This window comes from Thrips palmi, unplaced genomic scaffold (assembly GCF_012932325.1).
Source record: "Thrips palmi isolate BJ-2018 unplaced genomic scaffold, TpBJ-2018v1 HiC_scaffold_10, whole genome shotgun sequence".
Taxonomy (NCBI): Eukaryota; Metazoa; Arthropoda; class Insecta; order Thysanoptera; family Thripidae; genus Thrips; species Thrips palmi.
In genome coordinates this window covers 1563946-1703951 of record NW_023144621.1, presented here as the reverse complement: position 1 = coordinate 1703951, position 140006 = coordinate 1563946, and the positions used below count along the sequence as shown (strand labels likewise).

Sequence of the window (140006 nt, the reverse complement as noted above, 5' to 3'; positions counted from 1 at the left end):
AGCGGGCACGCTGCACGCCCAGGTAGTGGTGGGAAACGAGCCCTGCGGCGCGACAGTTAGAGTTCCTGGCCCGAAGCTTCTAAAGTACCACGCCCCACGTTAGGACTTTTCGCCCGATCAATTGTGATGTTAAAATTAAGCTCGGAATTTGACTTTAAATTTGCGTTATTAATTTTTGCATCACCCGATATGTAAACTTGTAACGATATGTTACGGTTTTCTGTATCAGTTACAGTTATTTGCATAAAGATCGCATTTTTACATGGAACTATATCACTGATTGTGAATATTGAAACGAAAAGTACAGAATTTTGTATCAGTTTTAGAATTTTGAAGCACTGATTCGTAAATTCGTAACATTCTTGACGTGATACAGAATTTGGGATCAAGGATACAAATTTTTGTATCCGACTGACGTGTTACAGAATTTTGTATCAAGATCGTTACAAAATCCTATATTATTTTTTAGAGTGTATAAGAACTCTAGCGGCCTTGACGAAATTTCCAATTCAATGGTTAAGTCACCAAAAAATGTTATTACAAAGCCTCTAAGTCATGCAATCATGCAATGAATGTATCTATGTCTACGGGCGTCTTTCCAAGCTCTTTTAAAATATCAGTAGTCAAGCCTCTACAGAAGGATAAGAAAACCCTGCCCTCTAATCACCGCTCTGCTTTCTGGAAGGTCTATGAAAGAGAGTATCTAGAAAGAGTGATGGGATTCCTGCATAAAAACTGGATCCTGTCACCAAAGCAGTTTGGGTATTGAAAGGGCCTATCTTGTATTGATGCAGCCATAAGTCTGAATGATCATGATTCTCAATGTACGACCAGGGAGGAAATCTGCCAGGCAATCGTTCAAGATTTATCCAAGGCATTCGATTGTGTAAATCATGAAACTCTCCTCACCATAATTGAAAGGCATGGAATCAGAGGAATTGCAGGAGAGCTACTGAACTCCTATTTGTCTCACAGAACTCAGGCAGTATCGATAACAGACAAGCAGACAAAAAAAAAAGCTCTATACTCTGAGTTCAAAGTTGTTACGGAGGGTGTGCTCCAGGGATCTCTCTACGGACCCTTTTTGTTTCTTATCTATATAAATTGTATCCAACTTATTCTGGAGGAGCTAAATTGTGAATGTGTTCTCTATGATGATGATGCAACCATAAATCTTAATGGTAAATGTATTCAACTCCTGCGTGAAAGGGCAACCTTGATCATCAATACTATCTATGATCTTTTGCCGTCTCTAAACCTTGCTCTCAATCTGAAAAAAAAAACTACATAATTTTTAATCATAGGGTTGTTGATTTATATATTTATGTTAAGAATGTTAAGATTCAGCCAGTCTCCACTACTTAGTTTTTGGGCCTAACCCTCGCCTCAGAAATAGGTCTTGGAAACCTCACATACAGAGTGTTACAAAGAAACTAAATGAGAGCATATTTATACTTAGACAAACTAGGTTGGCTCTAGGAAAAAAGTCCAATCTACTGGTCTTCAATGCATTTATTCAGTCACATCTGTTCGATGGAATTGTTGACTGGGGATCCGAGGAAAGAAACGCTACCATGACTTACAATCTTCTTACTACGCAGAAAAGAGCCGTTAGAATGCTAAATGGAATCTGGGACAAAAGGACTTCCTGCAGGGGTCTTTTCAAAACAGATAAAATGCTGACCCTTGCACTTTTAATACCCTCAAGCCATATTGGCAAAAAAGAACTTTGCCCATGAAACTTGTGAATCCCAGCATGACTATGATACTAGGAATAAATGTAATCTGCAAACAAAGGAAAGGACACTGCAAACTGAATGGAAAGACATTACGCCAAAATGTGGCGGGACAAAAAGTCTCGCCACATTTTGGCGATACTTTCATGTCTCGCCACAATATGGTCAGATTCAAATGTCTCGCCAATTTATGGCGAGACTTTTTTGTCTCGCCAAAATATGGCCCAAAATTATTTAAATAGGGTAGGCAATGCATGGATTCATAGCAAAATACATAAACTACTGCATTATTCACAAAATTCACGAGAAATCATTTCTGATCACCACTCATAGTTGTTTGACCCACTGGGGACTCTCAAGAGTAACGCTGTTTGTTTCGCTCATAAACCAAGAGGTGCGTCTTCACATAACAGGGCCGCTCACATTCAGTTTCATTGAAATCAGATTGTACTCACAATAATCACAGTAGCACTGTGGCTATGAAGAAATTTGCAGGCAGGTTGAGAGTTGATTCATCCAATAAAGATTGTCTACAAACATGTAGCTTTGAGTACTGTACAACTTAGCCCAGAGAACAGATGGTGCAGACTGTTGATGAACTTAACATTTTGACAGTTCTCCTTTTTCACACGCAGTTTGACAATAGCTCGAACGATTAAAAGACATCTTCGCAAACAGATAACCCATCAATAAAATTAAGTTTTTTCTAGTTTGGAGCGATGACGACTGTTGCCAACTGGGTTATCTGTTCGCGAAGATGTCTTTTTATCGTTCGAGCTATTGTCAAACTGCGTGTGGAAAAGGATAATTGTCAAAATGTTTAGTTCATCAACAGTCTACACCATCTGTGCTCTGGACCAAGTTGTACAGTACTCACAGCTACATGTTTGTACACAATCTTTATTGGATGAATCAACTCTCAACCTGCCTGCAAATTTCTTCATAGCCACAGTGCTACTGTGATTATTGTGAGTACAATCTGATTTCAATGAAACTGAATGTGAGCGGCCCTGTTATGTGAAGACGCACCTCTTGGTTTATGAGCGAAACAAACAGCGTTACTCTTGAGAGTCCCCAGTGGGTCAAACAACTATCAGTGGTGATCAGAAATGTTTTCTTATGAATTTTGTGAATAATGCAGTAGTTTATCTATTTTGCCATGAATCCATGCATTGCCTACCCTATTCAATAATTTTGGGTCATATTTTGGCGAGACAAAAAAGTCTCGCCATAAATTGGCGAGACATTTGAATCTGACCATATTGTGGCGAGACATGAAAGTATCGCCAAAATGTGGCGAGACCTTTTGTCTCGCCTCTCCAGAGGCGTAAAGTCTGACCTTTGGATTTGTAGTGGAGATACTAGGGGAAGCTCTGTATCAACCTTTAATAAACTTCCTAAGGAAATCAGGGAAATTGAAAATTTGAAAAGCTTTAAAAAAAGTCTCAAAAAATATCTTATTGACAGAAAGTGTTACAGTCTGAAGGAATTCGTGGAGTGATTTTACTCTATTATGTATTTGAATCTGTTGCAGTAACTGCTCATTTCTTTGTACCTGCGATGTGAACTCGTTTACTATGTGAACGAATAAAGTATCTTATCATTTCAAAACATTGAACTGTGGAATGAAGGGGGGCCCTTGCCGATTTAGGTGTTTAATAGATTGACGACTTTGAGTAACCGAAGTTTGACAAAAGTTGAAAAGGCTTGGCGCGCGGGTAGCTTTAAAATATTGCTGACCCACAATTGATTCCAAAAATCAATTGTGGGCTAAAACAGACTGTTTATAAGACGTCCGTAGCTCGGTAAACGAGGACGACAGACGGGGCTACTATGCTGCAAAACGTCGGCAAGGAACAATATTTAAACGCCTCAAATCTACTTTGGCTACTTGGTCAATTTTATCATTTAAAATATTGTTCAAAAGTGACCCACAATTAAATCAAAACCTTAGGAAAACGACCCTATGAAATTGAACGTGTGAATTTTGCCCGAGGGGGTTATGGGATATGCACTGCCAGAACCACTGACCGACCCGACTATTACGTCCATTACGCCTCAAAACTACCGGTACTTTTCAGCTCAAAATGACCCAATCCAACCCAACTATTGATAAAAATGTATGGAATTTCGCCTGTTCTACTACTTTTCCGCTCGTTAGCAATAAGTTATTCCCGCGACTCCTGAAACGGAAAGAAGAAGAACTCAAGTAAGTGCACAACTTCCGTCCCCCCGCCTGAGGGGGAGGTGGGGGGGAGACGGCTGCCCCTTGAAACTCCTCCTCGCGCGTGGGGACGGAAGTTGTGCACTTACTTGCGTTCTTCTTCCTTCCGTTTCGAGAGTTGCGGAAATACCATGTTACGCAGAGAGCGACCCGACAATTTCTCGAGGGGAAAGCCTCCTCGATGACGCCCTGTAGAGTACTTCGGAGAAAACCTTGACAGGAAGTCAGCGACACAACGGGAGAAACAAAAGAGCGTGGCGCTGCCGTGCTGAGCGGTGGTGGGAGCCGGAATCGGCAGAGTGGGGGTAGCATGCGCGCGCCGCCTACACCCCCACTCTGCCGATTTCGACCCCCACCACCGCTCAGCACGGCAGCGCGACGTTCTTTTGTTTCTCTCGTTCTGTCGCTGACTTCCGGTCTAGGCTTTCTCCGAAGTACCCTATTTGAGTGCCCCTGCAGGAGTTCGAGTATTTCCCGGTGGACTCACCTTCTTGTCGAGCGGGCACTCCCAATGGTCCAGCTGCCGCAGACACTTCAAGCAGAAAGAGTGGCCGCAGGGAAGGACCTTGGGCCGCCGGTCCGTGGGATCGAACCGCTGCCTGCAAACGTTGCACTCCATCTGCGCGGACGAGAGAGCAGTTGTTGTTGCAAGCAGTCAGCTAACTCATACTCGCATTTGGGATTCGTGGAAGTCTTAGTCAATGGTGCAAAAACTGGATGACATAGGAGAAACCTTGGGGGGTGAGCCTTTTACACTTGATTCCAAGCGTTACGCTAGCCAATGAGGTACTTCAATGAGTCTTGAACCGGAAGGAAAATAACGTAAGAACTAAAACCAGCTTCTGCAGAAGCTGTTTAGAGGACTTTCTTTTGTTCTTCTCCTTCTTCTTCCGTTTCAAGATTCATTGGAGTATCCCCATGCCCAATAAGCGTAACGTGAAAGTTCACATCATTAACACTCATGTTAAATAAGTTAACGAAACGCGTTTCGCGTAACGCGTTACGCTAGCTCGCATCCCCCGCACCCCAATGCTCCTCAGCGTTACGCAGACCCCACTCCACCCCTCAGGACGCGTTACGAAATGTGTTGAAGTTTGGAGGTAATCCAGACCGGTAGTCAGCGACAGAACGGGAGCAAGCGTCGCGCGGCCGTGCTGAGGAGTGGAGGGGCTGAAACTAGCTGACTAGGAGTAACGTGAGCATGTTGCTCTTTTGTTTCCGGCGTTCTGCTCCTGACTTCCGGTCTAAACTTCCTCTTAAGTACCCCATAGGGTACTCCAATGAATCTTGAAACGGAAGTCAAAGAACAAAGTAAGCCCTAATAACACCATCTGCGCATGCGTAGGAGCTGTTATTAGGATTGGCTTTTGATCTTCTTCATCCGTTCAAAGATTCATTGGACTTCCCCATTAAAGGACGTGCCGTCAAGTAAGCATTCGTACAGTTGATGAAGGATCGTCTTATTGATGCAGTGGGAGACGGCTTGAGTGGATCGTGTCACTTTCGTTCGGTGCCTTACGATCCGTTACGGTGAATCTACAGTAGGGCCGCTATCCGATGTCGCGTTGATTCCACTGTTAAAAAATTTTGCTGAAAATTCAGACTTTTTTGACTGAAGTAAATATGCAGAACATCCTACTGAAAATTCAGACTAAATCCTGGTCTGAAATTTTCAGACTTACACAAGTCTTAACCTTTCAGACAGGTCGTAGTCTGAAAAATTCAGACAAAATTGTCTCAATTACTAGATTGTTTTGTCTGAAAGTGGCAGCAGGAAAATTTCCCGTAACTCGGTGAAATGATAATGTTCGCATCCGAACCTCAAAGGAGAGACGTTCTCCAAGGAACCGTCTAGGTAAAAAATTGAGTGTAGGTCAATGTCCCCGATGTGGGACTCTTCCCTGCACTCATCTGGAGCTGGCATGACGCACCCTAGGGAACGACGGCACGGAGCCAACCGCGAGAGGTAACTTCAAATGTCAATTGTTAAACTCGCGCGTTTGCTACAGATATAAATTTGGTATGGGAGCGTGTGTTTCGTCATAGCCAATAGAGTGATGGCCATTTCGGGTTAAAAATATTAAAAATTTAACAGAATAAAACGTTTTTAACAACAGCAGGCTCTTTACCGCCACTGGCGCCACCTAGCGGAGAGAAAAATGCTTTCGTTTTGTCTGAAGTCCCCGAAACGGAGTCGGATTAAATTGAATGTAAGACTGATTGTGAGTTAACCCAATGTTAGGTTGGAAGAAAGTTGTCCGATTTTCTCTTATGTTTGAACATATTTCAGAAAGTAGTCTGAATCCGAAATTCAGACTCTTGAGGTCTGGGAAGTCTGACGCAAGTTCATATGAATTTTGAGAATGAGTACAAATATTAAGACACTTCGAGTCTGAACCAAGCTTTCAGACAAAGCGTTTAAGAACTAAGACAAAAACTCTGATTTTTCAGAATTTAGTCTGATTTACAGATTCAGACCGCTAAGTCTGACAAAATTGGTCTGAATTTTCAGAATTTTTTTAACAGTGTCCCGTTCAAACGAATGCTGCGTAACATTCGTGGGTTCGCGGTGAACCTCACCTTATTCAGCCGATACGTAACAGCAACTCAGTGAAGAAGCACCATCGGAGGGTTCGAGGAACAAGGTGAATAAGCTTCGCGAGATCTGTTTCGTCAAGCCAAGCCGTTGCCCGTTGTACACGTACCTTGCTCAAGTCCGACTGCGGTCCCGATGTTCTCTCCGGTGACGCCGAAACGGTTCTCGGCTATACTGCAGCTTAATACGCCGCTCTCTCGGTGGTCGATTGGAAATCAGAGCTCACGGCACAGCCCTCTTCGGGCAAGATCTGGATCAGAGCGCATGGATGAAAATTAAGCTGTACGACATGGTGTCGTCATCAATCTGCAACTGCATTTGTCAAGAAGAAGAAACGAGAGTTTCTGTGCGGCAGCACATGCGGGCTTGAACACACTCCAGCATTCTTTCTTCTTCCCAGTCCTGGATTCTGGGGAAACTCAATAGGGTACTTCGGAGAAGAGCTGGACCGGAAGTAGAGCAGAAATCAAGAAGAACAATCCACGGACTTGAATGAGAATGTAACTCTGCGGAAGCGGCGGAACGGCGACGCAGACGCTCATTCCCCCAAATTCGCATACTTTGTTCTTCTCGATTTGTTCCCCACTTCCGGTCCAGCTCTTCTCCGAAGTACCCCGCTCCGCACGACACTTCGCCAGTCACCTACAGGGGTGAGACATAAATCGGTTGTCAGGAACGCTATCCGACATAGCCGATAACTCGATCAAGGTGTTCGATATAAAGCGTTTGACGACGTCGTTCAATTGAAGTACGCTCTGAGGGAGGAAAGGCAGAGGGGAGGGAGTGGACGCTCACGGTGGACGCACACATCAAAGTGAATTACACTCTAAATGTCTTACGAAGAAATTTCCCATAATACGAAGGAAATGGCGCAAGCATAATACGAAGGTGGTTTTTCTTCGTATTACGAAAGTTTTTCTTTGTATCTTACAATGAAACAGCTAAAAAGATTCGTATTACGAAGGAATATTGCTTCGTATTATGCTTGCGCCGAATTCACTGTAACATACGAATAACATAGGTCAATTTTCACTGTAAGACATTTAGAGTGTAGCTAATCCTTGGAATGCTCAAAATAAACTATTCAGCGCACAGAAGAAACGGGACCTGGTTTTCTTAGGAACTCCCTGAAAAATCTCCTGTCTATACCATAACCTCCCTGGGGAAACTAGGTACCGTTTTTTACCGTGCGTGCATCAAGCTGGTTGAAGTTGCGTGAACCGCAGACCCACCTTTAGTGTGTAATCCAGCCGACCTCTTGGAGGGCTGAGTTCGTCGCGCCCTGGCTGCGGTGGTTGCGTCACGCAGGAGTGCCGTCCGTCGAACGCGTAACGACAAACACACTAGCGCAAAGAGGCACACAACTCGCAGCGCCTTGAAAACTGCACCCGGAGTTCGGTGTCTCTACTCTACAAATCAAAGAGTGTACATGGTACGCTCTAACTGGAGCATGCCTGCAAGCACGCTCTAACTAGCGCATGCCTGCCAGGCATGCACTAACTAGTGCATACATGCCATGTACACGCTAACTGAAGCATACATTTACTGCATAAGGGATAGGGAGTTTTCTGCATCAGGAAGCGTGTACATGGCATGTATGCTCTAGTTAGTGCATGCTTGGCAGGCATGCGCTAGCTAGGGCGTGCTTGCAGGCATGCTCCAGTTACAGCATACTATGTACACTCTTTGATTTGTAGAGTAGGAGCACCAATCACGCGAGTGAAAAGCGCGCCAAAAGTCGCTCGTCTCAGCGGGACTCTGATCTCGGCTGGCTTACGCACCGACACGCACTGCACTGCCGTGTGTCGTCGCACCGTCCGTCGCGCCGCGGCAGATGAGGCTCGCCGGCCGGCGACACTGCTGGCGATACCCCGCTCCCCTCTTGCCTCACGAGAAACACTACCTCCATGCTGACGATGTGGAAGCTTTCAGGCCGGCCGCGAGGAGAAGGGGCAGGGGGGGGGGGGGGGGGGGGCACCGCTGAGTCAGCAACGTCGCGACGACGTCCGCTGGCGAGTCCCGACCCAGGGGCAAACAACTTCGTCTAAACTTGTACACCGGTATTTTAAAGTCACGTTTTTTCATTGTTATTCCAACGTTATTTCGCGCTATTTCACGAAAAATGAAGTTGTTCGCTCCTTGGTCCCGACGGGTGCACTGTCGCGAACCCTGCTTCAGTACTAGCCAGGGTATGGCAAGTCTTCAGAGAAGGCCTATACCCTTAAATCGGCTGTGACGTAGAGGGTCGCCCCAGTACTGGCAACCTAAAATAACTAACACAATGTTTTTGTTTCTTTTAAAGTCTCTTTGAGAAGCATTGAAGCCATAATATTTATTTTAGACGGCTACTGCATTAAAAGCAAAGATACTCTGAAAATTCCAAGCTGCAAAAACATGATGTTATTTTTGTTGGAAATGTAAAAATTTGGGCCCTCAGCAGACGAAATCCAGTAGCTAGCAGACGGATTTCACATTCAGTTCTTGTTTTCTTTCTGGACTTGGTGCAGATTGTCAGTGTATTCATTTTTCTGTTTAATCGATAACAAAATTGTAATCAACTAAACAGAAAAATGAATACATTTACAATCTGCACCAAGTCCTGAAAGGGTGTTCTGATCCCGGGGAGGTGGTCAAGAGGCGGTTGCCACGAATAATAACAATAATAATGAAAGATGATATCAGATCAAATAATACACAATTGTTCATGTAAATTAAATATATTTCACAAAATTGCACATAACACCAGCGTCCTTCAGGGCTGACCAGTTCGAAACTCTTGGCTGTGAAATCTTCTGTACTTTTTTGGGCAAAGTCTTGCTCCGTGCTGACTCTGTCTTCTTGGCCAGCATAATTTGCAATCAAATTTTCTGCTCGAACTGAACCTGTCTCAACAGGCTCTTCTGCAGCAACACCAGGTACACTGGAATATGGCACTTCAATGCAGGCAGACCCTGAAGCAGCTTGTGAAGGACCCCTGTGAAAAAAGATATGAAGTCATGACAACGACAACTCAGACATTGGACCCATCACATTATCATTGACAATGTCAACAATTTTAGTGACATCATATCCTAATAACTCTTCCTTTTGCCACAGTTAATTAAATTTAGAAAAATGTAAAATGCCCAACCAACAGATAACGTTGCAACACTTAGAGTAGGAGGCTTTTAAAAAAAAAACCCTTTCAATTGGTTTGCCTTTCAAGGTATTGCCTTTCGAACTTCATGTTCAGCTCTTAACTATGTTAAACTTTCTATTTAAAATGAATTTTAATAGTGGGATTCAATACAAAGAAAGTAACATTCTCAGTTTAAATGCATACAGCAAAGCAGACGCCAATGTTGATTCAAGTCCTGTCTAAACAACTCCACCCCCCCATTTCATAGAAAGCAACAGCTGAAACACAGCCCTTGGAATTGTAACATTTATTATGAAGGGAAATTGATTTGTTTGTTTGTTTATTTCATCAACCATTCTTTAGAGTACAGTATTGCGCACTTAAATATAAATTAAGTGATTTAAGAGAACGTACCCAATTTGTCGGCCACCATCAGCTCGAGGGGGTGTCACGTTCCCAAGATATCAGACACTGCTTTAAATTATAAGACGTGGCATGGTGTTCTTCCAAAACATAGCAAGGGTGAAATGGTCTCAACGCACTTCCATCTTGAGTAATTCAATCTGCAGAATATTCTGAAGTTTGGGATTCCCACTGAGTCGCAGCATGTCGAAGCCATATGTAATACCTAAGACAGAGAGAAACGTCAGTAAAGCATTCACAAAGGAAAAAGAGATATCTGGTAAAATCGTGAGATGATCAGTTCACTGCATGAATGTCCACAGGTTTAGATTCAGTTGGAATTTTTGACGAGAGCCGGCACACCTTTGGGGTTTAACCCCGAACACCTACCTTCTCGGGTGGTTTTCCGGAGAGTTCTTGAGCTTGTGCGTTTGATTGGTGCTCGCAAATCCACGAACAGAATATTTTACGACAATAGCCATGCTCTCAGATACAAATTATGAGGAAAATACAGGAAAAATCAAATTTATGCACAGAACCAGCCGGGCCAGAGAGAGCAGAAAGGGACAACCAGGTCTATTTTCACCAACTTTCGAGGATAACATTTGGAATATTTCAAACTGCTATCTAGGTAAAACTCGGTCGCTAAGAGACTCAGTTTCAAACAGAATCATCGAAATAACATCATATTGGTACGTGTTAATACAGTTTCCTTGGTTTTTTTTGTCGGAAAACTGGCTCGTGTTTTTCTTCCGTTGTAGTGTAAGAATGGGGAACCCTTTTTCGCGCCCTTTTTAGTGCCTACCCCCACCACGGCCTCTTTCCATACCCTGAGTACTAGCTGCACTGCAAAGCCGGTGGCAAGTTCGCTTCGCCAGAAAATTGGCTAGTCGTGTCGAGTGTCAAAAGTTGACAAGCCGTTGGGAAAGCCAAAATTTGGCTGGCCTTGACCTGAAATCTTGAATAGGCTTGACAATATTTGGCGCTCCGGCTGCCGCCAGTGCCAAATAATGATTCGGGGTCCGGAAATAATTCCGGAAACATTTTCAGCGAGTCCAATAATGCCTTGACAGGTGCTTCACACCCAGTTTTCTGTTGTGAGGTCTAGTGCAGCTTGAGTGTGTCCTGCTTCATCTCAAACTCGGTGCTTCTCTACTGCACCTGTTGCTCCGGCCCACCTTGCCTAGCTGCCTGCCAAGTTACCACGCTCCAATTAGAAGTGAACGTCACAAATACTCAATTACATCTGAGAAGAAACCAAAAGATCATACGAAAACAGTAAGAATGAACAATCTTCAGAAACAGAATGCAAGATAAGGGGAAAAAATGGACCACATGATTGAAACTATAGGGACTGAAGTGAGTGCACTATTGATGAGCTGAGAATATCATTCGGAACTGTGCCCAAAGCAACCCCAAAACTACTCCAACACAGAAATTGTTGATGGAATAACAGTTGGAGGCGGGCTTCTTGCAAGATGGAAGGAGTATGAAATGGCACCCATGCATTTATTATTCGACTTGCACTAAGAATCCGAATGATTTCTTCCTCTGCCTACACCCAGGGAATGATTTACTTGTTACAAAAAAAATTGCATCAGCACAAGACAAAATTTGTCTCACGGCTGGGCAATGCAGGTGTTGTGATTGTTAAAAGTATGTTCTCTGTCTCCCTGCTATGCAAAATTTATCTCTGGTCGAGACAAAATTACGTTTCTCAAGAAGTTTTTAATCAATTTGATTCAGACTCAGCATCAGCGATGTGACGTCAGACAGCAATGTTTTCTTGCTATTTTTGTCTCTGAATTTTGCTCGGCACAATGCTGCTTTTTGCATCAAGTAGTGAGAAAAGAACATTTTCTCAGTCTGAGTCTAACATTCTTGTTTCTGCTGCGCCTGCGCACTTCTGATCTCTTCGACCAATGACAAGCAGAGCGGGAACTGCTTCGAACGGTAACCCGGTCCCTGATTGGCTGTGGCCTGCCATACTGAAGAAGAGCGGCGCGTTCCATGGCTCTCTCTCAAACGCGTCGGAGCAGCAACTGCTCTCGTAGCACAGTGGTAAAGTGCCAGCCCTCCTGGATAGTAACCGGGTTCGGTTCCCCCCGAAGCGCCACCAGTTTTCTCTGGCCAATTTATCACGTAGCCACCCAGAGAATGGACGGGAGTGTCAAGATTTCCGAAAAGGAGGGGGAGTAGTTTTTTCGAGTTTTTTTGGTGGGGTAGAAGGGGCACTGGCAAAAGATAAGACTGTCGGAACCGAACCCGGGACCTATGACTTTCCGACGTAGGCCTTAACCCCCAAGACTGCCGGACATGCCGAAACGTGCTGCCTCACGCACTGCACATAACACAAGCACTTGCTTCGAATCCTAGCAGAGGCAACTTGTTCCCGGCGTGAATGGCTGTCGACGAGGCGGGCGCGTGTTGCATTGAGGTACACGATTAATGTAGTCAAAACAACGAGTTATGCGCAAGGTGGGCCGGAGCAACAGGTGCAGTAGAGAAGCACCGAGTTTGAGATGTAATTGAGTATTTGTGACGTTCACTTCTAATTGGAGCGTGGTAACTTGGCAGGCAGCTAGGGTTTGCAAACTCCCTCGGACACTTTTAATGCGCAAACCCATCGTCATTACATCTGAGAAGAAACCAAAAGATCATACGAAAACAGTAAGAATGAACAATCTTCAGAAACAGAATGCAAGATAAGGACACACTCAAGCTGCACTAGACCTCACAACAGAAAACTGGGTGTGAAGCACCTGTCAAGGCATTATTGGACTCGCTGAAAATGTTTCCGGAATTATTTCCGAGAGCGCCAAATAATGATTCGGGGTCCGGAAATAAGAAGCCCGCCTCCAACTGTTATTCCATCAACAATCAACAATTTCTGTGTTGGAGTAGTTTTGGGGTTGTTTCTGAAGGTTGCTTTGGGCACAGTTCCGAATGATATTCTCAGCTCATCAATAGTGCACTCACTTCAGTCCCTATAGTTTCAATCATGTGGTCCATTTTTTCCCCTTATCTTGCTTCATCTCAATCGTCAATGACGTAGCTGAGCACTGTAAAAACGGTTATGACTTTTTATAACGAATTTTTTATGAAATTTTATAACATTGATGTGAAAAGTCATAACATCGACCGATTCATAAATTTTTCATAACGCTATCATAACAAGTCGCTTGTAATGAGTTTTCATAACATAGTTATGATTTTGTTATGAATTTCCATAACACACTCGTCCGCCGCGGCGGGGTGTCATATACCTGCACCATCCTTCTCCCTCCAACGCACTTGGTGCAGCTCAGTACGGGCGGCGGCGAGGTTCCTGTGGCGCGGCCAGCTCTTCACCACCAGCATGGCCATCGCGTGCACCCCGCGCGCGCAGGGCGGCTTGGGCATCCCCGTCGTGCACAAGAAGTGCCTGGCGCTGTTCACGGGCCGTTGGCAGGGCGTGCTAGTCGACACGCCGGACAGCTTCGCGGGCGAGTGGCTCCAAGTGCTGCTGGGCGCGTTTCCGCTCGGAGTGCTGCAGCGGCGAGTCTGGCCGGCGGCGGCCCACTTCACGGCCTTCCACGCCTGCAGGACGACGGCGGCCGCGGCGGAGCCAGAGGTGGACGCGCGCACCGCCATCCGGGCCATCTACACCGAGCTGGTCAACGCGGCGCCCGCCCCGGTGCCCAGGGTGGTCGCTAAGGCCCCGGACGTGCAGTGGCAGTGCGTCTGGGCCAACGTCCGTCATGAGGCCATCCCCGAGGACGTCCAGGACTCCTGGTGGAAGGCCGTCCACGACCTGCCTGCGACACGGCACCGCCTCGAGCGCATCGGCCGCTCCGACACCAGGACATGCCCGAGGTGCGCCGCGCCGGACACGCTCGCGCACCGCCTGGCCAGGTGCAGCGCGATCCGGGACGCGTGGCGCTGGACCAGGGCCACCCTGACCAGGCCGTTGGGCAGCACGGCCACGCCCAGGACGCTGCTGCAGCCCGCCTTCGCGCCGGACGACCCCGACCGGCACGCGACGGCGGCGTGGGTCGCGGGCCACCATGTCCACCAGGTGGTCACCGCGGCGAGGACGGACGCCGCCAGCTTCGCGCGCTCCGTCATCAAGGCCAAGGCCCTGGCGCGCCCCGCCTGCCCGGCGGCGCTGCAGCGCGGGCTGGCCGCCTTCGTCCGCTGAGCTGATGTCAAGCGCCGGCCGGCGCGACCGCTCCGTCGTCTGCTGCAGCGAGCCGAGCTGAGCGTCGCGCTACGTGCTACGAGCTACGTGTCCCGCCTTTTTAGTATTGTACATTTTATCTATCTTTTAATTACAATGTTTTTAGTTGTGCTCATTTTTTTTAAAGTTCCAGTTTTTAACTTTTGCTCTTTTAACCGATATTATTTTAAAATGTTTTTAAATTCTGGACGCTCACATGATGTTTTCTCTGTTTCAGGTCGGCGCAGGGCACGGGGGGCCGAACCCACTTCGGTGGTAATAAGCCCCTCGCCGCCGCCGCTGTCCTGGAGCAGAGAAGCATCATGTGGCGGTCATTTTAAACGAGCACTTCAAGCCTTTTAACCGTTTTATTAATGTTCATCAAGTTCAAACATCAAGAAAATTTCTTATGTAAAATGAAATTCCTGAGTTTTCCTTATTTTTATTTATTTATGCTATTATTTTTATATCACTGTTAAATCGAATTATATTGATGTTTTCCAAAAAAAAAAAAGTGGTTCACCCTCCGACTCCGAATCAGAAGAGTGGAGGTTCGAATCCCGGTAGTAGAGTATCGACAAAAGCCAGTTTCGGAATGATTCCATCCAACCAATGGCATCAAATGGCTACCAGTATGACAAAATCATTTTAGTTTTTCATTTCACGTTTTTTCATAACAGCGTTATAAGTTTTCACTCGCGCTGCTCGCTGGGGGCTCCGCCCCCAGACCCCCGCATGTGTGGGGCGCGTGCCGAAGTATTTTCAGTAAGTCCGTGGTGACCAAAGGCTTTTCTAAGGAAGTAAATGTACTGCTTCTTTGAAAGGTCTATTTAACAGCTTTTAACCACATAATTAAGCTACTTTTACTGCCCAAATAGATAGCTTGTATTGCATTGCCTACTGTGGCAGTCAATGGGTGCATACAAGGTCCGGAAAATATTGAAGACTGCTTTGACAAGGATAGAGGTGAATGGAAAAAACCGCAAGTCTCCACGACCACTCCTTGACCCCTATAACATTTCTATGAGTAAGTGAGTGAGTCAGTCAGTCAGTCGGATTGGGGCTATATACAGGGTGAGTTTTCTCAATGTGTCAATAATTTGTGGGGAGCTAGGGCACCCCGAGGGGATCATTTTTCGCCAATGAACTAGTGGGCGCAAACGTCTCGGTACGGAGATAATTGGCGTTTTGTAATTGGCTTTCCCGCCGCCGAGCTAGGCAGACCATAGCGCCTGCCCGCGTCGCGGGCTGCCTACCTTACCGGCGCGCCGCAGCCAGAGCGCACCGAAGCCGAAGCGCTCGGCCGAGCGCCGCCGTGCCGGGAGAGCGCGCTGGCTGGTGCCAGGCGCGCTTCCACGCCTCGCCGCTAGAGCGCGCCGTGTTGACTGATGCTGACGCTGTCTTCGCTGACAGCAGAAAACACCCCTGAGGCGCTGACCGAACCAGGCAGTGCAGCACGAGTTGGTTCAGCACAAAACGTAATGACAACATGGATGGGTTTGCGAACGAGGAGCTTGTAGACATGCACCTGGCGTACGGCACGGCGGGTGGCGCGGATGCGCGCCCTGACACCAGCGCGCTCTCCCGGCGCGGCGGCGCTCGGCCGAGCGCTTCGGCTTCGGTGCGCTCTGGCTGCGGCGCGCCGGTAAGGTAGGCAGCCCGCGACGCGGGCAGGCGCTATGGTCTGCCTAGCTCGGCGGCGGGAAAGCCAATTACAAAACGCCAATTATCTCCGTACCGAGACGTTTGCGCCCACTAGTTCATTGGCGAAAAATGATCCCCTCGGGGTGCCCTAGCTCCCCACAAATTATTGACACATTGAGAAAACTCACCCTGTAGATTCTTGACTTGATGATGATTTTCCCAATTGCCGGTGGCGGGGACCCGACTGCGGCACAGTTTCGGAAATTCTCGACCAGACCTACCGACCGATGGGGCGAATAAAATTTTTTAGTCATTCGGTCCCCTTTTTCAATGATTGAGTAGGTTTGCTCGGAAACGGTGAGAAATTTTCAACTTTTGGGATTTTTCCCTATTTTCCCATGAAATTTGGAATCGAATGGAGAAAACCGCAAGTCTCTGCGACTACTCCTTGACCCCAAACATTTCTATGGGTGCGTGAGTCAGTGGATGAGTCAGTCAGTCAGTCGGATTAGGGCTATATAGGTTGTTGATGAGTGAGGGAGTCAGTCAGTCGGATTTTGGGGCTTTATAGGTTCTCGATGACAATTGATGATTGATTTTGAGTATGTTGCCGGTGACTGGGACCCGATTGCGGCACAGTTTCGGAAATGTCTCGACCAGACCTACCGATGGGGTGAATGAAAATTATTAGTCAGTCGGTCCCCTTTTTTGAAGATTGAGTGGATTTTGTTGAATTTAGGCCTATTAAATCGTTTTTGAGAATGTTACCGGTGACGGGAACCCGATTGCGGCACAGTTTCGGAAATGTCTCGACCAGACCTACCGATGGGGCGAATAAAAATTTTTAGTCGGTCGGTCCCCTTTTTTGAGGATTGAGTGGATTTTGTTGAATTTAGGCCTATTAAGTCGTTTTTGAGGATGTTGCCGGTGACGGGGACCCGATTGCGGCACAGTTTCGGAAATTTCTCGACCAGACCTACCGATGGGGCGAATAAAAATTTTTAGTCGGTCGGTCCCCTTTTTTGAAGATTGAGTGGATTTTGTTGAATTTAGGCCTATTAAGTCGTTTTTGAGGATGTTGCCGGTGACGGGGACCCGATTGCGGCACAGTTTCGGAAATTTCTCGACCAGACCTACCGATGGGGCGAATAAAAAATTTTAGTTGGTCGGTCCCCTTTTTTGAAGATTGAGTAGGTTTGCTCGGAAACGGTGAGGAATTTGGTCCCCTTTTTTGAAGATAAAGTGGGTTTGCTCGGAAACGGTGAGGAATTTTCAACTTTTGGGATTTTTCCCAATTTTCCCATAAAATTTGGAATCGAATGGAAAAAACCGCAAGTCTCTACGACCACTCCTTGACCCCAAACATTTCTATGAGTGAGTGAGTGAGTGAGTCAGTCGGATTGGGGCTATATAGGTTCTTGATAACATATGTGTTATGACTTTTTCATAACAATTTCGCAACAATGTTATGAAAATAGTTTCATAACATGTTATGAAAATGTTATGACTTTTTTCTTACAGTGTTGTCAATTCTTTTGAACATGACTATCAGCGATATCGTGTGCTCATGTTTGATGTGTACATCACAGAAAAAGTTGGTCAGAACAAGGCCACTGTCCATCAGGCAGGTGCAGCAAGAGTTTGATGAGTTTGAGAAATTGATAAAAGCCACTGCAGAGGGGGTTCAAGTTCAAGACGCCAAAGGTCCACCAGTGGTAAAGCGAATTCCTTCCTATCGCCTGAGCGGCACACACTGTTAGAAATTAGCTCCGAAATTTTATGAAGAAAAACTCCATAGTCACCTTCATGGAGACTCAATTTTCCATCTTTTTTCGGAGACATTTTCTCAGGGCTTAAACGAATGTTCTTTGGAGCATTACTTGGGTCCTGATTGGAGGTAAAATGTATGTCTTTTCTCAAATATGTTAAAGAGGGTTTCGCTGAAGCATTCTTTAGTCTGAATTGGCCAAAGAAGGGATAATCTCATTCGAGCTCATTTGACTTATATTTACTGTAGCTTTCCCTTCATATTATGGAAACTGAGCTAAATAAAAAGGGGTTCACCTTTCCCTCATTTTTAACTGGTTGCAACCTTTTTTTTCATGATTTCGTGATAGTGAAGCATGCATTTTTGTTTAAAATTCCGAAACTTTTCGGAGAAAGCCTAGAGTTTTGCCTTTATGGAGAGCTTCATGCAGAAGTTTCGGAGAAACTCCATGATTTTTTCATTTTTTTTCTCGAAAATTTCTGACTCCAAATGGATGCATGTAACTCACATGGTTGAAACCAAAGCTCCTAATGTTTGTAATGCTCTTAGTACTGTTTTTGCTTGGTGGGGAACTATTCCCGAGACTAATGAATCTGACAATGGTTCACCATTTGATTCCGTTGAATATCGTGACTTTCTTACTTAACTTTATCATTATTAAACATTCACCCGTGTACCATCCAGAATCTAACGGTTATGCCGAGAGATTAGTTTAAGTTGTTAAAAAAGCTTTAAGAACGGTTCTTGATTCAAAGCAACTCCACACTGTTAAGAGAAGTCGTTATTTTACAACAGTAATCCCAACAATTAGCAATTCGTTACAAGATTCATGACATGAACAATTGTAATATTTTCGACAAACTTAACTCATAAATTTAGGAATAAATTCGTAATTTTACGATGAAATCTTATTGTTACTGACGAAAGATCGTAGTTTTACTGATAAAATCGTTATCTTACGACTATTCTCGTTTTATAACGCGTAAACTTGTTTTCTTACAAATGAAGCTTTATTTTTAAGAATAGTTGCCTGTTAAATTTGTACCACGAACTGCACTGTTTTTTACAAAGAAAATTGTAAATTGACAATCTGTTCATCATTTTACAAACTGCTTCTAAAATTTACAGGTGAAATCGTTAATTTACAAGTATGACTGTAAAAGCAAGTCTGAAAAAGTGCGTTTTCGTCCGTTGTTTCCCTACTATATAGGAAGAAAAAATGCCTGAAACGACCAAAATTTGAGGATAAAGTTTGTAAGTTTAAGAATATTTTTGTAAATTGACGAAAAAAAGGTGGATGATCAGATAGTTTTTTAAATTTACGAGCAGTTCGTGGTACAAATTTAACAGACAATTAATCGTAATTTCACAAAATAATCCCGAACAGTGCATAGTGTTATGTCAATTTCTAATGCTATTCATGCAATTTTACTTCCATATCATAACACTCCTCACAGTGACCTTAAAAACTCCCATGGAAATGTTGTTGTCATTTAAAACTAGGTCAATTTTATCTCAATGTAATCCCAAGCTTAATTCCTCAGTTCTCAACTTTGCTCCTTTTAGGGAGGGGGAGGAAGTTTGGATGGAGTTCGAGAAGAAATTACCCACTGTTAAAGGCACTGTTGTTAAGCAAGTCGGACCAACTAGGTTCTTAGTTTATGTTGCAGGAGTGCTAAAACAGTGTCATACTAACCAAATGGTAAAGTCTCCGTAATGTTTGTGATCTCAGTATTTTAACTGTTATTTTAATTGTGTTTATCCTTTAGCCATCTTTTTATGTCTAGTGCGCGCTAGGTTAATTTAAGATTCATCACGGTCGTGCAACAAGTTCTGTAGGGTCAGTGGTGGCATCATACCCCGTCGCTACATTAAAGAGGGAGACCCTCATGGAATAAGGGCTTGGAGGAACAGGGGAGGAGAAGTAGGTCCAAAATGCAGACCTAATTGGTGCAGGTTCGCTAGGCTACGGCTGATTTCAAAAGGGTCACGGGCAATTTTTTTTGAATACAGAAATACTTGAACTAGTGGAAGATCAACTTAAATTTTGAGAGAAAAAATCCTAAATATAAATAATTTGCCGTAAACTGCCGTTCGGAGCCGTGGGCCGATGTCTGTCGCTTCCAGAGCTTCCACCATTCGCCGTTGGCCACGGAGGGCGCTCTTGGCGGCTACCTTACTGACAGTTTTCATTTATTTTGCGTTGTATTTGAAAAGATTCTACTTATTTGTGTAATCTTACACCACTTAAGGCTCTGAAGAACCCACGGCAAAACTCTGTTTGGGTCTCACGCGTTTAGTTTTCACATAGTTGCATGCACCAAAATGTGGTTCCGCGCCTGCAGACTCGAGCCCGCAGACGACCGGCTCGGCGCGACCCTAGCGCCAAGTGTCCTCTCCTGGCGGCGATCGGCGGAAGCTCTGGAAGCGACAGACCTCGGCCCACGGGCAGCGGCAGCGTGCACTCCTCCCGTTTTCCTCTCAAGATAAGGGAGAGTGGGGCCGTACACCCCGAGGGGGTAACCACTCCAAGAAATCGTGTACAGAGTACTCGGTATTACGCGGTATTACGCTGTATTACAGGGTTATTACACGTGTATTACGGCATCAAAATGCCAAAATTTGGCTCATTTGGCACAAAAATGATATTACAGTTACGTGTATTACGCGTAATACACGGTTTTTGTGTACAGGGTATTACGCGAGTGTTTACCCCCTCGGTACACCCTCAGATTCTTACGATGAAAGGGCCATACGTTTAAATGAGAACATACGTACTACAATAAAATTCATGCGTAATACGATGAAATTCATGCGTAATACAATGATTCACATGCGTAATACGATGAAAAATTAAGCATATTACGTATGTGCAAATTTATGCGTACCTTACGATGAAAAACCATCGGAATACGTATACAAAAGATTATAAGATGTTGAGTGTGTAAGCCGTTTTGATTGCGTAACTTGAAATCTACCTGTGAACCTCACTTTAAGGGGGGGGGGGGGGGGGTAAAGTGAAGAAAATCGATTTTCGGTTTTTGCTTTTTTTCGACTCTTTGGGCCTTGGTACAACCAAACCTGACCATATTTCGACCCACAGCACCGTCAAATCGGCATAGGGAGCTTCTAATTCGTACAATCACTGTGAGGTTAGGTTAGGCCCTTTAACTTTAAACCGGTTTTCCTCGGTATCTTTTTTTTTACCTTGCGCGCAGGATATCTCGGAGACCGTAAGAGGTAGAATGTTGTGCGACAGCTTAAAATGTTCAGTGTTCAAATAGCTAGAAGACAAGGGAGAGTTTTTTTCAAAATTTTGTCTCAATCTTTAGTTACAGGTCAATGAATGTCCAAAAGCGGCATAAAAACAGTCATGATTCTAGTTTTTAAGATTCATAGCGAAAGAAAACATGTTTTTGAAATCCGGCTCCCTTGTCTTCTTCATTTTGACCTTAAAAAGATGTGGCAACTTCGTCAGATTTTTGGGACAACATTTGGAATTGAAATCCTGCGCGCAAGGATTAAAACCCAAATATGGACCAAATGTGAAATGTTTGCGAAAATTCAAAAAGTGCCACCAGACCCCCAACCAAAGATGGTAAAATGGTAAAAAGGCATGGAGAATCTAATGGTGATGTCCATTTTCATGTCAGGGTGACCAATATCTAAGAATAGAAGGCTGAAAAAACATGAAAAAATTCGAAATTTCGCTTTACCCCCCCCCCCTTAAACGAGGAAAGCACCTATGCCATGCACGTACACTGCAATTCAAGTAAGTACAGGCAGGTTAGTAAAGTTGCTGAAGAGGCAAGATGGACCAGATTTTGACCGTAAGATGAATTAATCTGGCCGCGACTTTCGATTTTGGATCCGTTCCCCCTACACTGTTAAAAAACTTCCGTTCTCAAACAGAGTGGTTCAGCCGTAAGCAGCCAAAATACTTTTGCTTGTTGCCGCGAAACGAGGAATATTTGGTCTAATCTGAGAGTGTCTTATGATACACAACATGTCGGATGACCATTCCGAATCGTAATGCCGTCAGTTACTGAAACCAGTTCGGTGAAAATGACGAACAAAGGTAGAAATGGCTCGCACCATTTACAAACGGAAAAAATAACGCAAATTTTTAAAACAATGCCCTCTGTTAAAGAATATAACAGAAAAAGGCGTTGTGCGAATGGTGTTTTTCGTTTGTGAACACGAAATTTATGATTCCAAACAGATTTTTGTTTTTTAAAAGCATTTTTCATTACCAAATGGTAAAATTTCTTTCCAGAATTATTATTTTTTGTTTTAAAACAGAGATTTGCCGTTTGAGAACATCAGTAGTCGTTTTTAAACTTTGCACTAATTTTTCATTCTAAAACGGCTGGATTTTTAACAGTGTACCCTTCTTGTCAGTCATCAAAATTCATTCTCTCTCTTGCCATGGTTTGGGTTGGGGTTGTGTGCCAGCTCCGTTTATTTCGTTACCAGTTTTTTCAGTTCTAATCCTCAACACTGAAGCTACTCGCCATGTCTCCTTGTTCAAGTTTCTGTTGTGCTTATGCCATTAAGGCCGAGTTAAAGGAGGACGCATGGCAAATGTCTGTGGCCCCACCATCTGGTATTTCTTAATGTAATAGCTCTGCCTCATTTCCTGGCTCTTCTAAAAAAAATTCTCGTGGTTCTGCTTTGTTGTCTACTGGTTCTGCCTCATCATCTATTGTCTCCTCCTTTTGTTGCTTCACCTTCTGGCTCTACTCTGAAATCTTCATTAATTTCTATTTGGTCTTCTACTAGTTCTGCCTCATCTTCTGCGGGTTCTATTTCATGTGTTTAATCTGCTTTATCTTCTGCTAAGTCTCCTACTTTCTTGGCAACTTCCTTGGCTCGTTCTTCTGGTTCTCTCTCTGCTGCTTCCACAGGCTCTGCATTGGAAAAGAAACGAAGACGAAGTAAGTTTACAAAGCTTTAATTTCTTGTTTAGAATGTGTCAGTACGTATCCGCTTTCATTTAACACTTTTCCTTTACCCCCTAGCTGAAACATTCAATGTCCATCCATAATTTACCCAATCACTATGATGAGGTGAAGCTTGCAGACTTCCTTCACAATTTGCTAGAAGAACTGCAGCTTAAGGAGAGAGATGATTTGGAAACCATCAATGAGCATGCCAAGGAAGAGGATTTGGCTGATGTTGAGGTTTGTACCACAAGTGAACAATCAGTGACAGCCAGCCCACGGCAGGGCGCAGCAGCCTAGGGCCCCAGCCCTCCAACGACTTTTAAGACTAACCACGAATACAATGCCCCCCTCTGTCCTCTTTCCCCCTGTCCAATTGTCACTCAATTTATTACGGCGAAACAATCCTAATCACCTAGGCAATTTTTCTTATTCAAGCAGATTACCTCGATGATCCTGGCTTTTCCGAAGTAGTACCTGAGGAACTGCTGTCTTTTGCTTCGACTTCTGTCCCTGATGTACCCGATGATTCCTCCGAAGTCCTGCCATTGGAAAATAAGTAACGAATTTCCTTAATGTGTCATCATGACCTGGGTTTCCTTTTTGGCTGAGCGGTAGCGAAGCCCGTTACTCCAGCGGGGTTAAAAGACATTTTGTGGGCGCGCGCGTTTGTGTGTGTGCACTACTCCTGAACGGCTCTGCCGATCTGGCTGAGATTTTGCAGGCTCATTAGGCATGTTATTGGCTCACCACACACCAAAATTCAGCTTTCTATCCCAATTGATTCGGTCATATGAACCAAAAAACACTTTAAAAATGGAAAAAAGGCAACTTTTTAGGTACTTTCAACTTGTGGCCAAGTTTCCTACCGTTTTCTATGTTTTGGAGGGTGCTGATGACGAAAATAGAACCCATTCTGAGCCCCGACTCGTAGGTAAGTCCCATTTGTGGAGATATTTATCACCAAATGCTATTGTTTGTGCAGATCACGCCCATTTCTACGGTCTGTGTAGGAATGCAGCCTGCCGACGGCAGGCTAGCGCCGCAGGCCAAGGAAGGTGTATATGTCAGGCGTGAACTGTCGATACTAGCGCAGCATCGCGAAGCCTGTTACGGCAAGACACGGTCTGGCGTACACCTACCTTGTTTGACCAGTTACAAACATTTTTTTCGTGATTTCCTAACATTGAAGCATGCATTTTTGTTCAAAATTCCGAAACGTTTCGGAAAAAATCCAGAGTTTGCCTTTATAGAGAGCTTCGTGTGGATGTTTCGGAAAACCTCCATGATTTTTTCATTTTTTCTCGGAAATTTCTGACAGTGTGGGGATGCAGGTAGATTAAATTTCAGGCACAGGCTAGGTAGGGCAAATAGCATAGGTAAGTGTACACTCTAAAAAAAGTTACAGAATTTTGTATCAATTTTGATGCAGGATTTTGTATCACCTGCATTGGTTACAAATATTTGTATAAGTGATATAAATTTTGTATCAGATGTGCCGGTTCAGAAAAATGAATCTTTTCGAGCTGATACAGAATTTTTTACATGAAGTACAATATTATGTTGTAACATAACTGATACAGAAAATTGTAACTAGATACCAAATTCTGTATCAGAGATTAAAACATAATGTTTTAACGGCAAAATTGAACAGCAGTGCCCATAGAGACAAGTTAAACTTAGAGTTTTCATGTGCTTTTATTTTTCCCGACTCTGAATAAGAGATTCAGTTCTCGTGTAGCTTGGCTGGCAAGGCCTCCGTCCCTTACCACGCGCGCTCAGGTCACCGGCTACCTGCGCCGCTCCCCCCACGGCGTCCGCACAGCGCAGTTTGTAGCGTGGCGGGCCGCAACCCAGAGTTTGGGGTTCGATTCCCGACTTCTCAGGACATCTGGGAAAGTTGTGACTCGAAGGATGGCATAAGGACCTTCAATCAGACCCACGGAGACTACGTTCGAACAAAATTCTCATTTTGAAGCTTGATTTGGAAGAATAACGACTGTTTACAAATTTTGTAACCGTTACGAAATTCTGTAACCAAGTTACAAAGAAAAAAATTGTATCCATCGTGATACAAATTTCTGTAACACATGTTATTGAAAAAGCTGCGTAACCATGTTACAAAATTCTGTACTGATTTTTTTTAGAGTGTACACGGTGTGGGCACATGTTTAGGTTGCGTGTCGTGCAATAAATGGGAATGTTGCATTATCTTTTGTGTGTAGGGTGAGAGAACCCCGATGCATAGATGAGAATAATACAGTCGTAGCGAGTGCACAAAACCGATCTATCACCGGGAAAGTGCGCAGGGCTTCAAATCATTTAGATGCATCAGCAGGAGCCTGCTCCAAAGAAACACCTGATGATAAGCAAGGTTGACAAAGTTGCTGGTTGGCCGAGCGATACCGAGGCCCGTTACTCCAGTGGAGTTGGATTGGAAAACTTAACCCGTGTTTGTGTGTCCGCTCTACTCCTGAATGGTTCGGCCTTGGAGTAATACTGTGGGGAGTCCTAACTGGCGCGGCGGTGGGCCGAGCTGTCCTGACGAATGCTAGAGAGAGAAAACCACCCGGTCGGAAAGGCACTCCATGAAACCGACCGAATTCATCGATGCTGATTACATCCCGTCCATCTCCTTCGCCTTCTAAATCCATTTTTCAAAACTAGAACTTTCTAAGTTGCCCCAGTCAGGAGCTATATGGTGGCAAAGTTCAGAAACTATCTCTTTCTCTCTCTACGATAGGGTACTTTCGTAGATCCTGAACCGGAAGCAAGCAGACGCCATATTGGCCGGAAACTAACCTCTCTCCGGATCCAAAGCTTTAGCGGACCTGTACAAATGTTGCTCGCGGGACACACATGCACTGCAAATAAGTATAAAACGACTGTTAATGTTCAAGTGTGGCCGATACGTTTGACTGTCGTCTCGTTCCTGTGTCAAGTTGATCTACTTCCGCCAACATGGCGTCTGTGTGCTTCCGGTTCAGGGATCTACGAAAGTACCCTATTCGCCGGACACCTAGTGCCACGCACAGAAACGCCCTGAACTCCAGAACGGTATGGGTTAGCTCCAATCTGTTTGCATCCCGTAAATCCTCACTCTTTTTGTGACAAGATGAGCTATTGGGAAAGTCTCTAAGTTGAAAATCAAGCCTTCAGGGCGTTGGCAAACAGAAAGGTGCAGCTCTAGTTAGGACTCCCTAACAGTATTACTCCAAGGTTCGGCCGATCTAGTGGACCTCGCGTGAGAGGGACGCAGAGCGAGCGCCTGGTGTCGCCTGGGCGGACGGCTGTCCCCGTGAAGGAAGATGCCTGGCACATCTGCACACCCGAACCCCTACCGAATCCGAGCGACCGCGCGACCCGAACCGCTTCGACTCCGGGCAGCTTCGGGGTCTCCCCACCACTCAGAGCGTTTTCCGACCTATAGTTCCAAAGCTATGCCACAGGTGGCGCCACTTGTATCGAAATGCGGCGGGATTTCCCCAAAACACTTGTTCCGTCTGATGAAATCCACCGTGCATATCAGTCCCTTTGACGATGGATGTCATATGCCATGTATGTGGCGTAAAATTACCCAGCATTCAGCTTAACCGCCACCTGGAGAAATTTCATGGCTTTCTAAAACCATCCAATTCGTTTACAGTCGAGCCAGCCAAAGGTGGCCCTTTTGGCGACCGTTGGAAATGCGGCGGCTGGCCGAAGCATTGGCGCTGCCGTCGCTCGGGCTACCCCCTCCACATCCCGACCGCCAATAGTGGCCGTTGTTTAGGCGGAACAACGGCTACTATTGGCGGTCCGGGAGATAGAGGGGGTAGCCCGAGCGACGGCAGCGCCAATGCTTCGGCCAGCCGCCGCATTTCCAACGGTCGCCAAAAGGGCCACCTTTGGCTGGCTCGACTATAAGTGCTCCGAGTGTGCCACCACTCAACTTAATTTGCTTTGAGGAGGAATTTGAAGAGCATTCATAATATTAGCCATGAGGAGAAGAAGCAATTGAAGAGTGACGAGCAAGTAAGCCGATACGTATTTCATTTGTTGAAACTTCTTTATTTGATCCACAATGGATTAACAAAGAAGACTAAATTACGAATTGCTCTTCCAGGTGTGATTCTTCTTTTACCTAAAAAAAAAAGTTTGTAACCAATCATGATCAGACAAAAATTGACATGGAGCAACAAGACAACAGTAAAAAACGGAGAAGCACCGAAGAAATTGGTTTTGAATGCTATGTGTGCGACAAAATCTTGGATAGTGTGTCCACACTTAACAGACATAAAAAGCTGCAGCTTGATCTTGTTTTAAAAAATTCTAGCAAGTTCAAATGTCCTGAATGTTTCCGATGAATTTGCGCCACACTGTAAAAAATTATTGTGAATTTACGAAAATTTTTTTTACAAATTCTCTGTGAAGTAACAATAACATTTCGTTATTTTATGAAATTTATTCGTAGAGGCCGTTTTATGAATTATTCATCACATAAATCTTCTTAATTTTATGAAATTAGTTCGTGAACACCGCCTTATGAAATGGTACGATCAAAATACATCTCAAACGTGACTAAAATACTACAACAATGTCACAAAAACATGAAATGTTTCCTAAAATTACAACAAATGCTTGGGTAATTCCGTTGCACAAATCGCTTGTAAGATTACGAGACATGGTGATGCCTTCATCATTTTACAAGATGTTTCATAAAACAAAACAAAAACGCTGAAATAAGTTAATCTCCATTTAATCAGCGTGACAAGGTAGAACAAAAGCGGTCCACGTAATTTGGAGCGTGTAAAAAGTTTGTAATTTTACAAATTACTGCGTGAAGAATAATTCATAAATCGTTAAGAAACAAAAAGACGTTGTAAATTTACAGATAATTTGTGCAACGAAATTACCCATAAATTGTTTGTAAATTTACGAACTAATTTTTTACAGTGCAAAGGGGCAGTTGGACCACCATGTGAACAGTGGTCATCACATAGAACCAGAGTCTGAATTAATGTCATCTCCCTCCCTTGAAGGTAGTTATTACTAGGTAGGTGTACGCCAGACCGTGTCGTGTCGTAACAGGCTTGTCGATGTTAGAAGTAAGACTGATTCTACCATAGCACCACCGCCTTCCTTGAGTTCAAGTTATGTTGAGGAACCTACTATAGAGAAATAAAAGGGTATTCATTGTACGGTGAACCAGTGTGAAGGTAAACATCTCTTTTCTCTGTCCTACAAGCTCCTGTCAGAACACGTGAAGATTAAAAGGTTATGGGCCCAGCTGGCCGAATCTGAGCGACAAGAAGAAAAGTCATCTTATCATGGACTCCAAAGAAAATTACGGCAATATGCCAAAACTTAAGGATAGTAGCAACTATCCCCTGTGGGATTTGGAAGTCACCACAGCATTCGAGGCAAAATCGCTGATGGAGTACGTGGATGGTACCGCATCTCGTGGCGAGATGGAGCTAAAATACTCAAAGGAACCCTGAAGGTACCACAAGATCTGGTCTTGTTGAAAGGACCAAAAAACTTCAAATGGACTATTTGAAGAAAATCTCAAACAAAGCCTCCCAGAAGCCAACTTCACCGAAAAAGAAGACGCAGCAACCACATGGCACCGGAAAATGGGTCATCTGGGATTACCCAAGTTAAGTTGAAGAGCATGTGCACTGGAGTAAACATTTGTCCTCAACAATAGACTAGAGTTTGACTGCACCGTCTGTTCTGAAGCCAAACTGTGCAAGAAACCACATGATAAAATGACGATCACGTGCGGTACACATCATCCTGGACTGGCACCCACAGTAGTGTCGAGACGTGGCTGCGAAGTATGAACCTGACCTTTTCTCATCGTGACTTGACCTGACGTGTTCGATTTTAAGGGGGCAATACACTGAAAATGGCCTAAAACTGTCTTGTGCGATTGCTTCCATACGCGTTGTTTAGCGCTGTTCAAACTTTTCATGCGTCAAGACCTTACAAAAAGAAGCATTTTAAGCCCAGAATGGCGTCGATCGGACGTCAGGGAGCGGAGCAGCGACCAATCAAATTTTCGTCAAAAGTTGAACTGGCGGGCGTCCCTCAGTCCTTAAAACTGAAGATATCTCGACCCCGTTTGCGCCAAAATGTAGGTAATTGAAGCGGCTATCGCATGAACTAGGATTATGAACATCGAGCAACCTAAAGTACAAAATTTCATCCAAAAACACTTTTTGAAAATTTTGCAAAAATGATCAAAACAGGTTTTTTCGTAAAATTTTGTACTTTTGATTGTTCGATGTTCATAATCCTAGTTCATGCGATAGCCGCTTCAATTACCTACATTTTGGCGCAAACGAGGTCGAGATCGCACAAGTCAGTTTTTGGCCATTTTCAGTGTATTGCCCCCTTAACCGACTTGATTTCTAGGGGCCTTCTTACCGCATTTTAACTGTTTTAATCCACGCCTGTGCTTTTATGTTCTGTACATTCGTTTGTGAGATCAGATTGTTTTTATAGCGGTGTTGAGGCGTGCCCTCAAAATTAACCACACTTTCCCTTTAGTGACTTGATATGCTGCATTCGATTCAACTAGACTGAATGTCAAGAGATAAGCGTCTACTGTAGTACTTACATACGAAATGTCATGGGACTTTTTTTTGTCCTTTTAATTATTCAATTTAAAGCACATCCGGGGGTGAAGCAATTTTGTGTCCGCCAGGCGGGACAAAATGTGTCACCAGGCAGGAACAAAACAAAATTGTATCAGCGTCGGATGTGCTTAAAACTTCATAAATCGTGGGACAAAAAACGTCGCAAGACATTTAGTGTGTATTTTCGTTGTTAAAAATTGATGTTTGGTACGTAGTCTTCTTTGATATGGTACGAGATTAGTTTCACAAGAAGTTGCAGTTTTTTTTCTGCTTCTGGAGCACGTGCAGATTATTGAAATGGAACATTGCTTTTATATCTTGAAATCGGATTGTAACATTCCATCGATTTTCTTTGATTGAAGAAACAATAAAAATGATCATAGCACTGCTGCATCAGGTTCCCTACTCAGAGTCACAACTCACAGTCAACGAGCTGGTTCCTTACATCAATTCTCCAATTCAGGGGATCTCAAAAATAAGGAACTCAGACAAAACAAATCTTACCCTTATAGTTTTCCTCTATTTAACAAAAAAAAGAGCATTTACTAGAGGTTACATCCTACTACGAAAATTGACAACAAAGAGACACCGTAGACAAAAACCTGAGCTCAAAGTAAACAAAAACGAAATAATGAAGGAGTCGCGAGGAACTAGCGATTATACGCTTTGCAGCACCCGGGAGACCCGTTTCAGCACCTGTCGACAAAAAAGACGGGAAAATATAAGAGCACTTAACTAATTGATTTATCTAGAATTCCGAGCTAAGATTTAAAACTGCTCCCAACAATGTAATGAAGGATGTAGTGTTACTCCTTCATTTTGGCATAAGAGAAAGGATGTAGTGTTACTCCTTGCAAGTTAGGAACTTACAGGGGCTACTTTCTGAACTACATAAGAAAACTCTGACTGATTGCATGCACAGTAAATAAAGTTACTTCAATTAAAAGTTAATGTCTCTGCAAGCAGTTCAATAAAGAGGAGATACAACCCAACAGTGAGAGTGAGATGGGTTTTAAATCAGTTACACAACTACTTCACAGTCAATTGAAATGGCAGAATCTGTACACTGAGAATCCAAACGCTATGGGTAAAGCGCCAATTAGTGGAATGCATTTGAAGACGTTTTCATTGCTCCAACTGGTGCAATGCTTTTGCATTGCTCGTGAAGTGCAATGCCTTCCCATCGATTAGCATAGGGCATTTTCGGGACGCATTGCACGTAAGGTGCAATGTGGCTGTGGCATTGCACGTATGGTGCAATATCTCAATGCATTCCACTTTAAGTGCTATACTCACAGCGTTTGGAATCTCAGTGTAATGGTATGAGAGCCCGCAATCGAACAAATATCAAAACCGCCAACGGCAAACCCACTCTGCACACAAGCGACACATTAAGTGCACTCCTGTCACGTACAGCACAGCTGTGTTTTCGTCAAGTGACCTCACCCAAAACGTTAGTCCTGCTCGTGACTTCCATTCTCAACGCTCGTGACTCCCGTTTCGCAACTCACCTCCAGCTTGTCGAGGCTGTCCTGCCTCCTCTTTTCGACCTCTCTGTCTTCTTCAAACAGAGTGTCCATCACCGACTTCGGGAACATGCCTTCGGTCAGCTCACTGTGGAGGTAGCGCTTCACTTCGTGCACCAAGAAGTGCATCACCGTCTTGGCCACGCTGTCGGCCACTTTGTTCGACACCATTTTGTAATAGTGGTTGAGCATCTCGCCTGCAAACGCAAACGAAGTTCAGAAGATTAAAACAGAAAAGACTTTCAGGACAAAGACACTGGTAAAATAAAGGCATGAAAATTATGCCCTTGAGGACATTAATACTCTTTTACGCCCTTTAGGGGCGTAGATCATTTGAAGCCCTTGGGAAGGGCGTGAATGATATAGGAATTTAGAGCAAAATTTTGATGCCCTTCCAAAAAGGCATCAACGATTCACGCCGCTACAAGGGCGTAAATCGTTTACGCCCTTACAGGGCACAATTTTTATGCCTTTGCTTCACCAGTGAAGGGAAACACACTTAATGCCTACACTGAGAAAACAAACGTGGCCAATTCCGCACGAGGTGGTGTGGTCAAATTTTGTTAAGATTTGACCACGTTTCGTGATGCGGTCATCGCTATTCGGAGCGCAAACGTGGTCAAGCTTATCGAGGCCCTATCCTTTAACATGGTGCAAACGTGGCGGATTCCGCGTTTGGTGATGCGACGAGACTGACCTCGGCCGCGTCACCAAACGTGGTCAAAGTCCCTGTCCGCACCACACGTGCGGAATTGGCCGCGTTTGTTTTCTCAGTGTACGTACTATATGCTAATGCGAAGTCGTATACACTCTCAGACTGTTATTGACTTTTTGTCCTAAGAGTATTTTACACAGCAATAAAGGGTACTATTTCGTCAATATCTATGTAAGATTTCATTCGTTATATTGACTTTAAGTCAATTTGCTATTGACAAAGTCAATACGCAATTGACTTAAAAAATAGTCAATAATTGATGACAATTTAGTCTTTATAGTGAACAATATTGTACATGGTTACAAAGGATATAACACATATTATTGCTGCTTAAAAAACTACGTAAGCAAAGGACAAAAAGTCAATAATGGAGAGAAAAAAGTCGAAACGAGTCTGAGAGTGTAATCTATTTCTAACTATGGAAAAAGTAGGATAGGAAAACTATGCAATTTACGATGCGCACGGTTCGGCATTGCCTTCTCAGAAAAGCAGCGCCAAGATAGTGCGTCTGCATTTAGAGTGTCATACAAAGCCACAAACACAAACCTAAGATAATCATGTGCTTTTCATCGTTGGGGTTGAGTTTGAGAATTTCCTGCAGCTGCTTTTCCGATCGGATGGGTTCATTCTCCTCCCATTCGGCAACCTTCAACTTCTTCTTGAGCGAGACCACGAAGTCGGGGTCCCGTTTGAATGGCAAAGCGAAATTGGATATGATTCCCAGGTTCACGGGAGAAGGCGACTCGCCGAAAGAGATGGCGGGCACAGCGGGCAGAGCGCTGACCAGAGGCTCCGCAGCAGAAGTGGGGAATGAAGTACCGAAGAGTGGAGGACTGGAGAACTGGAAATTGGAGACTGCAGAATTGGAGCCTGACAACTTCTTCTTCGGTGGGGGTGGGGTTGAGATTGTGTTGGATTTAGCTCCCTCTTTAGACTCAGCAGCGAAAATGTTATGCAGCTCTTTCTCCACGAGATCTTCAAACTGGCCGTACGTAATGTGTGCCAGCTCTATGTCGATGGTGGCATTAACCTGCAACGGAGCGCATATTTCAGTGAAAGACTGTGAAGTCGAAATATCAGCTGTATCGCTGGTCTGCCCACAGCTTTGGAATCCCGGCCGAGGAGAGAGCAGGGTAGTTACAAGGTTGAGAATATGTAATTCCATGACTTTACCATGACTTTTCCCTGAAAGCCATTGCATACACGTGATTGCAGGACAAATGCATGCCATTGATTTCCACACTCCAAGTTGCCAAGTATACACCTCAGAAAAAATTTCAGGCAAAACTACTTATATTCCGACTTTAACTTAGGGGACTGTTCCAAAAAGAGGAAAAAAACCTGGCCACTTGGCACCAAAAGAAGGAGGCACTCGAGCTTCCCTAAGTACAAAGAAAAATTAAAGGACCAAGAAGATTATATCTTCACTTTGTGAAAATATGTCACAGAACCTGCAGCCAAAGCGAACTCGAGAGTTAATTTGAAGCCTTCTATGGCCCTTCGTGGTTAAGAACAATCAAAGAAAACCACTTCCGTAACAAATTCGCCACTTAGGGCGATCAAGTCTATATACGCTATAAATTTTTATGGCCTTTTTTTATGCATAGTTGTACATGCACAGAACCTGTGCATGCACAACTATGCATAAATTAAGTCCATAAATATTTGATCCAGGAAGCGGAAGAAGGGGATAACTCAATTTTGGCCATTTTCCAGGAGAAACCAAAAACTGTTAGGAGGGAAAACTAAAACAAAACAAATGAATGTTGCAGATGTTAATAATTTCAAAAAGCATTAGTAAAATTTTGAAAAAAAAATAAAAAGTGTAAGGTCACTCCGTAGAGGATTTCTGCGACTTATCGCTTTCCGTTGAAATGGAAAACAGAGTCAGCTCACCTTATATTTCCTAAACAAAGAGGAATTTGGAGACAAGTCAAGTGGAACAATAGTCTGCATAAAGTGTATGTTACTCTGGTGTATTTTTTGGACTTAGCTCTTTTTTCCAAATTGAAATTTAAAATTAATGGGGGGCTAAGTTGAGTTGATTCTTTTTACACAAGATTCATAAAAATACAAGTTAAGTTATATCCTTTTGCCAATTTGTCAAACGGACTCATGTGGACTTCCGTTGAGTTATCTCCATTTTCCAATGAAATTTAGACCGTAAAAGGGGTTAAGTTGAGTTATACCCTTTTTCCATGTGGATTTTCTCCTAAACTGCTTGGAATTCAGTCAAATAATTTGGTGTAGTGATGGAAACCATTCTAAGGCACAATATTAAAATACAAACTCAATTTGGGGATAAGTCAAGTTATTCCCTTCTTCCGCTTCCTGGATCATAATTTATAGTGAGAACAGACTTCAGCGCCGTTTATAAGGTATGAATAATAGTATGCATAACGGTGTACATTTTAAAAGTAAGAATCTTCCAGCAACTAATGTACACAATGACGCATAATATTATACATACCTTATGGACGTATCTGCGCATGCATAACTATGCATAAAAATTGCATAATTATGCATTCAAAACGTCCATAAAAATTTAGTGTGTAGCTCTCACCATGTGGAGGGCAGCCTTGGAGTACTCGTTCATGGTGTTCTCCAGGATCTCCCCGACTTTGTCCTTGATCAACGGAAAGCGGAGTCCGGCGTCTCTGGGGAACTTCTCCGCGAACACGTTCCTGAGCTCGTTCATGACCGCCTTGACGCAGGACAGGGAGGGCTCGCGGAAGTCGGCAATCAGCGGCTTCACCAAGTCCTCCAGGACCTGCTCCGACACGAGGAAGGGCGGCCTGGGCCCGCTGGCGTTGCGGATCATCATCGTCACGCGCTCCAGGCAGTACAGGTCGCAGGGCTGCACCGCCGTGAAGCGCTTCTGCAGCCTGTCGAAGAGGTAGCAGATCTTGGCACCGCCAATCAGCCTGCGAATTGAAAGAAAAAGTTAGTAAATTAAGGCCAGGGACAGGTGAAAAAATGATCTCAGAAACTGCTGGTCCAAAACTTCTTATTTTCTGTCAAAATCTTACTCCTGAGGAAAAACTAATTCACCCAAATTCCCATCCCATAATATCAAGCGGTTCTTGAGATACAGGCTTTTTTTATAATTTTGTAAGTGTTTGTTAAAAAATTCCTGTGCGTTTCCCATTTTGGGTTATTGACCTGACCGACATATTTTTTTGTTCGTCTAAGTCCAAAGAACAAACGCAAGTGACAGATTTTAGTTTCCGGCACTGATAGCAAAATACCAACTTTTCAATTTTGACATTTTTCAAAAACCAAAGATTTTCCCTTATTTTTGTAAAAACCGATATCCAAAACCATACTTCTGGGTGGAATATACAAAAACTGTCACTTGCAATTCCTCGCAATAACCTACTGAGTCAGTGGAAAAAATATCATTGACGACACTTCAAACTGTATGCGCACAGGACCATTAAAATATTAAAAAAATGTCTTTGGAGAAAAGGGCGTTGAAAGTTTGGTGACAGATTTTAATGGATTTTCAGCCAAAAAAATCTCCTTGCGTTCTTATACGTTCTTATACGTATTACGATGGTTTTTCATCGTAAGGCACGCATAAATTCGCACATACGTAATAGGCTTAGTTTTCAGCGTAAGTGCATACATTCATTGTAATACGCATGAATTTCATCGTATTAAGCAAGAATTTCATCGTATTACGCATGAATTTTATTGTAGAGGTGCCCAGAAACCGGGCGCCTTTGTCGCCCGCACCACTTTTTAAGGTGCCAAATGTCGCCCAGTCTCGGGGTGGACAAACCATTAAGAAACCTGCCTTCACCCATGGCGCTCAGCAGCGACTGAAGTGCCAAAGGTGCCCAGAATCTGGGCACCTCAGTCGCCCGGGAACAAAGACACCTGTGCATGCTCTACCATAGGAGAGGGCCAGTTACTGTATGATTTGTGCATCCCGAGACTGGGCGACAAAGGTGCCCAGAAACTGGGCGACATATGGCACCCTTAAAAGTGAGGCGGGTGACATAAGCGCCCAGTGTCTGGGCACCCCAACTTTTTAGTGTATGTTCTCATTTCAACGTATGTTACGATGACCCTTTCATCATACGAATCTGAGGGTGCAAATAAAAATGCAGCTCATGACCAGCATCAAGAGAATCCTCTCCATGCAGACGATTCCGGCTTCTAATCTCAACACTTAAGGTCGGGTCAAATCATGGGACACGGGGTGAAAAGGTAACATCGTTATTTCCTGGTGAATTAATTAGATAACATTTGATTTCGCATGAGTTCTAAAATTTCACATCTTGACCCAGGAAACAGATGACCCACTCTTACCCCGTGTTTCATAATTAACAGCAGACGATCGTACTTACAGCTTTGATGATTGAAAGGCTGGCTGCCCGCCCTCCAGAACCTTAGAGAACTCGTTGCAAAAGTCAGATAACACTCGGCTCAAATACTTCTTCTTGTCCTCCACGTTGGCGCCACAGGCCTCGATGATGTTTTCGCAAGTGCTGATTTCAGTTTGCACACGAGCCTACAGGGAGGGGGAAAACAGAATGTGGTATAGAATCACAACGAATATTGCGGGCCAAACACTGGTAAGACTGAAGCGTTATCAGCACTGAGAAAACCTTACAAACTATTTTCAGCCTTACAAAGAAAAGTAGTTTGTATAACAAAGTATTTTGAGCATACGTAAGCTTACAAAGAAAATACTTCGTAATTTACGAACTATTTCTTCGTATAACAAAGTATTTTAGTTTGTTATATGTATGCTCAAAATACTTCGTAAGGTTTTAAGAGTGAGTTTGCGCTTGAAATCAGGCGTAACAGGCTCTTCCGCCAAGATTCCCACTATATTAATGCATGGGGGAATTTCCAGAGTATGCTTCATTTCAAGCGTAACTTTATGCTTGAGACAAGCATAGAGTTACGCTTAAATTGTACCAGTGAAGGACTGTATTTACAAAAACGCATTATGTTACCTTCACCCGTGGCAAGCAAGATTTGATGTGGGCGAGAAGCAGTTCACTGAGGGTCTTGGTGAGATGAGGGGTCCCGTTGCAACCAATTAGACTTGGATACTTCTTTTTCAAGAACTCACGCTCGTCCCGCAGCATATCATCAATTGACTGAAAAAAGTCGACATAGTGAGTGCGTAGGCACGTGACTAATTCAGTAACTGCCACTAGATTGGATAGGCAGTATGTCATCGCTAAGAATGAAAGATTTTTCCTCAATACTGTGAGCGAGGTGAACTTTAACACTCAAATTTGAGCAAGGATATTTTTTCTCGAAAATGTGCGTGATAAACAGTGTACCTGCTACCTGGTGGCTGGAAAGCATCATCACCAAAAATCTGGGCAGCAAAATTTCACTATTTTAAATATTTTGCCTTAGCTGCTTAAAGAAGAGAGAGAGAAATAAGAGAAATAGGCGGAAGTGAAAAAGAAATATTGAGAGTGTACTGTTCCAAGAGCCTGGACAGTGAAGTGTTAGCACCTACTAAATAGATGGCACTTCATATTTTCGCATAGTAAAAATTCTATGTGAAAGTAACAAAGGCATTGTAAATTCTACGAAGAATCGCTTCGGATTACGATGCAAAATACGAAGCGATTCTGCAGTACCTTCATTTTCTTCGGATTTACGAATAGCAAAAGCTTTGCAGACTTTTTAGAGTGCGGACACAAACAGAAAGACAAAACAACTCTGAACCAATATCGTAACATTACCTTCTTGTCCATGATAGCCTGCTGAGAACGATTAACCACACCAATTATGCCCAGTTTCACAGGTATGACTTTCCCAGAAAGAACATCGTACGCATCAGTTCCTGGAATACGAGAAAAACAGAGCAAATGACTAAACCACATTCCTTACAGAAAACAGAATCTGAAGTGGTACATTACTTTCGGTCGTAAGAGGACCGCGGGAAAATATCAGAATATCTTAGCGTAAAAATCGTAGGAGAGAAGTGATGTCATACTGTTGGGCTCACAGCATACGATGTCTCTAGTCCAACGCTTACCTTGGTCCATGAGGTCCAGCTTGGTGACGACGGCCAGGGTTCGAGTGCCGTCCGGATCCGCTTCCTTGGCCAATTTCAACCCTTCGTTGGCGGCCATGTCCATGTTGGCGGGCACCACAGCGAGAATAATGCTGAGGGGATTGTCGATGTAGGAGCACACCAAATCACAGATTTGATTTTCGATGTCCTGAGGTTGTCCCTCCACCGGCACCTGCGGCAAAACAAAACATCACAGATCAGACCAAGAGCAGACTCCCACAACACCTAAAAAAATAATATAAACAACGCAACTTAACATGGCAACGAGCTTGTTTCTATCCCCACTTCAAGAGCGCCGTAACGAACAAAAAGTACAACACGGACTTGTCGAAGCCACTTCAATTCAAGGCTTAAGACTGCTATGCTACCTAGCTGCTGTCTCGACCAGTTCGATAATGACTAAACGAAAGAAGTACTGCGGGGTGCAATAAGACAAGGCTATAACAGTGCACGCGGCGTACCTTTGTGATTCCAGGTAAGTCGACAAGAGTGAGGTTGGGGACCTTAGGAGAAAAGACTTTCAAGGTGATCTTGTCATGCGAGATGTTTTTCTTGACTCCAGCCAGCTTGATTGTCTCCTTCTCGATTTCATGACGAATTTCATCCATTTTGAAGATGCGCCCTCCAGCGTGGAGAAATTCGCCCCATTCTTCGACACCAGTTGTACCTGGAAGTCAGGAATCGTCAGATATACAGTCAGAAGAGCACAAATAAAGCAGTGTTCTTATCTTAAGACAATTAATAGAAGAACCTAAGGAAAGCAGATTTCTTTTCAAACGCACTCAAAAACCCTTGCGAAGTTTTCTCCGGTATTGTATTGTGAACTCTCTTACACACTATTTACTATGCATTGCGAAGTATTACATGATCCAGGAAGCGGAATGAGGGGATGGTTCGACTTATCTCCAAATCGAGTTTTATCTTATTATTGTGCCTCAGGATGATTTGCATCATTACAACAAATTAATTGTTTGACCCAATTCCTTACAGTTAAGGAGAAAATCCTCATGAAAAATGGATATAACTCAACTTGACTCCTTTTACGGTCTAAATTTCATTGGAAAATGGAGGTAACTCAACCGAAGTCCACATAACTCCATTCCATAAAATGGCAAAAGGAGATAACTCAGCTTGGGTCTTTGTGAATCTAGTGTAAAAAGAATCAACTCAACTTAAATCCCCATCACTTGATGGATAAAAGAGGCAACTCCAAACATGCACCACAGAAACAGACTCTACGCAGACTTCAGCTCCACTTGAATAGTCTCCAAATTCCGCCTAGTTTGGGAGAACTAAGTAAACACGGTTCCGTAGTCCATACCAACATAAAGATCTAAATCACAGAAACCGTCTACAGAGTGATGCTACACTTTAGAAAATTCTCACACTTATTTCTTAGGCTTTCTTTACAAAAATGCAATTGCATCATTCATCTTCTTGCATTACGTTTACCCTATGCAAACAGTTTTATGATTCTCCAGAAAAATGATGAAAATAGAGATATCCCCTTCTTCCGCTTCATGGATCACTTGCAAGTGCGCATAGACCAAGGCATAGACACTTCCACCAGAACGCCGAGTGAAGAACAAGAGGAAGAAATGGTACCGGAACCAGTTCCCATAAACGTCTCATTTATAGGTTTTGGAGGTCTAAAATCATAAAACTCGTCTTTGACTAATTTTAAACATTGTTTAGAACCCAAATGAACCCATAATATGGACAAATGGGCGACTTTTAAGGACTGTTTCCGCCTTTTGTTATTCTTCTTGTTCTTCACTAAGCGCTCTGGTGGAAGTTTCTATTTGTAAGTGCGAACTGGCAGACAGTTGGGTTGGCAGTGTGCTCACCTTTAGTGGTGCGAAGGGCGTCCCCCACGGGACAGTGTATGAGCTGCAGGATGAGCGGGCAGCGGGTCACGATGCCGGTGCCGCGAGGCAAGAAGGACTGCTGCACGATCGCCTCCAGCACCGAGGACTTGCCCGCGCTCTATCAAGAAAAACAAAAACAAACGTGGTTTTAAGACTCAAATAAATACAAATTTTCCGCACCTGTCGCAAACACACACTGAGAAAACCTTACAAACTATTTTGGGCCTTACAAAAAAAATACTTTATAATTTACGAACTATTTCTTCGCATAACAAAGTATTTCAGTTTGTTATATTATATGTATGCTCAAAATATTTCGAAATGTTTTAAGAGTGCACCGAGAGTGCGGTCACGGAGGAGCACATCAACACATACCTGAATCCCGACGACCACAATCTGAGGCAGCTCGATGGGATCTTCCCTGAGCAACCGGAACTGGTCCTGGATGGCGTTGAATTTGGTGATCAAAGTTTCCATGGTGTTCTGAAACACATAATTAGATTCATTCTCAGTAGACCAGGTTACATGAGACCGCACTGAGAATGAAAGAGTCTGAACCAATGCCTAAATTCGGACGAGGTAGCGCTCCAATTTGGGTGCGGGTTATTTTATACCACCCAAATTTGGGCGATGAAATAATCCTGACCGAAATTTGGGCGTCAAAGAATACCTCGCCCAATTCTAACTCAGGATTGTGACTCCTTCGCTCTCAGTGGCGACAGTGAAATGGCGCCGCGTGATTAAGCTCAGCTAATTTTCAAAGGCGGATCGCGACAAAACCGTGGAAGGGCAGTGGCAGTACTCAATCTAGGTACTACCACCATCTAAGTAAAAGAGGAACTGCAGTCTTTGCTCCGCACACGCGTGATGGGTCGGAAGGGGAGTCTGGGGGCCCGACTATCAGAGCTGTAGCAATCGGTGCCTCGGCGTTTGGCGCTTTTGACGGGCCTCGGTTGCAAAGAGTTACAGTTGCCTGACAAATATGGCTATTTTCGATTGTGAACCCTTTATGACTCCATCTCCACGGAGTACTCTACTCATTGCGTCAACATAATTGTCTGCGACGGCTTGCCGAATGCAAGCAGCAAGCGCCGCAGGCCAAGGTAGGTGTAAACGCCAGGCGTGGATTGTCGTAACTGGCGCAGCATCGCTAAGCCTGTTACGACAAGACACGGTCTGGCGTACACCAACCTTGTTGTATTGAAACGCCGACGAAAGATGAAAAGCTCCGACGATTTCTTGACACTAGATTATTCTTGGAAGCGCCGATTTCAGAGAAAAGAAAGGCTCAACCCGTAATTCTCAGAACGACGTATCGCACAATGTTGCTTGAGCGAGCGTGCTATCATATAACAAGGTTGACCGGACCAACGGGCGAGTCTCGGCATCCTGTGCGTCAAAATTCGGACGCAACATTTCAGACGCACCACACGGCAATAACGGTTCCTGGTTTTCCCAGGAACTCCCTGGAAATCACCTATGTCTTTACCATAGGCTTCCTGCAAAAACCAGGTTCCGTTTTCACCGTGAGTTCGTATGACACAACGTACCGAGTGGCCCAGACGACTATTGCCGCCAAAGTAGCAAAGCCAGCACTAAGTGTGCTTACCACATCAAGCCGTTTTGATTTGCCAACGATAGGCAAGCTTGGCCCCGAACTACTCTCCGGCTTGCCAAAATCTGGCGAGCACTTGAAGGTTCGAGGTAACAGCTTGACAAATCTTGGAATTCAGATCAGCTTGACAAATTTTTGGCGAAAAAACATGCCGCTGGCGTTGCAGTGATGTAGCGGAATTAGTAAATTGATCTAACCTCCGGTTTCGGAATCAGTGTATGCCCTGCTGCGAATTCATACCTAAGGCAACTTCCGAGAGAAATGAGGAATCACAGAGACTCCAAAACGAAGGCAGGAAACCGGAGTTGAAGGGTAGGAATCGTTCTTTCAAAAAGTCTGTCTTATTGCAGGAGACCGATAATTTACCGCGGGTTTCGCGCACAATCGAGTTTCGATTCCAGCCGTTCGAAGCCAGCTCTCTGAAAACCTTACAAATTACATGCCTTGCTAAAAAAGCATACATAAGCTAACCAAACACTTCGTAATTTACGAACTTACAGGGTTCCAACGCCCTCCCAGAACGGTAGTGAGAAGTCAAAAATGGCAGTTAATATGCGAAATCTACGCGGCGGATGAACTTCGCCGCGTAAATTTCTCATCAAAACTGCTATCTATCACTTTCGTTCTGGAAGAGCATTGGAATACCCTATTCTTCGCGTAACAGAGTAAATAAGTTTGTACTATGTATACTCATAACACTCAGTAAAATTTTAAGCGTGTCACACGGCCTTTGTATTTCCGGTTCTCGGATGAAACTCTATTACAGACTCTTTATTTCTGTGATCATTCCTTAGCTCCCAACTGTCGTGGGGTCTCAAGTCTCCAAATCGAACTTGAACAACTTTCGGACGCCACCGTCACTGAAAACGTAATGGTCAGACACATAGCCAAGTTATGGCGTGACAAAAAGTCACGCCAAAAATTGGCGTGACACGAAATTCACGCCGATAAACGGCGTGACATGTGAGTCACGCCGTCATTTGGCGTGAATGACAACGCGTTTTCTGAGACAAGTCACGCCAAAAAGCGGCATGACAAGAAATTCACACCAAACATTGGCGTGAATTTTTGAGTCATGCCGATTTTTGGCGTGACTTTTGTGTCATGCCGTTTATTGGCGTGACACTTAATTCACGCCCCTGCAGCGGCACGAAGTCACGCCGATGGATTTTCAGTGGTTGCGACAGGCAACTGTCCAAAATTCTAAATTTGCTTGCGCGGCTGGCTTTAATGCCGAGTTTGAACATTTTTGACCGTGTGGGTAAAAAAAAAACAAGAAGTAAAGCAATAGCTAAAAACACAAAGTGGTGTTTAATATCAATCAATTGATATTAAGATGAAAGGACTCGTTCTTTACTATTATGCAAATGAAAAGTGGATTGTAAATAATCTACATCACCTCGCTTATCCTGCCCCTGTTCAATGTGTTGAGAGAGGCTCTGCCGCTCTACATTGTGTTTTGAATTCCGCGCCCCCGCTTCGGCACCCCCGGAGGGGCGCGCGGAGCGGCGCGCGGAGCGGCCTGCCGAAGTCCAGCCGAAGCTCATTCAACACGATCTTTAACCTGATATTTCTCCGAATTTATCATTGTGCGTGATAAAAAACATTCCAGGTTTTATATTAACTGAGTGTAGGAGTTCATGTTCGTAATGGTTAATTAAAGGGTACCATTATTGCTGAAAAGATGTAAGAGGTTGAAATGAGGTTAGTTTCGACACCGGCCCCAAAATCTCGTTTTTTACATGTTCGTTTTCTCAAAATATTCCATTGAAAGTCGAAAAACAATCCGTTTACGATTTACTGACGGACTTCTGCACTTTAAAATGATACCATTGTCTTTTCTGTACATGTTGTAAGTTCTGAGATGAATGATATCCTCTGAAAAAAAATTTTTGAGCACAATACTCGTTCTCTTCACTATACCACTTTTCATTTGTTTGTGTGTAAAGAACGAGTAAAAAACAGCTGTCTAGCATTAGTCACGTCCAAATCGATGGTAATGTGCTTTCATGTAGGTTATGATCTTACCTCAAAAGCTCTGATTCGGGGAATTTTCTGGTGCTCCTCTTTCACGCCCTTTCGCTTTGTGAACTGCTGCTGCCGCGGTACGCGTCCACTTCTGGTCCCCCCGAGTCACAGCGAGAATTGGCGAAACTGTCCGTGTTCAATTCGGAGCCCGCACGAACACGACACCGTCTAGTGTACCAGCTCCACTTGATCTCACACCGCCCGAAACGGCACGATAAATTGTACGGAGGTGATTGCTGAGGATGGTATAGGCGTAATAGGGCCTGAAGAGAAGGCTGCGTGCAAATACTACACTCCCAATATCCTACTGAGCTTTTTCTTCGTAACACTGTTAAAAATCGTCGTAAATTTACGACATTTTGAAGAACAATTATGTCGTTTTAAAACGACATATTTGGTTACGACTCAAGTCGTAAATATACGACTTGAGTCGTAAATTTACGACATATTTGTCGCTAATTTTGATAGCGAGACCTTCCGTTTTGAAACGAATTAAGTCGTAAATTTACAACTTAATCGTAATTTTACGAACGATCGTAATTTATCTTTTGAATATGTCGTGCAGTTATGACTTCAGTCGTACATTTACGAATCTTGTCGTAAATTTGTGTCATGAATCGTAAATGAACGACACAAATCGTAAATAAGCGAGCACAATTGCAACTTTTCATCAACTTTTCGGGGATTTCAGATTTCAAAATATGTAATCGCGATTACGACATTGTCGTAGAGAAATGATTTTTTCGTCGTTCAGTTACGACGAAGTAGTTTCAGAACGATTTCTGTCGCTATCAAAATTAGCGACGTTTTTGTCGCTAATTTACGACAAAATTTCTGACAGTGAATACGAACTAAAAGCTTAGTATTCCTCTGCAAACTGAAGTGTGTACTCAGAATGCGTCTAAAGATGCATACGTGCAAGTACACATCTACAGATGCTTACTTCGCTGAGTACACGTCTGCTGATGCATTCTCAGCTGAGGAACATCTGCAGATGCATACTCAGCTGAGAACTTCTCTGCAGATGCATACTTGGATGAGTAAGGTATGCATCTGTAGGTGTGTTCTTAATGCATCTGTATATGTGACTGAGTACACACCCCAGTTTGTAGAGTCTGACTGCGCAGCGAAGGTAGTAGCCCTTGGTGAAGAGTTCTCAGTAGCTCATGACCACTCAATTCATTTTACAAACGCCAATTTCCCTGTTTTATGACAGCTTTGTGTCGTAGAGTACTTAGCTTAGTATTAAGACTCTCACCTCTCTTAGGCCACTTCCAGGCCCGAACTGCGAGCGTTTAATAAGTTCGTTTGTTATGCGAACACATTCTTGGCAAGGTACTTAAGAGTGTTTGTCTCTTCCGAGGTGGAAATTACTTGATGTTTTGTGTACGTTTCCACTTGAATTATTGGGAAATAAATTTGAATTAATGTGACTTAATTTTAAATAACGGTGTACATAGATTGTTGACGTTGTTTTTCCCTTGGTCTCCTCCAATGGCGCGGACGTTAGAGCCAGAGCCTCTTATGACCACAGATGACCCATTTTGTGTGTTCTGCAGGTTCTGATCGGCGTGTCCACCACTAGAAGGACGTCCTAGGAAATACCTACGACTTCCGCACACGAGAAACCTTCGGAAGGGGACAGCTCGTTGCATTCCGACTCCTCGCCACTTCCGCCAGGTCTTCAGCATGGATCAATCAGTACGTATCATTCAAGTTTTTTTGAAATTCGAAGTCCGTGTTCAAAACCTGAAATCGTAGTCAATGCATATACTTGTGCACTGAAAATGTTCACTCAGTACACTAAGAAAATGTCTTGCGGTGAAAGGCTGCACCACCGGTGAAGATTTTCTCGAAGGCTGCGGAGCCAGGAAACCTGGACCGCGATTGGTCCACGCTAGGAAACGTGGACCAACCTGTGGTCCACGCTTCACAGCGTTGAACTCCTCATAGGCCAGTCACACTTCCACACTCTTAAAACCTTACGAAGTATTTTGAGCACACATATAACAAACTAAAATACTTTGTTATGCGAAGAAATAGTTCGTAAATTACGAAGTTTTTTCTTTGTAAGCTTATGTATGCTCAAAATACTTTGTTATACAAACTACTTTTCTTTGTAAGGCCCAAAATAGTTTGTAAGGTTTTCTCAGTGCAAGTGTGGACTATTCGTGGTCCATGTTTCATAGCGTGGACCATCGTGGTCCACGCTACCGGTCCACACTTGGATTAGCAGTGTATTCAAAAATTATTTTCCAAACCTTCAAGTTAGTTGATCCAGGAAGCGGAAGAAGGGAATAACTGTTGTTAAGGGCACCCAGTCAACTCTTTTCGCGCTGTTTTGTTACTCTCTCTCCATTTAAAAGGCCCTGAAGTTCCGTCAGCTACAGTTTTGAGTGAGTCCATCCATGTTAAAAGCACTTTGTGGAAACATTTTGTTGGTGTGTAGAAGGATCAAGATTTTATGATTTCTGTATTAAAACCCTTTTAGATAATTGAGTAAGCTTTATTTTGACATACAGTTAAGTGGCTTTGGACACTTTTTGGAAATTAAGTGGAAACGTTTAAAATTTTGGTTCTCATAAGATTTTGTTCGCATTCTTGCTCAGATCTGTGGGGGGAAAAAACAGGGAGACTCATCCCTAGTAGTGTCCTACACTGCAGGAAATAACCACAACAAAAGTACACAAATTTCTGGCAAATTTTTTATCAGGAATTTTGTGTACTTTTCAAGTACAACAGTTGTAGTACAAAGTACAATGGAACCGGCATGACGAGTGCTGTGCAGTCCAGGGCTCGTTGTGGTTTGTACAATTCTCGTTGTACTTTTATTGTACAGTTTTTGTTGTACTTTTGTTGTACTATCCACACTTTGTGTAACTGCACTTACTTACACAAGCCGATTTTCATGGAAAAATTTTAAAGTTACGAACAATTTTACGATGAATGGTTCATTATTTCATGAATGGTTCGTAAAATCTAAATACCTTTTCAGGCATTTGCAAGCACTTTTTTCGACAAAATTACGAAAGGTTCATAAAACGAGCCATCCTTAAATAGCCGAAGCATTCATCGCCAAATTCTTCGCTAAACAACGCCAACTTCTACATTGAATTAAGCCTTGCCAATTTATGTGACTTCATGTAACAAAGTGCTTAGACCATGCGTAAGCTTACAAAGAAAATTTTTCGTAATTTACGAACAATTTCTTCATACCACAAACTTACAAGTTTGCACCTTGTACGTAATTATGTATTCTCAAAATTCTTCGTAAGGTTTTAAGGGGGCTCATACATGTTAAAAGCACTTCGTAAAATTTTTTTTTTGATGTAGATGGATCAAGATTTTACAATTTCTGTGTTGAAATCCTTTTAGATAATTCGGTAAGCTTCATTTTGGCTTAAAAATTATTTTTTTTTACAAAATGCTTTAAACATGTACGAGCCCCCTAACCGTGCGTACTTTTTCCGTTCCCATTTTCCGCACATTTGCCGTCTCAAACTTAGGCGTATTTTGCAGTGACTCAAGCCCATTTCCTATTCCGATTTGTGCCCACAGCTGCTGGCCCTGCCGGACGACGCGTTGGTGCGCGTGTTGGCCCTCCTGCCGCCCAGAGAGGTCTTCCGCCTCCGATTGGTGTGTCGGCGGCTCCGGGACCTGAGCCTCCACCGGGACGTTTGGCGCTCCGTTGGCCTGTCTGGCGGTGACAAAGGCCTTCTCCAAGCCGCGCTCAGACTCGCCCCCTGCCTCCGCGAAGTCACCCTGCTCTCGCCGGACCTGCAGGCTGCGGCCTGCACCGTTTTCAACACCAAATGCGTCGTCACCGACCTCAAGCTGTCCGTTCAGAATGAGACCGATGCTGCCTGGGCCACCGCCATAGTGCAAAGGTTCTCCACTCTGGGCGGCTTGAGGGATATCCGCCTATATCTGCACCGTGCCGCCCCCGAGGCTTTGCATCCCCTCCTGCTTATGGTTTACGGCGTTCAAGACTTAAGCGTATTGAATGTACACATTCACTCGGACATGTCACAGCTACCGCCTCTACTGTCAGACCTGGAGCCCAGGCCTTCCTTAACTGTACTCGCGTACCTAGGTGCAGCCCCTGACCCTTTCCTCTGTTCGTTATTGCGTACGCACGCGGCCACCCTTGAGGATGTTGTTCTGTTCCTGGCGGATGGGCTCCCCACATCCCTGTTGGGATCGATGCCCAGGCTGCGCTCCCTGTGGTGCCGTCTCACTGATGACCTATCTCAGCTGAAAAGCTTATCAGACCTGGATTCATTTGGGCTGTTGGATCGCGAAGTGCAGGACGTACCTTGTCCGGGAACAGTGGACTTCCTCCTTCAGGGGCCGCGCTTGCGGACCGTGGAGTTTGACTTCGAACCCAACCACCCAATTCTCGGCGCTGCCCTTCTGGAGGCTTTGGCCCAGTCGCCGTCCGCCCCCGTTCTGGAAAGACTGTCCTTACACGGTGTGCAAGACTCGCTTGTGGCCGCGGCACTTCAGCGGTTCCCATCCCTGCGAGCACTCGCCCTTGAATTGGACGCCATGCCCTCGGACGATTTCTTCCGGGCAGTGAGCCCCGCCTCCACGCCGCGCCTTGCCACGCTGCAACTTGTGCCCCACCGCTGCCCCCACGCCTGGCTGCACGACCCGGCCGTGCAGGACGTCCTCGCGAGGAACGCGGGGCTCCACCTCCGCCTGTCAGGCCCTCCCACCCTCGAGGACGACTGTGCCTGTCGGTGGTGCCTCTGGCGCTGCCACCGGGACGAGCTCCGGACGCACGCAGGCCTGCAGTCCGCCTTCTCGGCGCACACCAGGCGGCCCGGCTGCCCCGGGGACTGCCGAAGGTGGCTCTGGTATGTTTAGGCAGGCACACTGTCTACCAAGTCCGATTTATTCAATTTGCTGCATTTAAGTTCTTATTTCATTCAGTAATTTATAGTATAATTTACCAAGGTATTAAGCAACAACCTGGTTTTAGGCAATTGCTTAACCGCACAGGTTTCATTTATCTTCTTTTCATAGAAATTACCTGCATTGTTTGTGGATCCAAGCCAGAGCACTGACAGTATTGAGGCACAAATGGTCCTTATTCGCGACCTGGTTGAAATTGCTATTTAAAACCAGTTCCCGATGAAGGAATGGTTGGTGCCGGAATCAAAATATTTATTCACGACTATTTATGAAATCCTACTGTGCACAACTGACAGGCTCACTTCGATCGACTGCATTCGGTACCGTTTTCCTTCAGATGATCGTAACTTCTGTGTGAAAGTTCTTTGAAATGTTAAACTTTTTACTATTTATGCCGAATTATGGCGTTCTCAATTGTACGTTTTTACTTATTTTGTAACAATATTATGTTAATGCAATGGCAAGCTGGGATTAACTCTGATTATGGAAAAGGTTAAATATTGTGAACATGCAAACTAAACCCTTCATTTGTTTAATGCTCCAATAAAACTTATTCATCCTTGTATTGGCGGCTTTGCGTGCTTCCCAATATCTCTCGACTTTTTTGTTTGGACATCAGCACCAAGGGGAAGGAAGCAACGAGTTGCAAAGCTGCCATTGTTGCGCGCCATTCTTTGGATTGCCTCTGCTCGTTAAGTGTTGCAGACACTGAAATCAGATTTGCATCAAGCTGTTGTAATTACTGCAAGAGCTCTACAAATCGAATAGCGTACATTGTATGCTCTGCCTGGAGCATGCCTGCAAGTACGCTCTGGCTAGCGCATGCCTGCCAAGCATGCACTTACTATAGTGCATACATGCCAAATACACGCTAAAACTAAGCATGCATCATTTGTACGAAAAAATTCGCATGAGAGTGTAAGAAATCTACATTGCGAGCTGTATGAAAAGAGTCTGAATCTAGTGAAGCCCACCGGATGCGCTGCCGCGGATCCCCAGTTGCGAAGTCCCTATACGGGTCGTATCAAGATTACGTACGATTCTAGGCCACTTTTTGATCCCCTCCCCCCTCACACTGACGAGGATAACCTTCCCATGTACACTGCGAATGAAAGTGACTAAAATTTTGGGCGAGGAACACCCACATTTGGGTGAGGAAGGTTTCCTCACCCAAATTTGGGTCATAATACTATTGAGCCATGTAGGTAAGCTGATACACCTTTTCTTCCCAAATTTGGGTGATGAAGTATACCTCGCCCGAAATTGGGTACTGATCATAACGTTTTCATCCTCAGTGTAATTAAGACAGGGCGTGAGAGAAGCGAAAGGCCTGTTCGTGCCTCCCATTGGCTGCGGCGTTTCGGCCATGTTTGCTTTGGCCGGAAGCGCGCCAAAATCGCGATGTTTGAATGTGGCTAAGCGGCGCGATGGTCGCAATGCTCTCGCAGTGGGTAGATGGGTCGTCAGGGAAGGTCATGTGACGAAAGAGTCGGACCTTGGTCGTTTGGCAGTGTAGTTTAGTGCCGTTCGGTTATTTTAACTGTTTTGGCTATATGGTGACCGGCAATCGGTTGGATGAGTGGCACTGTCGCCGTCAGTACTTATGGTCAAAGAGGGCTCCGATTCAACAGGCGGCTGCTGCTGACCTAAGCAGGAAGAGTATGTATGCGCTTTAGGCAGCTAAAATAATTCCAAGTTCCAATCTCAATTTCGCAGTGTAACTATTACTATTTTCAATTCTCTTGAGGAGATAGTGCAGTAAAATTTTGATGTCCTAGAAATATTTGCAACAGAAAGTTCATTTTGTGTTTAAAATTCAATCACTGTATGATGAATTTATTCCTCAAGTTGGAAACTCCATCTTCCATATTTTCTGAGTTATGGAGGTTCACGTAAACTTTTAGCCGTTTCTCCCAAACTTTCCTCACAACAAAGGAAAAGGTGCTTCAGATTCTGGCTATTTAAACCTTCAAAGATAAAAAGATAGTGTAGCCACATTTAGAAATTTTAGCCCAGTAACTAGGCCTATTTGAATTTTTGGTTGAAAGTTTTACTTTGTCGTGAGGAGAATTTGAGACAAACGATTAAAAGTTAGCGTAAACATCCATGGCTCAGAAACTAAATAAAATTTGGGCCCGTCCTTTGGGGTTTATGAAATAGAAAGGAACTTTCACCCATAAATTTAGGCTACAAGTATTTAAAAAAATTAATAGTCACTTTTATTACTTTACAATGGACCTTACTTATTTTTTTAAATCTAGAAACAAGAAAAATATTTTTAAAAAGCCAGGGTCTTTTTCCTGTATCGAAAGAGATCAATTTGGCAAAGGCTGGGAACCTTTTTCTTTGTTGTGAGGTGACTTTGGGAGAAACGACTGAATGTTGACGTAAACCTCTATAACTCAGAAACTAAAAGGAAGTGAGGCCCCTCCTTTGCGGTATGAGTTTATGCAATAGAAAGAAACTTTTACCCATAAATTGAGACTTCTTACTCAAGTATATAAAGAAAGTTGATTTTCCAACTTCTACACTATCTCACATGCAAAGAAGAAAAAACAAAAAAATTACAATTTGAGTAAAAATATTTTTGGAAAAATATGAATTTCTAATGTCACTGATGTTTTTTGCTTGGACCCTAAACGTAAATCGAACAATCACAATCAAGACACAAGATACTCTAGGCAGAAGAGTAGCAGAAGACCGCAGTCGGCCGCTATGTTTGCTATGGGTCGACCGGCACTTCCCCCAAGTATGAGAAGCGCCAGTCAAGCCTTTCGCTTCTCTCCACGGCTCTGGGCGTAGTATGTGGCTCGACTCCCCCCTCCCCCAAATGGTCACGTTGTATTCCCAAAGAACACGAAACACTCACGAAGCAGTCAAAGGACGTCAGCATAATGCTTTTTATGTCGAAATTTTGACAAAAATTTGTTATATTGACATCAAAATGACGTCACTATGAACGTTTCGTGTTCTTTGAGGTTGCGGCCCCCTACGCTGGTAGAGGTTTCTCAGACCTGGGGTATATGAAAGATTTAACCAGTCACTCCCCTTTACCAACGAGACGAAGTAGCGGTGTGCTGACGCTGACCCTCGGTAGTGCGTCGCCAAGCTCATGAACGTCCCATACAAGATCCCCGCCCAACCCGTCGTCCACACCGCCGTCGGTCAGTGCCGCGCTCCGCCGCTAGATGGCGCGATCAGCGCGCCACCCGAACGTCGACAAAGCACTGCACGGCCTTCAGCTCTTACCAGTGCCCTTTACCATGTTGGACCTGAGACACTTCTCAGGGGAATCGGAAACACTTGGCGGCAAGCGCTGCCGTCGGTAACGTGCTTCCCGATGCCGGAAAAGCGGTGCAGAATGCGCGGCGCCCTCTCGCTCTCGCTGGCGGTTCCGGCCGCTTGGCGCGCCATATATGCGCACTTCGAGCGCCGAGCTGCGAGAGGGGTCCGCTGGGTGAGTGGTCCCCGCCCGGGGAGAAGCCCGAGAAGCCTTTCGAGTGCACGCCCGGTTTGCAACAAGAAGTTCGCCTCGCCGCGAAGCGGTGGGTAGCGCCACCGTGTCTAAAATAACCACTCACCCGATCTTGACCTCACTTTTTGGCTGAGCGATACCGAAGCCAAGTCCGTTACTTCAGTGGGGTTAGAAATTTTTAGGAGATGACGCCTTCACACCTTTAAGTTACCTACTTAAAAACATACCTAGAACTATCAAGACACTGAAAGGTGTCAGCTAGCTTTTACTCGAGAGTATTCTATATTGTGCCCCTACGGTGTACTGGGGAGTGTAGATCGGCTGAGCAATGCTACCCGCAAGACCACAATACTGACTCTTAGGATAATTTCGTGAGGGGTTAATTAAGGACTCATGGATTTACTTAAGGTTAGACCAGGGTCATTCCATATAAGATTTACACGGATCTGGGTGACCTTTGACGATTTCGACCAAATTTGGCACGAAGGTAGCCCTAGTGGTCAGGAACATGCCCACAAATTTTTAGGTCGATATCTCAAGTGGTTTCGTCAGAATCGGCATTTTAATTTTTTACTCTTAAAAATCTTGTTATTTCTTCAAAATGGCTCAACAAGGCTATTTTTTGTCCGATTTTCATGCGGTAAAACTATTCTAACGTAAAATGCGATGAGGAATCCGAATCTGCCCTCAGATTTGGTCTAGCGTGATTACCAGTGGAGTAAATTGCGAAAAACATGAAAATGAAGCCATATTTCACGAGCCTGCGTACCCTAGTAGAAAATCCAAATCTGCACTTCCGACCGAGCTAAATTGTAGTTCAGTTTGTGGGCTTTATATATCTGTATTCAAAAATAGTGGGTGTGGCCCTCCCTTAGGAGCTGTAGGCCGCAATAAACAACTCTGCACTCAAATTTTAGCTAAGCAAAATACACATTATTGAGCTTCATAGCTCAGGGTGATGAGCTACACGCATGCCGCTTATACCATTCGAAAGGGAATTGTAAGACGAATCCAACGGTATCAATATGAGCCCGATCGGGTAAGTGGATGCCAAACTTCGCAAAAATGCCGCTAAAACTCAAAATTTGCAATACAAGTTTTTCCAATTAAGAAAATAAGTAAACGGCAGCATTTTAACTTGTCAAATGTGTACTCACTTACTCGAAATTTCATAAGCTTTCGATTGGTATATAGAAAAAGTTGGGTTTCGGCCTCTAAACACAAGAATTCTCAATTTTACTGAAACCTGTGCGCGCGAATCGGCTGAGACGCCCCGTGAAGGTAGGCAGCCAATCCGGCGAGCAGTCTTTCCGTCTCTCTTGGGATGTCTAGCTGTACCCGTACTGTCCCTCGCCCTACCCCGCCCCCCTCCCGCAACCTGCCCTGATGGAATTGATCAAAATAGGTGTCAATCCACTCAGGATGACCCCCTGAGTGGCTCTGCAATTTTTTTTAGCAACTCCAAACCGTTCAGATTCTATAGCGATTTGAAACTTTTGTCAACTTTGAATGTCGCATTCCTTGGCTACTTGTCATTTGTAATGAGAAAGGGACCAGCCAGGTTTCATTGGCTTACCTACAAACTATTGTATCCATATAAGCAATAAAATTAGGAAAAAGATGAAAAACTTGGAAATATTTTTTAAAAAATGATTAAAACTTCACAAAAATAGAGCTTGCTAAAATAGGTGGTCCTTCCATATTGGTGATACTTGTTTCAGAGCTCACCTACCCTTAGTCGAACAAGCCCACAAAATTTCAGGTCTGGCCCAGCTTTTTAGCAATTGATCGGTCCACATTTTTTACTTTAAGACCTAATAATGGTATTGTAATTTGAACTGAGATGGTTGGAGTGACCGTTCAGGTTTTACAGCGATTTGAAACTTTTGTCAACTTTGAATGTCACATTCCGTGGCCATTTGACATGTGTAGTCAGAAAGGGTCCAGCCAGGTTTCATTGGCTTCCCTGTAGACTTTTGTATTCATATAAGTAACAAAATTTGGAAAACGATGAAAAACTTGGAATTACTAAGAAAAAACTGATGAAAACTTCACAAAAATAGAGCTTGCAAATAAAGGCAGTCCTTTGATTTTGACAATACTTGGTTCAGAACTCATCTCCTTAGTCGAACAAGGCCACAAAATTTCAACTCTCTCCCAGCTTTCTAACAATTGATCGGTCCACATTTTATACCTTAAGACCTCATTTTGGTATCATAACTTGAACGGCATGAGCCAAGAGTGTTCGTATTAAATCTAAGAATCACTTTTGAGCTGGAATCTTTGTGTTAAAATCTTGATAAGGTTTTAAAATGAAGCAAGGAGAATACTTAGTCTAGAAACGTTACTTCCATATGGCAGAAATGGTCTGCGTAGATATATTTTTCTCACTATCTCCAAGATATCAATGTAGAGGCTCAACAATTGAATATATGACTCAGGACAAGAAATGCCTTATTTTAATGAATGTTTGGGGATCATCCCTGAGCTCAAAAGATTTAAACCTAACACAAGTCCTTTTGGCTCATGCCGTTCAAGTTACGATACCAGAATAGGGTCGTAAGGTAAAAAATGTGAACCGATCAATTGCTATAAAGCTGGGCCAGACCTGAAATTTTGTGGGCTTGTTCGACTAAGGGTAGGTGAGCTCTGAAACAAGTATCACCAATATGGAAGGATTACCTATTTTAGAAAGCTCTATTTTTGTGAAGTTTTTATCATTTTTTAAAAAATATTTCCAAGTTTTTCATCTTTTTTCTAATTTTATTGCTTATATGGATACAATAGTTTGTAGGTAAGCCAATGAAACCTGGCTGGTCCCTTTCTCATTACAAATGACAAGTAGCCAAGGAATGCGACATTCAAAGTTGACAAAAGTTTCAAATCGCTATAGAATCTGAACGGTTTGGAGTTGCTAAAAAAAAATTGCAGAGCCACTCAGGGGGTCATCCTGAGTGGATTGACACCTATTTTGATCAATTCCATCAGGGCAGGTTGCGGGAGGGGGGCGGGGTAGGGCGAGGGACAGTACGGGTACAGCTAGACATCCCAAGAGAGACGGAAAGACTGCTCGCCGGATTGGCTGCCTACCTTCACGGGGCGTCTCAGCCGATTCGCGCGCACAGGTTCAGTAAAATTGAGAATTCTTGTGTTTAGAGGCCGAAACCCAACTTTTTCTATATACCAATCGAAAGCTTATGAAATTTCGAGTAAGTGAGTACACATTTGACAAGTTAAAATGCTGCCGTTTACTTATTTTCTTAATTGGAAAAACTTGTATTGCAAATTTTGAGTTTTAGCGGCATTTTTGCGAAGTTTGGCATCCACTTACCCGATCGGGCTCATATTGATACCGTTGGATTCGTCTTACAATTCCCTTTCGAATGGTATAAGCGGCATGCGTGTAGCTCATCACCCTGAGCTATGAAGCTCAAAAATGTGTATTTTGCTTAGCTAAAATTTGAGTGCAGAGTTGTTTATTGCGGCCTACAGCTCCTAAGGGAGGGCCACACCCACTATTTTTGAATACAGATATATAAAGCCCACAAACTGAACTACAATTTAGCTCGGTCGGAAGTGCAGATTTGGATTTTCTACTAGGGTACGCAGGCTCGTGAAATATGGCTTCATTTTCATGTTTTTCGCAATTTACTCCACTGGTAATCACGCTAGACCAAATCTGAGGGCAGATTCGGATTCCTCATCGCATTTTACGTTAGAATAGTTTTACCGCATGAAAATCGGACAAAAAATAGCCTTGTTGAGCCATTTTGAAGAAATAACAAGATTTTTAAGAGTAAAAAATTAAAATGCCGATTCTGACGAAACCACTTGAGATATCGACCTAAAAATTTGTGGGCATGTTCCTGACCACTAGGGCTACCTTCGTGCCAAATTTGGTCGAAATCGTCAAAGGTCACCCAGATCCGTGTAAATCTTATATGGGACGTTCCACCACCAAGTACTCACTGTGTCGGATACGTTGTTGTCCAGTCGGGGGCCGAGACACATCTGCCTGTCGCGCTCGCGCGGCCCTTCAAGCTGGCCGGCGGCGCGACTTCTGATGCAGCGCGTCGCTGGTTCGACTTTCCGGCCCGCGCCTTTCAAATTTCGGCGCTTCCCCGACAAGAGTTCAGAAACGTATTGAAACTTGAATGGTCGCACACATGGCCAAATTATGGCGCGACATCAAAAATTTGGCGTGACAGGAAATTCGAGCCGAAAACTGGCATCGGCATGACAAGTGCGTCACGCCGTCATCTGGCGTCAATACCATGTGGATTGGTGCGTACAATGTGTTTTATGCTCTGCAAACGCCCCACACTTTAAAATGTATGCCTCCATGCACACTGTTTTAAAGTGTGTGCCTGCATGCACACTGTTTTGAACGGTGTGCCTGGAGGCACAAAGTTTCGAACTGTGTGTCGAGGACCCATGCAGTATCGGTCAGGCACGCTGTTCTAAAGTGTGCGCCTGGCAAGCACACTGTTTAAAACAGTGTGCCTGCAGGCATTCATTTTAAAGCGTGTTACATGCACACACTTGAGTGTGCAGAGTGGGTCTGCATAGGATGTTACTCCTCAACCCCCCCAACCCAGCACATCCAGTCAAGATATGTCCCAATATTAGTTTCTTTTTGGTAATATTTCATTTTCTTATCATAAAATCTGGTAAGGTAAAAAATCAATTGTGGGTCACGAATCAAATTTATCGGCTATTATTTTTACGAGTCACGAAAAATCCTTGAATAAGCAAATCAATTTTAAATTCGATATGGGTCTTCCCTCAACTTTCCTTTATGCCACCTGAAACAGCGCGGATGTCTGCACTCTTAAAACCTTACGATCTATTTTGAGCATACGTATAACAAACTAAAATACTTTGTTATACGAAGAAATAGTTCGTAAATTACGAAGTATTTTCTTTGTAAGCTTACGTATGCTCAAAATACTTTTTTATACAAACTACTTTTCTTTGAAAGGCCCAAAATAGTTTGTAAGGTTTCCTCAGTGTGAACAACGACTATATACAACGCGTATACAACGCGAGGGGGGAACGACTTCGGGAATCCGGCTGACAGATAATTCGTAATCCGGATAACCGAACGACCGAAACTTGCCTAATTTCGGCATTCAAAACAGCTTGCCAAATATGTGGTAAGCAAACTTAGCACTGGCTTTGCAGTGTTTCATGAGATTTGTGCTTCTGGATTAAGGGGAGGTTCTGGTGAAAATGCTATTTTCTCCAAAATAGGTCCCACTGTGAAAATTTGTTTAAAATTTGATGTCTTATCAAGTATTTATTAAAAATTTTCATTGGGGAGGCACATTCTATGCCCTGAACCCAGTCGCAGAGCCTTTTTCTCCCATTTAGGCTATAACTTTAAAAATCTTCTTGCGCATACTATTTTGTCGTAAAAGGTTGGCTTAGACATTTTTCACTTCTTCGATTCATTTTCTGAAAATGCCGGCATGCACATCTCAAAATGTCACTTGCATTTTTATTCGCAAGCGTTCTAACCAAGCATTTCACCATAATTGATCAAAAATGTACAAAATAGACAAATTTTAGGGACTTTTCAGCTTTAAAAGCTAATAACTAATAATATAATGGAAGTTTTGAGCTCTGCATGCCGGAATCTTTTGAAAATGAGTCGAAGAAGTGAAAAATGTCAAGGTCAACCTTTTACGACAAAATAGTATGCGCAAGGAGATTTCTTAAGATACAGCCAAAATAGGCTCAAAAAGACTCTTCGACTGGGTTTACAGCGTGGCATGTGCCTTCAGAAGTCAAATTTTAGTCTCCTCAATGAAAATTTTTATATTCCGAACAAATTATGACTGTAGGATCCATTTGGAAAATGGCAAGATTTTCACCAGAACCTCCCCTTAAGGGGGTAGTACACTACGCAAGGTCAAAAAATACTGTGTTGGGCCAAAATTCCTGTGGACGCATGACATACAGGACATAAAAACTGATCATGGGATCTTTTCATACTGTGACTAACAATCAAAATCACAAATTTTGATAGGTGTCTTGAGCAGCTATTGCGAGTTCGTCGAATTTCGCTTAACCACTGCATAAAATACACAGGTCGTTGGTTTGCGCGATTTGGACCAAACGGTGGGACCTTAAGGGTCCAAATTTGGTGTGGACCATCTAAATACATGTCATTCTGGTGTGAACTAGAGAAAAATTTTTGGAATAATTATTAGTACCTCAAACAACACGGCAAAATGACAAATTCTGAAAACAGCATTTTTCTAGCCCATTTTCTTCCAAAAAACTTCAGTTCAAATATAGTAAAACAAAATTGATCGCAATTATCCTAGTTCACACCAGAATGACGGGTCTCAAGATTGTCTGTGCGAAATCTCGTCCAAATCGGATGAAAATTGCGGTTCGGACCAAATGAAAGTTTAATAAGGTCCCATAGTCAGTTTTGACGTTCCTCACCTCCTCTACCCGCAAATAATTTTCCTAAAAACACAATTTTTTAAACCTTGCGAAGTGTACTACCCCCTTAATGGTGAGAAAAACTGCACAGCTACACTGCAAAAAATCAGTGTCTGATACGGAGCATGCCACGGCGTTCCGTATTCCCCCTGAAATGGTGATACGGACATCTGCCGTACCACTCCTCCCATAAGAGCCTGTGCTTTATAAAGCGTGGTACGGAAATTTAACGGAAAATGTACCGCTAATTTTAGACCGGAGGTTGCCGTTTCGGTTTTCCGTTTGTGGAAAAGTCGAAAATGCTCCACGGACAGTGAAGAACGGACGCTCCGTAACGCAAAGTTCTCTGACGAAACGTATGAAACGGTCACTCCGTAGGGATACGGACTGGCCGTTACACGTAATCCGTTACAGAAATTTGAGTTGCGGAGCGTCCGTTCCTCACTGTCCGTAGAGCATTTTGGACTTTTTCACAAACGGAAAACCGAAACGGCAACCTCCGGTCTAAAATTAGCGGTACATTTTCCGTTAAATTTCCGTACCACGCTTTATAAAGCACAGGCTCTTATGGGAGGAGTGGTACGGCAGATGTCCGTATCACCATTTCAGGGGGTATACGGAACGCCGTGGCATGCTCCGTATCAGACACTAATATTTTGCAGTGTAGTGAATGATCAGGGATGCATCATGCCAACTGTTTCTGCCAGGGAACGCCGCCCTCCTGCTCAAGACATTGTAGAAGAAATTCGGGACTTTTACCAGCTACATGATTTTAGTAGCAGGCCTCATGCCACGTATGAAAGATTATGTCAGTGTGAAAAAGGATGAAGTCCGATATCATGAGCAGAAAAGGCTTGTACTATTGTGCACTTTGAAGGAGCTATGCCTTATGTTCAAGGGAAGTAGCCACACGCTAAATGTCTTATGTACTTTAATGTCCATAGCTATGGCCGTTTTTGTACATACAGAACTTATGCACAAATTTGTACATAAATTAGGAACAATATTTCCATATTGTGCTTAAGTATGTAAAACATTGTACCTAATTTATTTTAATTATTTAATTTCCACAACTTTGGCGGAATCTCCAGTAAAATTCCTGAAATCTTGCAGTCTTGTGTACGCCGGAAGTGAGTGGCGGCCCTCTCGGCGGCGGGGTTACCTTGCATATATTTATCTTTTTCTTTCACCTGATCAATCTTATGTACAAGCAGGACTTTCGGAGTGCTTTCTTTAAACCTTACGAAGTATCTTGAGCATACATATAACAAACTAATATACTTTGTTAAACGAAAAATAGTTGGTAAATGATCCAGGAAGCGGAAGAAGGGAATAACTTGACTTATCCCCAAATTGAGTTTGTATTTTAATATTGTGCCTTAGAATGGTTTCCATCACTACACCAAATTATTTGACTGAATTCCAAGCAGTTTAGGAGAAAATCCACATGGAAAAAGGGTATAACTCAACTTAACCCCTTTTACGGTCTAAATTTCATTGGAAAATGGAGATAACTCAACGGAAGTCCACATGAGTCCGTTTGACAAATTGGCAAAAGGATATAACTCAACTTGTATTTTTATGAATCTTGTGTAAAAAGAATCAACTCAACTTAGCCCCCCATTAATTTTAAATTTCAATTTGGAAAAAAGAGCTAAGTCCAAAAAATACACCAGAGTAACATACACTTTATGCAGACTATTGTTCCACTTGACTTGTCTCCAAATTCCTCTTTGTTTAGGAAATATAAGGTGAGCTGACTCTGTTTTCCATTTCAACGGAAAGCGATAAGTCGCAGAAATCCTCTACGGAGTGACCTTACACTTTTTATTTTTTTTTCAAAATTTTACTAATGCTTTTTGAAATTATTAACATCTGCAACATTCATTTGTTTTGTTTTAGTTTTCCCTCCTAACAGTTTTTGGTTTCTCCTGGAAAATGGCCAAAATTGAGTTATCCCCTTCTTCCGCTTCCTGGATCAAATTATGGAGTATTTTCTATGTAAGCTTATGTATGCTCAAAATACTTTTCTTCGTAAGGCCCAAAATAGTTTGTAAGGTTTTCTCAGTGCATGTCCGGAAATATCAGCTTCTAACCCTCTGTTCTAATCGTCTTTTATAGGTTCGTCGCGAAAGTGACGTTAGTGGAATTCTTAACCAGCCGCTGTGGTCAAATATGGACGTTGAACGCCGTCAAGATTTGATTGCACAGTCTCACGATGAAATGGCATTTTGGGTAAGTTTTCTTCCGAGGCGACCATATTCAATGGGACATTTTAGCAAAATGTGTAGATAGGCTCTTCGGGCAGAGCTTGAAAGGTGGAACGTGAACAGTAACCTTAAAGGGCCTTCCTTAAGCTTTGGACGGGTCGTTATCACATTCAATCGTTCAATTATGCTTTCCTTAAATTTTTAATTGGAACTGAACAACTGAACACATCAACGAGTAACCGACTTGGTGATCATCACTTCACTGAGATTCCAAACGCTTAGAATATAGCACGTTTGGTGCAGTTAACTGAGATATCGCACCATACGTGCAATGCTTCAGCCATATTGCACCTTACGTGCAATGCGTCCCGAAAATGCCCTATGCATAGGAATGAGAAGACGTTGCACTTCATGTGCATCTGCAATGCTTTGCATTGCACCAATAGCGTTTGGATTCTCTGTTTCCTCCGATCTATGTTCATCTTCACTATTGACACTGCTAGAAATGTCTATGACGCAGATGTAGCCAGGATCCCGATGACTTAATTTAGGTACGCACTTGAGCATAATACGAAGGTGGTTTTTCTTCGTATAACGACGGATTTTCATGGTATGTTTCAATGTAAAAGCCGAAAAGATTCGTATGGAAAAGAAATATTGCTTCGTATTATGCTTGCTCCAAATTCACTGTGACATACGAATAACATAGGTCAAATTTCGTTGTAAGACATTTAGCGTGTTGTGTGTTAGTAAGTGCAGACAGGTTGGTAATGTAGTTTTAAGTGGAGTAGCAATGTCTTTTTTGGAGGAAGGTTTGAAAATTTTATAGTTCCAGAAGATGTCATTTCTTTTAGTTCATTGTTCTAAAATTTAACTCTGTTTTCGCTTAAAATCATGTCAACGATATCAAGGCTTAAAATTACCGTAAGCCGGGGCAATATGAGACAATTTCGGGGTAATATGAGACGCATGATTTTTATCGTTAGAATTATTATGCTCGTGGCATTTGACGACTCATCCATCCCTGTCAAACTTCACAGCGAAAAATGGTATCATCTAGAGTAATTAATTGTTTACAGCAGTGGCCTGTAGTACAAGGAGGTGCCAGTGTCAAGTTACGCCACTCAACTTCCGTCAAATTCAATGAAATTTGGTGTCTCAAGTTACCCCGCACAGTTACCATTTTCTATAAAAGTCAGTATAACCCGATGAATGATGGGTTTCCCTCAAAACCAATGCCGCATTTAGAATGTTGAAATAATAGGGTTGAAAGATACAACAATCATTTGGGTCTCAGCAAGACGTGTTTCGAGTACCAAGGGAGACTTGTAACAATTCTCTAAAATTGTTAAATTTACTAAAATTGAAAAATCGTTATAGATCTGACCAGCTTGGTCCTAACCCACCGTTCACACGCTTAATCGTCTTTCCAAACAAGTGTGAAAAAAAGTGCTAGGGCAGTTTTGACCCCCGAATGTGCCGAGCCAGATGGCAGCTCCAAAAAGGTGGAAAAGCAGAAGTGTCTCAAGTTACCCTTGCTGTCTTAAGTTACCCCGGTTTACGGTAGCCTACGAAGAACTTCTTCGCAGCCGTCGAAGGATTTTTTAGCAGATGATACCTTTACTTAAAAACATACCTAAAACTACAACTACAAGACACATAAAGGTGTCAGCTAGCTTTTACTCGAGAGTCCAAAAACCTAACAATATAATGGGGGCTGGCTGCCGGGGCGGGATGGTGCGCCTGGCTGGCTGTCTGTGCCTGCGGCGCAGCCCGCGCGGAATTCGACAATGGCACCCCCTCCTCGCGCGCGACGGCCTGCGCGCAACATTGACAATCCCTCCCCGCTACAGCGGGGATGCATATTTTGTATATGCATGAACTGATACTATCTTTACCAATGAGCCCATACTACCCCGTAGAAGAAAACAAAACAAGTATCATCTGCTTTCATTAACGTTCGTTGAATGAGATTTTTTTCTTAGCATTACAAACAAAATCGTGCGTATAACGAACGAGCAGTTTTTTGGTAGGAATTTATCTGTGTTCACTTTGCAGAGCATTAAGGCAAAAGGCAAAATGTGTGGCTAATGCAGGAAACGAATGTTGCGTATTCCCACAATCCGGAGCACGCAAATTTTAGGGTCGTACACCTCTTGCTCGAATTTGTTCGTCAATGCCACTGTCAGAAAACTCCGTAAAAATACGGAAATTTAACGGAGACTTCCTTTTTTTTAACGGAGATCTCCGTTCTTTTGAATTATGGATTTTCTCCGTAAAAATATGGAAGTTATGTATATAAATGAAATAGAAGCCTTACTTATCAAAAAGAACAGACTAATTCACGTTATCGATGGGTTGGGTGACCAACTGATTAGGTGTTCCAAGAGTACGCCTTCCCTAAAGCGACCTCGCCTTTGGGTTTGCGTCCATTTATCCGATCCTAATGGCATGTGGTCAAGTGGGATCTTCAAACAGTTTTGGAGAATATCACTTTCGTCTAAAAGGACACAGTTTGCATTAACATCGAAGGTGGAAGGAGGGAAGTAAACCGTTAAAATGCGTTTATTTCTGCAAAAATGCGGTTCTTCTCAGTAAAAATACGGAAAATTTCCGTAAAAATATGGAAAATCTCCGTAAAATTATGGAAAATCTCCGTAAAAATATGGAAAATTTACGGAGCCTCCATTCCCAAAATAAGAGTAACTTTCTCCGTAAATTTACGGACTTTTTTTCTGACAGTGTGTGACCCGAGATAATTATGTCTTTTCTAAAATTGTGATATGTTTTGTTGTGTCTACAGACTTTACCAGACGACTTTCTACTAGCTGTGCTTGGTCACCTGCCCACGAGAGAACTCTTCACGGCCCGCTTGGTGTGTCGCCGTTTCCGAGATCTCTGCCTGCACCGGCAGTTGTGGAAAACCCGCAGTTTGGCGAATGATTTGTTTGGCTCGGTCAGTGTTGACTTCGGCTTGAGGCGAGCTGTGCTCAGTCTTGCCCCGTGCCTCCGACGACTGAGTCTTTCTCCCGGCCATTGTATCAGGCTGGCTCCTTTTGTTCCTTCGGTTTCTCAGCTTAACATTGATTTGGCATTCTATGGAGAGGGACAGGAAATAACATGTGACAATGCACAGGACTTCATCAACTTAGTTCAGAGACTTTCATCTCTTGGTGGCTTGACGGAGTTGGGCTTCTGTCTTGCGCTTGAAAATCCCAATTCGCTATTAGTGCAAGCTCTTCTGAAGACAATCTACACCATCAGTGGTCTTCAGAGTCTATTCATCGGTGGTGAAATCCCACTTGCAGCGGACATATCTGTCGACGTGAAAGTCGAGCCTTCTTTGAAAAAAATAAATTATAGGTCGTTGGGCGATGACGCCTGTGAGAGGGTACCTTTCATCGGGTCGCTGCTGAAGGCCCACGCGTCCACTCTGGAGGAAGTGATTGTTGAGCTGCATGATGTTCCCCTGTCTCCACTGCAAGGGAGCAAAAAGCTGCGGTCCTTGACCATCTTCCCACATGAAGAACTGCCATTGCTCGTGGATTGCCCCAACCTCTCCACCATTGAGATCGTGTATTCAGACAGGTGGGTCTATCCTGCAGGAACGATCGAGTTCTTCCGACGGGCCGTCAGTCTCCGGTCAGTGACCTTTACTTGCCCGGTAAGGGATTCTTTGGCCCCACTTGTGGCGCTGGCTGGGTCCAAGGCAGCTAAGCGAGTTTGGATGCTTGATATCTTCGCTACTTCGCCTGATGTCATCACACTGCTGGGGATCAGCCTCTACAAGTTCCCTTCCCTGCGGAGACTCACCTTCCAAGGCAAAGTGACAGACGACTTCCTTCGCGCAGTGGACCCCGCAGCGACGCCCAACCTCACTTCGCTGGCGCTCGACGTGTGCCACGACGGGTCGCCGTGCGCGCACTCCTGGCTGCACGGGCCCGCCATCCAGGACCTCTTCGCCAGGAACCCGCGCCTGGGACTGCACATTGAAAATTGGTATGGGAAGTATGGTCGTGACTGTTCCTGCAGGTGGTGCTCTTGGGGCTGCCACAGTAAGCTCGTTGAACCCAAGGGAGGGTTCTCTGCAGATTACATATGAATTGCTGTTGGATGATGAACACCAGCGTTCCATGTGACATGCCTGTTAGATGCGAAACTACTGCTTTCTGGTGCTTATTTAGCCAAGAAATTTACTTTTTCTTATTTGTCCATAAGAAAGTGGATTAAAATTTGCTTATTAGTTTTTACAGACTAAGTTTTTTTTGTTTCTTTACAAAGCAGCATTGCAACTATTTATTTGTAATTTGTTTACTCTTGTTGTGAAACGCTTCGAGATAGCTGTACCCTCGCCATTAAGGATCGTTGGAAGGACGCAATCTAATTATTATGTAAATAGACTGGTGTCAGTTACTTCGCTGTTTATTTTTCTACCATAAGGTAAAAAATCAATTGTGGGTCACATTTTTGAAAATTCCAAATTAAGGCCTTTAATTTTGACCTGGTGACAAAAGTGCACGTGCGGCCTTTAACTATGGTCCTTGGACTGAGTTTTGCAGCATAGTTGCCCCGTCTATCATCCTTATTTACTAAGCTGTGGCTGTTTTAAAAATAGTCTGTTTTGGCCCACAATTGATTTTTGGAACCAGTTGTGGGTCAGCATTGTAGAAAGCTCAAATTTGGATATGGTTTGCTTAAATGCGGAAGGAATTCACCTTTGAATTTATTTTTTGGAATCGTAAAAACTGCAGGATCTGTAGCACAATGAATCAATTGTGGGTCATATCAATTGTGGGCCATTTCGTCTTTTTGCTTGTAAATTGACCACTTTTGTAAGATATTTTCTTATTTTCATTAATAAAAGGTCCCTGGTTCTCAATAAACCAAGCAGGCACGTTTTTCACTCAAAGAGGAAAAATACATAAACAGGCTTATTTCACTGTGAGACAGATGTGAGTTAAACGTCCTGGATTAGAGACGAGACTTTTATAGTGCATACTCTAGGGCCGCCTGTGTGGTAGACAATCCAACACCACCCCCTTTCATCCTGAGGTATTGCTACAGTTTATAATCTGTTTCAGTCAGAATATTTAGTCTGTAGGGATTGATTTGACTCTTTTTTAACAGGGCTGGACTGGCCTCGGGTGCCTAGCCTGAAGTTAGAGACTTTCCCCCTTCCGGGCGCTATGTAAGCCCCGCAACCCCCCCCCCCTTTTCCCCCCCCAACAAAAAAAAGCCTTATGGCGGACTGGAAGAAGTGCTAGCGCTGTCATTCGGGGCTGTACCCCAAAGCTTAACAACCTTCGTATCGTAGTACTAAATGTGACAGAGCAAAAAAATGGAGTTTACTGTGATACATCACCCCTTCAGAAGCGCAGAAAACAAAAAATATAAGAAAAACTACCGTAAAATTCGTCTAAAATTATGGGTCGGACATGGTAGCGAACGCTACTTTGCTATCACCCGCGCACCATAGCATCGAATGATTGTGGGTGTACTATGGTAAATTTATGTTCCCTGACCTATTATGAAACCCAAATCAGCAAGGGCGTCCCGTTTTAAACCCCGTAAAAGCTTCACAGTGGCAATTTGAAAAACACACGATTTTTCGCCTCGTTGGATGGGCGCTTTTTTCACGACTTTTTGAAAGGGGCCCTTTCCCTTTTAAGCCTGATAGGAGCTGTCACGTCGTCGCTCGGACAAAAACGCTATTTGGGAAGACAAAGAAAGGGTTGGGGGAAGGTCTACCGCGAATTCAAAAAGATTCAATATCCGTCGGGTCTGCGGTGACCCGTCGAAAAAAAAGACCCACAATTGGGTTCGTGACCCACAATTGATTTTTTACCTTCATGCAGTGAAGGTTTTTTTTGCTAGTTTTTTCCCCCTGTTTGAATTGAACAAAAAAGGTTTTTGTTTTAGAAAGTGATGGGAGTGTACTTCCTGTCAGTTTCTTAAAAAATAAATTGAAGGTAAAGATAGTCTCACCAGATTTTCATTCCCACTATATATAAATCCCACACCGAGTCCGCACCTAGCACTGCTTTCCACCCGCGTCGTACTGCCTTCATCTCCAACATTGAGGGGTGAATAAATAGCCTATTCATGTGTACAGTTTGGCTCGTACTATAGTATATACTCACACGTATTTAGATTTTGGCCTCATTTGTCGTCTAAAACGCTAATCAAAATTGCTTTCGGATAATTTGGCCTTGTTTGTCGTCTAAAACGCTAATAAAAGCCGAAAATTGCGTATGTGTGTGAAATCGGGGGGTTTTTGAAATGTCACACCCGTACGTCTGCCTCAAAACGCTCACCCCTCGTCCAACATACAATCTTTGCGGAAAATGTAACGTTTGCGACTCACACAGTTGTAATCCTAAAAAAAAAAAAAATCCGAAAATACGGGCTTCAGGAGGCTTTTGCTTCCTCAAACTCTGAAGTGCATCTATTCGCCGCTCCAAATGAATGCACCGCCAAGATCTGCAATCTTAAACACAATGAAAGAGAACACCCTTTTGTGGTGGTTTAAAAACAAAACATATTAAAGTGAACGAAAATATTTTTTATTGCACCAGTTCGTTAAACATAAAACAATATAAAAATAGCACGTACAAAGGGGAAACCCAGCAAAATTATTTTTTTTGCAGTCTCTCATGCTAGGAATTAATTATTAGGAAAAAACGATGCCGATTTAACAAGCAGAAAATGAATTGCATCGAAGAACTAACACACTAGGCTCAGGATGTACGTGCTCTACAAATCGAAGAGTGTACATGGTATGCTCTAACTGGAGCATGCCTGCAGGCACGCTCTAGCTAGCGCATGCCTGCCAAGCATGCACTTACTAGCGCATACATGCCATGTACACGCTTCCTGATGCAGACAACTCCCTACCCTTTAATGCCTGGATGCATGCTTCAGTTAGCGTGTACATGGCATGTATGCACTAGTTAGTGCATGCCTGGCAGGCATGCGCTAGCTAGAGCGTGCTTGCAGGCATGCTCCAGTGAGAGCATACCATGTACACTCTTCGATTTGTTGAAGAAAGTAAACAAAGAACACGAAAAAACCTCAACACGGTGCAATTCCTGCATGTAAATATCAGAACGGATAGCTTGGCACGAACAATTACATATCAACAAAGCTTTTCAAAAAAAAAAAAAGGAGAAAGGCAACGTGTTCGGGTGAACAGGCACCTGAAAGCAGGTGGCCGCGGACTCGAGCAGCCATTTCATTTCAAAACGATTTAGCAGAGAACCCTTGCTTTGGCTCATCGAGATTACTGTGGCAGCCCCAGGAGCACCACCTGCAGGAACAGCCAGGGAGGTTCCCCTCCCAGTCGTGGATGAAGAGTCCCAGGCGCGGGTTCCTGGCGAAGAGGTCCTGGATGGCGGGCCCGTGCAGCCAGGAGTGCGCGCACGGCGACCCGTCGTGGCGCTCTTCGACCGTCAGCCAAGCGAGGTTGGGCGTCACTGCGGGGTCCACTGCGCGCAGGAAGTCGTCTGTCACTTTGCCTTGGAAGGTGAGTCTCCGCAGGGAAGGGAATTTGTGGAGGCTGATCCCCAGCAGAGTGATGACGTCAGGCGAAGTAGCCCAGACATCGAGAACCTCAACCCCTCGTGCCGCCTTGGAACCAGCCAGCGCCAGGAGTGGGGCCGTGGCATCATTCTCCGGACAAGAAAACGTCACTGACCGGAGACTGACGGCCCGTCGGAAGAACTCGATCGTTCCTGCAGGGTAGTCCCAGCTGTCCGCATACACGATCTCAATGGTGGAGAGGTTGGGGCAATCCACGAGCAGTGGCAGTTCTTCATGTGGGAAGATGGTCAAGGACCGCAGCTTTTTGCTCCCTTGCAGTGGAGACAGGGGAACATCAACCAGCTCAACAATCACTTCCTCCAGAGTAGACGCGTGGGCCTTCAGCAGCGACCCGATGAAGGGGACCTTCTCATAAGTGTCAACGCCCCACGATCTGTAGTTGATTTTTTTCAATGAAGGTTTGACTTCCAAACCGACAGGTATGTCAGCTGTAAGTTGACTTTCACCGCTGATGAAAAGGGTCTGGAGACCGTCGATGGTGTAGATTGCCTTCAGGAGAGCTTCCACTAATGGCGATGAGGCTCCACCAAGCGCAAGAGAGAGGCCCAGCTCCGTCAAGCCACCCAGAGAAGAAAGTCCCTGCACAATGGCGATGAAGCCCTGTACATTGTCGCGCGTTACTGCGTCTCCCTCTCCACCGAACACTGAGTTGATGTCGAGCGCAGAGACCGAGCACGAGATGCCGGGCACCACAGGGGCCAGCCTAGTACACTGCTCGGGGGAGAGAGTCAGTTGGTGAAGGCACGGGGCGAGACACAGCACAGCTCGCAGCAAGCCAAAACGGGCCGTGCCAAAATCATCGGTGTGCAGACTCCGGGTTTTCCACAACTGCCGGTGCAGGCAGAGGTCCCGGAAACGGCGACACACCACGCGGGCAGTGAAGAGTTCCCTCGTGGGCAGGTGACCCAGCACAGCCAGTAGAGCGTCGTCTGGTAAAGTCTGTTGGGACGAAGGAACATTACGAAACATTACAATAGACATGGCGGTAGGATTGACGAAGAAACGGCCGTGTAGACTATGTGGACCGGCAGTGAAAGGACAAGGAATCATAGCGCTTCTAAGCATTTGCGGACGTTCGTCCTACTTCTCAAAGTCAGCGTCTGCGCTGAGACGGTTTTAGTTCTTCTTCTTGTCTTTGACTCCCAGTCTGATGGAGTCTTTGAAATAGCCTTATCAAGCAAGAGCTCATCTTAAAGACCAAAATGAACAGCAACTTTGGCTAATAATCCGCCGCATCTCCGGGAAATTCCGAAGAAACCTATGACGACCGATATTGGTCCAGAAGAGAACATTCATGAATTAGGTAAGACCCATTTTGGCCCGTCTTGCGGTATTTAATTAACACATGTGTAAATAAACGACTAGCTCTTTGATTTAACTGTATTTTCGCGTTAAATATGTCAAATCTAACACTGAAGTTGATCGTGACAAGCGGGTGCCTGGGGCGCTCTACAAACTGAAGTGTGTACTTAGTATGCATCTACAGATGCATACTTGCAAGTACACACCTACAGATGCATACCTAGCTGAGTACACATCTACACTGTTAAAAAATGGTTGTACAGAAACAATCAGATGAGTGAAAATTTAGTCGTTCTAAAACATAGAATTTCATCATGAACCAAAGCGAAACAAATGCCATTGAGTCTAGAAAGCGACATTTTGTCGTTGAAGAAGAAAATTCTTGTTATCACTCTTTACGATACAATTTGAGTGGAAACAACTTCTTTTGCAATTATTTACTCAACTAAAGCATAAAATGAATAATCATCTATTTTGTTCTTCTAAGTCATATGGAAATTACTATTGTTAAAAAACCATGCAAAATAAATTTAGCGACAATTTAGCGACAAAAGTACACTATGAATATTGTCGCTGACATTACAAAATTTGTTTTGGACTTTCACTACTTGTCGTTGATGTATTATTGTTGGTGCGTAATTATCAGTTAGTCGTTGTGAAATTATCCCTTAGTTCCATCACGACAATGGTTTAACAAGCTATTCGTCCCACAACAAATCTTGCAGCTAAAAAAGTTAGCGATAAATGTGTCGCTAAGTTACGACAAAATTTTTATCAGTGTACAGATGCATACTTGGCTGAGTACACATCTACAGATGCATACTTGACAGGTATGCATCTGTAGATGTGTACTTGATACTGGGCATTTATATGGTGACAAGTACACACCTACTAATGCATACTTGCCAAGTATGCACCTACAGATGCATACTTAACAGGTATGCATCTGTAGATGTGTACTCAGCTAGGTATGCATCTGCAGGTGTGTACTTATAAGTATGCATCTGTAGATGCATACTGAGTACACACCTCAGTTTGTAGAGCAGTCAGCAGTCATCCAATGTTCATAAACTTTGACACAAAAAATTTCCCCAGCATAGCCCTATGCTTTAGATTATCAGTGATTTTACAATAACTGAATTATCAATAACTGCCCCACCCTCCATTACAGTAGAAACGTAATCTCATGGAACCTGAGAATTTTAAAACGAAAGTTAGAAATGACAGTTTCGGTGTAGGCGCGTTCCGCGTCAAACCATCATGGTCCAAAACGTACTTGCTCAGATCCGGCCCCCCAAATTTTTTTTCTGGTAGTGTACCACCCAAAGACCACTCTCATAAATTTTTTTTAAAAAAAATTCAGAACTTTGGCCGCAGTAATTTTTTGAAACTTCCAAAAAAAAAATATATTTTTTTTTTTAGTTTTTTTTAAATTGTGTATCTAGGTGCTCAAATGGGTTGAAAACAGTAAAGGGCAACATAAAATAGTGGGAAAAAAAATTGGGACCCCCAGCCCTTACCAGAAACAAAGTTTACGATTTAAAAAAAACACGGTTTCTTAATTCCCAAAACACGCCGTCTCACTTTTGGACCATATTGGCATCAAAGGACCCCAATGGGGGACTCTAACTGTCACTAAAAAATTAGGGACGGCAATCCATAAACACCAGAGATATTGTCAAAAAACTCTAAAAGTTATCGAAGGTTATCGAAGCTTTTTCCCCCAAAATTGTCAAAATGGGACCTATATTGGTTCCGCTGAGGCACTGTGCATTGAAATACTATTCAATTGTCCGTCTTAACACCATGGAAGATGTGAGAGAGGTGAAGGTCAGCATTACAAGAGTTTTGGAATTATACGGCAATAAGTTTTTTTAATTATAATAACCAAATGCGACAAAATGCATTGTTTGGCAGTCGCCAACTGAAGCTCATTGATTGGTGGGGACTTCATCCGGGCCATCTTCACCTTGACCATGCAACTGCTGGAGACTTAAAGGAAGAAAATGAAGATGACCCCGGGTGAAGTCCCCAGCAATCAATGAGCTTCAGTTTGGCGACTGCCAAATAATGCATTTTGTCGCATTTGGTTATTATAATTAAAAAAACTTATTGCCGTATAATTCCAAAACTCTTGTAATGCTGACCTTCACCTCTCTCACATCTTCCATGGTGTTAAGACAGACAATTGAATAGTATTTCAATGCACAGTGCCTCAGCGGAACCAATATAGGTCCCATTTTGACAATTTTGAGGGAAAAAGCTTCGATAACCTTCGATAACTTTTAGAGTTTTTTTACAATATCTCTGGTGTTTATGGATTGCCGTCCCTAAATTTTTTTGTGACAGTTAGAGTACCCCATTGGGGTCCTTTGATGCCAATATGGTCCAAAAGTGAGACGGCGTATTTTTGGGGAAATTTAAGAAACCGTGTTTTTTTTTTTTCGTAAACTTTGTTTCTGGTAAGGGCTGGGGGTCCCAATTTTTTTTCCCCCTATTTTATGTTGCCCTTTACTGTTTTCAACCCATTTGAGCACCTAGATACACAATTTAAAAAAAAATGAAAAAAAAAATTTTTAAGTTTTTTTTGGAAGTTTCAAAAAATTACTGCGGCCAAAGTTCTGAATTTTTTTCAAAAAAATTTATGAGAGTGGTCTTTGGGTGGTACACTACCAGATAAAAAAATTTGGGGGGCCCGGGTCTGAGCAAGTACGTTTTTGGGCCATGATGGTTTGACGTGGAACCCCCCGTAAAATATACGCGGCGGATGAGCTCAGCCCTCAGCATAAAAACTGCCAATTCTGAATTCCACTGTTGTCGATCCTCCGGGCCAGAGCTCCTTTGAAGCACCCTACACAGTTAAAATATGGTTGTTGTGAAAAGTTAGTTGTTCCAAAACATAGAATTTCATCACGAACCAAAGCGAAACAAATGTCGTTGAATCTAGTAAGCGACAATTTGTTGTTGAAGAACAAAATTCTTGTTATCACCCACAACGATACAATTTGTGTGGAAACAACATCTATTGCAATTATCTGCTCAATTAAAGCATATAATGAATAATCATCCATTTTGTTCCTCTAAGTCATAGGGAAATTACTATTGTTAAAAAAGGAACCATGCAAAATAAACTTAGCGACAAAAGTACTCCATGACTACTTGTCGCAGACATTACAAAATCTTTTTCGACTAACAATACTCGTCGTTAACTAACAACATTTGTTGTTGGTCAACAACTTGTTTTTGAAGGTGGACTGTTGATGTGTTATTACAAGTCAGTTGTTGTGAAATTATCCTTTAGTTCCAGTACAACTATGGTTTAACAAGCTATTCCTTCCACAACAAATCTTGTCGCTAAAAATGTTAGCGATAAATGTGTGGCTACAACAAAATTTCTATCAGTGTAAACATGTTTATCGTAAATATTAACAACAAGCCAACTTTAAAGCCTTTCTGAGTCTCAACGAAAGGCCGTCATCGTCATTCCAAGGAGCGCAATTTCCACCACAGGGAGACCCAGCTGGTTGAGTTCCCTACATAAACATTTCTTTAAAAATTAGAAACGGTCAAAATGTTTGAACGCACAGAATAAAAGTGGGCAAAAGGCGAGGGGGAAACAGCTTCTCACATTCGTTGTACAAAAATTGACCACATTTCACATTCAGGGGGCAAAAACGCCTGTAAGTAGGCAACTTGTATGGCAAAAATTCCAGAAATCCTGCACATTCTTGCACATTCACACAATCATTGTACACAAAATTTTACAGTGGGTCACCTCTCGGCAAAAGGGAAGCGTGCGATCGAGATTTCAAGCGACTGACTCATTGACGATCGTTTTCTTTCAGATAGGTTTTAAGTAATCTTTTCGAGTGGAAGCGACCACACCGCTACCCGGGTATACTACTTACATCGTTCATGGTCGCATCGGACATGGTCACAGAACGGGGCGACGCTGACGAGCAGGGTGTGCGGCGCACGAAGTCTTGGCCGACGTCGAGATGTACAAGAAGTTGGGGAAGTTGACAGGCAGGGGCCAGCGACAGGTCCGCGGAGTCCTACAACGAGAAGCACAGAAGTTAGGCACACCGTAATGGATTGGCGATGCGATCACTCTTGAAGACTTTCAAAGAAAAGTAGTAGGGGAGGGTGGGCAGTTGCTGACTTGCTGACAAGGGGCACTTGCAAATTCTCATAGAAGATTCCGTCACGCCTCTGAGATATCCCGTTGCGTATAGTCAGTGCTCATCTAAATTGGATTGCAGAGAAGACTTAAGAGGTTTGAGAAAGACGTGCCATGTAATGATCATTATATCAAAGTTTCATAACCCCCCCAAAACGGCCTCATACCAAAATTTCATTTTAGACTTTATTGGCTGAGCGATAGCGAAGCCTGTTACTCCATTGGGGTGCGACAAAAGTACACTATGAATATTGTCGCTGACATTACAAAATTTGTTTTGGACTTTCACTACTTGTCGTTGATGTATTATTGTTGGTGCGTAATTATCAGTTAGTCGTTGTGAAATTATCCCTTAGTTCCATCACGACAATGGTTTAACAAGCTATTCGTCCCACAACAAATCTTGCAGCTAAAAAAGTTAGCGATAAATGTGTCGCTAAGTTACGACAAAATTTTTATCAGTGTACAGATGCATACTTGGCTGAGTACACATCTACAGATGCATACTTGACAGGTATGCATCTGTAGATGTGTACTTGATACTGGGCATTTATATGGTGACAAGTACACACCTACTAATGCATACTTGCCAAGTATGCACCTACAGATGCATACTTAACAGGTATGCATCTGTAGATGTGTACTCAGCTAGGTATGCATCTGCAGGTGTGTACTTATAAGTATGCATCTGTAGATGCATACTGAGTACACACCTCAGTTTGTAGAGCAGTCAGCAGTCATCCAATGTTCATAAACTTTGACACAAAAATTCCTCAGCATAGCCCTATGCTTTAGATTATCAGTGATTTTACAATAACTGAATTATCAATAACTGCCCCACCCTCCATTACAGTAGAAACGTAATCTCATGGAACCTGAGAATTTTAAAACGAAAGTTAGAAATGACAGTTTCGGTGTAGGCGCGTTCCGCGTCAAACCATCATGGTCCAAAACGTACTTGCTCAGATCCGGCCCCCAATTTTTTATCTGGTAGTGTACCACCCAAAGACCACTCTCATAAATTTTTTTGAAAAAAAAATTCAGAACTTTGGCCGCAGTAATTTTTTGAAACTTCCAAAAAAAAAATATAATTTTTTTTTTCAGTTTTTTTTAAATTGTGTATCTAGGTGCTCAAATGGGTTGAAAACAGTAAAGGGCAACATAAAATAGTGGGAAAAAAAATTGGGACCCCCAGCCCTTACCAGAAACAAAGTTTACGATTTAAAAAAAACACGGTTTCTTGAATTCCCAAAACACGCCGTCTCACTTTTGGACCATATTGGCATCAAAGGACCCCAATGGGGTACTCTAACTGTCACTAAAAAATTAGGGACGGCAATCCATAAACACCAGAGATATTGTCAAAAAACTCTAAAAGTTATCGAAGGTTATCGAAGCTTTTTCCCCCAAAATTGTCAAAATGGGACCTATATTGGTTCCGCTGAGGCACTGTGCATTGAAATACTATTCAATTGTCCGTCTTAACACCATGGAAGATGTGAGAGAGGTGAAGGTCAGCATTACAAGAGTTTTGGAATTATACGGCAATAAGTTTTTTTAATTATAATAACCAAATGCGACAAAATGCATTGTTTGGCAGTCGCCAACTGAAGCTCATTGATTGGTGGGGACTTCATCCGGGCCATCTTCACCTTGACCATGCAACTGCTGGAGACTTAAAGGAAGAAAATGAAGATGACCCGGATGAAGTCCCCAGCAATCAATGAGCTTCAGTTTGGCGACTGCCAAATAATGCATTTTGTCGCATTTGGTTATTATAATTAAAAAAACTTATTGCCGTATAATTCCAAAACTCTTGTAATGCTGACCTTCACCTCTCTCACATCTTCCATGGTGTTAAGACAGACAATTGAATAGTATTTCAATGCACAGTGCCTCAGCGGAACCAATATAGGTCCCATTTTGACAATTTTGAGGGAAAAAGCTTCGATAACCTTCGATAACTTTTAGAGTTTTTTGACAATATCTCTGGTGTTTATGGATTGCCGTCCCTAATTTTTTAGTGACAGTTAGAGTACCCCATTGGGGTCCTTTGATGCCAATATGGTCCAAAAGTGAGACGGCGTATTTTGGGAATTCAAGAAACCGTGTTTTTTTTTTATCGTAAACTTTGTTTCTGGTAAGGGCTGGGGGTCCCAATTTTTTTCCCACTATTTTATGTTGCCCTTTACTGTTTTCAACCCATTTGAGCACCTAGATACACAATTTAAAAAAAACTGAAAAAAAAATTTATAAGTTTTTTTTGGAAGTTTCAAAAAATTACTGCGGCCAAAGTTCTGAATTTTTTTCAAAAAGATTTATGAGAGTGGTCTTTGGGTGGTACACTACCAGATAAAAAATTGGGGGCCGGATCTGAGCAAGTACGTTTTGGACCATGATGGTTTGACGTGGAACGCCCCTGTAAAATATACGCGGCGGATGAGCTCAGCCCTCAGCATAAAAACTGCCAATTCTGAATTCCACTGTTGTCGATCCTCCGGGCCAGAGCTCCTTTGAAGCACCCTACACAGTTAAAATATGGTTGTTGTGAAAAGTTAGTTGTTCCAAAACATAGAATTTCATCACGAACCAAAGCGAAACAAATGTCGTTGAATCTAGTAAGCGACAATTTGTTGTTGAAGAACAAAATTCTTGTTATCACCCACAACGATACAATTTGTGTGGAAACAACATCTATTGCAATTATCTGCTCAATTAAAGCATATAATGAATAATCATCCATTTTGTTCCTCTAAGTCATAGGGAAATTACTATTGTTAAAAAAGGAACCATGCAAAATAAACTTAGCGACAAAAGTACTCCATGACTACTTGTCGCAGACATTACAAAATCTTTTTCGACTAACAATACTCGTCGTTAACTAACAACATTTGTTGTTGGTCAACAACTTGTTTTTGAAGGTGGACTGTTGATGTGTTATTACAAGTCAGTTGTTGTGAAATTATCCTTTAGTTCCAGTACAACTATGGTTTAACAAGCTATTCCTTCCACAACAAATCTTGTCGCTAAAAATGTTAGCGATAAATGTGTGGCTACAACAAAATTTCTATCAGTGTAAACATGTTTATCGTAAATATTAACAACAAGCCAACTTTAAAGCCTTTCTGAGTCTCAACGAAAGGCCGTCATCGTCATTCCAAGGAGCGCAATTTCCACCACAGGAGAGACCCAGCTGGTTGAGTTCCCTACATAAACATTTCTTTAAAAATTAGAAACGGTCAAAATGTTTGAACGCACAGAATAAAAGTGGGCAAAAGGCGAGGGGGAAACAGCTTCTCACATTCGTTGTACAAAAATTGACCACATTTCACATTCAGGGGGCAAAAACGCCTGTAAGTAGGCAACTTGTATGGCAAAAATTCCAGAAATCCTGCACATTCTTGCACATTCACACAATCATTGTACACAAAATTTTACAGTGGGTCACCTCTCGGCAAAAGGGTTAAGCGTGCGATCGAGATTTCAAGCGACTGACTCATTGACGATCGTTTTCTTTCAGATAGGTTTTAAGTAATCTTTTCGAGTGGAAGCGACCACACCGCTACCCGGGTATACTACTTACATCGTTCATGGTCGCATCGGACATGGTCACAGAACGGGGCGACGCTGACGAGCAGGGTGTGCGGCGCACGAAGTCTTGGCCGACGTCGAGATGTACAAGAAGTTGGGGAAGTTGACAGGCAGGGGCCAGCGACAGGTCCGCGGAGTCCTACAACGAGAAGCACAGAAGTTAGGCACACCGTAATGGATTGGCGATGCGATCACTCTTGAAGACTTTCAAAGAAAAGTAGTAGGGGAGGGTGGGCAGTTGCTGACTTGCTGACAAGGGGCACTTGCAAATTCTCATAGAAGATTCCGTCACGCCTCTGAGATATCCCGTTGCGTATAGTCAGTGCTCATCTAAATTGGATTGCAGAGAAGACTTAAGAGGTTTGAGAAAGACGTGCCATGTAATGATCATTATATCAAAGTTTCATAACCCCCCAAAGCGGCCTCATACCAAAATTTCATTTTAGACTTTATTGGCTGAGCGATAGCGAAGCCTGTTACTCCATTGGGGTTGAAAAGTTTTTTCTGTCTGTCTGTCTGTCTGTCTGTCTGTCCGTCTGTCTGTGTGTGTGTCCGCACTACTCCTCCTGAACGGCTCGGCCGATCTCGGTGAGATTTTGCACACTTCTTGGGTATGTCCTTGGCTCGGCACACGCGAAATTTCACTATCCTAACTCAACTGGTTCAGTTTTTATAGCCGAAAAACACCTAAAAAACGGCGAAAAATCGAGTTTTCTGCAGGCAGATCACTTCTGTCTTGAAGAAGGGGGGTCTAGGGGGCGGAGCCCCCCAGCTCCGACAAGTTAAAAAGTTACAAGGGATCTTGAATGAAGAGGGGTCTGGGGGCGGAGCCCCCCAGCATGCATCAAGTTAGAAGTAACCGACGATGGATAAGCCATTGCCTGCCGAAGGCAGGCTAGCGCCGCAGGCCAAGGTAGGTACGCCAGGCGCGGATTGGAGGAACAGGCAGCGAGACATCGCGAAGCCTGTTACGACAAGACGCGGTCTGGCGTAAACCTACCTTGTATATATAGAATATATTGTGCTATATATATAAGGTATATTAAGTGTTATTTCACCTTAAATTCGCGCTAGAACATTGCAGGAATATCAATTCTACTTTGCACTGTACTTGATCATGTTAAAAATGGTGCCTGAAGCACTGTTCACAAGACAATATTTCCGCCCCGAACATATAATTTGGTCAAATTGGAGCACTGAGAATGAAAGAGTCACCACCATTGCCCTTTCATTGGGTAACGCACGCACCGTTGCCCAAATTTGGGTGACGAGGCCGCGGTGACCAAATTTTGGGCAGTCATGAAATCGTCGCCCAAATTTGGGTAACGTCGTCGGTGACGCCGTAAGGTCCCCGATGACGCTCCTCCGGGGCCATCACGATGAACCAATGTGGCGTTGAAGCCTCCGGTCATCGTGGCCCCGGAAGGACGTCATCGGGAACCTCACGGCGTCGTCGGCGGACGGCGTTACCCAAATTTGGGCGACCAAACGCCTGTTACCAAATTTCGGGTGATGAATTTTTCATCACCAACTTTTGGGCAACGAAGTTGCATCACCCATTTAAAGGGTGATGGTGGTGACCAATTCATTCTCAGTGAGCTCTCACGTAAGTTTTCAACGAACAATAAACGATTAAACAAGCACAGCTAAGAACGGGGGCATGCAAATAGTTCAAAACCAGTAAATCTGAAAAACCGTTATTAACTTTCGGACCGAATAGCCAGGCCTCCGTAGAGTAGAAGGCTCAAACAAATTTTAGGGCTGAAAAGGGTTCCCGAAACTTAATTTTCAGGGGGGAGAGGGGGGCTGTTCTGCCGCGGGGGGTCCGAACTTGCGTAACGTTACGCTTTCTGGGGAGTTCTGACCCCCGTCCCCCTTGCGAATGCGAAGATTAAAGTGAAGGTACAGAAAGAAAATATTTTGAAACGCAACGATTGAATTCCTCGGGTACTTTCCGATGTGAACACGAATGTTATTGCCATATTTCAAGTAGAAGGCAGGACATCGAGAAACCTCAACTTCGGGTAAAAGATCCTTTCAGTCGCCGCCGAGAGCAGATCAAAAGTAATCAAAACTAGGAAACACTAGGAATCGTTCCTAATGGTTCCTGACATTTTGACTACTTTCGTTCGTCACTCGGCGGCGACTGAAAGGGTCTTAAAAGCGCATTGCACTTATTATACCTTTGCGTGCGTCGTCCGTTCGCGCTCACCTAGTCAGCAGGAACTTCAAGAGTATGACGATTTAACGACTCTTTCTTAAAATTCGGCGCTAGGGGGCTGGAGAATTCAGCCGGCGAAACGTTCCACTCGCACGGCTGTCAAGTTTGCCGCTACGACACAGACCTCAAACCAAATCTGTAGGTAGGTGCGGAGCGTCACTTTCGAGGAATGTCTGCTGCACCTGACCCACGCCTTAACCAGCGAGTCGTTGACAGAGGCGCAGCCAGCGACGCGCGAAGGTGAGGGAAGTTCCCTCAGGGAACCGTATCACTGTATCACACGCAACGCAGTGTCCCTGGATCAGATCAGAATTCAACTGAGGTCAACATTGGCGGTAAAATGAATGAGGAACCAGAGTAGACCACCGGCGCGTTTCTTATTCTTCTAACCGAACCGATATCTTTCTGAGACGTAGATTCCAACCGGAACCACATCAGGGAACAGTTCAGTCAATACAAGCAGTTGAGGTTGGTCGGAGAGCTGTTTGAGCGAAGAAAGCCCTCTCGCCAAGTTCGAGGAGAGAATTTCCCACAAACGCTCGTCGACCTACGGAGAGAGAACCCCGAGCACGGGAAGTGTGATCTTAAACGGAGGTCAAAGAAGACCCACGTTGATCTGATCACTCTGGTCGAGGCCGACCGAAGGAACCGAATAAGAATCGAAGTAACGTTCGTAACGGACATTTTAGGTGTACACACTAAACTTCTTACGGATACATCCTATCTGTATTACGGACATTTTTGTGCAATTGCAATTACGGATAGATTTTGCTTGTAATACGGATGAAATCATCCGTATTACAAAGAGTTTTACGTCCGTAACATACAGACGAAAATATCCGTACGCTACGGACGTAAAACTCTTTGTAATACGGATGATTTCATCCGTTACTCACCAGGTGACTCACCGTGCTTCGCCCCAACTTAGACCTGATGTACAAAAGTCTGTGGAATATGGCATTTTAACGAGTCCCTGGACGCATACCTGCATGTTGCTAAAGTTCCCTACCTTTTGAACGGAAAGCAGAGCACCAGAACTTTGCAAGCATGTTCCAAAAGTAGAGTGAAGCTCCCAGCTTTGCTCCAGGCGGAGTATACGCATGCTTCAAATTTGGGCGAGGAATCCTTCCTCACCCAAATTTGGGTACCAAAGAATTCCTCGCCCAAAATTTTAGCCATGATCATCACTCTTTTATTCTTTCAACGTCGTGCAGGAATTGGCGAGTGGTCTCCTCCAGTCCTCGCCGGTCCTGCCACCCCATCAGCATGGAGACGCCGAAGCTCGCCGACCTGGCGGTGGACACCGCGGAGGCGGCGCTGCGCGTCGCGCGCCTGCGACTGCAGTCCGCGGAGGTCGAAGCAGACGCCGCCAGGACGTCTGTGCAGCTGGCCGAGCTCAGCAGAGACCACGCCGTCAAGCGCAGGGAGCTGGGCACGCTGCGGCAGCAGGCGGACGCTAGCAGTGGGAATGGGGTAAGCTTCTTTGAGCACATGTGCACCACTAAACAACTGCCTACTTAGTTCTCACTTGCACAGTTCACAATTACTAATGCGCCTTTGACAAGTTCATATAGAAATGCATATTTGCAATTACACACCTACACGCTTGAAACCTTACGAACTATTTTGAGCATACACAATGCAAACTAGTTTGTATTGTTACACGAAAAAAATAGTCCGTAAATTACGAAGTTCTTTCTCTGTAAGCTGATGCATTCTCTAAATACTTTGTTATAAAAAACTGCTTTTCTTTGTAAAGCCTAACATAGTTTGTAAGGTTTTCACAGTACACGTACGCTCAATGTGAAGCCCAGCGTGATATGTTCACACCTGAGCATGTTTAGTAGGGCGTAAATGTTATGAATTTGTTTTACCCACGGTGTTCCAATGCTCTGCATTATCGCAGTAAGTTTCCTAAGGGACGGAAGCCCAAGACTGTTTCTCAACTGCTTGGACCACTGTGGAAAAGAATACGGAGAATTCAGTTATTTTTTTGCCAATACTCTCTGGGGCAACTCAATATTTTCCGTAGCCTCCAATCAATTTTCTCCGTAGGACTTGCAGTATTCTCCGCATGCCCGTTGCAAACCAATAAGGTGCTCAGAGAGGACTGTAACCCCTTATAGGAACAATGACAAGAAGGCTACGGAAACTGTTGGGTTCCAGGTACGGAGAATTGTCACAACACTCCAAAGCCAGTGGTAAGTTTGCTTGCCACAAATTTGGCAAGCCGTTTTGAATGCCAAAATTTGGCAAGCTTTAGTCGTGTCAATCTTCAAAAGCTTGCCAAATTTGGGCAAACTAGGGAGTATTTCCGGGCTAAGCTTGCCAAATTTTGGCAAGCTGGGGAGTATTTCCGGGCCATGCTTGTCAATTTTTGGCATTCAAAACGGCTTGCCAAATTTGTAGCAAGTAAACTTACCACCGGCATTGCAGTGAAGTTAGACTTCTCTGTAACTGCTTGCTGCAGGTGGCTGTAGTGATTTGCTGAAGTGGTGTTTATGATCCCAGGTCCCGGTCAACGCTCCCTCGCCGCCCACTTCCCCGGCAGCCAAGAGGGCGAAAACAGCAGCTTCTGACGCTCTAGTGGAGGCCGAGAGACGTTTGGCAGAGGTCCAGAGTCAGGAGCCGGAGGCCCAGAAGGCGGTGGAGGCGGCGAGGGGCCGCGCGGAGGACCTGAGGCGCCGCCTGGAGCAGTGCCAGCGAGAGATGCGCGAGACTCTGCGCCAGCTCGCCGACCTGCGCGCTGCACAGGGGCAGGTGGAGCAGCCAGGCGGAGCTCAAACTCACAAGGTGAGACTTCTAACCGACTCTCGGCGATGCGACAGGTATGGGGTCGTACCCATATTACGTGACCGGTTTAGGGGGGCGGGGGGGTTCTGCAAAGTATTATAGTCAATAGTCGGTCACGAGGGGGAGGGGAGAGGTCAAGGAAAAGTCACGTAGTTTTCGTGAAATGGGTATATATGGTCCCAGTATTCGCTACAAACAATGTTAATTATAATGTGAGCGGAAAAATTGATCCAAACTCTCTTTGAAAGAAAGAAAGACAGACTTTTTATACCCGAATTTTGCTACCACGAAATGCAATTAGGATCCAAGGAGTCAAAATGTGCAAATGTCTTCCGCGAACAGAATGTGGGAAGCAGAGCTTCAGCATCGTCATGAATCCTTGCTTGACAAATAAAAAGGGGAACGTCGAAACTTATTTTGTCAAATTGACACCCGAAAGTTAAATCCCACCGATCGCGTGCATCGGAAAACCGCGTCATGTCTGGCTGTACGTTTGGCTTACAATTCCTAATGTTCATCTTCTTTGGGATAACGCAAAAGTTTCATGTTCTTTGCTGGAATTTCATGCTTTCTATTTTTGTTTTCAAATGCTACATATATAGGCTGGAATATTTTTTTTCTGACATACCACGTGACTAGGGGAGAGGGGGGAAGGGGGTTTGAGCATATCCCACGATCGGTCACGAGAGGGGGGGAGGGGGTCAAAACGTGGCCCAAAATCGGTCACGTAACATGGGTACGACCCCTATTACCCAAGGAAGTTCATACTCAAAAGTACTGGAAAGCGATAGTCGGCGATAGTCTTATGTCCGGAACTTTCGTGACGCTTTCAAGTACACTGCTAACCCAAGTGTGAGACAGTGAGACAGTCTCACACTATTTAGTGCGAACCACGATGTCTCACGCTTACAAGTGTGAACCACGTGTGTCCCACGCTTGCACGTGTGAGACACGGTATGTCTCACACTTGCAAGCGTGAGACCCGGTTTGTCTCACACTTATCAGCGTGGGTCCTGTGGCATTAAACCACAGGGAACCATAGGCAGCAAGTGTAGGACAAACCGTGTCTCACACTTGGAAGTGTGAGACAAATGATGTCTCACACTTGCAACCGTGGGACAAACGTGGTTCCCACTTGTAAGCGTGAGACATCGTGGTTCGCATTAAATAGTGTGAGACTGTCTCACACTTGGATCGGCAGTGTTCATTTTATTTAGCGACACATTTGAGTATCGCCAACAAAGGGCCATTCACTTTTTTTCAAAGAGGCGGCAAACAAAAGTATCGCCAAATTTCTCAATACTTCGGATTGGTAATATTTGTTAACAAACTTCAAACAACTCAAGGGGACTGGTGCATTGTTCATTGCCAGATTTTGGTGATACTTAAGTGTATTGCCGTTCAGAAAGCAAGATTTTTCGGTAAGGCCATTTGTTTGCGATACTCAAATCGCATCGCCTTTGGATTTGCAGTGAATTTGGTCGTACATCAGCAAGACTGCCTACACTGTTGCAAAAGGTACGAAGTATTCCTTATTTGTTGTCTCAGAACTCAGCCTTTATCATTCTCGGTCTACAGTATTTAGTACCATGCACAGTATGTTTGAAGACGCACCGTTTTCCGGTCAGTTTTATTTGTCCCGCCCTGTAAAGGACGAGGTGCGTCACGAAAATACTTAAGCTTCGGACTTTCAGTCGAGCCACAAGCCTTATTTTCTAAGCTTTGCACAGTGAGATGCACTTGACGTAGAAGTAACGCCTGATCCAAGTGTCATGACAGTCATCACACTATTTTTCGACCTACATTTAGTCTCACCATTGACATATGTTGAGACCACGTATTCCTCAGGTTGCAAGTGTAGACATCATTTGCTTTCTACACACCTTCTTTCAAGTCCGTGAGACACGTTGTACACTGCCGATCCAGTTGGAAGTTCCACTATTTTTGCGAAGCCCAGCCCACGCTGTAAAGTTGAGCACGAACCGGTCCACGCTTGCAAGTGTGAGAAACTCACATGGCAGTGTGAGACAGTTTGAAACATGTGCCTAGTCTGTTGTAATCCACAGGACCACGCAAGTTAAGAAGGGGCTGCTTGCAAGAGAAATAGTGCAGTTGAAACAGGCGTAATCCTCTATTTGTCGATGAGTCAATCTATTCTGATTTGCGATCGACACGGTCGTCAACGGTGCACTTTAGTGGCCTTGAAAGAAAGGTGAAACTTCGGTAACATTGAAATTGGCCTAAACTTAAATTTCTAAGTCACAGGAGTTTCCGTCTGGGTTTCGCTAGTAAGCGATCATCTCCTCTCCCGCACACTTAATTCATCTTTTAGTACCATATTAGGCAAGCGTAACGCACCCTCGGACACTGACGTAGCCCCCACCAAGTCCGGCGGGGAGCAGCACAACTGGAATGGTGCCCTCTGGGGCAGTTTGAAACAGAAGTGGATGGGGCAGTTAGCAACTCAGCAATATCACTAGAAAAAACGTTTTATACTATGGAAAGCGAGCATAATGATGGAAGTTCGTAATTCCAGATCGCATCAATGGAGACGGTGTATGTTTGACCCGTGACTTGCATCAAAATGCAACATTTATAAACTGTTGCATGTTGAAAACTTTGCGGGCCGAACAAGGCCTTTATTTCAACTCAAAAACAGTAATGTGTATTAATAACTTTTGTTCGCCTCTCTGAGACAAATCCATTGCCGTACGCATTTTCAAAAAAATCGCGTTTTGAAAAATATGCGTTTTTGGCTTATAAATTATTATAAAAAATGTTGAAAAAATTCGTCAAAATGTCAGCACTTGCATGGCAACGTCTATTTGAGTCTATTTGAATCTATTTGAGTTGTGTACGCGGCTCTTCTTGGTCCGTGTACACTTCCATGCAGCTGTTTCAAACTGCCCCATCGCTGTTTCAAACTGCCCCGGCCTGGGGCAGTTTGAAACAGATGCAAGGGTCGGAGTTTCACCTAACGTTGAACGAACTTGTGAGCGTCTGCGGGCGTTTTCTAGTCTAGATAATGAGTCACTCTATTAATCTAGTGCAAACACGCAGCATATAGACTAACAGTACGATTATAATAACGAAATTCCAAATTCTGTTTCAAACTGCCCCACCCTCCCTTACCGTGGGACACACGTGGTTCACACTTGTAAGCGTGAGACATCGTGGTTCGCACTAAATAGTGCGAGACTGTCTCACACTTGGGCAGTGTAGAGTGCTACAGCGTGCTGGTGTTGCAGGTGGGGCTGGCCTCGCTGCCCGAGGACGAGTTGCTGCTGGTGCTGAGCCACCTCGAGCCCAGGGAGCTGTTCGCGTGCCGACGAGTCTGCCGCCGGTGGGCAAACGTGGCGATGCATCGGGACTTGTGGAGTAAGAGGAGCCTCAGGCTCAGGTTAGTGTACTCTGCAAACTCAACAACTGTGAACTGCTCTGCAAACTCAAGTGTGTGTCAGGCTGCCTGCCAGGCACACACTGCTTGGTGCATGCCTGGCAGGCACACACTTGCCGTCGCTTATGCATGCATACAAGCAAGTGTGTGGCTGCCAGGCATGCATGAAGAATTGTGTGGCTGCCAGGCATGCATCAAGAATTGTGTGCCTGCCAGGCATGCACCAAGAAGTGCATGCCTGGCACACACTTGAGTTTGCAGAGTGTGCACGTGCAGAATGGGCTTGCAAAATTGAGTTGTGTACACACTTGAAGGTACTGTCTTTAGTTAAAGTTGTTCTGAACCGGGGCCGTAGTTTCAGACTTGACGACGCTGGGCTGATCGCTGCAGTATTACGTCGAAGCCCTTGCCTGCGCAGCCTCACCTTGGATTGTAACGCTTTCGACCGTCTTGGCGCTCTGCTCGCGCTCTCGGGGTGCGCTGTGTCGGAACTTGACATCACAGTCAGAGCAGAGCACGCAGTCCTCTGGGCGATGCTGCTGAGGAAGTACGGACAACTTGCACACTGAAAACTGAAGTGTGTACTGAGTTCGGAGGGCGGCAATTGCCACGGAGACGTGAATCCATGCCAGCGCCTTCGGTACAGGCGTTACGCACTTCTGAGAGTATGAAAACTAGGCCTTTGTTATTAAAACGCCCTGCACATGTGGAAAGAGCTTGAAATGTAGGGTGCAACATGCAAAGTGTCCTTCTCTTTCTCTCTTTTACCCTTGAAAAATTAAAGGGTGTCCCGTAACAAAAATCTTAAAAAAAAAATACGATTTCAAGAAATCCTAGGAGTCACGAAGTCAATTTGATTTTTGTGTAAGAGTGTGGAGAAAGAAAAGAAGTGGTGTTGTGAAGTTGTGGCTCAGGGGACTACCAATGGCAGTGGTACCAATGTGGTCGATGTGCCATCCGTCGAAATTTAAACTTGACAATAAATAGAAATCAAAATGCTGGTAAATTCAAAAAATTCCAATGCTAATGTATTCCGCAGTGTTCTGACAATGGAACATTTTTGAAGTCCATCATGATTGAAATGTTCTTAGCAGAGAGAAGTCAGCAAATTAATTTTCTCGGGTTGGCAACTATTTTCTCGGCGTCTGCGCCCTTGCGAAAATCGCGAAGCTGAAAGCGCCAGCAGTCGCGCATTAAAACTGCCCCTCCATTGTTGTGGACGTTGAATTGTTTGGCTTGTTTCAAGGCTGTGGTCTCTAGCCGTTGGGCAACCCGTGGCGATGCTCGACTTGTATCAAGGACCTCAGGCTCAGGTTAGTGTACTCTGCAACTCAACACTGTGAACTGCTCTGCAAACTCGTGGTGTCAGCTCTGCCAGGCACACACTGCTTGTGCATGCTGGCGGGCACACACTTGCCGTCGCTTATGATGCATACAAGCAAGTGTGTGGCTCCAGATCAAAAACTGCGGCATGCCAAGAAGTTGCCTGCCAGGCATGCACAAAGAAGTGCATGCCTGCACACACTTGGTTTGCAGAGTGTGCACGTGCAGAATGGGCTTGCAAAATTGAGTTGTTACACCTTGAAGGTACTGTCTTAGTTAAAGTTTTTCTGAACGGGCCGTAGTTTCAGACTTGACGACGCTGGGCTGATCGCTGCAGTATACGTCGAAGCCCTTGCCTGCGCAGCCTCACTTGGATTAACGCTTTCGACCGTCTTGGCGCTCTGCTCGCGCTCTCGGGGTGCGCTGTGTCGGAACTTGACATCACAGTCAGAGCAGAGCACGCAGTCCTCTGGGCGATGCTGCTGAAGAAGTACGGACAACTTGCACACTGAAAACTGAAGTGTGTACTGAGTTCGGAGGGCGGCAATTGCCACGGAGACGTGAATCCATGCCAGCGCCTTCGGTACGGTACAGGCGTTACGCACTTCTGAGAGTATGAAAACTAGGCCTTTGTATTTAAACGCCTGCACAGTGGAAAGAGTTTTGAAATGTAGGGTGCAACATGCAAAGTGTCCTTCTCTTTCTCTCTTTTACCCTTGAAAAATTAAAGGGTGTCCCGTAACAAAAATCTTAAAAAAAAAACTCATGTAATGGCTTGGCCGCACCGTCCCCGGCCGTCTCGGTGTAGAGATTGCCCCTCGCCATAAATTTTGTAAACAAACTTGAGAAATAATGTAACAACCTTGAAATATTTGTAAGTCAGTCACTTCACTTAAGAGATTTGAATTTGGTGTGTGAAGAAGTCAAAGCTTCGAATAGATCAAAGTTTCCTGAGCCTTAAAGTTGGTGTCAGGTGCGAATGGACATGACGGAACTTTCTAAAACGACCCATTTGGCCTCCCTCGAGTCAAATATTTGCTTTGAAACTGCATACACAATGGGAATAAGGTAGTCCAGTGTCAAACAAGATTCTTGAACGTTAAAAATGGATTGCAATGGACCAAGTTCGCTCTGAGGAGGGCGTGGACAGGAAAACGCGTGGAATCACTCTACTAGTTTTTATCCTCTTGAAGAAGTGCGTAACTGCTGCAACGCGCTCCAGTAGCCGTTGCCACCCCCTGCACACTAAATGTTTTTGTACAAATTTTGTACGAGACATCACAGTTTTTTGTGCGCACGAACTTTTCGTACAAATTTGTAGGAGATTTTGCACAAAATGGGACACTTTGTGCAGTTTTCCATACAAAAATTGTTCGAAAAGTTCGTCTGCACTTAAATCTGTGGTGTCTCGTACTGAATTGTACATAGTGTGTGTGAGTACACGGTTTTCAGCGAGCCTCTGACTAGGTCAGGAGGCGCAGGGTGCATCACGTATATCTACCGTATTTGCAGGCAAGCTTCAATGGGGCGGCTCAAAAAGCTGAAGGTAGAGGTTGAAAGTTACAATGTCCTGAAAAGTCCATGTGCCGTACTCCGACACCTACTCCAAGAAGTTCTCTACACCCGGGGTAAGTCACCGCGTCATCACTTAACACCGATGGATTCGTCTCGACAAGACAAAGAAGGGAAAGTGGCTTCACCAATCGGTAACTTCGGCCCGTCCCATTTCCTAATTCGTGGGTTTTGTCTATTTCTAACTCAGACGGGATTTGATCTTCAGTGTAGGTCACAAAGGGTGTTATTTTGGTCATGAGCACCCTTTAAAACATACACTTATATACCCCACCGAGACTTGAGCCGGAGTCCAAACGTCTTCGATGTGATCGAAAGTTTACATCGGCGCCTCGGTTTTAAAAGTACCCCTCCATGCCCTTCTACCTGTAAACGTTGCCGAAATCGTCTTCGATCACACCGACCATTATGCACCTGCTGCATCGCCCGTGGGACTCGAATCTGATTTTCTTGCACCGAGCGGTTTTTGGGGTCACCGAAGGAGGCTATGTTTACCAATTTGGGCAAGGTCGGACCACGGGAAGTCCTAGGAATTTACGGCATTAGCGCTGATGATGAGTAAAACAATCCACGTAAATATTTTCCATCAGGTATGGACTTTGTTTTCAGGTCTAGAAACGATCAAGCTGGAATTATCAGCTGACTTCGGCAAAGCTGAGGATCTTCTCAAGGCAATGAAGTACGAGCACCGTCCTCCGCCGGCCCTGCGGAAGCTGGTGCACGATAACAAGTTCGCGGACCCGTACCTGCCCCTGCAACTGGAGTGGCACGCGGCCACGCTGGAGGTGAGTGCGCAAAAGTTTTGCTTCCTCAAGTCATCAGTTTTGATAAAATTTGTCTGGAGCAAATCTGGGCATATCCACGGGCGTTCGCGGGCACAGGGTACTACAGGGTGGGCAGGGCGCGGGGGGGCACGGGTGAATCCGAGGGCGGGTCGGCTGTCATACATGCACTTACGGGCCGTTCCCACACTACGTGACCATTTTTTTTGGAGGGGGGGAGTCGAGTCAAACACTACGCCCCATCTTAATTACATGGGAAGGTTAGGTTATCGTGGTCACTATGAGGGGGAAGGTGGTCAAAAAGTGGCCTAAAATGGGTCACGTAGAATGGGAATGACCCCTTGCGGGTGGGTGCGGGCAGTAGCCGGCAGGCTTCCTACTCGCGTTTCGCTTGTCCGCGCTCGGCCCCGACAGGGGGAACAATCTTGTATATTTTGCCTGCGTGCGTGCAGGGGCATGCGATGCTGTTTTCCTACCATCAGGCGTTTTGGGGATCTCACAGGGGGGTGGCGATTCCCCCCTAATCTACAAACTGAAGTGTGTATTCAGTATGCATCTACAGATGCATACTTATAAGTATACACCTACAGATGCATACCTAGCTGAGTACACATCTACAGATGCATACCTAGCTGAGTACACATCTACAGATGCATACCTGTTAAGTATTATGCATCTGAAGGTGCATACTTGGCAAGTATGCATTAGCAGGTGTGTAAGGGAGTATGGGGCGATTTGTAACAGATTTCGGAATTCTCTTTACCAAATAAAGAACATTCTGCATATCGGTGTCAAACTTGTGCCAGTTGAGCAGTCTGGCCCTTCATCTAGACTGTGCAGATCCATTGGATCAATCTGGAGTCCGTAATCTTTGAAATCTAAGACGCTTTCCAAACCCTTGCATGCTGTTACGAATCGCCCCAGCATGGGGTGATTTGTAACAGCAATGGGGCTTTTCATAACATTAACATCCTACACATTAAATGAAACATCGTCGGGAATGTTATGTCCTCCAGCAGTTGTTCTTCGGATGTCCTACAGACGCCTTAAAATCTACATTACAAGCTGCCGTTGACCGCCTCAGTATTAACTGACCGGCTATGTCAACCCTAACCTCCCTTTTTTCAATTTTGGAGGAAAGAATAGAATAACTCGCTTTAAAATGCATTTTGAGCTGTGTAAATGTATTGGAATTAGGCAGCAGATGATTCGAGAAATAATTCAAGCATTTAATTGCAAAAACTACTAAAATTCTTGTTTTTATACGGGTCTGTTACGAATCACCCCAAATGCCTGTTACGCAAGAAATCCGTCCCTAACTATCACTGGACAAAGTAAAAGCAACTTATGCCACGTGGTTACATTGTAAAGGGGTCACGCTTCAAGGCCCCAACGGTACTTCGATGGTGATTCATACCTGGGGAGCCTCAGACAGAAACTTCCTAGAACTCAAAATAAAAGATTTGCCTGTTTTCGGTGTACCCTATATTTCAGACGCCCTCCAAAACTATACCTGAGCACCGATCACATCCGCTTACATTGTTCAAGGACGCTCTACTTGAAGTGAAAGAGGGGCCATACTCAGATTTTCCTCTGCTCCCTTCACTTAAATTAATATACGCATTTGTTACGAATCGCCCCTGTTACAAATCGCCCCATACTCCCTTACTTGTCACCATATAAATGCCCAGTATCAAGTACACATCTACGATGCATACTGGGCTGAATATGCATCTGTAGTTGTGTACTCAGCTAGGTATGCATCTGTAGATGTGTACTCAGCTAGGTATGCATCTGTAGGAGTGTACTTATAAGTATGCATCTGTAGATGCATACTGAGTACTCACTTCAGTTGCAGAGTTTGTTTTCAATGAGAATGTGACATATCGTACTCACGGACAGAACACGATTCGATTCGCATTCAACATCACGTGACACCCAGATTCTCGCTGTAAACTTCGTTCTTTCCGTTCCGGACAGGTCGTGAGATTCCAAAGTGCGTTCGACGGCGCCGCTTCTCACCTCAGCGCGCTGCCCCGCCTGCGGGAGTTGCGTTGCCCCCCGCTGTTCGACATGGAGGACCTGCACTGCCCGGCGCTCAGGGCACTCCACCTGCGGCTCGACGTGAGCGACGCCAAGCGGCCGTGTCTGCCCGGGGCGGGAGCGTTCCTTCGCGACGCCGTGGCCCACCTGGAGGAGCTGACCCTGGAGTACGCCCAGGACGAGGAGAGCGCCGCCGCCGTCAACCTGGTGCTGAGCCTGGCGGGCCGCGGCAGCGCCACACCGGCACTGCGTCGCCTCGCGTTCTACTACAGAGACTTCGTGGGCATGGTTCAAGAAGTGACGCGCCCCCTGACCGCCGTCCTTCACCGCCTGCAACGCCTCGTGTCGCTCGACATTTGTGGGCCACTTCCACAGGTAGGTAGGGACGGGCGACTTTGCGATACCGTAAACCGGGGTAACTTGAAACAATATTTCACGTTTTTTGGACCATGTGTCCACAACATGTTGTGCACTTCTCTCACCAACCCGAATCCTAAGTATATTTATTTTCACATGATTACAATCGGTTTGGGACCCATATATTTTTGGGGTCACCTTAAATGAGAGTCATGGGCCTCTAAAGTTACCTCAAGTTACCCCAAATGACGGGGTAACTTGAGACACACCCATTTTTTACTTTATTTTTTAACGGAAGTGGCGCTTTTGCCGGTCCATACTAATTTTCTTAGGCATTTATCTTATTTCCAATGAAAAGTACTTCTTGTGGAATATATTGGAAGAATTTTGAAACTAATATTGAGATTTTTTGAACAAAGTTACCTGTAGTGGTTAACGGCTCTTGCACAAATCCATTCCTGCAAAGGTATAAAGTCTTTAGGTTAGGTAGTGCATTTTTCTCTTGAAAGTCGCTATGCGATATTGTATTTTGGACCGCCGCGGTCTATCGCAAAATGTTTAATGGATAAAACTTGCTCCGAGCATGAAGCCATTGTGTCCTCGGCATCTCTTGGACAATCACACCGAGGAACTGATCTTCTTGGCCAACAGTCGCTGAATGAAATTCATCAATTTTCGAAATTACTTTCATTGTGGAGCGTAATTATTACATTTTGATGTTTGAGCTGCGTTTCTAAATGCCAAAATGAACTAATGGCCAGTTATTTTCCTTTCCGGCCACCTTTCATGTTAAAATTTTATGCTGTTTTTTAAATTTCTTGCACCCTCAAAACCTCAAAATCTTATGAAGCATCGCGCACATGTGGGATGCAAACTCATTTTAACACAAGGTAGGTGTACGGCAGGCCGTGTCTTGTCGTAACAGGCTTCGCGATGCTGCGCCAGTTACGACAATCCACGCCTGGCGTTACACCTACCTTGGCCTGCGGCGCTTGCCTGCCTTCGGCAGGCTAGGTTTCTTTTCCAGGCATCCGCACACCAATTTGCGTGATTGAAGGTCTAAACAGCATTTGATTTCGTGCCTAAGGCTGCATTGGCCTGACTTTTTAACTTGTCGAGGCTGGGGGGCCCCGCCCCGCCCCGCCCCCCAGACCCCCCTTTCTTCAAGACAGAAGTGATCTGCCTGCAGAAAACTCGATTTTTCGCCGTTTTTTAGGTGTTTTTCGGCTATAAAAACCGAACCAGTTGAGCTAGGATAGTGAAATTTCGCGTGTGCTGAGCCAAGGACATACCCAAAAAGTGTGCAAAATCTCACCGAGATCAGCCGAGCCGTTCAGGAGGAGTAGCGCGGACACACACACACACACACACACACACGCACGCAGACAGGAAAAATTTTTCAACCCCACCTGAGTAACAGGCTTCGCTATCGCTCAGCCAAAAATGGTACGAAGAAGAACTCTGTACACTACGAAGTATTTTCTTGGTAAGCGTATGTATTCTCAAAATACTTTATCGATAACAAGCTACTTTGCTTTGTGTGGCTGTAAGGTTTGAAAGGTTTTGAGAGTGTGTGATTTGCAGCAATACACTAATTTGCCGGAAAAGAAAAATTGCAATGGATGAGAAATTGCGGTGCTACAATTTTGATGTCGCCCACTCTACAAACTGAAGTGTGTACTCAGTATGCATCTACAGATGCATACTCATAAGTACACATCTTCAGATGCATACCTAGCTGAGTACACATCTACAGATGCATACCTGTTAAGTATGCATCTGTAGGTGCATACTTGGCAAGCATGCACTAGTAGGTGTGTACTTGTCACCATATAAATGCCCTGTATCAAGTACACATCTTCAGATGCATACTTGGCTGAGTACACATCTACAGATGCATACACTGAGAAAACAAATGCGGAGGATTCCGCACAATCTGATGCGGTGTAATTTTCTATCAATTTGACCGCACTAACTGATGCGGAGAAGATTGACTTCATTTACTCCTGCGGTGTGTGCCAAACTGATGCGGTCTCAGTTTTGACCGCATTAGTTGAGGTAGATTTGAAGATCCCACGATATTTACAGCAGTGGCAACTTCCCTTCCCAGTCCATCCTCAAAGTGGTTACGTTTACTTGGCCATCTCATTTACTTCTTAAACAATATTATTTGGGAAACCAGTACATACCTGTCATGTAGATGTTTGTAACGCTGAGATGAGCGTAAAGTTAACAGCGATATCAGCCTCATTAAGTAGTTTTTTTAAAAATAAAATCCAATGATTGAAACTGCATTTTTTTAGAGATGAATTGTCACACAATTTGAAAACACAATTCAAAATTCTTTTTATCTTTCAAGTCCTCGGCAGTCTTCGGTGAGAACAGCACTGAGGTTTCCAATGTTGTCCAGCCCAGGGCAAGGTTGAGGTTAAGTGACCGGGTTGCTTTGGCACAAATATTTTCAATACTGCAATATAGAAGCATGTCAACACATGCGAAGCACTACAGTACAACTGTATTTTAGTAATATTCATAGTTTTATGCTTTAAAACATCCACAACTATTGAAAAATCGTTTTTTCACACAAAGAAAGTTCAAGACACACACTCTCATAGAGAACAACAAAACAAGCCTAACAACAAGAAGATGGTAGTGCCAACCTAAGATCTTGGGAACGTGCTAGCGTTAAAGTAAAACCAACTTTGGATGTATTTTAGGGATTTTTAAGGGAATGGTTTGTTTCTTAAAGCTTAAAATTTGATGAACGACTCACACAAAAGAACAACTTTATAGTTAACTTTCTGACTCATAAGATGTTATTTTCTTATGTTGGCACTCCTTTGTTTTTGTTTAGCTTATTTATTTTGTTGTTGATTTGTGTGATAGTGTCAGAGATTTGAAAGATTATTCCTTTAGAAAACGTTCTTGCAATGGTTTGGAATGATTCAGACCCTGACATTATGAAATAACCTCAATCAAAGAAATGCTGTAGTGCGTCGTGTGCGTTGACTTGTTCAAATACAGCAGCACAGACAATTCTTCAGTCAAGCAGCCGGCGGGTTTAACCTTACCAGCATGCAGCATAGCCTGGCTCATGGAAACTAGTATCACCAAGAAGTTTGAGGCTAAAAATAATTTAAAGTGATAAATAACAATAGTTTGATACTGCATTTGGAACAATATCCAGTGTCAATCAACATTTTATACAGCCAAAATTATTATTCCGTGGCTTGCTGTTTCAAACACAGGATATTTACTCATCGCAGCGTTACAAACATTTACATCAAAGGTATGTGTTAGTTAGTCAATGATAAGCATCAGAAGTAAATGAGAAGGCACAGTACATGCCATCCTTTTCTGGTTGTCCAGTAAGAGACGGAAAGTTGGTAGCAGCCGCTAGCTGTTTGGCTGTTATGAAATGTAGGACTCCGCATCTGTTCATGCGGTCAAAATGGAAACCGCATCAGGAAATGCGGTTAAATTTTACACCGCATGACTCCTGCGGTGAAATTGCATCAAAATCCTGGCTATTCAGGTGACCGCATCACTTCATGCGGTCACTTACCTAAACCGCATTTCAAATGCGGAATTCTCCGCATTTGTTTTTTCAGTGTACCTGTTAAGTATGCATCTGTAGATGTGTACTCAGCCAAGTATGCATCTGTAGATGTGTACTCAGCTAGGTATGCATCTGTAGATGCATACTGAGTACACACTTCAGTTTGTAGAGCATCCTTACCCGCAGGACTTCTTGGACGCCCTCGACGGCAAGGTGCTGCCCCTCCTGGAGGAGCTGAGCTTCACCTTCTCGGTCGACTGCCCGCACGCCTGGACGCACGGCGCTGTTGCCAAGAGTGTCCTTCGGCGCTATCCGCGGCTGCACTTGGTGGTGGACCCCATCCATGATCCGTCGGAGTGTTTGCTTTGTGTGGCCATGCCCTGTCACGACTTGGCCGAGGATGAACCTTTCACTATATTCAGCCATCCCGTCAAGACGTCCTGTGGCCGGAAGCACATGTCACAAGAAGTGCATATCGCCCAAGACTGACTCCGACAGTATTGCTCGCGAAATATGTGGCAACTTTCCTGTCGTGATTTTCCAAGTTTGATTCAAATGGACTCAATTTCAATAGCCTCATCTGAATGGTGAGTTGTTGTTGTTGTTGAGAACGGAAGTTGTTCAAAGTGCTCTTTTGTATGGTTCGTTTGTTTATCTCTGATATCAAATTTCACAAGAAATGACAGTGTTTTCTGTTTCGTTGGCAGGTAAAGACTTAAGTTGTTGAATATTTTGCCAATTTGTAATCGGAATGTAATCAGTTTTAATGATTAAATATCATTTCAATACATTTTTGTTGGAGGACGAATCATTGGGGTCATAGCAAGGTAATAGCGCCAAGCGTCTATAGACACTCATAGGATCACTACTCAGAGACGAGACATTTTGTCAAAAAGCTGTTCCCCAACCCAAGATCTTCAATACACCGGCAAAAAAGGCATTAAAACTAAGGGAGAGCGGGGCGATTTGTAAAAGATTTAGGAATACCAACGAATATTCTGCATATCGGTGCTAAACTTGTGCCAGGTGAGCGGTCTGGAGCTTCATCTAAACTGAACGACTCCACGATCAGTCTGGAATTCGCACCATGAAAGGGTAATATGTACCACCAGAGGGTAATGTGGACCACCCCTAAAACTCTGGTAGGCAACGAATGTGACGTCATATTAATTTGAATGTGAATTTTGTCACGTTCGTTTGAATATGATGTCACATTCGTTTGAATGTTGATCCACGTTCAAACGAACGTGACATCCAAACGAACGTGACAAAATTCACACTGCAACGAATATGTCGTCACATTCCTTGGCTAGCAGTGAACTCTTCTATGTGATCGGCGATGCCGCCCATCTGTTGGCAAGGATAACCGTTTCGGCCACTAGCATCCCAACTTGTAGTTACCTGCCAAGAATCGATCACCAAGAAGAATTTCAGGGGTGCACTGTGAAAATTTGAGTCGTCACTTGATGACAATTTCAAGGCTAATTTTCCTTACAAGGGTGTCATCAAATCAATTGATGACATTGTTGTCATGCCTATCGAGGGGTCGGCAACTCATACTTCGTACGCGGTGGCTATATTACCCGTATATTACCATATATTACTTGCATATTACCACAATTTGGCCTCTATAATACCCCTATAATACCATATATTACTTTATATTACACATTTATTACCTATATTACTGGTACTCCCTCGTACACGGCCAAGGGAAGTTGCCGACCCCTCGATGCCTATGCAAAGTATAGGAGCTTTGATGAAAATGTCATCAAGTTGTGATGAGATTATCCTAATTTGAAAGTGATGAAAATATCATCCACGTTTTTGTCATAAAGTGACAACAAATTTTCACAGTGTGGCCCACCCACCACCGATGGTCGCTATCCCCCGCATTGACGGTAAGCTTCGAGATTTAAGACCTTTTCAAAACCCTAGGACGCTGTCACGAATCGCTCCAGCTCGGGGTGATTTGTAACAGCCATGGAGCTTTTCGTAGGGTGCTGCATGTAAAATGTAACATCATCGGTAATGCCATCTCCTTGGTTATCTCCTCCAGCAATTGTTCTTCGGATGTCCTGCGGACGCTTTATAAGCAACATTGTAAGCTGCCGTTGACCGCCTCAGCATTACTGATAGGCTGTGACGACCCTTACCTGACTTTTGTCAATTTCGGAGGATAGGTTAAAATAACTCGTTTTAAATATCATGTTGTGCTGTGTGAATTGAAATAAGGCAGCAGATGCTTCGAGAAATTCTTATTCTTTTAAACGAGTCTTTAACGAATCGCCCCCAATGCGTGTTACGCAGAAAGTACATCCCCAACCATCACTGGGCAAAGTAAGGGCAACTTACGCCAGGTGGTTACACTGTAAAGGGGTCACGCTTCAAGGCCCCAACTGTACTTCGATCGCGATTGATATCTGAGGAGCCTGAGGTAAAAACTTACTGTAACTCAAAATCTAGGCTTTGCCTGTTTTCGGTGTGCCCTATATTTCAGACTCCCTCCAAAACATTACGTGAGCACCGATCACATCCGCTCCCATTGTTCAAGGATCCTTTAATTCTAGCGAAAGAGGGGCCATACTCCGATTTTCTTCTGCACCCTCCGCTTGAATTAATAAACGCGTGTGTTACGAATCGCCCCACTCTCCCCTATGCCCAGTTTTTCACGTCTTTCGGAGGTCATTAAAATAATTATTAAGAAGTCCTCAATTCACGCCGCTATCTGGGGCATAAAACGATTCGGGCCTTTCCAGGTGCGTGATACACCCCCTCTGCCGTAAGAGCACAATTTGTTTGCCTTCCTGTCCGTGTCATCAGTGCAGGGATCGGTAGATGAAAGGAGAAAAAAATCCAGATCCTGTCAGAACTTTCTCTAATAAACAGGAAGCATGTATTTCAGGTTACATCCAACTAAAAATATTACGAACAAAGAAATGGAGAACATACAAAAGAGCCTAAGCTTGAAGTTTTTAAAAAAAAGACCAGAAAAAAACCCAAAGAATTTTAGGCAGTGACTGGTAGTTTTATATGCCTTGCAGCACCTGAGGAGACCCGTTTCCGCTTCTGTCAAAAAGAAAATCGGGAAAATGATAATTAACTTATAATTAAATTTAGAACAAAATTATAATATTAAATGAATCGTGCTCTCGAAACTGAAGAGTGTGCATGGCATGCTCCCCCAGGGAGTCAACCACAAAGCACGCTCTTCCCAGGAGCATGCTTACAAGCACACTCTTCCCAGGAGCATGCTTGGCAAGCACGCTCTTCCTAGGAGCATGCTTGCAAGCACTCTCTTGGATGAGAGCGTGCTGCGTCACTATTATATGGACTCATATCGACGAAGAGGCACGCTTTCATCATAGAGTGCTTGCAAGCATGCTCCTAGGAAGAGCGTGCTTGCCAAGCATGCTCCTGGGAAGAGTGTGCTTGCAAGCATGCTCTTGGGAAGAGCGTGCTTTGTGGTTGACTCCCTGGGGAAGCATGCCATGCACTTTCTTGAGATTCTAGAGTGGAGAAAGTTCCTGCTTCAACCGACCACGTAATCACAATGCGGCGGGCAGGGCGGGGCATCAGAGCCACCTTCGGCAGTCCCTGGGGCAGCCGGGCCGCCTGGTGTGCGCCGAGAAGGCGGACTGCAGGCCTGCGTGCGTCCGGAGCTCGTCCCGGTGGCAGCGCCAGAGGCACCACCGACAGGCACAGTCGTCCTCGAGGGTGGGAGGGCCTGACAGGCGGAGGTGGAGCCCCGCGTTCCTCGCGAGGACGTCCTGCACGGCCGGGTCGTGCAGCCAGGCGTGGGGGCAGCCGTGGGGCACAAGTTGCAGCGTGGCAAGGCGCGGCGTGGAGGCGGGGCTCACTGCACGGAAGAAATCGTCCGAGGGCATGGCGTCCAATTCAAGGGCGAGTGCTCGCAGGGATGGGAACCGATGGAGTGACGGGGCCACAAGCGAGTCTTGCACACCGTCTAAGAACAGGCTTTCCAGAACGGGGGCGGACGGCGATTGGGCCAAAGCCTCCAGAAGGGCAGCGCCGAGAATTGGGCAGTTGGGTTCAAAGCTGAACACAACATGCCGCAAGCGCGGCCCCTGAAGGAGGAAGTCCACTGTTCCCGGACAAGGTACGTCCTGCACTTCGGGATCCATCAGCCGAAGTGTATCCAGGTTGGATAAGCTCTTCAGCTGAGAAAGGTCATCAGTCGGACGGCAAGTCAGGGAGTGCAGTCTGGGCATCGATCCCAACAGGGATGTGGGGAGCCCATCCGCCAGGAACAGAACAACATGTTGAAGAGTGGACGCATGCGTACGCAGCAAAAAACAGAGGAAAGGGTCAGAGGCTGCACCTTTGTACTTGAGTTTAGTTAGGGAAGGCCTCGGCTCCATATCTGACCATAGAAATGACGGTAGCTGTGAGGTGTCCGAGAGGATCCATACAGTTAACTCGCAGAGGTCTTGAACGCCGTAAACCATCCGCAGAAGGGGAGGCAAAGCCTCGGGGGCAGCGCCCAACAAATCTAGGGAGATCTCCCTCAAACCGCCCAGAGTGGAGAACCTTAGTACGATGGCTGTGGCCCAGGCGGCATCGAGCTGAGTTCGAACGAAGAGCGTGAGATTAGTGACGACGCACTTGGTGTTGGCAATGGTGCAGGCCGCAGCCTGCAGATACGACGAGAGCAGAGTGACTTCGCGGAGGCAGGGGGCGAGTCTGAGCGCGGCTTGGAGAAGGCCTTTGTCACCGCCAGACAGGCCAACGGAGCGCCAAACGTCCGGGTGGAGGCTCAGGTCCCGGAGCCGCCGACACACCAATCGGAGGCGGAAGAGCTCTCTGGGCGGCAGGAGGGCCAGCACGCGCACCAACGCGTCGTCGGGCAGGGCCAGCAGCTGTGGGCACAAATCAGATTGGGACATTAGCATGAAAGGGCTGCTCCATCGTGTGGCCCAGTAAAGAGTAGCTCAAGGCCCAAAGAACGTAAGGTGTTTCCAGAGTGCCCAACGCAGCTCCAAGTGCCCGAATTCAGTTGGGCACTGTGGCAAAAGACTACAGAAACGTACGCTAGTTCCTGCTACGGTTCTTCGTACCCAAATAACAACGTTTTCCGTACACTCTCATTTCAGGAACGTGACATCACGTTGAAAATATGTGACAAATGTCCAAGGGCGGATCCAGGGACGGGTTCAGGGGGGGGGCGATGTCGCGAAAGTTGCCTACCTACAGGGGTAATGTGCGACTTTTTGCCTACCTTTCAGGCGGCTTCGCCGCCTTCAGGGGGGGGCGACGCCCCCATCGCCCCCCCCCCCTTGGATCCGCGCCTGCAAATGTCACGTTCCTTTAAGCATTGCACTCTGAATGTCTTACAATGAAATTCGATCTATGTTATTCGTCTTTAACAGTGAATTCGGCGCAATCATTATACGAAGCAATATTCCCTCGTAATGCGAATTTTTTGAGCTTTTTCATACTATTTCATACTATTTTCGTACCAGGCGCAAATTCCCACTTTTTCGTCTATTTTCCGAAATCCTCCCTTTTTCCCACTCGGGCCTTGAAATTCCCGATTAGTGGGAAAATTCCCTCCATCTGGCAGCACTGTTTCATAGTAAGATACAAAGAAAAACCTTCGTAATACGAAGAAAACCCACCTTCGTATTATGCTTGCACCATTTCCTTCGTATTATGGGAAATCTCTTCGTAAGACATTTGGAGTGTGAGTCACGTTCGTTTCAACGTAACTTGAATACGCTCATTTTAGGCTGATTCACGTCCAAACGAACGTGACGCAATGGTCAAAAGAACGTGACATCTTGTCACATTCCTGTCACGTTTCAGGAATGAGAGTGTAGGCTCATGCAACCTTCTCCGTGGGACTCGCAGTGTTCTCCGTGAGAATCCCATTGTCCTCCGCATGCCCGCTGCAGACCAATGAGGTGCACCGAGAAGACTGACGAGAAGAACTTACACGTTACGTACACGTACAGCGGGAAAATGTTGCATTATGGGTACGGGAAACTATCACAAACAGATTTCTCCGTACTCTTTGAGTGGGTGGAGGAGTTAACAAAACACTGGTCAAAATCCATGATAAAGCATTGGTTTCATTGATGCAATGACAGATTTCCCAGGTTTCCCGCGAACCACTAGGAAATCGCCTATGTCTTTACCATAGGCTCCCTGAGAAAACCAGGAACAGTTTTTAAGGGCATAATTCGCCGTATTTCGGACCCTTATGAACCTTATGACTCCTCAGAGAATACTGGTTATGTACCAGCTTCTCTTGGAAATGTATGCATGAAGTAGATCAGCATGTTTCAAGCGCTGCTGAATTCCGTGCGCAGCGTAACTTAACTGAGAAAATTTGCTGTCGCGTCAGAAAAAATCATGGATGACATTTTGATCACTTCGAAATGATGACAATGTCACCATAAATTAATGAAATTTTTATCCGAACTTTCCTATTCTTATTGACTACGATCTCATCAGCAGTTTTGCGTAGATTAATGGAAAATTGGCATGAAGTGAGGTCGTACTGTACTCACATCGGTCATGATGACAGGCCTGGTTACAGAACAGGGTGATGCTGACGGGCAGGGCAGCGCAGAAAGTCTCGGCCGGCGTCGATATGGTAGAGAAGTTGAGGAGGTTGACAGGCACGGCGAGGGAGCCACGGAGTCCTAAAACGAGACGCACAGAAGTTAGTCACATCACAATGGATCGGAGGTGCGCTGGTGAGGCGAGGTTTGCCATGGCTTCTAGCAGAGACAGAAGCACAGTAAAAACTGTACGAAGAATCGTTTCGTAATACGAAGAAAATGAAGGCATTGTAAAATCTACGAAGAAATGCTTCGCATTATGAAGCTAAATCCTTCGTAACACGAAGCATTTCTTCGAAATACGAAGCAATTCTACAATGCCTTCATTCTCTTCGTAGTTATGAAGCAAATCCTTCGCAGGCTTGAGTGAGTAAAGAGCAGGAAGAACATGGACCGGAAACTGTTTCAGGAATCGACCGTATCCGGTGTGGGGCATGTTTAAATCACACTTAACTCAACATTAAGCATCCTCGTGGTTTGATTAAAATAATAAATGCACCCATCATCAAAATTTTGACGGCATTTGGCAACTGTTTCCGGTTTGTGATTTTCCCCTTCTCTTCCGCGCTTTGTCGTTTAACAAACCAATGAAGCGGTGTTATCAGCAAACTAATAGAAAAGGCGTCGTTTCCTACGTGGATAACGAGCCAGCTGTAGTTTTGAGTTAGCATAGCAGCCAGATTCGAAGGATCACGCTCCCAAAAACATGGAAATAAACACTAGACATTCAATAGGTACCCCTATAAATCATTAAACGGAAGAAGAGGATAAAAAGAAAGCGTTAAAAACAACTTCTGTGCGCAGACGTTCCCCCGCCACCCGGTGCGCATGCGCAGAAGCCAAGCAGCAGCTGTTTTTAGGGCTTACTTTTGTTTTCCTGTACCCGTTTCAAGATTCATTGAAGTGTCCGATAAGAATCTCATGATTAGTTGAAACAACTGGTCGAGGAATGGCAGTAAGTCAGGATGTCAGCTCCATCAGGGTCCGCTTTTTCTTATCCTGTAGGGTCAGGGCGGGGAAAAACTGGACAGGGGAAGAACTGGACACCCCACATTTGACTTCAAATGCCGTATGTACTGGCCTGACACCTGTCGTGTAATGAACCGCTGATGTCACGGAACAACTTTTGATAGTTGTTTTTCCTGTGCCTACGGTATTTGAAGAAAAATATGGGGTGTCCAGTTCTTCCCCTGTCCAGTTCTTCCCCGCCCTGACCCTACGTAATGTCCTTGCTCAATGTTGTGAGCTCCAGGGCTATATATTAGCCCTGCTACTGCCTGCTACTGACAGTGTTGATGCCTAATCTTGAATTTCGATTATGATGTGCAAGGTAAAGATCATACCAATTTCAATCAAGTTTTGTTCAGTGGTCCTTTTTAACTCTTGTTCGCAGCTGGATTTTCACGAGCATCAGACATGCTCCGGGCCCTCTTTGATCACGCCCAACATGATGCTCCAGCTGCACAAGCCCCACGAGCCGCTCCAGCACCATTAAGTAAGTTTACGTAGATCTGATTGATTCCATATTATGTGATAATATTCCTCATATCACTACTGCGTATTTCAGTTCCAGAACCAGAAGGCAATCGACCCTATTGTAGGATATGTACACACTAAACTTTTTACGGAAACATCCTATCTGTATTACGGACATTTTTGTGCAATTGCAATTACGGATAGATTTTGCTTGTAATACGGATGAAATCATCCGTATTACAAAGAGTTTTACGTCCGTACCATACGGATATTTTCGTCTGTATGTTACGGACACGAAAACCTTTGTATTACGGATAAAATCATCCGTATTACAAGCAAAATCTATCCGTAATTGCAATTGCACAAAAATGTCCGTAATACAGATAGGATGTATCCGTAAGAAGTTTAGTGTGTAGGTCCACATGCACCCTTGCAACCACTTGGCGCAGACTGTGTACGTCCATGGATCCTCCGGCATCGCACCTGCGCTGAGGCAGGATGTGAGCGCTACACAATTATTCAAGATATACGCCCGATACAACCTTAAACTTTCAAACCCTTCCTTATGATGACTGATTTAGGTTTTGTTTTATAATTCTTCTTTGCTCAACGTTTTATTTCTTAGTCTGTAGAAACAAGTTTGTAAGCTGCACCACGCAGATTGTGTTCTGGTGCCGGTAATTAAAATCTTATCAGCGTCAGTCGAACAGAACATAGGCGAAGAGAGAACGATTAATTTCAGAAAACATGCACCTCTTGATTTCACTTAAGTGGCATAATTTGACTTTGCTAGTGCGTGCTTCTCTGTAACGTCAGATAACGTTTATTTCATTTACCAAAAATTACATTTTGATGTGGATCGTAGTGGAGCGATCCTTAGAGAAGGTTGGGAAGCTTGGGAAGGCATACGTAGAGGACGGACACATTACGGAAAGCGTACAACGACACATCTCAATTAGTTCAGAGTTGGCCACACATTTCAAACAACGATACAGTTATCCGATTCTGGAATGGAGGGGCAGTTTGCTTTGTCAAGGACCTCAATAAGAAGAAAAACACCCTAAACAGTAGTTTTAGTCGATGGGGAGTAGTCTGGCCGTTACAGGGTTAGATTGCATCAACGTCTCAAATGTTAACAAAAAAACCAATGTTTCATTACAGAAATTCCCAAGAAGGGGATTTAATTACAAGTCTGGGCACATCGTTGTTCTCTTTGCTGTAAGCGATGCCAAATACAAATTCATCACGGTTGATGTCGGCTCTCGTGGGCGTGAAAGTGATGGAGGAGTATTTGATAGACCACAGTTTATACGGTTGTTCAAAAATCATCTACTGCGGCCTCCCCCTCCAGTCTTCAATGAAGCTGTTAAATCACACTTGCCTTATGTCGTGGGGGATGACGCTCCCTTGGTGTGCATCTGATGAAGACTTTTGACGAATCTCCAGGAGAGGTGCCCGAAGGGGAATTATCTCCAACTACCGCCTTTCACGAGCAAAGAAAATGGTCGAAAATGCTTTGGTGTACTCTCTGTTCTCTTCAGGATTCTTCGGTGAAATATTGTTGGTAGAGTGACTCTAGTTCAAATTATTACCCTTGTTTGTACTGCACCTCCTGAGAGAGGACAGACCCCCCCCCTAAGCAGCGCCTCTACTTGCCTCCAGGTTATGTTGATGTCTACGCAGGGGAAATGGTGTTCTGAAGAGGGGGCTGATGGAGAAATGGATCCAAGGAAGAAGAAAGAGGCATCTTTCACAGGCTGTGCCGTCAGGAACCTTGTGTGAATATTGAAAATGCCCATGCCGTACGTTGGAAGTTTCTTGAATATTTTTTAAGGTGCCCACTGGCTTTGTTCTGTTGTCAATTACAATGAGGTGATACTTTGCACCATTAAAATTACATATGTTAAAAATGAAAGAACTATGTAATTATTTCTGTATCCTTGAGCCTATGATTGCACGATTAATGGAAACATGAAAAGTATAAATTGTTGGCAAAGCAACAACAAGAATGCAAAGCAACAACAAGAATGTTAAGAAAAAAAATCTCAATACAACAAGCATTAAAATCAGTTAGAAGTAATCATAAACCATAGATCTAAACAAGCAGTGCAGTGGGTGAAAAATGTGTAAACAGTTTTGCTTAAACAATACACACAAAAAAATCACAAAGCTTGATACCAACAACGGATCAATCTCATCTTGCAGGTAATCTTCCTCTTCTTCCTCAGTGAGATTGCTTATCTTGTTGAGAAAGGCGATAATTTCGACCATGGCCTTCCCACTGACAGGAGCCCGCAGTCGCCTCAGGTGGGATGCCACAGTCAGGCTGAAGTTTCGGTAAACGTCCATTCTCTCTCTCCAAGGAACTGTCTCAGAGTGGCCAACTCGTCTCCTTCTGGCTATTTTATTCACAGTACGTTGATTATGTGAGAGCCAAATAAGATATATGAGAGTGAAAATACCCATAGTTAAGCATTTTGAGTAACTTAAGTCCAACAGTATTCCTTAATCTATATTATAATCTTAAAGTTGCTCTAAGAGAAGGAGACAGTTTATTCATATGATTTTCTCAAGTGAGACATTTGTCAATATCAACTCCAAGTCACTTTACCGCACTGACTTGATCAATTGTACAAATACCGGTTTTTATGTTTTAACTTATCTTAACCGCTCAAGAGAGGTATTTACTACCAGGCACGCATTGATGTTGCTGTTACGTCACAGTAGACGCAGTGAGGATGCCACACACTAAACTTCTTACGGATACAGCCTATCTGTATTACGGACATTTTTGTGCAATTGCAATTACGGATAGATTTTGCTTGGATGATTTCATCCGTATTACAAAGAGTTTTACGTCCGTACCATACGGATATTTTCGTCTGTATGTTACGGACGTAAAACCCTTTGTAATACGGATGATTTCATCCGTATTACAAGCAAAATCTATCCGTAATTGCAATTGCACAAAAATGTCCGTAATACAGATAGGATGTATCCGTAAGAAGTTTAGTGTGCACTGACCCAGATTGGCTCGGGAAAAGTGCCAGTAGACGAATAGAACTATATCGAAGTTTTTAACATCTAACAAACATCACTATTGATACCAGGTAGGTGTACGCCAGACCGTGTCTTGTAAAAGGCTTCGCGATGCTGCGCCAGTTTCGACAAGCCACGCTTGGCGTATACCCCTACCTTGGCCTGCGGCGCTAACCTGCCTTCGGCAGGCTGCCTTCCTAGGCACCCTGTAGAAATGGGCGTGATCCCCTCAAAAATAGCATTTGGTCATCAAAATCTACACTAATAGGACTTAACTTTCGGTCGGAGGTCCGAATGGGTTCTATTTTCGTTATCAGCAGCCTGAAAAACATATAAAACGACATTAAACTTGACAAAAGTTGAAAGTACCTAAATAGTTGTCTTTTTTCTGCCGTTTGTGAAGTGTTTTTTTGGCTTAAATGACGGAATGGATTGAGATAGAAAGCTGAATATAGTGTGTGGCGAGCCAAGAACATACCTAATGTCCATGCAAAATCTCAGGCAGATCGGCCAAGCCGTTCAGGAGGAGTAGTGCGCGCACACACACTCACGCACACTCATCATCATCAGCGCTAGACAGAAAAAGTCTTTTAACCACACTGGAGTAACGGGCTTCGCTATCGCTCAGCCAGTAAATTTACAGCGATAGCGCTGTAACAAGCAAAAACTAGCAAAATATCAGAATTTGCAATAACTTCTTCCAAGGTAGAATTGGAATTTGAAAGATTTAAAACTGACCCTACGTTATTACTTGGACCTGAAAGAAACAAAATTAACACAAAAACTCGACCACAGTCTAGTTTAAACGAGTGTGAGAACAGAATCTGCACCCGGGTGGGGTACTTTCCAATCAATTTGCAAGCCTCGCCTAGACCGCAGATCTTAAATGTCAGCCGAAAATTCACCTCAACTTTGAGGCTATGACGGATTTCAGGACACTTCGCCTTTTTGACATCTAAGGGACACCGTAAAATCGTCAATAAACCTCCCTGATTCCAGTTTTCCTCCTCATCTTGATAATCTTCTGCAGTCGCTCCCGTTTCTGCGCGATATTCGACGGACTCAGCGTGACTGCGAGGCCGGCGGTGGCGGTGAGGCGGCGAGGCCCCCGCAGGCGGTACATGAGCAGCTCGCCGACGAAGACCAGCGTGGCGGTGAAGAGGCCGCCGGTCAGCAGGACGAAGCAGCCGTAGAGCTGGGGCAGGCGCAGCGCGGCGGCACTGGGCGCGTGGTGCGCCAGTTCTCTCTCCACGACGTACTGGCTCGTGTCGCTCACGTTCTGGAATCGATTCACCTTGAACGGCCCGAGACCGGCGGCCCAGAAACGGCTCAACAGGGTCCGCAGCTTTCTTCCCAGCGGCGCGCCCTTCTTCGCCACGAACGGGGTGGAGTGAAACTGCCCCGGGACGGAGAATTTGTGAACGCCTTGGAAAGTCCTCAGTTGCGGCACGAGGAGCGGAAAGATTTCCTTCGTCACGATGACCGCGGCGCTTCGGTTGTCCACGGCGGCCAGGTGCTCCTGCACCGACTCACTGAATTGCAGCTCCGACCGGCCGGGCAGCAAGCTTTCGACCCGCAGCCCTATTCCGTCCTGAATGTAAGTAGTCAGATTCGACTTGGCCAGTTCCTCCAGCGTTTGAATGTCGCGGGAGGCGCACGGGACGAAGAGCTCGGACAGGAGTTTGCCAGTGTAGGCGGACGACAAGACGACGCACAGGAGCAGCCAGCTGCCCAGCCGGCCGTGCGCGCCCGTCCCGACGAGGGAACTGGCCTGAGCGAGGAGGGGGGCCAGGACGTCGAGGAGGCCCGTGGAGCGCCCGCCCAGCAGCAGCAAGCCGGCGGCCACGACGAGGAAGGACGCCGCTATGGCCGCCCACAGTGGCGAGGACAGCTCTCTGGTGACGCCGTCCACGAGGCAGTGGCCGCCCCCCAGCCCCGCGGGCACCAGCACCACCAGGCTGTCCATGCGCCACGGGAAGGAGTCGTAGGCGCTGCCGGGCAACACGCGCGACGGGCTGATGAGCACCTCGAAACTGCATGCCAGTAATACGTCTATCCAACTCTCCGATTGGCTTTGGACTCGGGCGTTTGCGCGTCTAGCGACGGCTGCACCGTAGACATCCATAATCTTTTGCAACATGGATTTTTTCTCCGTAGTGTAAAACAGGTGGTTACCTCTTGACGCGTTTCCTTGGAAGAAGCATGGCATGTAGAACGGTTCCAGTCCTCGAACCCAAACACTCTCTTCCCGCGAGTTCCGAAGCCTGTTTTTCAAAGAGTACCTGGTTGATTCGTACCGGACGTTTCCCACAACAAGCATGACCCTCATGTAGTTTATCCAAACGGAGGCTGCTGCGATTTCGCGCAGGTCTTTCTCGGTCCAGGCGGCGTCCGATGCGGTCCAAAGCAGTGTCCGAGACGCGAAGAAGTTGCTCATCGCTCCCAGGACGTCCTTCAGGTCTGACGGCTTGTCTTCGGCGATCACCACCACGACACTCGGCTTGCAGAGGACGGCGTGCGTCTTGGAGGACGGCCAGGGCCGCGCCGGCCGGGGCAGCAGCACCACGGACGCCGCTCGCTGTCGGACCAGGAACGCGTCCAGCCATCGCGGCGCCCCGATCACCACCAACTGGGGCGGCAGCCGGCCGGCGGGCAGCAGAGTCGGCTGCAGCAGGCTGTGGATGTAGCTCGCCTCGCTGTCCGCAGTCTCGTCCCAAGTCGCGAGGAAGGCTCGGGCTGGGACCAGCAGCGCCGCGACGAGCAGTGCCAAGCACGTCAGGCCGTGAGGGCCGGCCATCCTCGAGTGTACCGCGCAAAGCCCTTCGACGCTCTTGTCACGGCCGCGGACTCAAAGAGTGGCACCATTAAAGTGGCAACAATGGTTCGCTGTGAAGGCGCGGCGACTTCATAATGTGCCCCGTGGTACGTGCGAAGAAGCGGCCTCCCCCTACCCCAGCCCCCTCTCGGACGAAGGTTAAGAAATGATCGATGGCAAATTTGTAGCATAGCGAGAGAAGCGCTGTTATTGCGGACATTCGAAAAAGTGACACAATGTCCCACACACACACACTCAATTACTATGTAGGTTTTTCTGCGCGCCAATGCACGAAATTAAACATGCGCTTCGTAACGCACGAATTTGTGCGCGACAATGCACGATTTTCTGCATACTTGCGCACGAAATTTATTTCCCCCAAAATTTTGTTTAGAAGTGAGGTTTTTCATGCAGGCGCGCAGAAAAACCACATCAAAGGTGAAAAACATTTAGAAGTACGAAAAATGAAGGCCCGGAAAAATTTTTAATGGAAACCGTTCTACCCTTTTCCAAAAAAAAGAAGATTTTTCCCCTGGTTTTGTATTTCATGATTCCTTTTTTAGACCGAGAACTACAAGTCGATACAGTCAAAAATTCCGTTCTTTTGACCGAAAAATTTTTTTAATGATAGTAAGAAATTTGTTTCTTGATTCTGTTAAGGGGCTTTTTCCAGCCGGAGGAAGCCCAGCAGGGCCCAAGCCGAAACACAAAGCGTGGAGGCCCCTTTAGAAAATGACGGAAAAAAAAAGGCGTGCGCGGGAATTTTTAGGCCGTCCTCCTTCCAATCAGGAATACTGCACTCCAGTTTCCGACCATTTACATGTATCCTTTTGGGACCAAGAGAACCGTCGGAAGGCCTACCCTTTTCACTGCATTTGGGATTTCCGTACCAAACCACGGAACTTTTTGAAGTGTAGCCTGGAGTGTAAAAGCGGCCAGCCTTCCTCCGTATCTTGATTGCTGATTAGGGCTTTTGGACAAGGCTCTGAAGGAAGGGGCTGCAGCGACGCCGACGCCGAGTAATCGACGCAGTAAGTACGGTGGAGCTGCCAATAGATATAGATTGACTTTGGAAGGGTGTGCGCTGCGCGTAGTTCTTAGGGGCCGTCACTTCTGCTCCGAAGTCAATGGGCCACACAATAACGTGCGGGGACTCTCAGTCCCACGAAGGATCAAATTTTTAGGCACATCGGTCGGTGATGCAATTTTGCGTGCACCAGGTGATGCAACTTGTCCGATGCCTATTCCTATTTGCTCTGACATCGGACAATTTGTATCGCCTGGTGGACAGAAACTGGTAGCATCAGAGTATTGTTAGAGCATAGAATGTACGCTCTTCGATTTGCAGAGTACGTCCCATTTACCGCTGGACGCCCCTCCTCACCCTATTGGCTAACGCAATTAAGGGACGTTCCCTAACGGCGGTTTAAGTACTCTGAATGGTAAAAACCAGAGGCTGCTACACTGTGAGAAAAAAGTACGGAAAAAGTACGGAACGTGTCTGGTCAATAATTTGCCTGAACCGTCCGTACTTGCCAACTACGGAACGTTCCGTACGAATGTGACAGGGGTACCATGCATGGTGTCTTCACTGGTAAAACTAAAGCGTAACTCTATGCTTGAGTCAAACATAAAGTTACGCTTGAAGACGTTACGCTTGAAATCAAGCATAGGCTAGAAATTCCCCCATGCATTTAGATAGGGGGAATCTTGGCGGATGAGCCTGTTACGCTTGATTTCAAGCGTAAACTGATTACGCTTGAAATCGGTGGGTAATACTACGCTTTAGTTTTACCAGTGTTGGTCCGACATGGGGACCGTCCTGGCTAGGACCATTCTAAAAACGGGTTCACGTTTGGGGACCAATTTGAAAGGGGGACCAATTTTACCGGGGGCGAATCGTTTGCAGACCCGAAAGTCCTTGGGACGAATTTTCGGGGACGAATTGTCCAGATCCCCTATTTTCAGTGTGTTTGTGGGAGCCGTTTGCTTTATCTGATCGGTCGCAAGCTAGCGTATTTGCATACGGAAGATGAGGGCCGTTTCGTATGTAACTTACGCACAATTCCCTGACAATTGTACCTAAATTATGTACTGAATTGTTCTAAATCTTCGGCGTGTTTTTACTATGTTCTTTCCCACATGCTTATGCAACCTGTTTATGTCAATATCTTCTTGAGTTTGTTGCAGTTCATATTCCTGATCCTGGAAGTGCGCTCTGCGCCGACGCGGATCTACACTCCCAATGTTGGCAAGTCTGATATTTGATTTTGCCTCCTTTGAGCTTGTTACGCAAGATTTGGTGCCAGGCGGTAACGAAGAAAATTCCAGTTGATGAGTTCAACTATTTATTAGAATTTGATTGTCTGTTTTTTATTTTGAAGTGATACTTATTTTGTATGGCTCTTGAGCTTAAGGGGTTGGAGGCTGAAAAAGCATGAGCATATGGTCAATTTGGTGGGAGACTCATTGGTGCACCCAAACTAATCTTCGAAGTATCTGCTTCATGACAAAAGGAAGAAAATGAAGGCATGGGCCTGGAAAGTTGCTTTGCTTTAGGGAATTTGCATTGCCTTCGTTTTCTTCTTTTTACGGAGCCATGTGCGGACTGCAGTCGAGGCTGCACGCTCTCAGACTCGTACTGACTTTTTGTTCAATAACGTATTGACGTTTGCGCGCATTTATGACCTTAAGTACTAACTTTTTTGTTCGTTCTACAAATATCGTTAGCAACATTATCAATTTCGGCCTAACAAATTCTAATTAAAGCTCCATTTCTGCGCACAAACGTCAATGAATATTGATGAAAAGTCGATTGAAGGATGAGAGTGCAGTCCTCCGTTTATGAAAGCAGCCCTAATGCCACGTTGGTGTTCGCAGGTGCTTCCACTGCTCCGAAGGTCCGCATTTCCGTCCGGAGCGCCCTGGCCGGGTCGTGGTCGCGCAACGAGGGGGCCGACTTGCCAGCCGAGCCCTTGGCCGATGCGGCGAGGCCGTCAGCGACGTTCAGCGCTTCCCCTGCCAAGCCACGAGCACCGTCTGCGACACCCGATGACCATCCGTCGACAGTGATGAGGGCTGCGTGCGTCAAGGAAGTGCAAGTTCTGGGCTGGTGCACATTCACCGGCTGTGTGACGGCATTTGACTCGTGGAACGCCTATGTTGACCACTTCAAAACCCGCCACCGTCCCCTGGCGTGTTCGGCGTGCCTTGAAGAACACTCCGAGCCCCACGGCGAGGCGGACAGGAAGTGCACCATGTGCCCTGCTCGATTCCTGGACCGCGTACGCTTACATGTCCACCGCTGTCTCTTCCATCACGATGTCGGCTCCCCGTCACCGCCACAGCCGAGATGGAAGGAGGGCGAAGGTGTCGTTGGCTGGTGCCCTATCGCACAATGTGGGCAACCCTTTTCTTCGTGGGACGAACAGGTCGCGCACCAGAGGACGACTCACTTCAAAGCGACGGAGGTTAGTGGAGCGGCAGTCGGAATCAGAATTCCAGGAACGTGACATCATGAACACTGCAAAGTGTTCTAAGCATGTGTGTTCTAAGCACACACATGTTCTTCACTGAGAAAACCTTCCAAACTATTTTGGGCCTTACAAAGAAAAGTAGTTTGTATAACATAGTATTTTGGACCTTCGTATATCAAAGTATTTTAGTTTGTCATATGTATGCTCAAAATACTTCGTAAGGTTTTAAGAGTGTTGCAGTGAATTAGTGTGCACTGAGGAAGCCTTCCAAACTATGTATTTCATAGGCCGTCCAAATCAAAGCAGTTTGTTGGAACCAAGTATTTTGAGCATACAGAAGCTTACAGAAAAACTACTTCGTAATCTACGAACTAGTTCTTCGTAGAACAAAGCAAATTAGTTTGTACGTATGTATGCTCGTGATACTTCGTAAGGTTTCAAGGGTGTGGTGTGAAGGTGCTCGTTGGACTGCTTATGATACGATGGTTTTCCCTCCGCCAGCAGTGCCCCTTGTGCCTGGACGAGGACCCCGTCGGCGGCCTGCCCGCGCACCTGCAGGCGCACCAGCTCGGGGACGCGGCCTGCTCGGTGTGCTCGGCGCGCGTCCTGGGCGACGTGGACCGCCACCTGCGGCTGTACCACGACGTGGCCTCGGCCCCGGTCCTGGGGTGGTGCGCGGCCAGCCACTGCGACTCCGCTTTCGGCTCCTGGGGCGACCACCTGCAGCACCTGCAACGCCGCCACTGGAAGAGCATCCACCCCGCCCGAGTGTGCCACCTGTGTCTGAGGATCCTCGACGACGCCGAGCAAACCGCGACGCACTTGGAGGACCACTCGCGCCAGACCCAGTACAAGTGCAAGTGGTGCTGGGCCCAATTTTTCAACGCCGAATCTCGTAAAGATCATATGAAGTTTTTCCACAGACGTTAATGACTGACTAGGTCGAGTATCATCGTCGACCCTGCGTGACGTCACGATTTGAACCTTTTGAACTGCCCCCCCCCCCCACTTTTTAAGTCTGCCTGCACCAGGCCCGGTGCTCCCCACCCTACGGCCGTTGGATAGGGGGGAAGGGGTGCTTTTGTTACTGTCCAAGGCCGTTGTCTCTTGACTACGCTTGCTCACTGGCTTTGAAGCTGATTGCGAGATGACATGTGATGAAGGATTCGTCAGTTGTTCTTTACCGGTTAACGTTATGATCGTTTATGTTTACTCTCTGCACTCCCATTCCAGGAACGTGACAGGACGTTCATACGAATGTGACAAAATGTCGCGCTCCTTTGAGCACTGTGTTACATTCCTTTCAATGTGAATTAGCTAATTTTTGGCTGATTCACATTTAAAGGGACGTGACACAATGCTGAAAGGAACGTGACATTTTGTAACATTCGTTTGAGCGTCACGTCACGTTCCTGGAATGAGAGAGTTCCATTAGCCTTGATGTGTCCGAATTTGAGCCCTTGTTTTCTTTTGTTTGTTTTTGTTTTTTGTTTAGAATGGATGGTGTTGGTTTATGGTATTGTTAACAGCATAACTAAACGTTTCCATTGCATTTTGTGAAATAAATATCACATCAATGGTTTTTTTTTCACTAACGTGTTCGCGAAAACCATTCGTTTCATCACTTTTAAACCAAGTGAGGTAGGGATGGTAAAATACCGGTATTTTTAGGCACGAAGTAGCCTTATAGTATACCCAGGATTCAGCCGGCGCGAGATTCAATTCGTGTGGCCCTTTATGTATTTTGGAAATTTTCTATAGGATTTTAATGAGATTTTACAGACTAGTAGAACTTTCACACTGATTCTAATGTAAATGGTTTTTCTAACGGCAATTGCAGAAATGTCATGCACTTCCAAGCGAATGTGCGGAAATCCGCCTATTTGCGCACGAAATCGTTGTACATTACGCGCACAATTCGTGTGTACTTGATTTTACAATTTCGTGATTAGGCGAGAAGAAACCTACAGTAGTAATACTGTTGAACGCTGATTCTAATGTTGAAATGTGGTTAAAAAGTTAACGGCCAATTTTGAGAAATTTGCTGTCCCAGGAACGCCCTGGAAACCGCCTATGTGCCAATTCTCGTTGTACTTTATACAATCCCTGTTGTACTTTTATTTTACAGTTTTTGTTGTACTTTTGTTGTACACACTAAATTACTACGTACGTGTTTCTGCGCGCCAATGCACGAAATTAAACATGCACTTTTCGTAACGCACGAATTTGTGCGTTACGAAGTGCATGTTTAATTTCGTGCATTGGCGCGCAGAAAAACCTACATAGTGATTTAGTGTGATACTATTCACACTTTTTCTTGCAGTGCACAACAATCGCTTCCCCTCGGGGTCGGTAAGCGCCTGGCAGGTAGGCCGCAAAACCGTCCTGCAACACAACGGTGCGTTGCGGGATGGTGTCCCAGGTTTGCCAGGCGCTAGGGACCCGAGTGGAAAAAAATCTTATCTATTGCGGCACTTAACAAGAAAAAGTTATGATTTTGACCGACGTGAACAGCCAAACTGGAAGGCACATCGCTGCGAATACCACTCATTAGCTTGGAATCTTTTTATAATGACGTCTACCTAGAGAAATGTTGGGAAGAGATTTATAATATCCAATAGTTCGTCGGTTTCGGTCGGTTTGGTACGGAATGCGGAATCGCTAATATGTCTTGACGCTGATCTCCATCGCCGGAAACCTTTTGGGTCGCAACACACACACACACACACACACAGAGAGAGAGAGATTCCAAGTTCAGCGACACCTCAGGCCACGCCCGAAACAGCTGTTGATGCTTCGCGCGCAACCGCTGCGGGGCCACTAGCCACTAGGTGACTCACGCCAGCTCTGCGCGCTCCTAGGTTAGCAGTCTGATTCCGAGAGTTGTTCTCGTCGCTCCGTCTCTCTCGCACTCGTGGGGCGTCCCTTATGGGTGCGAGAGAGACAGAGCGACGAAGACGACACTCGGAATCAGTCTGCAGAACACATTGCGCAACGACGCGAAAAGCCGCGCGCCGCCTCCCCTCCCCTCACCGGGCGGCGCTCCCCCTCCACCCCCCACCACGCGGCGGCGTCGATCCAAGGCCGCCACAGCTTGCGCGCCGCCGGTTTGTTTGCTTGCTTGCCTGCTTGCCAGTGGTGCGGCCGGCGCGGCGCGGCGGACGTCCGTTCGAGGCGTGGCAAGCCAGTCAACAGCAGCGAGTGGACTGGCGGACGATCACCGCGCGGTGCACGTCGTCTGCATCGGAGACGAGCCGTGGAGCCAAACACAGGTGCGTGGGTTTCACTCTTCTTAAAACCATGCGAACCGAGTGTTTGTAAGCTTGCGAAGAGCCTCACTTGTTTGCAATGCGAAGAACGCACCCGTATTGCAAATCACTTGTTCGCAACTTGCGAAGAAGTGCTTTGCAATTTCCGAACAACCTGTTTGTATTGCTAACCCTTGCAAACACATTGTTCGCAAAATTGCGAACTACTAGTTCGTAATACAATCAAGTTAAACTCTTCGCAAGCTGCAAACTAAATGCTTTGTAATGCGAACACATTCTTTGCAAGGTTTTGAGAATGTTGAGAGAGAGAGGAAGGAGAGAGGAGAGAGAGAGAGAGAGAGAAAGAGAGAGTGTGTATCTGTTTAGCGTGGTGCAATACGTTTGAACCGTTTTCATCGCATCAATTGGTGCGATGCTTCCTTCCACAGCAAATCCAAACTCTGTGAACATAGCGTCAATTAGTGCAATGCGTTTGCATTGCATATAAAGTGCAATGCCTTCCCATTTCCATGCATTTCCGAGACGCATTGCACGTAAGTTGCAATATGGCTTTGGCATTGCACGCATGGTGCGATATCTCAGAGCATTGCACTATACGTGCTATATTCACAGCCTTTGTAATATCAGTGTCCGCACGTGAATTGCTTTGCCCGAGGCAATGCATTCCTCTGCATTGGCATTGGACATTTTCCGGACGCTTTGCACGTGTGGTGCGTTGTCCCAATGCACTACGTTTATAGCGTCTGAAATCACAGTGATGGTGCACGCGGTAGTTTTTCCGCCGGGCGTCGCGCTGGGGAGAGGTGAGAAGTGTTGCGGCGCTGCCGGGCGCAGAGCGAGGTAAGGAGTGTTGCGGCGCGGCCAGGCGCTGGAGCGCCGGCCGGAGGTGCTGCGGAGGGGGCTGGCTACTTTTGAAAATTAGCCCCGCATTTATTCTACTACTTACAGCGTTATATGGCTCCGTTTCATGAACACGGTAAAAACGGTTCCTGGTTTTTCCCGGGGGAAAGCCCCTTTCCTGGAAAAATTCGGCCACATTTGGGGGAAAACTCCGGAAAATTCTCCGAAAACAGTTTTTGGAATTCTGTACCCCCCAAAAATTGGGTTAAGGGGTTCCCAAAGGGCTCTTTAAAAGAAAATTTTCCTTTTAGGAAGCCCCCAGTGTCGGCCCCCCAAAATTTACGGGAAAAAAAGAGGGCCCCTTCGGAGAATACTGTAAGAGCCTAGGAGAATACTGAAAAGAGGGCTACGGAAAAACCCTCCCAAAAAATTAACAAAATTTTTCCGTACCTTTTTGCCACAGTGTTGTCTTTACCATAGTTCCGGGAAAACCGGGTTTTTTTTTAAATTTTTTCCCCCTTTTTGGGCCCCCGGTCTTTCTCCATTTCCCTCCTTTTTAAAATTTTTTTTTCCCCCCAAGGAAAACCCCCCAAAAGGGGGGGGGGGCCCCCCCCCCCCAAAAAAAAGGGGGGGTTTTTTTTTTTAAAAACCGTATTTCCCAAAATAAAAAAAGGGGGGGCCAAACCAAGGGTTTGTTTTCCCAAAGGGGGGCCCGGGGGGTTTTTGGGGGAAAAAAAAATTTTTTTTTTGGTTTTTTAAAACCCCTTTTTTTGGGGGGGGGGGAAAGGGGGGAAGGGGAAAAAAAAAAAATTTTTTAATTTTTTTTAAAAAAAGGGTTTTTTTTGGGGGGGGGGGAAAAGGGGAAAACCCTTTTTTTTTTTTTCCCCGGGGGGCCCCCCCGGGGGGCCCCCCGGGGGGGGGAAAAAAAATTTTTTTTTTTTTGGAAATTTCCTTTTTTTTAAAAAAATTTTTTCCCCCCCCCTTTTTGGGGGGGGTTTTTTTTTTTAAAAATTTAAAAAAAAAAATTTTTTTTTTAAATTTTTTTTTTTTCCCTTTTTTTTTTTTTTAAATTTAAAATTTTTCGTTTTTTTCCAAAAATTTTTTTTTTATTTTTTTTTTGGGGGGGGGGGGGGGCCCTTAATTTTAAAAAAAATGACGGTAAATCCTGGATATTTTTCTTTTTTTCCAAACTTTACCGTACTGGCAAAACCAGTACAACGGTACAGCCTACAGTATTTGAATGATCAAGGACTGCGAATCGTGTCGCGTTTCTGCCAACGGCTGCCTTCCGCCCGGCAAGGCGTTGACGTGCGTACGGGACGCAGTCTTCAAAGGAGAATGACATGACTGTCATTGTTTTGAAGTGACGTCTAGGTCAAACTTTTTCTTCATCAGTGAAGTGTTGCGGCAGCGCCAGCACGCGGGTGGCCATCGCTGGTTAGTATTTAAAATATCTTGCTCCACGTTTTCCCGAAAATAAGAAACCTTGTTTTGTCCTCTGCGGCTTGCTCTGGGGAAACCTTGGAAACCCGAGGGTTATTCTAACTTTGATTATTTTGACATGGATCGGAGATCGGAGAGTACACGCGTGCGTAAATTCTATAAGCCACTGTTAGGGATTTTGTTGTAAAATAACGAGAAATTCCCTTTTTAATTCTATGGAAAAATTTGGTTCGAAATTTTAATGAGTACAGTCGTTATAATTCAAATCTTAAAACCATACATTTTCAGGTTGGTCTCGGTTTGCCTCGACGAAAAAACGTGAAAATAAAAATAATAATGTACCTTAAAAATTTTACGACTTTCTTTGTAAATTTACTTTTTTTCCCCGGTTTAAAATTACGTTTTTTCTTTAAAATTTTAAAAACAAACTTTGTAATTTTTAAACAAAAAATTTTTTCCAAAAAAAAAGAATTAACGGGGAAATTACTCGTTAATTTAAAAATTAAAAATTGTTAAATTACGATAATGCTTGTAATATGACAACTTTCGAGTGTGTAAGAGACATTCTTCGTAAAACTACAGCTAAAGTTCGTAATTTTACAAGATTGACCGAAAAAATCTGTGTAAAATTGTGAAATTTTTCTTTGTATTTGGCCAAGAACGAATACGTTCGTAAAATAACGATTTTATGTTGTAAAATTACGATGGTATTCATGTAAAATAAAGTTGTAAAAATACGACTTCCCCTTACAGTGAGCGTCACCTCGGCGTCACTGGTTTCTTGATCTTTCCTCTTTGAAGCCAGTGTGGGTGGAGTGCATGATAGCGTCCAAGCTGTGCCAATGCGCTGAAAATATATTGGCGTGACTTCATGCCAGGGGCGTAAAGTGTCATGCAAAAAATCGGCGTGACCAAAATGAATTCACGCCAATTATTGGTGTGAACTTGTCGTGCCGGTTTATGGCATGACTTTTCTCAAGAAACGCATAGTCATTCACGCCAGATGACGGCACACATATCTTTGCCGTTTTTCGGCGTGCATTTCGTTCCACGCAAAATTTTGGCCTGACTGTTCGTCACGCCATAATTTGGCCATGGGTCCGATCATTACGTTTTCAGTGAAAACTGTGAGTTAATCTGATTGTGTCTCTCAATGTGCTGGTTAAACTGTAATTTACAAGTGATTCCTTCCGCAAATCGTAAATTTAAAAAAAAAATCAAGTAACGGTGTGTTCCCCCTCTGGCGTCTATCTTGGTTTTCCAAAATTTAGAAAGTAGAAACAGTTGTCCTGTTGAGCATGCACAATCTCATTGACTACCCTTGTCTTCTTCTGTGCAGGATCCTCTGGAGCGAAGAGCCGTGTCGGCATGGCAGGAAGCGAGCCGCGCACGGCAGGGCGCAGTGCGGGCGGAAGTAGCAGTAGCAGGTGCGTGCCGTAGAAACGCAGAACATGCGTGCTTCATTTCGTCAATTCTTCTAATAATTTGGAACGAATCACGAGACCAATTTACTAAAGGCATTTTCACTGAACTTTAAATGGAAAGAACAAATGTGGCGAGACCAAAAGTTTAGCCAACTGGTCAAGACCTGGAAGCGTCTCGCCCAAAATTTGGTAGTACAAAAATTTTTCGCCACAAAATGGTGAGACTCTTCTGCCTGATTGCTGAACAGGCCGCATGGGCCGTTTCGACTAGATTCAAACTTCTGATCTCGTTGCGGTCAGACAGAAGTGTTTCGCCGTTTTGTGGCAAGACAAGACATTTATACGAGGGGCCCCTCACCTCAAAAGTAGGAACTGGATGGAGACTGCACTGAATTTTGCGCTTTGATTAAATTGAAAATTTCCCGAAATGCGTTAAGACAAGGTAGGTTTTCCCAGACCGCATCTTTTCGTAACAGGCTTCGCGATATCTCGCTCCTGTTCCTCCAATCCGCGGCTGGCGTACCTACCTTGGCCTGCGGCGCTAGCCTGCCTTCGGCAGGCAAGCTTGTCCACCGTCAGTTACTTCTAATTTTTTTCATATGGGGGGGTCCGCCCCCCAAACCCCCCCCTTTTTTCTAGATAGGGGTTGGGCCCTTACAAATTACACGATCTTGACCCTTGTAACTTTTTTAATTTTCGGGGCTGGGGTCACCGCCCCCCAAAAACCCCCCCTTTCCCCATGGCAGGCGAGATTGCCCGCAGAAAAAATCGATTTTTTTGCCGTTTTTAGGGTGTTTTTTTTGGCTATAAAAAATGAACCAGTTGAGCTAGGGTGATGAAAATTTTGCGTGGCCGAGCCAAAAACATATCTAATGAGCCTGCAAAATCTCAGCAAGATCGGCCGAGCCGTTCAGGAGGAGTAGTGCGCACAGACACACACACACACACGCAGACAGACAAAACTTTTCAACCCCACTGGAGTAACGGGCTTCGCTATCGCTCAGCCAAAAATGCTTTAAATAGGGCAAATTTACGTTGCTGTGCCGGCCTTTTAAGTGACTAGACTGAAACAAGGCAGTGACTTGAGGGGTGCACACGGACTGGACGAAGTGAGGGACCTCTCGCACCACGCTTGGCCAAAAATTGTCAAGACTTCGAGTCTGGAACTCTAGAGTGGCGGAAAATGTGACTTTTGGATTTGTGCTGTTTCAATTGGTTATCCTTCGTCGATATCAAAACTCGTCTAAGGCTGAGCTCTTTTTCAGTTCGAGGAACGAGCTGTGGCGCCTGCTGACGGAGTACTTCACGCCCCGTCGCGACTGCGGCGTCACTCTTCCCTCCGGACCCTGCGGACGGATCCACGTCAAAGACAAGCGCGTCCAGATCATCGTAGAGCGGCGAGAATACTTGCACAGCAGCGTTTGCTCGGACAAGGACTGTGAAACGACTGCTGAAAAAGTCTTTTACAAACATCCAGAAAAAAGAAGAGCCTTCTTGGAAGACGGAATATTTCGCGGACAACCAAATCCTGCTCTTGTAGCCAAAATTCAAAAGGCATTTACAGACTTAGTAGATGAGTTTGCAAGTACTGTCAAACCGGGCAAAGCAGAAAATACTGAAGATCTACCGGTGCTCTATGAATTATGCTCTCAGCGTTCTTGCGATGAACTGATCTATTTGTTGGAGTTTGGAAAAATTGGAGCTCTCGATCGTTTCACAAAGGAAGAATATGAAAAAGTTATGCATTCCTACAGTGGTAGCCAAGCTATCGGACACCACATGTCTTTCTTCATGCACTACATAGTTCATTTCTTCATAGGAACAAAGTTGTTGTTGTACAATAACGTTGAAAAGGCTCCCAAATTGAAGTGGATGTACGATCATGCTTATGGTGGCCAAACGTTCCTGCCTTACCAGCGAAAAAACTTGCGTTTGTGGATGAAAGATTTGGACGTTACGACAGAAATGTGCAAAGCGGCCTTCCGCTGCATTTACCTCTATGTTTATTGGCGACGTAAATTCGAACCGGACTACAACATAGAAACTGATGACTCTTTAAAACTAGGGAATGAAGAGGGTATTTGGTTGCGTTGTTTTCAACCGGGTTAACCTGTTAACATGTGTAAACTTTGATAGAGCCGATTTTGAATTCACGAAAGAAAGTTATACAGGCCGAATGATTGTGTCACGTTCATCAGTGAAATTTACCATACGTTACCCTTAATAATTGTTTGGGATCTAAAAATAGGCCGACAAGTGGTGGAAATCGCTGTTCAGCAGGGCTCTGACTTTATCCGGGTTTCACCGGCTTATTATCTTGTTCCTGAACCTAACCCTTGACCCTTTGGGCTTGTATCCTGACGCATAAATTGTACAGAAGGAGTAGCTTTTGGCGAAAAGAGAGGTGACATTTAATCTGCAATCTTGTTGAAGCTGCTATCAAATGTGATCCTATCCGTGAAAATGGGAACAGTGCCAAAATAAATATGAATTCACCTTTTCTTCAGGTTGATTAGGTCTTTTTTATTTCTTTGCCCTACAATACAAATTTAAACACTACAATTACAATTCAAGGAATACTGCGAGGTATAATTTCCTTTCCACAATCACTTCCACAAAGCTTCCTCTAAGAGCGGAAAACAGACTGATACAAATACTCTACTCAAGGTTCGTTGTTTCAATGATTGCACCAAGGGGAAATCACTGTGAATTTCAGTGTACAAATCCAATGAATTTCAGAAAAAATTTGATGCATTTCACGCAAAAACTACTGAATTTTGAGAAGAATTTCATACATTTTGATGAATTTAACAATTTTTGCTGAATTTTGGTGTAAAAATTTGGAGAGAGTAATTTTTCCTTGGATTGCACCATACCTTTTATGTTAACAGCGTTTCGAAGTGAAGGGGATTCAGCCCTACCAAAACTAAGACTTTTCAATCTCATTCCAGAAGCGTGAGATCAGTATGAAACGAGCAAGAAAAAATTTCACGCTTTGAGTTTTGAGCCACGCTTGTTCGGATGTGAATCAGCCATAAATTGGCTTATACTCTGACCAGAAAACGAAGAGCCCTGGGTTCTCGCGGTCGAGGGCTACCTGCAATGCTATCCAAGGCGGCAGATGCCATGAACCGCGAGAACTCAGGGCTCTTCGTTTTCTGGTGAGAGTAGACGTCACGCTCCTGGAGTAAAAATGTGAACATTAAGCCTTTCTTGAAGCGTACCTGAGCTCGTGCGCTCCGTTCTTCCGCATAAGTTCGAGGGGTCCTATTCAAAAGATCTTATCTGGGCGTTCCCCCCAAGACAATCTTATCTTAAACGCAGGTGAATTTCACAAATTTTGATCATTTGATACAGCTACATATCAATATAATTTGTGAGTTTGTTCAAGTAAATCTCAAGATGGAAGACCAAAGAAACCAAAAGTGCATCAAGAAATATGTTTCGCTTACCGTCGTATTTATTCTGATTGATCAAAATGAGTGAAATTTGCCGGCGTTTAAGATAAGATTGTCTTGGGGGGAACGCCCAGATAAGATCTTTTGAATAGGACCCCTCGAATTGATGGGAACAGCCCGAGAGGCAAACACTCGAGTCAGACGCTGTACGATTCCCATGCGCTTGAACTTGGCGTCACATCGCTTGTTTATCAGTGAGGTGTCGCGAGACGGCGCTAGGGCCGTTGGCAGTATCTTTTCAAAATGTCCTATCTTAGAGTTTCCTGGAAAATATCTTATCGATTCGTGCCCGCGATATCACGGAAACACGCCGCATGTCGGAGGCAGGTGCATTCGATCGGCGGAGTCGGTGTGTGTGGGGTCGCAAGGGATAAAACTTCGAGTTGCAGTTTGCCTGCCTCTCAGGTAGGAGATGGGTCAGTGACCTATTTACTGTCACGTTCGTTCAAATGTGACATGTCATATTAAAACGAACGTGATACCCCTTAATCTGACAATCATGGCGTGTCACATTCAAACGAACGTGACAAAGTGGGCATGTCACATTCAAACTAATGTGACAGTACATTACATGGATGTCACATTCGTTTGGATGTGACACGACATGTGTACTTAGATACCATGTGTCACATTCGTTTTAATGTGACAGTTCGACAGCTGATTGAGTGTCACACCCGAAGTAATGTGACAAAGCGGTGCGGTATGTCACATTCGTTTGACTCTGAATTTTCACCGTTTGTCACGCTCGAACTAACATCGCCGTTTTCACGTGAAAACGAACGTGACGTCACATTCCTTGGCTACCAGTGTGGTGGGTCCAAAACTGCGAAACGAAATGAACGGGCAGCCACTTAAACTCCGTAATAATGTTACAAATGAAATAACAATTTCTCAACGATCTCTCGAACTAGCGAACGCAAGGTCGTATCACTAATATGCTCGTAGTTCACTGAAAATCTAAAGGTGAGACGTCTGACCCTTTAAAGGCGAGATATGTTTGTCTGGCCAAAATAGGGCCATCTTTAAATGGTGATAATTCGATGTTTGACCGTAAGAAGGTGGTAAAATTTTGTATCACCGTTAAGAGCTGATATTTCTTTCAGGAAAACAAGGACAAGCCTCCCAGAAGTTTGGCGTTTTTCGGTCGTATATCGAAGCATAACCCTGTTCCGGTCATACATTTTTGTATGACTATTATTTTTCAGTGAAACGTCTTGGAAGGGCAAATATTGGTCAGATGTCTCACCTTTTGAATTGCAGCGTTTGTCGAGGAAACCACACGTTTAGACGAATGATCTGGTTGTGCCTCGCATACTCGGACGCATCAGTTCTGATGCGTCCGAGTTGGTCTAGGAATAGTTATAGTATACTTTCCATTGTGCCACGGTGTGCGGCTCTTAACAGCACTAAGATTCCAAACGCTATGAGCATAGCACGTGTGGTGCAATACATTGAGATATTGCACCACACGTGCAATGCCAGCCATATTGCACCTTACGTGCAATGCATCCCGAAAATGCCCTATGCTAATGCATGGGAAGGCATTGCACTTCACGTGCAATGCAAAAGCATTGAATCAGTTGGTGCATTGAAAACGTCTTCGTATGCATTGCACCAATTGGCGCCATACACATAGCGTTTGGATTCTCAGTGAGGGTAAACCGCATTTTTCAAATAGTTCGTGATTTTCTTAATTTCAAGTCAGACTTGACGGACTTGATTTTCCTTCTCTTTTGGCTTGCTTTTACTTAATCAAGTGCTAGTGACCATTTTCCTAGGTACTGCACAGCACATCTTTGATTATTACCGACTTCATCGACGACCTCTGTCTTCTTCTGTGCAGGAGCTTCCAAGAGACGTGTCAGCATGCCGGGAGGCCAGCCGCGCACTGGAAGGCGCAGTGCAGGCGGAAGTGGCAGTGGTGGCAGGTGCGTAGCATTCCCGGGAAAATGGAACATGCGTTCGTCGTAAATTTTACGAAGATCCCTAACTTGGAGAATAAGAGACCCTTTTCAAGCGGTCTTGCTACCGCTTCTAGCTCTGCATCCGATCCCACTCATCCCATCCATTCATCCGTTCAATCCGCGCCGCCACCTCGCCGCGCCAGTCCCCACACCTCACAGCCACCCCCTCCCTCCTTGCCCCCTCTCTGCCCGGCCTCCCCGGCCGGTCCACGCACGGTAAAAACGCTTCCTGGGAATCCCAGGAATCTCCTGGAAACTCCTATACCTTTTAACATAGGGCTCCTGGGAATCCCAGGTTCCGTTTTTACCGTGCGGCAAGACAGCTTTGCTAAGCTTGCCTTAGCGGAACTTTTTAACCTAAATGCCCTAAATAAAGATTGAGTAAAGGCAGAGTTTAAGGTAAAGTTAAAGGTGAAGTTTATGCCTTCCTTGTGTCTTTCACCAATGAACGCCTTTACCAAGGCCATTAAACTATTCACGCCGTTCTAGGGGCGTAAATCGCTTACAACACGTTAGGGGATTGCCTTATGCCTTGGTTTTAAAAGTGCAGGAGGAACGGTACGAACCCGCCCTGGTTGAAACGGTAAACGGGACATGGCCCAAGAGTTATGATGCGCCTTCTTTCCAGTTCGAGGAACGAGCTGTGGCACTTGCTGACGGAGTACTGCACGCCGCGACGCGACTGCGGCGTCACTCTTCCCTCCGGACCCTGCGGACGAATCCACGTCAAAGACAAGCGCGTCCAGATCATCGTAGAGCGACGAGAATACTTGCAAGGCAGCATTTGTTCGGACAAGGACTGTGAAACGACTGCAGAAAAAGTCTTTTACAAACATCCAGAAAAAAGAAAAGCCTTCTTGGAAGACGGAAGGTTTTGGGGACAAACAAATCCTGCTCTTGTAGCCAAAATTGAAAAAGCCTTTACAGACTTAGTAGATGAGTTTGCAAGCACAGTCAAACCAGGCAAGGAGGAAAATACGGAAGATCTGCCTGTGCTTTATGAATCATGCTGCGCGGGTCACTGCGATGATCTTATCTATTTGTTTGAGTTTGGAAAAATTAGAGCTCTTGATCGTTACTCAAAGGAAGAATTTTCTGAAGTCATGAGTTGCTACCATGGTGGCCAATTTGTCGGGCACCATATGTCTTTCTTTATGCATCATATAGTCCATTTCTTCATAGGAACAAAGTTGTTATTGTACAATAACGTTGAAAAGGCCCCTAAATTGGACCGAATGTACAATCGTGCTTGTGATGGTCAAACGTTCCTGCCTTATCAGCGAAAAAACTTGCATTTGTGGATGAAAGATTTGGACGTAACGACAGAAATGTGCAAAGCAGCCTTCCGCTGCATTTACCTCTATGTTTATTGGCGACGGAAATTTGAACCCTACTACGACATAGAAACTGATCGTATTTTAGAATTAGGGAATGGGGAGCGCATTGACTTCTGGTGTTTTTAGCTCCTCTTGAATCACACACAGGTGGTACATGCCAGCCCTAGTTGGCGGCCATAGGATTGCATGGTTGATGCCAGTTGATGTTTGGATCGTTTGTTGCATGAATCGCGGCACGAATATTTCCCATCCTAATGTTAACCAAAAGGCGGTGGTACTTCAGCTCAATCATTAACGGAGATGTGTGTCTGCCACCTTCTCTCTCTCTCTCTCTCTCTCTCTCTCTCTCTCTCTCTCTCTCTCTCTCTCTCTCTCTCTCGCAAATTGGTATGATTTGTACGCACGGACATGAATGTACGGACGGTTGTAAAAATTCTAGCGGCGTTGAATGAATCAGTATGATAACTGTAAATATAAGAAATAAAAGCGTTTTTCAAATTTGAAGTCCAATTGATGATTATTTATTCGTTTCTCTTAACATTGACAGCGATGACAGCAAGCGACCAGAGCCCGCGCCGTGATCCCAGACGAGCCCGCGTCCACAGTCTGGCCACGAACCACGAGTATCGGCTCCCTTAACGCCTGCGAACACGAAGATAGGCCCGCCCGCCAAGCACTGCTGTGTGGTTGGCTGCCTACCCGCAGGCGCTCCCTCCTTCTCGCCGTTCTCTATCATTCAGTTCACGCACTGATTTTCTAAGTGTAATAATAAACTAATTTAAAAAGCAATAAAATTTGTATTGCTTTAGTAGTGTCATGAAAAAGTTATTGCATTATAAGTGCAATAATTATTGGATTGTAGAGATGAGGAATGGGCTGGCCCGGCGGGCCAGCGCCACTGTTGCAGTGGTATCGGCTGTGACAGTCCGTGTCGCCGAAGGTGGCTGGGCTAGCCGAAGATGGCCGAGCCCACGGGCTCGGCTCAGCCCGCGGGCTGCCGGAGCCGAGCCAGGCCGAGGCCGGGCCTGGGTAGCTGGCTGGCGGGCGGCGGCCGCCGGGCGAGCCGAGCAGTGCCGTGGCCGTGCCGCCGGCGTGCTGGCCGAAGTAGCCGGGGGAAGAGGGCAGAGACGAGATACGAAATTTTGAATGAATGACAACAGAGCATAAGAGAAAACACTCTATCGTAACCATGGAAGGGCTCCTCGCCTCACCAAATAGTTAGAATTCGCAATGTGATTCAAATTTCCGAGCGCGCTTCTCGGTAGCGTGGTGACGTCAGCGCCACGCTGGGCCGCGCCGCAGGCAGCTCGCTAGCTCGCTCCCGTCCCGTTGCTTGCTACCCGGCCCGGTGCCCGACTGTCTTCGTCATCCGCGTCCGTCCGTCTTCCCCCCAGCCGTGCCGAGGCAGCAGCCCTCCAGCCCGCGGGCTGGGCTGGGCCGGCTGGGCCGGGCTGGGCTGGGCTGGCGGTAGCGCTGCGCAGCCCGCAGCCCGGCCGGGCTGGCCCATTCCTCAACTCTATTGGATTGCCGCATTAGCGCATTTATCGCATTATTAGCGTGGTTATTATTTAATCGCACCAAAACTGTGATAATCTGGGCCCAGACCGGGACTTAGGGACTTATTGCATTTTTAATGCGATAATTTTTTATTGCTGCCACAGATGCGATAACTTGAAGGAATCACACTAGCCTTTTTATCGCAGCAAATTGTACATGATCACATTAGAAATACCAGTGCGTTTACTTTACTAGCTCAAGGCGAGGCTTTTACCCGCCGAGTCCAAGGAACGACCCGCACTGTAAAATTTTGTGTAAGGGAGGTTAGGGCTATCCCGGACACTTTTTGGCCCGCCCTTCTATTCAAAAAATAGGGGGAGGGCCTATGCATTTGCCTTTGTGTCTGTGTTGTTGTTGTTGTTGGCGTCTGTGTACAAGGAAGGAGTTGAGCTAGAGTAACCAGATTTGGAGGGTACTTCAGGAGTACCGTCCAAACAAATAATCCGGTGGTGCAAATCCCGTCCGGGTCGCACAAGGGCTGCTGCAGGTGCATCATGGTTTACATGAGCGGGAGGGGGATTTCCGCCATTGTTGGTGCTAGCAGGGCACATAGGGGTATTTTTGGAATCGGGGCGACGAGACAAGATGAATGGACCTGGTCCCGACCCCATCGGCCGCTTTTACAAGTTGGCCACATCAGAATCTTCAAAAAAGGGGGTCGACCGACTAAAAAAATTTATTGCAGATTTCGATTGGTCTCAGCAAGACCTTTTCAACGAGGGGTCGGAAAGGGGGTCCAGGAGCCCGACTTCGTCTATTAGTCACATCAGGATCTTGAAAAAAGGGGGTCGACCGACTGAAAATTTTTACTTAAGTTTTGGATAGGTCTTGGCAAGACCTCTTCAACGAGGGGTCGGAAGGGGGGTCCAGGAGCCCGCCTTTATGAGTTATGGGAAAAAGTGCGACGGACTCGTTTTGCGCTCCTGCTGTGCCTCTATTGCAAGGAGTTGCAGTAGCATGGCAAATATGGGTATTTTCGGAATGAGGGCGAAGAGACAAATGAAACGGGCATATTCTAAGGACAGTTGGAGTAAAAAGTGTAAGGACTATTGCATATTGTGAATAGACGGGCGGGCCTAAGTCACGATGGTACATCGATAACTTTGCTTTACCCGCTCACGGTGTGTGTGATGCGAGCGGGCCGAAGGCCCGGGCCTTCGACTGGCCAAGTTGGGTCTGATGCGAGGGCCGAAGGCCCGAGACAAGGCCGCCGGCAGGCCAAGCTGGGCCGGCCCCCTGTCGAACCGAGTTGCCGGCGCAGCGAAGCGGAGCTGGCAATTCGGTTCGACGGAAGGGTGGGCCCTAGCTTGTTTTGTTTTCGCTCCGTAAAGTTGCACATGCCACTTGGGTCTAATTTTTTCACTCGAGCGTGAAGTATGAACCTTCGCCTTCAAAATGACAAACATGAAAGTCAAATCTAAGCAACGAGAAGGAGGTACAGGGGCGTGACAGTAGCCCTGCATGTGTCCGGAAATACCCAAGGGCTGGGGTGATTCCGGACGACCTATGGGGCAATTCCGGACGACCAATAAATCCGACCATGATTCGACATCGTTCGACTAAGGTATTATTTGTTTGGATTAGAGCTCGACTGCAACCCACCAATTTTAATGCAGGTTGCCTACCCGTCCCCACCTCATGGGACGTGTTACGACTCTTTTATGCACTGCAAGAAAAAACCACGACAAAGAACACTAATTTCTGGCAATTTTTTTTATCAGGAATATGTTGTACTTTGAAAGTACAACAATTCTTGTACAAAGTACAATGGCTCCGGCACAAAGAGTGCTGTGCAGTCCAGGCCTTGTTGTAGTTTGTACAATTTTTGTTGTACTTCCTACAATCACTGTCGTACTATTATTGTACAGTTTTTGTTGTACATTTGTTGTACTTTACACAATTTATCTTCCAGTGTGTGACCCTGACGCCAGAATTGACTTACAGCTCTTTTCCGATGAAGAAATGTCTTTGCAAAGTTGAGGAAAACATGTTATTATCGCTAAAAGGCCACAAAGGTCAATTTGACCCGCGTGGCCGTTTAAGGGGGGACCCTGGTGAAACTTTCAAGTGGGCTTCAAAATAATCCCAGAGAGTTGAAACTTTGCTTAATCATTAGGTTCATTATGGTGAGTTCCCAAAACAAAATTCAATCCAAAATGTTAAACAGTCTCTGAGAAAAGTGGCTTTTTAGTGTTTTTTAGAGCGTTGGGGAAAAATCTTCCTGCGTCTTTCATTGGGACGGAAAGTCTTGAGTTTTTAGTGACGGAATTTTCAAATTCAACTTCTGTCCTAAGATATGAGTTTTCAAATTTTAACATTAAAAAAAAAGTGATTTTTTTTCCCTTTTTTCAAACTTTTAGGTGTGTTTTAAAAAAAGTAGGGCTGATATCAAGATTCCGTCACTAAAATTTGTCGATAAGTCATCAATGAATAGAGTCCATGCAAGACGACTCATGTAGGTGTCAACCAGGAGCGCAGGAAGTCTTTCTACGAAAAAATTTTATGTCGACTGAGCAAAGCTGTGAAGTTGAGCGTAGAAGCCAACGACAGCTGATCTCAATGTTATTTCCCTCCAAGTGATAAAGAAACTACCCACTTAGCTTAAAGGTGTTCAACCTCATGAATCTGAAACCTTCTATGCACATTTTTATCTATGAACTTTAAAAATACTATTTTTTGGAATTTTGGCGATTTTTTCACCAGGGTCCCCCCTTTAGGTAAAAGTTCATGGATAGCTTAGTCAAAATGCACCTACAGACCCGGGATTTCGCGTAGAAATAGGTTTTGTCAATTAAGGAAAAGTCAAAATTTGTGCCTTTAATGTAAAGTAGCAAAGAGAACATTCAAAAACGAAAAAGGTTCATTTTGACCGCTTGTCCTTTCTAGTATTAATAGCGAGACTTTCCGTTTGTAAACGGATCAAGTCGTAAATTGACGACTTAATCGTCTGCTTGCGAACAATCTTTTTTTTTAATATGTTGTGCAGTTATGACTTCAGTCGTACATTTACGACTCTTGTCGTAAATTAGTGTTACGAATCGTAAATGAACGACACAAATCGTAAAATTAAGCGAGCAAAATTGTAACTTTTTACCAACTTATCGGGGATTTCAGATTTTAAAATATTACGACCAATTATAACATTGTCGTAGAGGAATGATTTTTTTCGTCGTTCAGTTACGACGAGAACGGTGTTCTCGTCCCTTGCCGCGATTCCACATCCCTTCAATTTCACTTGGGTATGAACGTGTGAGAAAAGAACTTCCGCCGTAATAAAAATTAGCAACTTTTTTGTCGCTAATTTATGACAAAATTTTTGACAGTGCATACAAAGAGTAAGGGAGGGTGGGGTACAATGGGACACGGGGCACAATGGGACACTGTCAAATTAGCCACCTTGCGGTGTTCGTAGGATCTGCGGGTTACGCTCGATTATAGGCCAGCAGTTGCCATGTTAGTTTCACAAAGCGGGAACTTCATTCGACTGATCGTTCTTTCGGCAGGTCGAAGCAAAGTGCGAATGTAAGAAAAACGAGGTAAAACTAGCAAGACCGGAGAATTTTGTTTTTCATCTAGCATTTAAAGTATTTGTCGCACGTTCGTAGCGAGTTCACCAGTGAGTTCGTTGGTCTTTTGAGGTTCAGTGAGACTTGTCTGGGCGCTCTGGCTTTTGGTGTTGAAGAGCTAGAGCGTGTCCAGTGCAGCGTGTCGTTCGGGGCACAATGGGACACCCTCGTTTGGGGCACAATGGGACGTGTTAATCAAAGGGCTTTCAAGTTTCAGTTGTAGTTTATGTCTAAATGAAGCTAAACCATACGTTAATTATGTTATTCACAAGAATTTTGGCATCAAACATTTCATTTGCGCTTTTTACTGTATTAACACTGCAGTTTCTTCATTTGTTACACATCATACTCCGGAATTTTTTTAAGGCAACCAGGAACGTAAGTTCTTTTTCAAAATAGTTTGTGACGAAAATAGATCAAAACCTATTGCCCACAATTTTTTGAATGCTCCTTCGCTTTATTTTTAGCTCATAAAAGGGTGTGTCCCAATGTGCCCCGGGGCTGTCCCATTGTGCCCCAGCCCGGGGCACAATGGGACAGGTGACACTTTTCGGCAAAATGTCTCCACAGACCAAAAATGCCGTATAATCAATTTTATGGTCAAATAAAAGTTATAGACAAATAAACAAAGAACATTTTTAACTATCGGGCGGCATTCTAGCTCCAACGGTCTCGGATCTAGGCCAAAAACAAAAAAAAAGCGTCCCATTGTACCCCACCTTCCCTTATGGTTGGCGACAATTCTTTGAGAGTCAACGTTCCTCTTTTCAATAAGATTGTTTTCCTTTATATTAGGGATGGTGTTGGTACAGAAGTTCTATATTTGTTGGTTGCAAATTTAATCAATGATACAAATTTATAGTGCACAAGATACTGACAGCTGGTCGTCCTCACCAAGACGTTTGGCACAAGGTTCAGCATTGCTACGCAATCCCTTGAAGCACTCCGAAAACCCGTTCCAGCATCTGTCAAGGAAAATAGTCTGTTAGAGTGTGTGAAAAGTGCCGCACTGACCCGTCGTTTTCTTTCGGGAAACGCTCACTGAAAAAATCTACCGGCGTGACTTTGTGCCTGCAGGGGCCGTGAATTAAATGTCACGCAGAAAAACGGCAGGACAAAAAAGCCATGCCAAAAATCGGCGTGACTCAGAATCCACGCCAAGTTTTTGAGTGAATTTCCTGTCACGCCAGTTTCTGGCATGACTTTTTGTCATGCCACAATTTGGCCATGTGTCAGACAGTTCCATTTTCAGAGCTACTGGTTTGGTCGAATTTATTTTAAATCATGCCTCCTATCAGGGCACAATACCGCCACTAAAAATTCGCATGGCACCGTTCACGAGGGGTCCACCCAGCTCAGGAGTGTACACACAATTGCAAATTACTGGTGCTTGTCTTCAAACACTCTAAAATTTTGCCAAGGTGGGAGCATTCTACTTTCATGTGAAAACCCCCCAAACATAGCTAAAACCAGCAAAAATATTCAGTTTTGATATTTTAATGCAAGTGGAGTACTCGCCGCTTTGTGGTGAGACTTATGTGTCAGGCCGTTTTGTGGCGAGACTTTTTGTCTGACCAAAACGTGGCGAGACTTTAATGTCTCGCCATACTTTGGCGCGAAGTCTTTCCATCCAATTTGCAGTGTATTTATGGTTTTCTTGTGCCCCCTAGTCTTAATTGTTCATCTCCTCAAAAATATATCTAGCGACTCAAACGCACCTCCAGCTTGTCCAAGTTGTCCTGCCTTCTCTTCTCGATGCCGGGGTCTTCCTCGAACAAAGTATCGATCACCTCGTCCACGAACATCCCTTCAGTGAGTTTGCCGTGCAGGTACCGTTTCACCTCGTTCACCACGAAATGCATGATTGTCTTCGCCACAGTGTCGGCCACTTTTTTCGAGACCAGCTGGTAATAGTGATTCAGCATCAATCCTGCAACAGAGCAGCCTCAAATTAATGACGATGAGTGCAGTAGTCTACATACACGCTGGAAAAGCTTTTCCGGCGTGTATATAATGAAAATCGCGTTATGTGCACGCTGCGTGCATGTAAGTGGCTTTTCACTATATAAACGCTGCGTGTCAATAATCACTTCGAAATATAAATGCACACTTGTTACACTAAAAATCTATCGGCGTGACTTCGTGCCGCTGCAGGGGCGTGAATAAAGTGTCACGCCAATAAACGGCATGACAGAAAAGTCACGCCAAAAATCGGCGTTACTCAAAAATTCACGCCAATTTTCGGTGTGAATTTCTCGTCATGCCGCTTTTTGGCATGACTTGTATCTTCAAACGCTGTCATTGCCAGCGTCTCACACCCGCTTATGGCGTGACTCATTGTCCACGCCGTCTATCGGTGTCGACTGTCACGGCGTTTGACTATATTCTTTCATTAATTTCCTGTTAACAACCTGATTAGATACTAAATATTGCATATTGCGGATTCCGTAGAGCGTGACACCGCATCCATGGCAGCAGTGAGTTCCCATCTAAACAAGTACTCACCTAAAGATGCCTACTTGGCTGACTTCACTCCTCAGACAATACGTTTACTGCAAGAGTTTTCAGCCAAGTACACATCTGTAGGTGTGTACCGGAAGGTGCATGCATCTGTTGATGCATACTGACACTTCATTTGGGGTACATGCCAACGTTTAATTGAGATCCAAACAGAAAGTTCGGAAATAATTTTAAAAAACGTGCATAAAATACTATAGTATATGAAAAATAACATTATTAATACTAGTATGTGAAACAAACCTAAAATTCGCATGTGTTTCTCATCGTTGGCATTCATTGCAGAATCTTGCGAAGCTCGCTCTCTGATTGTATAGGATCACTGTATCCCAATCAGAAGTCTGAAAACCTCTTGAGAGAATCCACGTATTCCATCAGTTTAAATGGAATGGGAAGTTAGGCAATCCAAGTTTACCCTTTCGTACGGAGTTTTCAAAGCGATCTGCAGTTGCTTCTCCAAAGCGTCGTTCCATGGAACGGCCCCGTAATTTCAGTAACCGTGATTAGATACTAAATATTGCATATTGCGGACTTCCGTAGAGCGTAACACCGCGTCACATGGGGAGCATGTGAGTTCCCATCTAAACAAGTACACACCTAAAGATGCCTACTTGGCTGACTTCACTCCTGCAGACGAATACGTTTACTGCAAGAGTGTATTCAGCCAAGTACACATCTGTAGGTGTGTACCGGAAGGTGCATGCATCTGTTGATGCATACTGACACTTCATTTGGGGTACATGCCAACGTTTTATTTGAGATCCAAACAGAAAGTTCGGAAATCATTTTTAAAAAAACGTGCATAAAACACTATAGTATATGAAAAATAACATTATTAATACTAGTATGTGAAACAAACCTAAAATTCGCATGTGTTTCTCATCGTTGGCATTCAGTTGCAGAATCTTGCGAAGCTCGCTCTCTGATTGTATAGGATCACTGTACTCCCAATCAGAAGTCTTGACTTTCCTCTTGAGAGAATCCACGTATTTCACATCAGTTTTAAATGGAATGGGAAGTTCAGGCAATCCAAGTTTAGCCCTTTCGTCCGGAGTTTTCAAAGCGATCTGCAGTTGCTTCTCCATAGCGTCGTCCAACTGGAACTGGCCGTACGTAATATGCCCCAGCTCAATGTCGATTGTGGTATTGACCTGGATCAAAGCGAGTAAAAGCATTCTAATCGGTCCTCTCAATGAATTGCTCTGTGAGTCACGACCAAACGTGAGCGTCACGGTAAAACAATATCTTGGTGTTCCCAGGAATATTGGTCAACTCCCAGAATAAATCGGGATTTTCAGGAATATTGGCCAGTTCCCGGGAGGCGGTTTTACCGAATAGTCCACGCTAGGAAACGTGGAGCAAGCTGTGGTCCACGCTTCACAGCGTTGAACTCCTCATAGGCTAGTCACACTTCGAACTGTGGACCATCCGTACGCTTCCTAGCGTGGACCATTCGTGGTCCACGTTTTTTTTTAGCGATGACCACCGTGGTCCTTGCGTGGACTTGGTCCACACTTGGATTAGCAATGTAAGTGGCGGGTCCGCAAAGTGGATCCATCGCAGTCATCGTGGCAAATTATCGCACCCGTCGCGGCAGTAACAAAGTTATCGCTTTAAAACTGCAGTGTCTCGAAGGTTTTGGCCCAGATTATTGGCTGAGCGATAGCGAAGCCCTTGCCGTGTTTGGGCGCGCTGAAAAGTGACTAGTCGTGCGTCTGTCTGTCCGTCTGTCCCTCTGTTCGTAAGGGAGTATGGGGCGATTTGTAACAGGGGCGATTCGTAACAAATGCGTTTATTAATTTAAGTGGAGGGAGCAGAGGAAAATCTGAGTATGGCCCCTCTTTCGCTTCAAGTAGAGAGTCCTTGAACAATCGAAGCGGATGTGATCGGTGCTCAGGTATAGTTTTGGAGGGCGTCTGAAATATAGGGTGCACCGAAAACAGGCAAATCTTTTATTTTGAGTTCAAGGAAGTTTCTGTCTGAGGCTGCCCAGGTATGAATCACCATCGAAGTACCGTTGAGGCCTCGAAGCGTGACCCCTTTGAGAAGCTCCAGACAAAAAAAACCACTTGGTCGGCGACATCCTAGGAGCGGGCGCTTGTGGTGTTTTATCGGTTCCTTCTATGTATACGAACTGCCGAAAAGACACTTGGACGAAATCCGACACCCCCTGTGGCTTTGGTACGGGTCTAAACACCCCAAAAACAGCTGTTTTCGAGGGTTTGGGACTAGATGGGTTCTCGCAAACCGAGATCCAAAAAAGTACCCAAATGGGTCTCAGATACTCAAAAAAATGCGCTCTTTCGAATGCCGTGTCGAACGAGGCTCTACGACGTCGGGTTTGGATGCTACGGGCTCTCAAAGTTGCTCAATTTCACTATTTTTACTGAAGATTTGAGCATATCAGGGCCGTTTGAAGTAGACCATCGGCGATTTCGCTCCTCTTTGTCTTAAATGGTGCCTACCCCCACAAAATTTCAGCCATGTCAGGCAATTATTAGAGGAACTGTGAACAATTTAAGTTTTGGGTCATTTTACCACTGGGCTTAGGTGTTTTTGGGTCCAGAAAAAATAATTTTTTTAGCTATCTACTTTTGATCAGCACCTCTTGAAACGCCTTTTTAACATGGTGCCTCAAAACTTTTTTTCGAGGACAAACTTGCCTTTTTCTCCAAGTTATGTTCTAATTACAGCTAGAAAAAGACAAGTTTGTCCTCGAAAAAAAGTTTTAAGGCACCATGTTAAAAAGGCGTTTCAAGAGGTGCTGATCAAAAGTAGATAGCTAAAAAAATTATTTTTTCTGGACCCAAAAACACCTAAGCCCAGTGGTAAAATGACCCAAAACTTAAATTGTTCACAGTTCCTCTAATAATTGCCTTTACAATGTAACCACGTGGCATAAGTTGCTTTTACTTTGTCCAGTGATAGTTAGGGACGTATTTCTTGCGTAGCCGGCATTTGGGGTGATTCGTAACAGACCCGTATAAAAACAAGAATTTAAGTAGTTTTTGCAATAAAATGCTTGAATTTTTTCTCGTACCATCTGCTGCCTAATTCCAATACATTTACACAGCTCAAAATGCATTTGAAAGCGAGTTATTCTATTCTTTCCTCCAAAATTGAAAAAAGTGAGGTTAGGGTTGACATAGCCGGTCAGTTAATGCTGAGGCGGTCAACGGTAGGCCTGTGCGATTATTGTCCAAAATCGAAATCGACCGATTATTGAAATAATCGAAAAGCCGACCGATACGATGCTCGGTAATCGGCAATCGAAACAAGGCCGATTAATCGACGATAACCGATTAATCGCATTATCAATAATCGAACATTTGCGATTAATCGCCCTCAATCAATTATTTCTTGCCCAATAAATTGAATAAAACTGAAAAGAAATAGAATTCGTAAAGCGTAAACATGGTCCACAGTTAAGGCTTTTCAAGTACAGTGCAAAGATTGTCAAGTCTTCTGTTAATAAACAACTATAAATGTAATCGATAACCGTTTCAAAATTATTAATCGGTTGAAAATCGGCCACCGATTTTTAATCGTTTAAAGTTCGATTACCGAGCATCGAATCGGTCCACAAAAAAAATCGTCGATTACTAAAATAATCGGAAATCGATTTCGATTATTCGATTAATCGCACAGGCCTAGTCAACGGCAGCTTGTAATGCAGATTTTAAGGCGTCTGCAGGACATCCGAAGAACAACTGCTGGAGGAGATAACATTCCCGACGATGTTTCATTTAATGTGTAGGATGTCATGAAAAGCCCCATGGCTGTTACAAATCACCCCATGCTGGGGCGATTCGTAACAGCTCGCAAGGGTTTGGAAAGCGTCTTAGATTTCAAAGATAACGGATTCCAGATTGATCCAATGGAGCTGCACAGTCTAGATGAAGGGCCAGACTGCTCAACCGGCACAAGTTTGACAGCGATATCCAGAATGTTCTTAATTTTGTATAGAGGATTCCAAAATCTGTTACAAATCGCCCCATACTCCCTTACACGCTCACGTTTCTCAGCGAATATAACAGGTATAGTTTCCATACTTCGCATTTAACGTCGTCTTACTTCCGCCCAACACGAGTTTGTTTCAAATCGTCGTTGGGTATCATTTGAGTCCATGCAAGACGACTCATGTAGGTGTCAACCAGGAACGCAGGAAGTCTTTCTACGACAAAATTTTTTGTCGACTGAGCAAAGCTGTGAAGTTGAGCGTATAAGCCAACAACAACTGATCTCAATGTTAATTCTTTCCAAATGATGAAGGAACTACCCACATAGTTTAAAGGTGTTCAACCCGTTGAATCTGAAACCTTCTATGCACATTTTTATCTATGAACTTTAAAAATACAATTTTTGGCAGTTTTGGCCATTTTTTCACCAGGGTCCCCCCTTAAGAAAAAAGAGATATCGAATAGTGACCCAAGCATACGAGTAGCCAATTAAGCGATTCAATGCTGGCAATTGAATGTTACTCGACTGAGGGATTCGCATTGGTGTGGCATCAGGGCATTGGTGACGACAGAGTGCTTCTGACCCAAAATTTAACCGATTTTTGGTTAATTTGTTTTAAATGAATCGAACAGTGATTCTTGCAGTTTTTTGAGTGCTGATAACGAAAATCAGTTCCATTTTAACACCAGACCTATATTTTCATCCCATGTTAGGTCATTTTGGACCAAAAATTTCAAGTCAAGTTTTATGTTGTTTCCTGCAGTTTTTGGTGTGCTAAACTCAAAAATGATCTCCAAACTTTTCCCAGACTCACATTTAACCGAATTTTTGACCAATTTTGGACCAAAATTTTTAAATTGAGTTTGACATTGATCCTGGCAGATTTTGGTGTGCTGATAACGAAAATCACTCCCATTTCGACTCCAGACTTATATTTTCATCCCAAATTGGGTCATTTTGGACCAAAGTTTTCAAGTCGAGTTATATATCGTTTCCCGCAGTTTTTGGTGTGCTAAACTCAAAAATGACCTCCAAACTTTTCCCAGACTAACATTTAACCGAGTTTTGACCAATTTCGGACCAAAATTTTTCAATTGAGTTTGACATCGATTCCAGCAGTTTTTGGTGTGCTGATAACGAAAATCATCACTCGCATGTCGACTCCTGACTTATATTTTCATCTCAAACTAGGTCATTTCGGACCAAAAATTTCAAGTCAAGTTTAACACTGTTTCCTGCAGTTTTTGGTGTGCTAAACTCAAAAATGACCCCAAAACTTTTCCCAGACTCACATTTAACCGAATTTTGACCAATTTCGGACCGAAATTTTTTAATTGAGTTTGACATTGATCCTAGCAGTTTTGTGTGTTCTGATAACGAAAACCACTTCCATTTGTACCCCTGGTCTAAAGTTCACTCAATATGAGCCTTTTAGATGCACAAGTCGTCCACTCAAGCAAAGTCCAAAGTGCACAAACTGTGTCAATTCGCATCGCTCAGCCACACTACGCGCCCAGACTAAACGGCGCGTACCCCTAGTTTGTTTTGGTGCGATAAAGTGATAATTTCGTTGATAAAGTAGTATAAAAATTGGCAATCTTAACCTTTTTATTCTGATCGGCGTGAATTATTGGCCACCCTACTTGAAGTGCAGATCGATTCACCGGTTAGCTCACTCACCATGTCCAACGCAGGTCTCGAATATTCCGTCAGGACGTCGTCAAGAATTTTTACCGCCTTTTCCTTGATGACAGGAAATCGACTCCCGACATCCAGTGGAAACTTTTCGTTGCCAACATGCTTTATCTCCATCATGACCGCCTTGACACACGTGAGGGAGGGCTTGCGAAACTCGGCTATCAGCGGCTTGACCAAGTCCTCCAGGACCTGCTCCGACACGAGGAAGGGCGGCCTGGGCCCGCTGGCGTTGCGGATCATCATCGTCACGCGCTCCAGGCAGTACAGGTCGCAGGGCACCACGGAGGTGAAGCCAGTTTGCAGTCTGTTGAAGAGGTAGCAGATGTGTGCGCCTCCAATCAGACTGCGAACAACGAATTGATCGGTTAGGAAAATCATGTTCACCCTTAAAAACCTTACGATGTATTTTGAGCATTCATACGTACAAACTAATTTACTTTGTTATGCGAAGAAATAATTCGTAAATTACGAAGTATTTTCTTTGTAAGCTTATGTATGCTCAAAATACTTCGTTCTAACAAACTGCTTTGCTTTGTAAAGCCTGAAATAGTTTGTAAGGTTTTCTCAGTGTTTTAAGTAGTAAGCCTTTAAGCCTGAAGCACTTGCGACACTTGCGTTTCTGGACCATGTGTGGCGTATGCACTGCTCAAAATTGTACAGTTCGGCTTTTTATATAAGCATAACTCACAGTTTTGAGGATTCAGGTGCGGGCTGCCCACCTTCCAGAACTTTCGAAACCTCATT

The 140006-nt window shown here is 44.7% G+C and overlaps 10 protein-coding genes across 62 annotated transcripts in view; 6 read left to right on the top strand and 4 right to left on the bottom strand.

Moving 5' to 3' along the window:
* Positions 1–29752: 29752 nt before the first annotated feature.
* LOC117654242 (dynamin-1-like protein) lies at positions 29753–43195 on the bottom strand. 16 transcript variants are annotated; one of them, XM_034400549.1, is made up of 12 exons: positions 40395–40472; positions 39792–39899; positions 39396–39534; positions 38010–38215; positions 37510–37720; positions 37214–37314; positions 36464–36610; positions 35849–36012; positions 34057–34417; positions 32040–32523; positions 30764–30975; positions 29753–29948 (listed from the first exon to the last, which is right to left on the bottom strand). In XM_034400549.1, the coding sequence occupies exons 1-12, from the start codon at positions 40455–40457 to the stop codon at positions 29910–29912; spliced, it is 2235 nt and encodes a 744-aa protein (XP_034256440.1). In that variant the 5' UTR covers positions 40458–40472; the 3' UTR covers positions 29753–29909. The 16 variants fall into 16 exon arrangements, with proteins under 16 accessions (XP_034256440.1, XP_034256449.1, XP_034256452.1 ...); XM_034400558.1 differs by lacking the exon at positions 40395–40472 and adding an exon at positions 43060–43195 and having other exon boundaries at positions 29812–29948; XM_034400561.1 differs by lacking the exon at positions 40395–40472 and adding an exon at positions 41530–41636 and having other exon boundaries at positions 29812–29948.
* LOC117654280 lies at positions 40108–48541 on the top strand. 13 transcript variants are annotated; one of them, XM_034400785.1, is made up of 4 exons: positions 40997–41120; positions 41247–41343; positions 44619–44760; positions 46618–48541. In XM_034400785.1, exons 3-4 carry the CDS (start codon positions 44749–44751, stop codon positions 47926–47928), a joined length of 1323 nt encoding a protein of 440 aa, XP_034256676.1. In that variant the 5' UTR covers positions 40997–41120; positions 41247–41343; positions 44619–44748; the 3' UTR covers positions 47929–48541. The 13 variants fall into 13 exon arrangements, with proteins under 13 accessions (XP_034256679.1, XP_034256682.1, XP_034256678.1 ...); XM_034400788.1 differs by lacking the exons at positions 40997–41120; positions 41247–41343 and adding an exon at positions 40108–40227; XM_034400791.1 differs by lacking the exons at positions 40997–41120; positions 41247–41343 and adding an exon at positions 40396–40519.
* Positions 48542–58614: 10073 nt separating this feature from the next.
* On the top strand, positions 58615–64550 carry LOC117654275. Of its 2 annotated transcripts, XM_034400761.1 has the most exons (4): positions 58615–58715; positions 60029–60142; positions 62921–63073; positions 63254–64550. In XM_034400761.1, exons 1-4 carry the CDS (start codon positions 58674–58676, stop codon positions 64217–64219), a joined length of 1275 nt encoding a protein of 424 aa, XP_034256652.1. In that variant the 5' UTR covers positions 58615–58673; the 3' UTR covers positions 64220–64550. The 2 variants fall into 2 exon arrangements, with proteins under 2 accessions (XP_034256652.1, XP_034256651.1); XM_034400760.1 differs by having other exon boundaries at positions 58616–58715; positions 62921–64550.
* A 2608-nt stretch (positions 64551–67158) lies between these two features.
* LOC117654274 lies at positions 67159–77809 on the bottom strand. Its single transcript, XM_034400759.1, has 4 exons — positions 77790–77809; positions 76782–76928; positions 72927–73073; positions 67159–68655 (listed from the first exon to the last, which is right to left on the bottom strand). Exons 2-4 carry the CDS (start codon positions 76803–76805, stop codon positions 67354–67356), a joined length of 1473 nt encoding a protein of 490 aa, XP_034256650.1. The 5' UTR covers positions 76806–76928; positions 77790–77809; the 3' UTR covers positions 67159–67353.
* Positions 77810–78696: 887 nt separating this feature from the next.
* LOC117654248 lies at positions 78697–95626 on the top strand. Of its 5 annotated transcripts, none has more exons than XM_034400596.1 (10): positions 78697–78813; positions 79065–79250; positions 80225–80483; positions 81522–81803; positions 85052–85203; positions 85556–85747; positions 88036–88151; positions 88705–88880; positions 90858–91295; positions 95023–95626. In XM_034400596.1, the coding sequence occupies exons 2-10, from the start codon at positions 79180–79182 to the stop codon at positions 95323–95325; spliced, it is 1989 nt and encodes a 662-aa protein (XP_034256487.1). In that variant the 5' UTR covers positions 78697–78813; positions 79065–79179; the 3' UTR covers positions 95326–95626. The 5 variants fall into 5 exon arrangements, with proteins under 5 accessions (XP_034256487.1, XP_034256491.1, XP_034256489.1 ...); XM_034400599.1 differs by lacking the exon at positions 78697–78813 and adding an exon at positions 79427–79662 and having other exon boundaries at positions 79233–79345; XM_034400600.1 differs by lacking the exon at positions 79065–79250 and having other exon boundaries at positions 78716–78813.
* Positions 95627–97709: 2083 nt separating this feature from the next.
* On the bottom strand, positions 97710–109697 carry LOC117654265. Of its 18 annotated transcripts, XM_034400719.1 has the most exons (5): positions 105924–105943; positions 104281–104382; positions 101370–101504; positions 98378–99716; positions 97710–97905 (listed from the first exon to the last, which is right to left on the bottom strand). In XM_034400719.1, exons 3-4 carry the CDS (start codon positions 101376–101378, stop codon positions 98412–98414), a joined length of 1314 nt encoding a protein of 437 aa, XP_034256610.1. In that variant the 5' UTR covers positions 101379–101504; positions 104281–104382; positions 105924–105943; the 3' UTR covers positions 97710–97905; positions 98378–98411. The 18 variants fall into 18 exon arrangements, with proteins under 18 accessions (XP_034256610.1, XP_034256608.1, XP_034256604.1 ...); XM_034400717.1 differs by lacking the exons at positions 104281–104382; positions 105924–105943 and adding an exon at positions 109644–109697; XM_034400713.1 differs by lacking the exon at positions 104281–104382 and having other exon boundaries at positions 105924–106031.
* A 1916-nt stretch (positions 109698–111613) lies between these two features.
* Positions 111614–113159, top strand: LOC117654312 (zinc finger and BTB domain-containing protein 17-like). Its single transcript, XM_034400891.1, has 2 exons — positions 111614–112223; positions 112731–113159. The coding sequence occupies exons 1-2, from the start codon at positions 111825–111827 to the stop codon at positions 113157–113159; spliced, it is 828 nt and encodes a 275-aa protein (XP_034256782.1). The 5' UTR covers positions 111614–111824.
* Positions 113160–115357: 2198 nt separating this feature from the next.
* LOC117654292 lies at positions 115358–121717 on the top strand. 3 transcript variants are annotated; one of them, XM_034400822.1, is made up of 4 exons: positions 115362–115501; positions 117552–117775; positions 119121–119208; positions 120468–121717. In XM_034400822.1, exons 3-4 carry the CDS (start codon positions 119150–119152, stop codon positions 121312–121314), a joined length of 906 nt encoding a protein of 301 aa, XP_034256713.1. In that variant the 5' UTR covers positions 115362–115501; positions 117552–117775; positions 119121–119149; the 3' UTR covers positions 121315–121717. The 3 variants fall into 3 exon arrangements, with proteins under 3 accessions (XP_034256714.1, XP_034256713.1, XP_034256715.1); XM_034400824.1 differs by having other exon boundaries at positions 115363–115501; positions 120471–121717; XM_034400823.1 differs by lacking the exon at positions 117552–117775 and having other exon boundaries at positions 115358–115501; positions 120471–121717.
* A 1202-nt stretch (positions 121718–122919) lies between these two features.
* On the top strand, positions 122920–126474 carry LOC117654289. Of its 2 annotated transcripts, none has more exons than XM_034400816.1 (3): positions 122920–123068; positions 124507–124591; positions 125256–126474. In XM_034400816.1, the coding sequence occupies exons 2-3, from the start codon at positions 124530–124532 to the stop codon at positions 126088–126090; spliced, it is 897 nt and encodes a 298-aa protein (XP_034256707.1). In that variant the 5' UTR covers positions 122920–123068; positions 124507–124529; the 3' UTR covers positions 126091–126474. The 2 variants fall into 2 exon arrangements, with proteins under 2 accessions (XP_034256707.1, XP_034256706.1); XM_034400815.1 differs by having other exon boundaries at positions 122987–123079.
* Positions 126475–131909: 5435 nt separating this feature from the next.
* LOC117654249 (dynamin-1-like protein) overlaps positions 131910–140006 on the bottom strand; it is a 14077-nt gene continuing 5980 nt past the window's right edge. The window contains exons 8-12 of the mRNA XM_034400601.1: positions 139951–140006; positions 139245–139605; positions 134464–134755; positions 132806–133017; positions 131910–132052 (exon numbers count right to left, since the gene is read on the bottom strand). The exon at positions 139951–140006 is cut by the window's right edge and continues 108 nt beyond it. Of these exons, the coding sequence (XP_034256492.1) occupies positions 132011–132052; positions 132806–133017; positions 134464–134755; positions 139245–139605; positions 139951–140006 (963 nt within the window). The 3' untranslated portion in view covers positions 131910–132010. The remainder of the gene's footprint in view (positions 132053–132805; positions 133018–134463; positions 134756–139244; positions 139606–139950) is intronic.

Excerpts from the sequence above, each read along its gene's own strand:
- LOC117654242 (XM_034400549.1), bottom strand. The coding sequence starts at position 40,457 with ATGAGTAGAGTACTCCGTGGAGATGGAGTCATAAAGGGTTCACAATCG. Across the intron at positions 36,611-37,213 it reads AGGCTATCATGGACAAGAAG|TCAATTGATGATATGCTGCG; the intron begins GTAATGTTACGA and ends GACTTTTTTCAG. Across the intron at positions 29,949-30,763 it reads ACAGCCTCGACAAGCTGGAG|GTGCTGAAACGGGTCTCCCG; the intron begins GTGAGTTGCGAA and ends TTTTGTCGACAG.
- LOC117654275 (XM_034400760.1), top strand. The coding sequence starts at position 58,674 with ATGATTTTAGTAGCAGGCCTCATGCCACGTATGAAAGATTAT. Across the intron at positions 58,716-60,028 it reads TGCCACGTATGAAAGATTAT|GTTCGTCGCGAAAGTGACGT; the intron begins GTCAGTGTGAAA and ends CGTCTTTTATAG. Across the intron at positions 60,143-62,920 it reads ACGATGAAATGGCATTTTGG|ACTTTACCAGACGACTTTCT; the intron begins GTAAGTTTTCTT and ends TTGTGTCTACAG.
- LOC117654274 (XM_034400759.1), bottom strand. The coding sequence starts at position 76,805 with ATGTCCGATGCGACCATGAACGAT. Across the intron at positions 73,074-76,781 it reads CCGATGCGACCATGAACGAT|GACTCCGCGGACCTGTCGCT; the intron begins GTAAGTAGTATA and ends TTCTCGTTGTAG. Across the intron at positions 68,656-72,926 it reads CCGATGCGACCATGAACGAT|ACTTTACCAGACGACGCTCT; the intron begins GTAAGTAGTATA and ends TCGTCCCAACAG.
- LOC117654248 (XM_034400596.1), top strand. The coding sequence starts at position 79,180 with ATGTCTGCTGCACCTGACCCACGCCTTAACCAGCGAGTCGTTGACAGA. Across the intron at positions 81,804-85,051 it reads GCGGAGCTCAAACTCACAAG|GTGGGGCTGGCCTCGCTGCC; the intron begins GTGAGACTTCTA and ends CTGGTGTTGCAG. Across the intron at positions 91,296-95,022 it reads TTTGTGGGCCACTTCCACAG|GACTTCTTGGACGCCCTCGA; the intron begins GTAGGTAGGGAC and ends CCTTACCCGCAG.
- LOC117654265 (XM_034400701.1), bottom strand. The coding sequence starts at position 105,170 with ATGGTCGAAATTATCGCCTTTCTCAACAAGATAAGCAATCTCACTGAG. Across the intron at positions 101,505-105,077 it reads ATGAGATTGATCCGTTGTTG|GACTCCGTGGCTCCCTCGCC; the intron begins GTATCAAGCTTT and ends GTCTCGTTTTAG. Across the intron at positions 99,717-101,369 it reads GGCCTGTCATCATGACCGAT|CTGCTGGCCCTGCCCGACGA; the intron begins GTGAGTACAGTA and ends TTGTGCCCACAG.
- LOC117654312 (XM_034400891.1), top strand. The coding sequence starts at position 111,825 with ATGAGGGCTGCGTGCGTCAAGGAAGTGCAAGTTCTGGGCTGGTGCACA. Across the intron at positions 112,224-112,730 it reads CTCACTTCAAAGCGACGGAG|CAGTGCCCCTTGTGCCTGGA; the intron begins GTTAGTGGAGCG and ends TCCCTCCGCCAG.
- LOC117654292 (XM_034400822.1), top strand. The coding sequence starts at position 119,150 with ATGGCAGGAAGCGAGCCGCGCACGGCAGGGCGCAGTGCGGGCGGAAGT. Across the intron at positions 119,209-120,467 it reads GGCGGAAGTAGCAGTAGCAG|CAGTTCGAGGAACGAGCTGT; the intron begins GTGCGTGCCGTA and ends TGAGCTCTTTTT.
- LOC117654289 (XM_034400815.1), top strand. Across the intron at positions 124,592-125,255 it reads GGAAGTGGCAGTGGTGGCAG|TTCGAGGAACGAGCTGTGGC; the intron begins GTGCGTAGCATT and ends CCTTCTTTCCAG.